The sequence below is a fragment of the Ovis aries genome, chromosome 2, assembly GCF_016772045.2.
Source record: "Ovis aries strain OAR_USU_Benz2616 breed Rambouillet chromosome 2, ARS-UI_Ramb_v3.0, whole genome shotgun sequence".
Lineage (NCBI taxonomy): Eukaryota > Metazoa > Chordata > Mammalia > Artiodactyla > Bovidae > Ovis > Ovis aries.
In genome coordinates this window covers 105531370-105664245 of record NC_056055.1, presented here as the reverse complement: position 1 = coordinate 105664245, position 132876 = coordinate 105531370, and the positions used below count along the sequence as shown (strand labels likewise).

Sequence of the window (132876 nt, the reverse complement as noted above, 5' to 3'; positions counted from 1 at the left end):
GGGCCACAAAATGCTGTCAATCTTTTCATTTTAAAAACAATGAACAGCTGAATTGTTACCCTAGACTAGGTCCTGGAAGACGTAGGTAACTCGCTTAACACGTCTCGTTATGATTACATAAATGAATAATCTTGACCTGTCATAGAGACCAGGTTTAGATCAGAAGATTAAGGGAAACCAAGCCATACCAAGGCAAAACCCATTTTCCTTTAGGGAACAGTTCCTCCCACTCTCTGTACCAGGTGCGTGGCCAGTCAGCTCTTCTATTTTCATCCCTGCATGTTTTGGGAGGAGCTGCACACGGACTTCACTTTCACTTTTCACTTTCCTGCATTGGAGAAGGAAATGGCAACCCACTCCAGTGTTCTTGCCTGGAGAATCCCAGGGACGCGGAGCCTGGTGGGCCGCCGTCTATGGGGTCGCACAGAGTCCGACACGACTGAAGCGACTTAGCAGCAGCAGCAGCAGCAGCACACGGAACATCCCTTAGGGAGCAATACTCTTCCCTGCCACCAGGTGGCAGACTCTACCTGCTTTCCTCCTTCCGCAGCTTTCCCAAGACTCCGAGCCCACTGGGCGCACGCCCTGACCGCTGCCCAGCATCTTCTCCAATGCCCTGCTTAATAACCAGCTGCTTCCTTTCCTTTGAGGTCTTCGTGATCAGCGCGACAATCAAAAGCAAAGTCGATGAATAAAAGCAGAGCTTCCCCTGGGCTGTGATTTCTCCACAATATTGTCCACTTTTAACGGACTCTGTTTACAGAATATGACAGTTTACAGAAATAAGGGCACAGACAGGTTAAAGCCGTGGTGCCAGTACACAGAGAGTGGGAGTCAGGCCCCTACATGAAAACTGAAGCCAAGGACCGCAACGACTAGAGTCCTAATCCCTAATCATGGGCTGGGGGAAGGGAGCAAGGTGGGACCAGGCTGTAACAAAGGGGTCACTCCGGCACTGCTGTGTCTGACCCAAGCGCGGGCCAGTGAGGCAGCCCGCTCACCTGAAAACACCACCCACGTCTGGGTCTGGAAAGGCCCTTAGATATCATCACCACAAGTGAGAAATCAGAGGGCCGGGGAGGGGAAGCAACTGCTCAAGACCACACTCATCAGTGAGACCAGAACCCAGAAAAGGCCTCAGGTCTCCTGAGAGGCAGCTCTGTGCTCCACACCACGTGTATTTAGGGAGGGAGCGACTCAAAATGATGGATCAAACCACCCTTTAAATGTTTACGATCTTTTTAACCTTGCCTGTTTGGGAACTTGGAGATGTGCCAACTTGTGTAGGACTCAAAAGACATGGGATAGAAATTAAATGCAATCCGATGATGGGATTCGGATCGCTGAAAAGGGACTCGAATCGCTGAAAAGCCGCTAAGAGCCTTTGTTCCGCACAGGTGAGAGGTGAGAGTGACCGCCCGGCAGTAAGGCAAGCCCCGCGCTTCCGGCGAGCAGCTATAGCCTGTTCTCACCACCAGAGGGCGCAGCCTGCCTGCTTTTCTCTCTCCGGCGGACAGCGAGGATGTCCGCGCTTCTCGCATCCTAGGGGGGGTCTTTGCAGCGCCCAAACCACCTGTCTCGCCATTTTTCCACTTGTAGGAGGCAACTTTCAACAACTTTTGGAAGAGTAGAACAAAAAACTGGATGCGTGTGAATTTGGATATAAACCTCACATCACACAATAGGAACCAGAGAAATTAAATAGTATATTGTTTGGTTCTGGGGATTTGGCTGGGAACAGAACGAGGAAGGAGTCTTTATTCCAGTTTTGTGAAGGAAATCAATTGCTGAATGTTTAAGACATGGAAATCATTAGCAAATGTAAACTGATGCTTCAATTGGAGATGAAGTTTGTTTTTTTAATTGTATATTAAAACATATATGTATATATAATATATACAAACATATATAACATATAGCATATAAACACATGTGTAACATATATATAACATATATTAAATATATAAAACATATATAAAACATGCAGCCCCTTGGACTGCAAGGAGATCCAACCAGTCCATCCTAAAGGAGATCCGTCCTGGGCGTTCATTGGAAGGTCTGATGTTGAAGCTGAAACTCCAATACTTTGGCCACCTGATGCGAAGAGCTGACTCATTTGAAAAGACCCTGATGCTGGGAAAGATTGAGGGCAGGAGGAGAAGGGGACGACAGAGGATGAGATGGTTGGATAGCATCACCAACTCAATGGACATGAGTTTGGGTGGGCTCCGGCAGCTGGTGTTGGACAGGGAGGCCTGGCGTGCTGCAGCTCATGGGGTCACAAAGAGTCAGACACAACTGAGCAACTGAACTGAAAACATATATAAAAGGAAATAAACTAATCTGGAGAAAAAAGGGAAGGCAGAGCAAGCGTAGTAGGGGGCCCGTGATGAGAACAGCACTGAAGGGTTACGGTCTTGGATGCGGCTGCCCAAAAAGGTGGTGTGAAGAAAAACTCTCAACTTTAGTTACTGACCTCTGTAAAGGGAAAATAACAATCACTCAGGAGGCCATAAATAAGCTCATGCGGTTGGCACCATGTCACGGTATGAGTCAACAGATGTGGAATCTATTCACCGATAAGTATCAATGGGATAGGTCAGGTCTGTACCCAGATCTGTTGGACAAAAGGTGAGAAGAGACCTGTTCCAAGGCACATTCGTGTTTTCTTATATAATATTTCCAATTTTAACAAGACCTTTGAAGTTCTCTGAATATTTATTTTTCATTCCATTTTTATATTTCAGTATACTTCTTCCTTTTCTTTTACTAACAAATATATTGTTCAACTAGTTTATAACAGTGAGAATGGATTTTGAATCTGTAGGAAATATTTCAAAAGAATGATGCTCTGATTTTTGAAGGTGTGATTCAAAATAACGAAGCTTTAACTTGAGAACAGTCACCATCAGCTGGCTGGGTGTTACATAAAGAGCGTATCAGCTGCAACGAGTCAAGAGCAGCTGAAAAAGGTAAAGGCAGCTTCAGAGTCTCACCTTTGAGTACCACCCAGCCACCTAAAGCCTTGCCCTCCCACCATTTACCAGCCACATCTTAGCAGGGCACCTGGCACTGGGGTGCCCGCAACCCTGCCCTCTCCATTGCCCCCAGCTCAGCTAGGCATCAGGGATGGGGTCTCTCTCCTGCTGGGCTCTATGTACTAACACAAAGCAGCCAGCTCTGGATCTGGGAGGCCCACAGGGGGCGCGTAACAGGATTCTGAAACCCCAGCCTGCCCAGTATCCTGACAAAGCTATACTGGCCCAAGTCCAGGCCTAAGGCCATCAACTTGATGTCTTAGCCCATGCAGGCTGCTCTAACAAGATACCGCAGACCAGGTGGCTTACAAATAGCAGAAGTTCACTGCTCATAGTTTTAGAGACTGAAAGTTCAAGATCAAGGTGCCTGCAGACTGGGAGCTCACTTTCTAACTTACATCTGGTGTCTTCTTTTTTTAACATTTATTTTTATTTATTCCATGTATGTATTTGGCTGCACCCGGTCTTATTAAACAGTTGAGGCATGTGGGATCTCCTTCCCTGACCAGGGATTGAACCCTGGGCGCCTGCATTGGGAGCACAGAGCCTTAGCCCCTGGACCACCAGGGAAGTCCCAGCTGTGTCCTAACACGGCAGAGGGGCTGAGGAGCTCTCTGGGGTCTCTTTTTTAAGGGCACTAACCCCCAGGGGGCTCCACCCTCATGACTACCTCCCAAAGGCTGCTTGTTCCACCACCATCTCCTCTGGGGGTTAGGGTGTCAGCAGGAGAATTTGGGCGACATAGAATTCAGACCACAGCACAGGGGATGAGGCTCTGGGTTCCAGCCTGTTTTTTGCTGTCTTTCAACTTCCCTCTATTTCTGACTCCTTAACTGAGTGCATTCAAGTCATATCCCACACCTGAGGAAGAGCACAACATTTTCCTCTGTCTTGCCAAGAACCCAGAGATGGGCCTTCGGTCCAGCCCAATTGACCCACCCAGCACTGGACTCCGTTTCCCTCATTTTCTGCTCATCAGGAACAGTGGCTTACACAGTGAGTCTTCCTCTGGGGCTCTTTGCTTCCACTTTCCGAGGCTCTGCCCACTCTTGTTCACCTCCCGTCCAGAGCTGATCTCCAGCCTCTCTGTCCCCAAGAGACACATCCTTCCCTGTTCCCGGGCCCTGGGCCTAGATGCTCCTTCCCCTGGTCTTGACGTTTTGATGCTTGGGTGGTCGGGTCCTATGCCCACGGGTGCCCTTGCCCTGCATGGGCCCACACGCACCTCTGTCACCCCTGTTTCTCTGCCCTGCAGCGTTCTCTGTCGTTTCCTTTGGGCAGAAGGAGGTAACTTTCAGCACAATCCCTCCAGCATGGCCCTCCCCCCCTTGGAAAGCTGGATTGGTCCACTCCCACCACCCACCCCCACCTTGGCAGTTTGGAATATTCTTTAGGTTCTTTCCTTTTGCTGTAGCATGGCACATGGTCAAAGGACTGCGTACATCCAATCATGACTGAATCATTCCCAGTATCAGCTAGACAAACTTTGCAGAGACCTACAAATGCCCCTATCCCTGGCATTTCCACCAAACTCTCATTTTCTCTTCCAGATTTGCTGACAATGCACAGGCCCTCCCCACCAGCCCCTGCCCTCCAAGGGCCCCCACTCCCGCCCACCACTGCCTCCCCCGAACCCCCCGCCCTAGGTGGGCACTCCCTAGATAAGACTCAAGCTTTCCAACCTACGGCGCCAGCGTGGGGAAGGCAGACAGAGCGGGGGCCCTGTGGCCCCTCCGCCTGCTGCCCCCAGCCCTTCCCTTCCCTGGCACCATAACAGATGACTTCATGGCAGGACCCAGCTCCTATCAGCTCTGGCCTCCCTGGGACTGGAGCGGGGAGGGGGCCAGGAGGCAGCGGACAGCCTGAGCCATGGTTACTTTGGCGCAGCCTGGGGCTCTGTGGACTGTCAGTCACAGTCTTCAAATCAGGGCCGCCCTGGCCGTGAGAGCACATGGCCATGTCTCCCAGCCCAGCCTCCACCTCCTCTGAGCTGCACTTGGGGACAAGCGCAGCTGCGACCAGAGCCACCACTTCACCAGGCACAGGAGAGCAAAGGGAATCTCCCTTTATCACTTGAAATAAAAGTCCATTCCTGGTCCTGGGTCCCCACCCCCCAGACCATTCATTTCCACATCAAAAACTCTTTAAAAAGCAAAACATGCTCTCAGAACACTCTGTCTCTTCTCCCTGACCTTCCCTTCTCATCGCAAACCTCTTCTTGATCAAGCTCTGAACCCCAGCTCCACACTAAAGCTTCACTCCTATTCGTGGCTCACTTTTTTTTTTTGCATTTGGTTTTCCCACTGTCTGATATTTAACCCTCGATTCTTTACAAAATTCCGCCTTGGACCCACGCGTGTGACTTTTTCTGGTCCAGACAGGCTCTGGTTGGACTGGCTCAAGCTGCAGCCCTCACGTCAGAGCTCAGGGCCCTGGGCCCGTGGCTGTGACTGTGGTCAGGATATCAACATTCAGTAAATAGGCAAGTGAAAATGTCTGAGGTTTGCGAGGTCTCAATCTGATTGGAGAACAAAAGGCTCAGCCTGCTTCTAAGGCAACAGCCAGTAGCTTCGTCAGCTAGTGCTGGAAAATATTAGGCTGAATTCTCCAGGCAAGAATACTGGGGTGGGTAGCCTTTCTCTTCTCCAGGGGATCTTCCCAACCCAGAAATCGAACCCGAGTCTCCTGCACTGCAGACAGTCTTTACCATCTGAGCCACCAGGGTACACTCACCGCCCCCCGTAAACCCACCTTCCAGACTGTGATGGACCTGTAAGTCCACCATCAATATTTCGTTTCCCGTTTTTAACCATCACACCTGGAGGCTCATGTTGGGGGCTGCGTAGGACGTAAATGTGACTTGCTGTCTTCCCCTCCCTAAGGATGCCCACAGGGGACTGGGTGGCAGGGGGGTGAGAGGAAACCAGAGAAATGCCCCCACCTCCTCCACTCATTGAGGGGGCACTGCTGTGTGGAGCTGGCTTGCTAAGCCCCTTCGGACACAACCCGTGGTTGGGCCCATCTTCTTCAAGTCCAGAGACGGGGTTCTTTGTTCCCCAGCTGTGTAGCCTGAGGGGGGTCATTTAACCTTCATAGCCTTCAGTTTCTCCTTTTCCGTAGCAGATTAAGGAGCTCTGCCTCTTCCTCCCAGGTGGGAGGACCAGAGGACATCCGCTGGGCAAGCCACCCTCACGCTCTGCAGAGCCTGACACGGTCTCCAGGCTTCCAGCCTCTCATCCCCAGCCCCGGACGGGGGAATATTGGGCGAGCGTATTCCTCAGGCCGCAGGTCCATCACAGCTGGCCCCCTGTGTGCCTGTCTCTATGCCTTTACTTAACAGAAGTAAGGACTCAAAATGAGTTATCACGAGCTGCTAGCTCAGCGGCATCAAGACGGTGAACATCAAACACAGCAGCGAGGAGCGTGGGACGGAGGAGCGTGGGACGGGGAAACGTGGTCGAGGATGATAATGTGGTTGTGGTACCAGCGGGATCATCTCCAGGCCATGAGGTCCTTGAGGGCTGAGGTGGGTCCTTACTGTGTCTCATATCGTTTAGGATGAGCAGAGTCCCTGGCACTCACCTGTGGCAGAAGCCACGGGGTAAAGGCCGAGAGGCGTGGGAAGGGGAGGAACGTTGATCGTTGATGGTGGAGGGAGTCTTTTTTTTTTTTATTTTCTAATTGGAGGAAAATCGCTGTACAATGTGGTGTTGGTTTCTGCCATACGAGAGTGTGAATCAGCTCTATGTGTGCATAAATCCCTTCCCTCTTGAGACTCCCTCCCCTCCCCCACCTCTCTAGGTCATCACAGTGCATGGAGCTGAGCTCCGTGTGTTGTACAGCAAATTCCCGCTAGCTTTCTATGTTACACATGGTAATGTACACATGGCAATGCTACTTTCTCAGTTCATCCCAGCCTCTCCTTCCCCCCGCTGTGTCCGCAACTGACAAACGAGTAATCGCCGAAGTATTTAATCAGCTCACACAGCTCAATACCAGAAAAACAAACAACCCAATTTTAAAAATGGACAGAAAACCTAAGCAGACATTTCTCCAAAGAAGACATACAGAGGCCAATAAACACGTGAAAAGACGCTCACATCGCTCATTATTCAGTTCAGCCGCTCAGTCGTGTCCGACTCTTTGCGACCCCATGGACTGCAGCACGCCAGGCTTCCCTGTCCATCACCAGCTCCCGGACCCTACTCACACTCATGTCCATCCATCTCATCCTCTGTCGTCCCCTTCTCCTCCTGACTTCAATCTTTCCCAGCATCAGAGTTTTTTCCAGTGAGTCAGTTCTTCTCATCAGGTGGCCAAAGTATTGGAGTTTCAGCTTCAGCATCAGTCCTTCCAATGAATATTCAGGACTGCTTTCCTTTAGGATGGACTGGTTGGATCTCCTTGCTGTCCAAGGGACTCTCAAGAGTCTTCTCCAAAAGCATCAATTCTTTGGCGCTCAGCTTTCCTCATAGTCCAACTCTCACATCCATACATGACTACTGGAAAAACCACAGCTTTGACTAGATGGACCTTTGTTGGTAAAGTAACGTCTCTGCTTTTTAATATGCTGTCTATGTTGGTCATCATTTTTTTTTTTTCAAGGAGCAAGCATCTTTTAATTTCATGGCTGCAGCCACCATCTGCAGTGATCCATTATTAGAGAAAAGCAAATGGGAACTACAGTGGGGCAACACCTCACACAGGTCAGAGGGAGCTGCGCTATCAAGACTGTCCTGCCCAGAGTACCTGGGGATGGTAGACAGAGCAAAGGGAAGCTTACACACCTGTTAGATGCACCCCCTCAAGCCTGGCCACTTTGCATCCTCACCTCCAGGCCACAGTGATGACCTGGGCCCCCCAGGGGTTACGCTCATTACTCTGAGCGGCTGCCCCCATGCCCAGGTGATGCAGGCACCCCACATCTGCGGCCATGCCCCAGTCATGGCCCTGGCCCCACCTTCTGGGTCCTCCTCGCTGTCTCTGGTCCATCGGCTCAGAGCTGCTGGCCTGACCCCGCCCCGGCACAGCCGTGACCATGGTGACTTCTGGGGAGGTGGGGGAGGCGGAGGGCGGCGGAGCTGTCAGTTGGGGTATTATTGTCCAGATCTGGGAGGCCACTTATCTGGGACGCCCACACAGGGGAAATGAGATAGTTTGGCGGCACTTTTCCCACCACTGTCTTATCTTAGCTGGAAAGAAGACAGTGTTTGTGTGTGAAGACGTGTGTGTGTGTGTGTGTGTGTGTGTGCAATTTTACAAACTCCGTGGATGCCTGTTTGCATGAGGTTCAGTCCCTGACTTCTGACCATATGGATTATGTCCGTGTGATTTTGTGACTTGAGTACAGGGCGTGAGCCTCTGAAGAGTGTCTGGGCGTGGTGTGTCAGAAGAGAAGTTGATGGCACAAAGGGAGACAAGGGGGAGCTTGGTGAGAAACAGCGCTGGAGAAAACATTAAAAAGATGGAAACGGGTTTCGCTGGTGGGACAGTAACTAAGAATCTGCCTTGCAGTTCAGGGGACCCAGGCTCGATTCCTGGTCCGGGAACTAAGATCCCACACGCCTCTGAGCAAGGAGGCCTCAACTGTAGAACCCACGTGCTCTGAAGCCTGCAGACCAAGAGTTGATGGGCCTCAGCGAAAAATCATGCATGACTCAAGGAAACTCGCACGCGCTGCAACTAAGACCCAAGGAGGCCAAACCATGGTTTTCAAAGGAGGATGGAAACAACCAGTTTTGGTGAAAGGAGGAAGAAATAGGCACTGTTATCATTTTTAAAACTGATATATAGTTGATACACAGTAAAATGTTGGTTTTGATATTCACATACATCCTGAAATGAGCACCATGAGTCTGGTAACCCTCTATCCTCATACGAAGTTATCACAGTATTATTGCCCATATTCCTTGTGCTGGATGGTAGCGTCCCCATGACTGATTCGCTGTATTGTGTGAGATCCGTGTCTCTTCTTGCCCTACACCTATGGCACACACCCACCACCCTCGCTGCTGGCAACCACGTGTCTACTTTCTGCGTCTTTCCATTCTGTTGCTTTTTGTTTTTTAGATTCTGTGTGTCAGTGAGATAATGTGGTATTTGCTTTTCTCTGCCTGATTTACTTAACTGAGCATCCGACCTTCTGGATTCACCCATGTTGTTACAAATGGCAAGATTTCATTTTTTATGACTGTGTGTGTGTGTACATTTATGCCTCCCCTGTCTGTGCATGTGTGTGTGTCTGTGTGTGTCAATTTATGCCTCCCCTGTGTCTGTGTGTGTACATTTATGCCTCCCCTGTCTGTGCATGTGTGTGCGTGTGTGTGTAAATTTATGCCTCCCCTGTGTCTGTGTGTGCATTGTTCTTTCTCTGTGCTATTCTCTATCATGGGAGGCAGTTTCCCTGTGTTTTGTAATTTATTACTATGAAGCTATTTTCAGTGAGAATTCACCCTAGCCCACCCCGTCTCCTCACTCTACTGGGGGAACCAATACTCTCTAGGAAGAGGATTGTTTTCTCCAGGCAGTATTTTATTTGATTCTGCCAAACCCTCCAGGGATGCCATAAACTTGGGACCAATTCTCCCATGGTGATAAAATATGCGTAAAGTTCACCATGTAACCATTTTTGAGTGTACAGTGCAATGGCAGCAAGCACATACTTTGGTATGCAACCACCACCACCATCATCCCCAGGACTTTTTCATCATCCCCGATTGAAGCTCCATCCCCATTAAACACTGACTCCCTACACCCCGCTTCCCCTCGCCCCAGGTAGACACCATTCTGTGAGTGTGACTCTTTCTCTGAACTTGACTCCTCTTGGCACCTCGTGTTAGTGGGATGACACAATAGCTGTCTCTCTGTGACTGGCTTATTTCACTCAGTGTAACGTCTTCAAGGTTTATATATCACGTGTCGGAATTTCATTCCTTGTAAAAGAATTCTTAGGGATTTAGGAATTTTTCGATATCACTCTAAAGTTAATAAAATGTTATCTGTTATTATATCTCCATTTTTAAATAAAGAGAATTTCATTTGTTTTTAAGGCTGGCTAATATTCCACTGTATGTATATGCCTCATTTTGTTTATCCATTCATCCATGGATGGGCATTTGAGTTGTTTGGGACTGACTGTTAAGCGTATTTCTCAGCTGAGGGTAGGGTTATCCTGGGAGACGTTTTCCCACCTAAGGCCCCAGACACACAAAGTCTCCCTCACGAGTGGGTAGGGGGTTTCTAGTTCCCACGTTCCCTGAACAGGGGTCTCAGTGCAGCTTCCCCTTTTCACAAGCCTGTCCCTGTGTGGAACAAGCCTCTAACCAACCGGATCCATTTCCTGGTCAGAATCCACCCAGTCAGACTCCAGGGCCCACGATATCAGCTCTCACACCAACACTCTGGCTTTCAATTCCCTCTTCACCCCCAGAAACTCAGGCTTTCCCTTTCTTGCTTTAGAGAAGTGGTTTTCAACCTTGGCTTACATGAGAATCAACTGGGGACATTTTTAAAATCCCAGCACACAACCCAAACCAATCACATTCAAATCTCTGGCAGTCAAAAGTGAGTTTATTTAATTAAAATTGTGCTATGTAAACAAACTACGAGAAGTACCTGACTATGTGAAAAATGATGGCGGTGAACCCAAATTATCAAACTCTGGTGACCTCCGCAGTAGTCCTGAGGACTTTGCTAGGCGGCTTTTGAGTTATAGTCCCAGCCGTGAGAAGCTGTGGTCTGTGATCATACCTAGACTGTAACTTTCATCTGGAGGGAATATTGACTACGGATTTAAACTAACCACCTTCAGCCTCCTACATGAGACTAACCCTTTGCGGTTCCACACCACTTCTTCCTATTGGGAGGGGACCATTTCTCAACAAAAGAAATGAGTCTGTGCAGTGTCAAGCTATTAATAGCAAACGCATGTCTCATCTTCATCTTGTCACTTCTCCTGAAGAGTGCTGTTCCTTTTTAGCCTCTGCATGACTCCTTGGTTGCTATTCAGTGATTTGCATCAACTCCAGTAAACCTATTAATCATAATAATAGCAACCAGCCAATATCAACACCTTGCCACTTAAGCTGCACTGCTGCCATCAGGGCCCAAAACCTGGACCTCAAATTTTTCATTCTTATTTTGTATTGTGTTTACATATATGTAACGTACATAATGAATATATAACTTATACCACATAATACAGTACAATAAAAATATATAATACATATACATATTATACTATATAATATATAGTATATATTGTACTATATTTTATAGTTTATTTTGTAGTATGTATTTTAAATATATACTATATTTATATACTAAACTATATAAATATAATAATCATTACTATTATTATAAACTCTTAAACAAAGAGATAAGTGCAGAAAAACGCTCCAATATGACCACCTCCAGGATTTAATAGATGTACCTTGTCATATTGGCTTCAGATTTCTCTAAAGAAAATAAAAAACATTCTACATCTCTACCCTCCCCATAGGTAACTTCTATCTTGAAGCTTTGTTTGTCATTTGCGAGCATATTTTATACTTTTCTGCTTGTGCTTATATTCGTAAACAGCATATGAATTGCATGCGTTTAAGTTTTTTACACAATAGAACGTGTTAGAATCAAAGGATGATTAGTTGTCCGGCGCGCCTGCAGTGCCTCAGTGGCCGCTAGATGTCGCTAGAACTCCACTCTTGTAGATCCGGTTTCTCCTTTCTCCTTGACCTGCTTGGGATTTCCGTCCGTGCAAGTTTTAACTGCAAGTTTGCAGTTGGAGGCTGTCTACAGGCAAGATACCGGAGTGGCAGCACCGTTAAGCAGTGATGCCTCCGATGATTTATTTGAGTTCTTTCCCCAGAAGAAAGACCTGTGAGCCCCAGGGTTCAGAGGATGCGTTCAGCTGCGCCAACCTGGGCAGGCAGGTTTCGATCCCGGTCCTGGGTGTCCGGTCCCCTCACTCCAACCCAAGCCTTCCCCCAAGAGAATCACGGGTCGCTGCATCTCATGGAGGCACTCTGGCCCTTTGATGGAAGCTCCCTGGAAGCTGCTCTGGGCAAAGGAAAGAAAGCTTCCCTAAATCCACAAGGACAAGAAGGGAACCCGCAGCCTGAGGTTTGCCATCCCTGGAGGAGACCGAGCCGCGGGGTCCTCCCGGCTCTAAATCCACCTCCCACACTCCCCAGGTGCTGTCTAGCAGCCCCCAGAGACTCGCAGGTCTGGGCTGCGACCATCTCCCATCCTGGTTACACAGGCGTCATTTTACCATTGAAGCGATTGTGGCTTAAGTCCCAGGATGGCTTAGTTGAGAGGGAGCCTCCTCAGGTGGCCAATTTAGGGTCAGAGCACAGAGGCTGATCAAACCAGTCCATCCTAAAGGAAATCAATCCTGAATATTCATTGGAAGGACTGATGCTGAGGCTGAAGCTCCAATACTTTGGCCATCTGATGTGAAGAGTCGATTCATTAGAAAAGACCCTGATGCTGGGAAAGATTGAGGGCAGGAGAAGGGGATGGCAGAGGATCAGATGGTTGAATGGCATCACCGACTCGACGGACATGAGTTTGAGCAGGCTCTGGGAGCTGGTGAAGGACAGGGAGGTGACATGCTGCCGTCCATGGGGTTGCAAAGAGTCGGACACAACTGAGTGACTGAGCAACGACAGAGACTAAGAAACTGGACCGTGGTCAGATCTTGGCTTTCCCTGAAACCACTGCACAGATTAACCCGTGTCCTCCCCACCCTCACCCCATCCACAGAAGACCTCTGAATGCACGAGTCTACTTCCCCACACACTAAAATCTGCCGACAGATACAGCGAGTGGTGATGAAGCAAGAGAAAGTCCAGGGAAGAGAGTGCTGCCAGTTTGACATCCCTCCAGGAGTTACTGCGGCCAGTGGTCTTCCCAGCAGACACCCGCTTCTCCTAACAATGATTTGGCCTAGAGACAGGGTCATGGACCAAGGGTAGGGCTCTAAGCCCCAAGAGGCCTGGGCCCCGGTGGCATTGCCCAGGTCTCGGGCTCCATCTGGCTGACCCCTCCCAGACCTGCCCCCTTTCTGGCCTCGGGGGCCCTGGGGAAAGCCTGTCCAGGCCGTGGGAGTTTGGCTACCATTATCTGGCCCTTATCTGGGTCCACTTAGTTCAATGACTAGGAGCCGACCTGAGGGTCACGCCTGTCTCCAGAGAGTCCGTGCTATCTCAGTGACCTGCAGAAACCCTGGCATGAGCTCATGTTTTCTGACGACAGAGAGGACCCTGCCGTATCATGGCCCTGCACCCCCGCCCCCAGCGTCTGGCCAGAGCCTGGTGGAGGCTCCATGGCTGCTCACTGAAATAGCAACGCTGATAACTGGGGCAGACAGGAACGCACTGATGAATTTCCATTGAGAAAAGTGCCCCCCACCTCCCCTCCCCTCTGTGCTCACGTGGTCCCACTTTGAGGAGCATTCAGGTTCACAGGCTGGGCCTTTCTCAGACACGGCCTCAAACCTGTCCCCGCCCCATGACTGATCCATGTTGATGTATGGCAGAAACCAACACAGTATTGTAATTATTCTTCAATTAAAAATGAATAAATTTTAAAAACTGTCCCCACCCCTGTGAAGTCTTGCTGTGACCACAAACCCCTGGAAAAATTTGTCCTAAAACATAGTTGCTCCTCACTGAGGAAAATACTGTAAGGGTAGAAACCTTGTTTTTTACTCATCTGCTTGTTCCAGAATTTGACGCCACCCAGCACACAGTGGGCTGCTCAGTAGACAGGGACTCGGTTTGATTGGACTGGGGAGGGCTGGAAGAACACAGCCCACCCTCCACCTCCCCAGCTTGCTGAGAACTTGGGCAGATTAATTTCCTCTCTCTGGTTCACAGAGAGTCACTTTACACAGTCTTAAACCTTTGGTAAAAAGAAACACTTGGTGCATTTACATCTAACGTGATCACCAACATATCCAAGTTTACATCTACCTCCTCTTCTGTGATTCCCTTTTGTCTTGGTTCCTCTCTGTCTGTTTTTCTCTCTCTTCTTGGCATCGCTTGATCTTGACTAATTGTATCATTCCTTTTTTTTTAATCCCTCTACCACCTTGGAAGTTATAAGCCCTGTTTTTATCATGATTACCTTGGCGATCACAGCATGCAGGATTAAATTCTTACCAGAGTCTGCAGTTGAACAATTTGTTCATCCCACTCTCAGAGAGTGTAACAGCCTATAGCACTTCAGTTCCGCTCATCCCTCCAGCTGCTTCGCTGCTGCTGTGCGTCTCAAAGACCAATAACTACGGCTGTTGTTTTATAGAGTATATTCACTCACTCTTACATACTCGCTCACTCACTTGGATCTCTGTTCTTTTTTTTTTTTTAATTGTTTATTTGGCTGCATTGGATCTTTAGTTGCAGCCTGAGAACTCAGTTGCGACATACGGGCTCTAGTTCCCTGGAGAGGGATCGAACCTGGATCCCCTGCATTGGGAGTGCAGAGTCAGCACCACTGAGCCACCAGGAAGTCCCTCTATTTATTCTTGTGTCTCAGTCATGCCCCAGCTAACACCTGGCACAGCCAAATTAATAAGTACATTAAAAGAAAGGAAATTGGGACGGGGCTTGCATTTGACTAGCACTTCCCATGTCGTCCCAGGAGGTCGTGCCTGCTGCCTGGGTCAGCAGGGAGGAGCTGGGGAACAGTGGGAAAGAACTCACCTGCCAATGCAGGAGACGGAAGGGACACAGGTTCGATTCCTGGGTGGGGAGATCCCCTGGAGGAGGGCATGGCAACCCACTCCAGTATTCTTGTCTGGAAAATCCCAGGACAGAGGAGCCTGGAGGGCTACAGTCCATGGGGTCGCAAGAGTCGGATATGATTGAGCAACTAACCAACAATAATAACTTATCTGTGTAAATACCCGCAACTGAGACCAGGTCAAGCGACCCCTGAGTCTTTCCTTCCTCAGCCCCAGCCTTCCCCGGCCCCGGCCACCCCTCTCTCAGCCCTGTGTCTGCAGCCACATCCGACCCCCGGGTGTCCCCAAGGATAGGCAGATGTGTGGGGAGACCTTTGGGAGATCAAGGGCATGGGTGGGAGAGGAAAACAGGAAGGTGGGCTGATAAGGAGAGAGTCTTGAGGGAACTGGGGGAAAACAACAACAAAAAAAAAAACCAGCAGGTTTGGAGAAATCCTGGCCTGAAGAGTAGCTGTTGCTGGTCGTCGGCAGGGACAGCAGAGCTGGCCCAGGAACTCTGGGGCGGGCAGGAAGGCAGACCTGGCTCTCGCTTACTCAGTGTGACTTCTAAGGGGCATCCCTGGTGGCCCAGACTCTGTGCTCCCACTGCAGAGGGTGTGGCTGCGACCCCTGGCCAGGGAACGAAGATCCCACATGCCATGCACCATGGCAAAAAAAAAAAAAAGACATTTATGCCTGTTACATTTTGCACAGACACAAACGTGGCAGGTCCCCGGGGACTGAAGTGACTTTTTCCGAACATGCCAGGCACACGCCTACCGCAGGGCCTCTGTGCTTGCTTTTTCCTCTGTCTGGAATGCTCTCCACCTTTCATCATCCCTTCCCTTATCTTCCTCGGGTCTTCAGTAAAATGTCACCTTCTCTGTGATGCCGTCCAATCTACAATTGCAGTGGTGCACTGCCCCCCGCCCCACACACACACACACACACACACGCCTAAAGATCCTATCATGTCACCCCCTGGGCCCCTGACATCTGTAGAGCCTGAAAGTGAAAGTATTAATTATTTAGTCATGTCTGACTCTTTGTGACCCTGTGGACTGTAGTCCACCAGGCTCCTCTGTCGAGGGGATTCTCCAGGCAAGAATATGGGAGTGATAATAAACAAATGGGACCTAATTAAAATTAAAAGCTTTTGCACAACAAAGGAAACTATAAGCAAGGTGAAAAGACAACCTTCAGAATGGGAGAAAATAATAGCAAACGAAGCAACTGACAAAGAATTAATCTCAAAAATATATAAGCAACTCCTGCAGCTCAATTCCAGAAAAATAAAAGACCCAATCAAAAAATGGGCCAAAGAACTAAATAGACATTTCTCCAAAGAAGACATACGGCTGGCTAACAAACACATGAAAAGCTGCTCAACATCACTCATTATTAGAGAAACGCAAATCAAAACCACAATGAGGTACCATTTCACACCAGTCAGAATGGCTGCGATCCAAAAGTCTACAAGCAATAATTGCTGGAGATGGTGTGGAGAAAAGGGAACCCTCTTACACTGTGGGTGGGAAAGCAAACTAGTACAGCCACTATGGAGAACAGTGCGGAGATTCCTTAAAAAACTGGAAATAGAACTGCCTTATGACCCAGCAATCCCACTGCTGGGCATACACACCAAGGAAACCAGAAGTGAAAGAGACACATGTACCTCAATGTTCATCGCAGCACTGTTTATAATAGCCAGGACATGGAAGCAACCTAGATGTCCATCAGCAGATGAATGGATAAGAAAGCTGTGGTACATACACACAATGGGATATTACTCAGCCATTAAAAAGAATACATTTGAATCAGTCCTAATGAGGTGAATGAAACTGGAGCCGATTATACAGAGTGAAGTAAGCCAGAAAGAAAAACACCAATACAGTATACTAATGCATATATATGGAATTTGGAAAATGGTAACAATAACCCTGTATGAGAGACAGCAAAGAGACACAGATGTATAGAACAGTCTTTTGGACTCTGTGGGAGAGGGCAAGGGTGGGATGATTTGGGAGAATGGCATTGAAACATGTATAATATCATATGTGAAACGAATCGTCAGTCCAGGTTCAATGCATGATACAGGATGCTCAGGGCTGATGCACTGGGATGACCCAGAGGGATGGGATGGGGAGGGAGGTGGGAGGGAGGTTCAGGATTGGGACCACATGTACACCCGTGGCGGATTCATGTCAATGTATGGCAAAACCAATAGAATATTGTAAAGTAGTTAGCCTCCAATAAATAAATAAACACATTAAAAAAAAAAAAGAATACTGGAGTGTGTAGCCATTTCCTTCTCCAGGGAGAAGAGATGGAACCCAGAGATGGAACTGGGATCTCCTGCCTTGCAGGCAGATTCTTTACCAACTAAGGCAGCAGGGAAGCTAGAAAAGAGTATAATGGTGGTCTCCAAAATATAGCCCCTTTTTTCTCCTCCCACACCCATTTCCCCCTCAAGATCTTCACACACTCACATGAGTATCCAGCAAGTGGCCTCTGGTCACACTGCAGGCTTAGAGGTACACACATCTGTGTTCCATTCTACCTGCTAAGGTCAGACTTCAGGGAAATCCCTACAGGTCCTGGACGTGGACACTGCGCCGTTTGGGCAGGAACTTTTGAGGTTCTTGGTAACCAGAGTGTGGTCTGAAAGTGGGGTTCAGTCTCCTAAGGGTGCATCCCCTTGCCTGGTCAACTCCTCTGGAGGCAGGGCTGGCCTCTAAAGTGTGGACCTGAGGGCAGGGGTCCCTCTTGCTCATTCTAGGGATGCGACTGTACCCTCCCTTCTTTTTTTTCCCCTGTGGTATGATATAGTGCATGCTCAGTCACTCCGGCACGTCCAGCTCTTTGAGATTCCATGGACTGTAGCCCATCAGGCTCCCCTGTCCATGGGATTTCCCAGGCAAGAATACTGGGTTGGGTTGCCACTTCCTCATCCAGGGCATCTTCCTGACCCAGGTATCAAACCCGCATCTCCTGGATTTGCAGGCAGATTCTTTACCACTTAGCCACCAGGGAAGCCCCTAAATATATTTTACTATTTGGCTTATTATTTGGTTCCCTCCAGGACAGTGTGATCCCCAAAGAAGGCAGGGATCTGTTTCGATCAGTTATATTCTCTGTACTTACAATGATATTCTCTGTACTTACATAGCAAGTGCTCAATAAATGTTTGCTGAATAAATAATGGATTTGGGGAATATGCGATACCAGAATAGAAGCCAGACTGGGGGGTTCTTGTCTTCATTAAGCTCCTCTGTTCTACAGAGGGCTTGCCAAACTCCTTTTTTCAAGTTTGCAGACTCTAGAGAGGAAAATATGAGTTTTGTTCTTCTGGAGGACAGCTTAAAAGATGCAGGGGCTTAATTTCATATATGCTATTGACTTCAATACACGCAAACTCAATGGCTGTGTTTTGTGACCGAGACTCTCTCCTTGACCAAACTTTATAGTCAGGATCCCCCGAGCCCTCCTCTCAACTGGGTCTCCAGCTTGGCCCCCATCCTGTCCTCAGGCTGCCTGACCCAGCTGAGCAAGAATCCCCCCGTTTTTGATAACTGAGCACCCTGATATCAATCACCACGGGTGTCTGATCAGGCTCCTCATGCCCCACCCTTGCTATCTAAGACCTTGTCTCTATTTTGCAAGAATCCCGTTACATCAGTTTAGCAAGAATCCCCCTAACCTTGATGTCTTCTCTTAGTCATTTTCCATTCATGACCCCCACCCTGCCCCTTGGGTAGAAACCCCCTTGTCCTTGTTGTAGCAGCAATTGAGCGTCCTCTCTCTCTCCTGCGGCTACAGTCATGGCCCCCTTTTGCAATAGTCTTTTTATAAAATATAATTTTATTTACTTTTGACTGCGCTGGGTCTTCATTGCTGCACAGCCTTTTGTCTAGTTGAAGCCAGCAGGGGCAACTCTCTAGTTATAATGTGCCGGGCACCGGCTTCCCTTTTTGTGGCGCACAGGCTTAGCTGCTCTGCAGCTTGTGGGGTCTTCCGAGACCAGGGATCAAACATACGTTTCCTGCATTGACAGGCGGATTCTCTACCACTGAGCCACCAGGGAAGCCCTGCAATAGTTTTGAATAAAGTCTTTCTTGCCGTACTTTTCATTTTCGTTTTTTAAAATTGAAGTATAGTTGATTTACAATGTTGGGTTAGTTTTTCTTACCCCATTTTCAAAAATTAAAGTCAAGACAGCAGAAGCAGCGGAGGTGGCTCTAGCTGGCTTGTGTGTCGCCCTCAGACCTCCATGTGGGGAGGCCCCCCGGCCGGCCTGGGGTGGTTTGCCACCTGATCCATCCGATCCGGACCCAAGCGGGGCGCTCCCCGCCTCTCCACACCCAGAACACCCCTCCCTTTCTCCAGGTAGTGGCGACTGTTCCCAGGTGGGCCACTGGGTGGCGCCGTCGGCATTAATGGAGGGCGCCAAGGACAAGCAGCGGCTGGAAAGGCGGCTTGGGGCTGGGCGAGAATCCTGGAGCGAGGCGTGTTTTCATTATTTTGATTAATGTAACGGTTTTCATGGTGCATATTCACGGGTTAGAATTTATCAGAGCGTATAATTTAAAAACATGAAGATTACTGTGTGCCAATTATAGCTCGATAAAAGAAGTTGTTCAACTTTTTTAAAAGAGCAAAGTATCGACACACATAACACGGGTAATTTTCAAAATCATTATGTTGAATGAAAGCAGCCAGACATAAAAGAGAATGCACTGTGTGGTGCTTAAAAATGGAAACTAATTCTCAGTAACACATCAGTGGTTAAGTGGGGACAAGTGTGAAAGCAAGGATGAGTTACAAGGGGGCATAAGGAAACTTTTGGGGGAATGGAGGTATTCACTGATGCTGAAGCTGAAGCTCCAATTCTCTGGCCACCTGATGGAAATAACTGACTCATTGGGAAAGACCCTGATGCTGGGAAAGATTGAGGGCAGAGGAGAAGGGGTCGACAGAGGATAAGATGGTTGGATGGCATCACTGACTCAATAGACATGAGTTTGAGCAAACTCCGGGAGATGGTGAAGCCTGAAGTTCTGCAGTCCATGGGGTCACAAAGAGACACGACTGAGAGGTGAGGAAGCTGCCAAAGAAAAGTGAAGCTAGCAGAACTTGGTTCATAAGGTTTAAGGAAAGAAGTCATCTGCCTAAGGTAGAAATGCAAAGTGAAGCAGTGGGTGCTGATGAAGCTGCAGTAAGTTACCCAGGAGACCCAGTTACGATCATTCATGAAGGTGGCTGCCTATCAACAATAAGGAAGAATCTTGCTTTTCTGTTACAAGTTAATCACTGAAAGAATGCTGCCCATAAGCTTAAATGATACATAAAGGACCATCTCTGAAACACTGCCTCCCAGATAGTATTAAGCTAAAATATCTTGTTTAGCTCACAGGAAGCACCTGATCAGGCATACCCATGGATGCCTGCAGGAAGGAAGAAATTAACCCATCCCTTATGAAAGCCGGCTGGAACCAGGGCTTTACTCCTTCCCCTTTGAGTACAGAGTAAGTCTGAACTCTACCTTTCGGAAGATGGCTCCTTAGGGCACAAATTGCCCACCATCTGAAACCAACCAGGAGCCTTGCTGCTCGTGGCCAGAGGCCCCCAGATTGGGGAATTGTCCAGCAAGGCCTGAGCAAATGCTGGGACCACTTGTCCTCAGAATCTTCCCTTCAGAATTCCCTGAAGCAGCACTGCCTGCAGCTTGGCAATCAGAACAAGGAACTGACATCTGGGAGCCAGCCGACAGGCTCAATAAAGTCACTCTAGTGAACAGCCAGAAACGTTATTTCCTCTCTGTTTGGGGCTTTTTCTCCAGAATAAGCCAATTTGCTTGGTATTTGAGTTGAGTATCCTGTTGGAGAGAATGAGTCACTGGCCTTTTACTTGATTTGTGAGCCAGTTCGTTTGTTTCTTTGGATGATGGCACTCACGTGCGTTGTTTGTGTCTTTAAAAATTGAGGAATATTTTAACTATCCCTAAAGAATGTCCTCTGGGGTGCATTTTGGCTAAGTGGTCTGATTATAGCTATGAACCCATGACGGAGACGAAGATATTTTATTCTAGCAATGTGTGGCCACAGTACCTGTTAGGATCTCCGCAAGGGGTTTCAGTTCAGTTCAGTTCAGTCGCTCAGTCGTGTCCGACTCTGCGACCCCATGAATCGCAGCACGCCAGGCCTCCCTGTCCATCACCAACTCCCGGAGTTGACTCAGACTCACGTTCATCGAGTCAGTGATGCCATCCAGCCATCTCATCCTCTGTTGTCCCCTTCTCCTCCTGCCCCCAATCCCTCCCAGCATCAGAGTCTTTTCCAATGAGTCAGCTCTTCGCATGAGGGGGCCAAAGTACTGGAGCTTCAGCTTTAGCATCATTCCTTCAAGAGAAATCCCAGGGCTGATCTCCTTCAGAATGGACTGGTTGGATCTCCTCGCAGTCCAAGGGACTCTCAAGAGTCTTCTCTAACATTACAGTTCAAAGGCATCAATTCTTCGGCGCTCAGCCTTCTTCACAGTCCAACCCTCACATCCATACATGACCACAGGAAAAACCATAGCCTTGACTAGACGGACCTTAATCGGCAAAGTAATGTCTCTACTTTTGAATATACTATCTAGGTTGGTCATAACTTTTCTTCCAAGGAGTAAGCGTCTTTTAATTTCATGGCTGCAATCGCCATCTGCAGTGATTTTGGAGCCCAAAAAAATAAAGTCTGACACTGTTTCCACTGTTTCCCAATCTGTTTCCCATGAAGTGATGGGACCAGATGCCATGATCTTCGTTTTCTCAATGTTGAGCTTTAAGCCAACATTTTCGCTCTCCTCTTTCGCTTTCATCAAGAGGCTTTTAGTTCCTCTTCACTTTCTGCCATAAGGGTGGTGTCATCTGCATATCTGAGGTTATTGACATTTCTCCCGGCAATTTTGATTCCAGCTTGTGTTTCTTCCAGTCCAGCGTTTCTCATGATGTACTCTGCATCTAAGTTAAATAAGCAGGGTGACAATATACAGCCTTGATGTACTCCTTTTCCTATTTGGAACCAATCTGTTGTTCCATGTCCAGTTCTAACTGTTGCTTCCTGACCTGCATACAGATTTCTCAAGAGGCAGGTCAGGTGGTCTGGAATTCCCATCTCTTTCACAATTTTCCACAGTTTATTGTGATCTACACAGTCAAAGGCTTTGGCGTAGTCAATAAAGCAGAAATAGATGTTTGTCTGGAACTCTCTTGCTTTTTTGATAATCCAGTGGATGTTGGCAGTTTGATCTCTGGTTCCTCTGCCTTTTCTAAAACCAGCTTGAACATCAGGTAGTTCATAGTTCACGTATTGCTGAAGCCTGGCTTGGAGAATTTTGAGCATTACTTTACTAGCGTGTGAGATGAGTACAATTGTGCAGTAGTTTGAGCATTCTTTGGCATTGCCTCTCTTTGGAATTGGAATGAAAACTGCCCTTTTCCAGTCCTGTGGCCACTGCTGAGTTTTCCAAATTTGCTGGCATATTGAGTGCAGCACTTTCACAGCATCATCTTTCAGGATTTGAAACAGCTCAACTGGAATGCCATCACCTCCACTAGCTTTGTTCATAGTGATGCTTTCTAAGGCCCACTTGATTTCACATTCCAAGATATCTGGCTCTAGATTAGTGATCACATCATCATGATTATCTGGGTCATGAAGATCTTTTTTGTACAGTTCTTCTGTGTATTCTTGCCACCTCTTCTTAATATCTTCTGCTTCTGTTAGGTCCAGACCATTTCTGTCCTTTATCGAGCCCATCTTTGCATGAAATGTTCCCTTGGTATCTCTAATTTTCTTGAAGAGATCTCTAGTCTTCCCCATTCCATTGTTTTCCTCTATTTCTTTGCATTGATCGCTGAAGAAGGCTTTCTTATCTCTTCTTGCTATTCTTTGGAACTCTGCATTCAGATGCTTATATCTTTCCTTTTCTCCTTTGCTTTTCGCCTCTCTTCTTGTCACAGCTATTTGTAAGGCCTCCCCAGACAGCCATGTTGCTTTTTTGCATTTCTTTTCCATGGGGATGGTCTTGGTCCCTGTCTCCTGTACAATGTCACAAACCTCATTCCATAGTTCATCAGGCACTCTATCAGCTCTAGGCCCTTAAATCTATTTCTCAGTTCCACTGTATAATCATAAGGGATTTGATTTAGGTCATACCAGAATGGTCTAGCAGTTTTCCCTACTTTCTTCAATTTGAGTCTGATTTGGCAATAAGGAGTTCATGATCTGAGCCACAGTCAGCTCCCGGTCTTGTTTTTGTTGACTGTATAGAGCTTCTCCATCTTTGGCTGCAAAGAATAGAATCCGTCTGGTTTAGGCAGGGTTGTCTGGGACACTGTGTACTGCCATCCCTTCTGTGTTAATTACACCTTTTGCATCTCCTGTGTCACTGTCCTGGCTGAGGATTCACCAGCATGGGGGCTGAGTGGATGGTTCTTGGGAGAGATAAAACCCCAAGACCAAACGGGTTTCTCATTTCATTGTTTTAATTAAAGATTTTTTTCCTGTGGACCACTTTTTAAAGCCTTTATTGAATTTGTTACAACACTGCCTCTGTTTTCTATTTTGGTTTTTTGGCTGCAAGGCATGTGGGATCTTACCTCCTCGAACAGGGATAGAACCCACACCCCCTGCAGTGGAGGGCTAAGTCGTAAGCACTGGAGCACCAGGGAAGTCCCTCATTTCATTCTGCTTCAGAACCGTTTCTCCATTTACAGACTGATGTCACATGGAGGAAAGGAACAAAACAAACACACACAAAAAAAAATTGTCTGTTCCTACCCTAAAGTGGAACATTTCCCGGGGAGAAGAGAACGCTTCCACTTGGTTCCTAAAATCACCAAAAGCCCATCACAGAATTCAGCCTGCTTGGTTGATGCCAAGGCAAAAAGGCATCCTTTGAATGGTTAGAGAGAATCAGCTGCTAGCGATCATTTTCCGGGGGTCTTTGAATGGCTCTGGAGCTATTCTGTGAAGGATGAAGAACGATGCAATCCTCTGTGTGAAAGCTTCTGTGCTATCACATCAGGGTGCAGGGAGGTCTGACAGTTGTCACCTTACGGTAATGAAACCTGAGGGAGAATCTGTTACATAGGAAGAGAGAGGAACACGGGTGAGAATATGCTGCTCCAGAGCTGTCCTAGCTGCTTCAGCCATCATGCCGAAACACCCACCCCTCCACCCTTCCAGTTACCATCCGGCCTCAGTTCCCAGACACTGGGGCTCAGGAAGCTTTGGACCGGCTCACCCTCCTTATGTGAATCAGTTAGAAAGTCCTGTGTTAGTTCCTGGGACAGAAGGACCTGGTCTCGTATCACCTTCTAAGACAGGCCAACCAGTCTGGGCCAGGAGCCACTACTGTGTGTGCATGGTGCTAAGTCTCTCTAGCCGTGTCCGACTCTGTGCCACCCCATGGACTGTAGCCCACCAGGCTCCTCTGTCCGTGGGACTCTCCAGGCAAGAACACTGGAGTGGGTTGCCACTCCTCCTTCTAGGCATCTTCCCGACCCAGGAATCGAACCTGTGTCTCTTATGTCTCCTGCACTGGCAGGCAGGTTCTTTACCACTGTGCCACCTGGGAAGCCCACACAGAAGTAAAATTTCTTTTTTCTTTTATCTAACTTTTTAATTTTAAATTGGAGTATAGTTGATTAACAATGTGATAGTTTCAGATGCGCAGCTGAGCGACACAGCCATACATATACATGTATCCATTCTCCCACAAATTCCCTCCTATCCAGGCTGCCTCTTAACATTGAGCAGAATTCCCTATGCTGTACAGTAGGACCTTGCTGCCTATCCATTTTAAATATAGTACATTTTTTTAATGTACACCATGATCCCAAACTCCCTAACTATCCCTTCCTCCATACGTCCCCCTCTCTGCCCGCTATCATAATTTCCTTCTTTAAGTCTGTGAGTCTGTTTCTGTTTTGTAAATAAGTTCGTTTGTATCATTTATTTTTAGATTCACATATAAGGGATTCCATACAATGTTAGCCTTCACCTGTTTGACTTGCTTCACTCAGGACGGCAATCTAGTTTATTTGAAGGGTCAAGCATGTACAAAGCACCAGTGCAGGGTGAGACCCAGAGAAGCGACTTTAAAAAATGCCAGCATCTTCTCTAACCACATTTTCCCTGTTGTCCCACTTAGCAATGGACCATCCTCTCCATAAAATGCACTTGATGTGTCTTCCCCCAGGGTTGCTTCAGAAGTCAGATGGGAGTGTATTCGGAGAGGCTTTGTCAACTAACGCATCATGTGGGTGCTGTCCTTAGCTGGTCAGGGCCTGTCTCAGGACGATGTGCACTGTGGCTTCCTGTAGGGAGGGTCAAATCGGGGCTTCCTAGGACTCATCGCACTCACGTGGACAGATGGCGAGCAGCTGAAAGCCTTGTCCCCACTGCTGACATCACCCCCACCTTACCTATTGCCAAAGCTAGGGATTTTAAAAAGCTCAAACTTCAAAGTAGAGAAAAGCATGTGATTCCACAGTCAGGAGATGCTGAGGTCATTTTGTGGGCCAAAGATGCCCAGAGGAAGCAAAAATGCCAAAAAAAAAAAAAAAAAAAAAAATCCTTCCTAACCAACAGGGAGGCCTGGGGTACTGTGATTCGTGGAGTCACAAAGAGTCGGATATGACTGAGCGACTGAACTGAGCTGAACTGAACCACTCTGAAGAAAACAGTGGAGTTTCGCTAGCCTGTGAGTTCTGTTCCCTGCCTGGAGTCATCCAGGGACTCTGCCCTCTACCTCCATCCTGCCCTCGGGTCCTGCTGAAATGGCCTGGAGGGCTCAGGGATGGTAAACAAACAACCCTCTTAAATCACATCCCAGCAGCAGACAGGGAAATGCACAAACCAGAGAGAGAAAGAGGAAAGAAAATGGCCATGATTTAGTCAAATCATACCACAAGTCTTAACTCTCTGAAAATGTTTTCTCAAAATCTGAATTTCCTGCCGCCCCCCGCCCATTCCTGTATTCCAAAATACCTGGACAAAGCCCTGAATGAATACATTTTAAAAGCAAGGCTATCATCAACGAAAGGCTTCCCTGGTAGCTCAGTCGATAAAGAACCTGCCTGCACTGTGGGAGACCTGGGTTCAGTCCCTGGGTTGGGAAGATCCCCTGGAGGAAGGCATGGTAACACACTCCAAGATTTTTGCCTGGAGAATCCCCATGGGCAGAGGAGCCTGGTGGACTACAGTCCATGGGATCACAAAGAGTCGGACACGGCTGAGCAGCTAAGCCCAACATCCATCAACGAGAGTGAATGAAGGACACCTAGAGAAATGAATATCGATGAAAGTTGGCTGGGTAATACTGAATCAAAGAAGAAAGTCACAGAACTAGTATGTACAACCTTTCTAATAAACCTTATAATAAGTAGAACCAAATAATCACCATTTACAGATTTGTAATTCACAGTACTATATTTTTAAAGGCCAAATACGATATATTTGGCCAAACTGATGTATGTTCAATTCTTTAAAGCATTCCTTTGATGTGGGCCGTTTTTATAGTCTTTATTGAATTTGTTACAATATTGCTTCTTGTTTGATGTTTGACATTTTGGATTTTTGGCCCCAGGCATGTGGGATCTTGGCTCCCTGACCAGGGATGGAACGTATATCCACTGCATTGGAAGGTGAAGTCTTAACCACTGGACCACCAGGAAGTCCCAATGGAAGTTCAATTCTGAGTGTTTGTTCCCTCTGGGAGGTAGGAGATAGACAGGGAAAAAGTGACGCACGTTCATGCTGACAGTGTTGTTACTGAGGTGGGTAATGGTGCCACAAATTCATTTCACTAGTATGTTTCGCAGTCTCTCTTAAAATCTGAATTCCTTTTACAAAATCTCCTATAGTATTTTCCATAGAAGTGCATATAAACATATCAAAGAATTCTGAAAAATTAACAGGGAGAAAATCCGCTGCAGTCCTACCATTTATCTGTATTTCAGCTTTCCCTCTGCAGTGGGTCTCTCTTTTCACTAAGTCATAGTCACACTCTACATACTTCTGCTTTTTGTTCTTAATTTGGAAAACTGTGGATAGCATTATCTAAAATCTTCAAAGTCATGGTTCCTCATGGCTGCATTGTGACATATTTACACTTCATGGAAATCCAAGAGTCTCGATGACCTCTGTATAACATTTGTTTGTTGTTCAGTCCTGTCCAGCTCTTTGTGTCCCCACAGACTGCAGCATACCAGGCTCCCCTGTCCTTCATTATCTCAATCTCCTGGAGTTTGCTCAGATTCTTGTGGGTTGAGTCAGTGATGCTCTCTAACCATCTCATCCTCTGCTGTGCCCGTCTCCTCTTGCCTTCAATCTTTCCCAGCCTCAGGATCTTTTCCAGTGAGTCACCTCTTCACATCAAATGGTTAAAGTGTTGGAGCTTCAGCATCAAGCTTTCCAATGAATATCTGAGGTTCTAGATGGACATGAATTTGGGGAGACAGTATTTGACACTGGCTGCCGTCTGCAAAATTCTGAAGTCAACCACTGCTTTAAAAAAATTTTTTTTAATTTATTTATTTTTGGCTGTGCTGGGTCTTCATCGCCAGTCGGGCTTTCCCTCGTTGCCATGAGCAGGCTTCTCGTTGCTGTGACTTCTCTTGTTGCAGAGCACAGGCTCCAGGGCGCTCAGGCTTCAGCAGTTGCAGTTTGTGGGCTCAACAGTTTGGATTCCCCAGCTCTAGAGCACAGACTCAGCCATTGGGATGCACAGGTTTAGCTGCTCCTTGGCACACGGGACCTTCCTGGACCAGGGATCCAACCCGTGTCTCCTGCATTGGCAAGTGGATTCTTTACCACTGAGCCACCTGGGAAGCGCCTCAAATGCTGGTTTTTAAATGAAGCCTCAATGGGCGGCCATCAGCCAACCAACCCAGGTGTGCTGGCTGTGAGCTCTTAATCATGTTGTAGAAAGTTGGCACCAAAAAAGACCTTGGAGACCTGTCCAAACTTCTCAGCTCATTAGTGGGGAGTTTGAGATTCATCCCAGGAGCCTCAAGTTTCCAGGTACAGTCGAGGAGTCTGCCTCAGGCCAGTGCTGACTGGGCCTAGGATTAACTCCAGTCTCCACCTCAAAGAGCTCTTTTCTGGACTGAATTAATTATATACTGCTGAGTAACATTAGCACACAGCACCTAGAAACACGTCTATCATCACACAGCTTCTGTGAGCCAGGAATCTGGACATAACTTTGCTATCCTCTGCTCAGGGTCTCTCACAAAGCTGTACTCAGCCAAGATAATGGTCTTATCGGAAGGCTCGGTTCAGGGAGGGTCCACTTCCAAAGTCAATCATGTGATTGTCAGCAGGATTCACTTCCTGTGGGGCTGCTAGACTGAGGGCCTGAGTTCCTAGCTAGTTTTTGGCTGGAAGCCACCCTCGTTTCTGGCCATGTGGGCCTCCGCATACACTGGGTGACTTGGACAACAGAAATTAATTTTAGACAATAGAAATTAATTTTCTCACAATTTTGGAGCCTAGAAGTCTGAGATCAAGGTGTCAGAAACCTTGGTCTTTTTGTGACCTCTCTCCTTGGCTTACAGATGGTTACTAAATTAGGTTCCTGAACCCAATTCTAATGCGGGGCTGGGTATTCCCCTAGACCAACAGATAACCCTCAGACACCAGCAAGGACTCTTACAATTCAACTCTGTTCTGACACTGTCTACCCAGAGAGTACACCAAAGCCCACAGGGTAAGGGTTTGGTCCTACAAAATTGTTCCTCCTTGCCACTCCAGATGCTGTCAATTTGCTACGGCGGCTCTCAGAATTCTGAGAAACATTTTACTTACTAGATGACTGGTTTACTACAAAAGGATGTGACTCAAGGAACAGTCAGGTGGAAGAGACACACAGCGCAAACAATGCCTCTCCAGGCATACTGCCCTCCCTGAATCTCCATGTGATCGCAAACCCGGAAGCTTGCCAAACTCCACCTGTTTGGATTTGGGGGATGTTTCATTATATAGGCATGACTGACCAAATCATTGGTTGATAGAAGTTGATCCCACCTCCAGCCCAGAGGTCCGGGGTGGGACTGAAAACTTCCAACCCTCCAGACACTTGGTTGTTCTCCAAGGAAACCAGCCCCCATCCTTAGGTGGGATCCAAAAGTCATCACATTAACATTTATCACTCTCACAGGAAATTCCAAGGCTTCGGGGAGCTTTTAGCCAGGAACTGTGGACAGAGACCAAATATACAGGAGGGGCTTCCCAGGTGGCGCAGTGGTGAAGAATCCGCCGGCCAGTGCAGGAGATGCTAGAGACACAGGTTTGATTCCTGGGTTAGGAAGATCCCCTGGAGTAGGAAATGGTACCCCATTCCAGTATTCTTGCCTGGAAAATTCCATGGACAGAGGAGCCTGGTGGGCTATAGTCCATGGGGTACAGAGTGAGACATGATATATATGAGAGACATACTTTGGTCCTCTGAATGACCAAGCATACTTTTTTATAAATCACGTTATCGCAGTCACCTGCTCACCACGTCCTCATGTGGTCTCTCGTCCTCTGTCCCTTCCACATGGTCTCTACAGTTCTTTTATAAGGACCCTGATCTGACTGGATGAAGGCCCACCGTAAAGCCCTCCACAATTCAAGCAGCCACAAGGATCCTTTCAAAGCCTACGAAGGATCACGTCATCCTGCAGATGGCTTCCATCTCACTTAAAATAAAAATCCATGTCCTGGGACTTCCCAAGTGGTCCAGTGGCTAAGACTCTGCACTCCCAATGCAGGGGGCCCGGGTTTGATCCCTGGTCAGGGAACTAGATCCCACATGCAGCAGCTAAGACCCACATGCAGCAGCTAAGACCCAGCAGAGGCAAATTAATTTAAAAAAAAAAAAAAAGCTCAGTCACCTCTTTGAAGACCTTATCTCCAAATACAGTCACACTCTGAGATACTGGGGCTTCAGCATATGAATCTAGAAAGGAACACATGCGTTCAAGCAAAGTTGCTTCAGTTGTGTCTGACTCTTTAGGACCCCATGCATAGTAGCCCACCAGTCTCCTCTGTCCCTGGGATTCTCCAGGCACGAATACTGGAGTGGGTTACCATTTCCTTCTCCAGGGGAATCTTCCCAACCCAGGGATCGAACCCAGGTCTCCCGCATTGGAGGCAGCCGCTTTAACCTCTGAGCCACCAGGGAAGATATATGTAGTAGATATTATGTAGTAGATAACTTCTACTCCAGAACTGAGCAGAAGTTATCCCTTTCTTTAAGGCTTATATGCTCTATTTCTCCCTATTCCTCACCACTCTCTTAGTTTCTCTCCAACACAGAGGCCAAGTATTAATCACCACTGCTCATAATCCCTGAGCTGTTTTTTTTTTTTTTTTCTTAAAATAGAGAAATGGTTCTCTAACGGTTCTTCCCCCAAATGGGAAAAGAACCTCAGGGCCACCAACTCAAGGAAGTCTCTCATGGACTCCAACATGGCAAAGACAGGATATGAAATGCAGAAGGGGCCCCATGAGGCTCCTGTGGACCTGTGTGCCATTCACCTCCTCATTTCTGTGAAGGGTGCCCCCTGGGGTTGTGCTGTGAGCAAGCTACACAACTGTTCAGTGCATTCCGGAGGCACAAGAAAGACACAGATGAGGCGGGCAGATGATGGCCCCAGATGGGACTGGGGAAGCACACTAAGGCTGACAAAGGAGCCCATTCAGCTGTATGAGAAGAAAGAAGAGGAACAAGGAGGGCTTGGGATCCCTTGTGATGGCAAAGCAGGAAACAAAAACTTTTACCTCCTTTCAGCTTTAGTCTACACCAAAGCACGTGACCCTCAGAGGGGAGGCAGCAAAGCAAACACCAGGAAGCCTCTGACATCCAGGATGAGCGACGTGCACCTTGCGCTCACCAGAGCAGTGGCTGGACTGGGGCCTGGGGGGACCCTGGTCTCGGGAGGAGAGGCCTGCTGTCCATGCCTGCTGTCGCAGTGAGAGACAAGCTTCCAGACACTGAGAGACAGGGACCAAGTGGTTTTGTGTTCCCTTCATTTCCTGACCTCCAGGCCCTCCCCGGGCCACAGGGTGAGGTTTGAGGGGTGCCAGGGCACTGTGGTCAAGCTCTGGGGCAGCCGCCAGGACAGGCAGGGGCCCACTGAGGTGCTCTGCATTTGTAGTCATGGAGGGCAGGCGTCCTGGGTGGGAACTGTCCAGCTGAAGCAATCAACTGCCAGCATCCTTTGCAGACTCAAGAGAGGCTTCCCCAAGAGGTCCTGCCGCTGGAGGCGCGGCTTTCCCCTTCTCTGCCTGGCACATTTTCTGGGAAAGAGGAACACAGACCCTGGGGTGGGGGGTCAGGACTTGACAAGGGTCACAGTTTAGTGCCATCTGCCCCCCAGAGAAGAGAAGCTGAGTGCACGGTGAGTATTGAGGCCTCCTGGGGTCGTGGGGAGCGGCCAGGGCCCCCCAGGGCAAGTCTATGGACTAATTCAGAGGAATGCCTGGGATGACCACCACGGGCAGGGCCAGAAACAGGGTCTGAAAAGGGACAGAGGTGAGCAGGGTGCCATCCCTCCCTTGGGGGGCTCCCAGGGCACTTATCATGAGTGACCACAAGGCATCAGCTCCAGCACTGGGGGCGGACAGGGCAAGGTCTCTTCCAGGACAGGTCAATACATGCTTCAGGGAAGAGATGCATTTATTCTTAGCCTGGAGCTTAAGTGGAGATGAAGAGCTGGAGGGCTTGGGAAGCGGAGGGCACTGCAAAGACAAACTCTATATTCCAAAGGCCCAGCTGGCTGGCTGGGCTAGGGCCTTCGGGAAGCATCGAAACAGCAGCCTCGCTGGGTCTCCTGGTTACCCAGTCCTTCCCCTGCTCAGACCCCTCCCCCAGGGCAAAGGGAAGCCTCGTTCTGCCCTTGCCCAGAGGGATCCAGGGCCTCTGCTCCCCCGCCCACCCCAGGCTCTTCCTCCTATTGCCAACATCTCCAAAATCTCACTCAGAGGTCTCTTTGGGTAAAGCCTTCCCAGATTCTCCTCATCACAGTACTAGTTCTGTCTCTCTCCACTTCTGTTCCACAAGGCTTGTGGGGGTGGGTGGCGGTGGTGGTGTGCGTTTGTGGTGTGTGTGGCATGTGTATGTGGTATGTGTGGTGTGTGTCTGGTGCGTGTCTGGTGTGTGATGTGTGTACATGTGTGGTGTGTGTGTGTGGTATGTGGTTGTGTGTGCTGTGTGTCTGGTGTGTGTATGTGTGTAGTGCATGTGTGTGTGTGTGTGTGTATGTGTGTTGTGTGTGTGTGTGTGTGTGTGTGTGTGTATGTGTGTGTGTGTGTGGTGGTGTGTGTGTGGTGTGTGTGAGTGTGTGTGTGTGTGTGTGTGTGTTGTGTGTGGAGTGTGTGTGTTGTGTGTGGTGTGTGTGTGGTTGTGTGTGTGTGTGTGTGGAGTGTGTGTGGAGTGTGTGGAGTGTGTGTGTTGTGTGTGGAGTGTGTGTGTTGTGTGTGGTGTGTGTGGTGTGTGTGTGGTTGTGTGTGGTGTGTGTGGTTGTGTGTGGAGTGTGTGCATTGAGTGTGACATGTGTATTTGTAGTGTATGTGTACACATATGTACTTGTGTGTGTTGCAGTGCAGCTCATCTGGCCCCTCAGTAAAATCCCAGCCCTCGCTGGCTGGGCTCTGGGGCTCCTCTGCTTTCTGCTGACTTCATTCTCCCAGCACCTGGCTCTAGGAGGATCTCTGCCCTGAGTGGCTTTGGTCACTACTCCTGACAGATTTTGCTGAACTGCAGCCAAATGAGCTGAGTTCATGTCCCAGCTTAAGTGTTGACCGGCTGTGGGTCCCTGGACAGATCACCTCACTGCCCTACTTCAGGGTCCCCATCTGTTAAAAGATCTTACAGGGCTGATGTAAAGACTGAATGATATTGTGCAATGAAAGTGCATGGGACAAATGTTATAGTGGTTTTTGGTCTTTTTGGCAAAGCCGAAAGGCATGAGGGATCTTATTTCCCATCTAGGGATTAAATCTGGGCCCTCAGCAGTGAAAGAGTGGAGTCCTAAGCACTGGGCCACTAGCGAATTCCTTTTTATTAATATTTGTATTTACTTGTTATATATGTATAACAGACATTTTAAAATCTGTCTTTGAGAATTCCAAACTCCATTTCACTGGGAATGCAATGATAAGAATCTGTTTCAGTGAAGTGACTGCAGTTGAGCAAAGGGCACTGGCCTGGGGCTCCCAGCAACCCGGGGCTCTTTCTGGAAAGATGAAGGCATTCCTGTCATCCTCGTTGCAGCTCAAACCACAGATCAGGCTTTTAGAACCCCATAAAATATTTAAGGCACACTTTGGTACACCAGACTTTCCATAGCTGGCCAACGTTACTATAAATAAATGAATATTATCATTCATAACAACAAAAGGGGTGAGAGGCATGATTCCATTCTGTTGCCCTACCCCTGATCCCAACCTTAATGCAGCATAGGGAGAAGTCAAGTGGCTTCATGTAGAGTCTGAACATTAGTAACCTGAGAAAAAAAGAGTCTTGCCTTTAGAAAAACCAGCCATGACCCACTGCCTCCAGAGGAAAGGGCACTGGGGTCTCTTTGGCGAGGAGTGTTCCCCACCGCCACCCCAGGCACTGCGCTGCTCTCCACTGGGTCCTCTCCAGAGGCCATGCTTTCAGGAAGAGAGTAGCTAACAGGAAGAAGCCCAACCAGGCAGGGGGGAGGTCAGGTCTGGGAACGGAATCCCAAGAGCATGAGCTGGTGGAATGCAGGCCTCCGACCCAAATCAAGGGATGTGGCAGCCTCACGTGTACAGAAGGTGACATTTGAACCTGTAGGGTGGGACAGGTAGGGCAGAGAGCTCACTCTTCATTCAGACGTCAGGGTGCCTGGTGCAGTAGCCAGTGACCAGGAAGCCTCACTCTCCCAGACCGCGGCTAGTGACCACGAGCCAGGGTTCCCATTACAAAGTGCTACTCACCTTCGGCAGTGGATGTTCAGAACAGTGGAGAAGGTTGACATCCTGGAGAGCAAAGAGCCTGTCAAGACCTTCTCTGTGTCAACTTAAAAGTATGCACAACTTGAGAGCTGTAAGTTAAGCTTTATGTGGAGCGTGATGGGGACTGCAGCCCAGGAAGACCTCAGCACAGTCAGCTCTGAGAGACTGCTCCTAGAATGGAGGAGGGGCAGCCGGCTGCACACAGTGTACACAACGGAGGGAGCAGGCAGTCTGAACTTCAAAGATCAGGTATCTAGTTAAGGAATTCAACATTGTATGGGAAGATGCAAGCCTCTGGGCTCACTGAATTCTTTCCTTTCATATGCACCTCAGCTGTCTGGGGCCCATCCAGTTTCCTTGTTCACCTTAAGGAGCGGCCGAAGGCTGCTTCCTGCATTTCCCCAGTTCCTCTATGGTCACCTTGGGGGGTGGCTGCAGCTGCTAGATGGCAATTTGGGGAGGCCTCATTCATGTTGGAGGCCAGAAACCACTGATGGCTGTGACATTTCTTGTTTATTGCTATGGCAGGAGACATTTTCATTTCACATCGGTATCCTCAACACCCAGAACAGCGCCTCGCCTTACAAGGCCCTCCATCATGTCTAGGTGCCTTTCAATTATAAGATTACTTAGACTCTTTCAAGCACTATAGAAATAAATAATAATGCGAGACTTCCCTGGAGGTCCACTGGTTAAGACTGAGCTTCCAAAGCAGGAGATGAGGGTTTGATCCCTGGTCAGGGAGCTAGGATGCCGCATGCCAACATGAGCATGAGTGCCTGTCTGACTCTTTGTGATCCTATGGACCATAGCCCACCACGCTCTTCTGTCCATGGGATTCTCTAGGCAAGAATGCTGGAGTGGGTTGCTGTGCCCTCCTCCAGGAGATCTTCCTAACCCAGGGATTGAACCAGCGTCTCTTATGTCTCCTGCATTGGCAGGTGGGTTCTTTTACCACTAGCGCCATCTGGGAAGCCCCCACATGCCAATAGGTGTGGTCAAAAAAGTTTTTTTAAATAATAATAATATTTCTACTGAGAGAAAATTTCTCGCCAAAAAGGCTCCCCTAATATTTATATATATATATCCACTAACACCCTTTCTTCATTTATGCAGCAAAAAATCCCATCACAAAAGGCACAATAGGTGGACTGTAATCATAGCATGTTTTTGACTTGGGAGCAATGCATCTTCCACAGATTCAGAACCAGCAGACAACTTCTCAGTAAGACTAGCCCAAGGGAAGTCCCTTAGGATAGACTGTTGGCAAAGCAATGCTGAGCAGGCTTTTCACTGTTTCCAGTCAATCCTAAAGGAAATCAACCCTGAACATTCACTGGAAGGACTGCTGCTGAAGCTGAAGCTCCAATACTTTGGCTGCCTGATGCAAAGAGCTGACTCCTAGGAAAAACCCTAATGGTGGGAAAGACTGAAGGCAAAAGGAGAGGAAGTGGCAGAGGATGAAATGGTTGGATGGCATCACCTACTCAGTTCAGTTTAGTTCAGTTCAGTAGCTCAGCCATATCCGACTCTTTGCAACCCCATGGACAGCAGCACCCCAGGCTTCCCTGTCAATCACCAACACCCGGAGCTTACTCAAACTCATGTCCATAAAGTTGGTGATGCGATCCAACCATCTCATCCTCTGTTGTCCCCTTTTCCTCCCTCCTTCAATCTTTCCCAGCATCAGGGTCTTTTCCAATGAATCAGGTCTTCACATCAGGTGGCCAAAGTATTGGAGTTTCAGCTTCAGCATCAGTGCTTCCAATGAATATTCAGGACTGATTTCCTTTAGGATGCACTGGTTGGATCTCTTTGCAGTCCAAAGGACTCTCAAGAGTCTTCTCCAACACCACAGTTCAAAAGCATCAATTCTTTGGTGCTCAGCCTTCTTCACAGTCCAACTCTCACATCCATACATGCCTACTGGAAAACCATAGCTTTGACTAGATGGACCTTTGTTGGCAACGTAATGTCTCTGCTTTTTAATATGCTGTCTACGTTGGTCATAGCTTTTCTTCCGAGGAGCAAGCATTTTTAATTTCATGGCTGCAGTCACCATCTGCAGTGCTGGGAGCCCAAGAAAATAAAGTCTCTCACTGTTTCCATTCAGGTATGACCTAAGTCAAATCCCTCACAATTATGCAGTGGAAGTGACAAGTAGATTCAAGGGATTAGATCTGACAGACAGAGTGCCTGAAAACCTAAGGATGGAGGTTCGTGACATTGTTCAGGAGGCAGTGATCAAGACCATCCCCAAGAAAAAGAAATGCAAAAAGGCAGAATGGTTGTCTGAGGAGGCCGTACAAAATAGCTGAGAAAAGAAGAGAAGCTAAAGGCAAAGGAGAAAAGGAAAGATATACCCATTTGAATGCAGAGTTCCAAAGAATACCAAGGAGAGATAAGACAGCCTTCCTCAGCGATCAATGCAAAGAAATAGAGGAAAACAATAGAATGGGAAAGACTAGAGATCTCTTCAAGAAAATTGGAGACACCAAGGGAACATTTCATGCAAAGATGGGCTCAATAAAGGACAGAAATGGTATGGACCTAACTGAAGCAGAAGATGTTAAGAAGAGGTGGCAAGAATACACAGAAGAACTGTACAAAAAAGATCCTCATGACTCAGATAACCACGATGGTGTGATCACTCACCTAGAGTCAGAGATCCTGGAATGCAAAGTCAAGTGGGCCTGAGGAAGTATCTCTATGAACAAAGCTAGTGGAGGTGATGGAATCCCAGTTGAGCTGTTTCAAATCCTGAAAGATGATGCTGTGAAAGTGCTGCACTCAATATGCCAGCAAATTTGGAAAAGTCCACAGTGGCCACAGGACTGGAAAAGGTGAGTTTTCATTCCAATTCCAAAGAAAGGCAATGCCAAAGAATGCTCAAACTACCGCACAACTGTACTCATCTCACACACTAGCAAAACTAATGCTCAAATTCTCCAAGCCAGGCTTTAGCAGTATATGAACCGTGAACTTCCTGATGTTCAAGCCAGTTTTAGAAAAGGCAGAGGAACCAGAGATCAAATTGCCAACATCCGCTGGATCATGGAAAAAGCAAGAGAGTTCCAGAAAAACATCTCTTTCTGCTTTATTGACTATGCCAAAGCCTTTGACTGTGGATCACAACAAACTGTGGAAAATTCTGAGAGAGATGGGAATACAGACCACCTGACCTGCCTCTTAAGAAACCTATATGCAGGTCAGGAAGCAACAGTTAGAACTGGACATAAAACAACAGACTGGTTCCCAATCAGGAGAGGAGTACATCAAGGCTGTATATTGTCACCCTGCTTATTTAACTTATATGCCGAGTACATCATGTGAAATGCTGGGCTGGAAGAAGCACAAGCTGGAATCAAGATTGCCGAAAGAAATATCAATAACCTCAGATATGCAGATGACACCACCCTTATGACAGAAAGATATCTTTGTGACCTCGTGAGCTATAGCCTGCCAGGCTTCTCTATCCATGGAATTTTCCAGGCAGGAATACTGGAGCTGTATACTGCCATTTCTTTCTCCAAAGGATGTTCCCAACCCAGAGGTCAAATCTTGTGTTTCCTGCACTGGCAGCTGAGCTACCAGGGAAGCCCTATGGACTGAATTCCAGCCCCCGCCGCAACATTCATATGTCAAAACCCTAAGCCCCATGACCTCTGACTGTGTTTGGAGACAGTCTTTAAAGCTAACTTCTTTAACTTAAAAGAAGTTAAAATGAAGTCAGGTCTACAGGTGAGCCCTAATCCAATCTGACCTGTGTAAAGAAGGTGGAATTTGAACACAGAGAGACCCCAGTGGTCCTCAAGCACAGAGGAGAAACCAAGTCGAGGCAGGGAGAGACGGCAGCCACCTCCAAGCCAAGGAGAGTAGTATCAGGAGAGATGAACCCTGCTGATGTCTTGACTTCAGACCTCCGGCAAATACCATCCCCATTTCTCAGGCGACACAGAGGACAAAACCAAGGCTTATCAAAGCCCAATGACTTCACACACCAACTAAAGGCCAGGGGCAAATTCCAGCTCCCAAAGCCTAAGCCTGTCTTTCCTCTCCTTGCCTTGCCTCACACCAGGGAAGGTCAAGGGACACACAGAGGCACGCCTGTGCACCTCACAGTGCTGCTCCTGGGACCCCTGGGAAGACCCCTCCCCCCGGAGACCACTGAAGTGCCTTCCATGCAGGGACCACTGCAGGAGCCAGGGACTCCAGGGAGGCCAAGCCCATTACCCACCTATTTCCAATGGGCACCCAGAGACTTCCCTCACAGTCCAGCGGCTAAGGCTCTGTGGTTCCAATGCAGGGGGCCTGGGTTTGAGACCTGATCAGGGAACTGGATCCCCTATGCCAAACTAAGAGTTCACATGCCACAGCTAAAGATCCTGCATGCCCCAACTAAGACCGGTGCAGCCAAGTAAATTGTTTAAATAATTGATCAACTAAAAAGAGGGGGACCAGCTGGGAAGAGACCAAAGGCAGCTTACAGATAGCTCATTCCTGCCCAGCCATCTCCCTGGCTCCTAACAAATTGTTTGTTTCTCTTGGCCCCACACTCCAACCTGAAGCCAGGGGCGTGGGGAAGCAGCCATCAGCACATTATCACCGTGGCATTTGCTAACTCTGGCCCTGGAAACACCAGCGTGACGATGACCCCCCGCAGGTGATGCCCGCATCCTTTGTTGGCACCTGCACCAAGTGGCGATGTCAGTCATGTGGGTCCTGGAGGGACGGGCGTCACAGGCACTGGGGTCAGGTCTGTGGTGCTTCGGAAACTCAGGCTCCAATCAGCTCTAGTCCAGATGAGCTCAGGTCCATGTTATTTCTCCTCACCCTCCTCTACTCCCCACTAATGGGTTCAGCCACGTCATCTCTGAAGATCATTAAAAGACCAGCATTTTAGATTCCATTTGCTAGATTTCATCTCTAGCCTGGAGTGAGTGTACAGCTCACATAATCACTGGGGTTCTCTGGAGAATAAACCAAGAGATATACATACGAACAGAGAGAGAGGGAGAGAGGAGGGGAGATTTATTCTAGGAACTGGCTCCCATGCTTACAGAGGTCAGGAAGTCTCACAGTCTGATGTCTGCAAGCTGGAGAATGAGGAAAGCCCACGGTGTAATTCAGCTCAGGTCCAAAGCCCTAAAACCAGGAGCGTGCAAACCACACGGCACTGCCAAAAAAATAATAAAAAATAAATTTAAAAAGAACTAAAGAAAGCTTCAGGACAACCTTGGTCGGAGTGTCTAGAACATGTTTCCTCAGCTGGGAGGGCTTCTGCTGCACCAGAACCTCCGCTATGCCAAGGGCCAAGGAGCCGTCTCCACCTCCCAGCAGCTACAGGGCTCCCCTGGGGTGCACCCCCCCTCTCCCCAGGCGCACCCAGAACTGGGAGGCCAGGATGATCCCACAGCAGTCCTGCTGTGACTCCCTTATACCAGCTGAGCAAGGTTGGAATTTCCAAATGAAACCTCTCTGGAGAAATGAGATTAAAAAGAGAATACAGCTGAACCCAGAATTCCAACCAATACAGGAAGGATCTTGAGTTAGCTCAGACCAGGGATGTGAGACCTTGTGGGGTGAATGAATGTCAGCAAGGACCTTGACATCAGAGCAGCGGGGGAGGCTGCTGTCCTGCCACTGAAAGGAAGGAGAGACAGAATCGAAGGAGAAGGGAGGGGTCGGGGTCGACATGAAATCCAGCATGGTGGGGTCAGCAAAGAACATCTTCTGGAAGAAGAAACCCTATGTGCTGGGTGACTTTCTGCAAAGCAGAGCCATCCTCCACCTTGTGGCTTCTCCTGCCATCCTCACCGTCTATTCCTAAATCTGCAGGTGGGTTTACTAAACTCACCAGGTTCACTGGGAGCTTCAAAAATCAACAAGGGTGGCAGGACTTCCCTGGTGGTCCGGTGGTTAAGACTCTTCTTCTACTGCAGGGGGTGCAGGTTCAGTCCCTGGTCGGGGAGCTGAGATCCCACATGCCATATGGCATGGCCAAATAAATAAATGAAAATAATAGCAGTCAAGAAATCAAACAATGGTGGAGCTTTATGTCTTCAGAAAGCAAGCACAACCTTTTCCCCCAGCATCCTCCTTTACCTGGGGATTTGTAACATCTAGGGACACCTTTAACATCCAAAGATCGTCACAGTGGAAGGTTTCCATCCATTTTACCTGCATCTAAAGGGAAAGGACGCCCCGATTGAAAACCTAAAGTGAAAAAAAAAAAGTGACTAAGTATAAAAGGGACAAGTCAACAGAGCACAGGTATTTTTGCCTTGATTAACTCACGCTTGTCTCAGACACAAGGACCCTGGTTCTTCTACCCCGGCTTTTTTTTAATTTTGGCTGCGCTGGGGTTTTGCTGCAGAGCTCAGGCTTCTCTAGTTGCGCTATGCAGGCTCAGTTGCCCCATGGCATATGAGATCTTAGTTCCCCAACCAGGAAGCAAACCTTTGTCCCCTGCATTGGAAGGTGAATTCTTAACCACTGGACCTCCAGGAAAGCCCCTGTCCCTGGTGTTGAGCTGATGTGCTGGTTCACAGCGACAGCAGGCTCCAGGCTTAAGCTCAACCCATCCTCCTGCCCTCGACTTCCTGACTGACATCTGGCCCAGTGCTATCAGCAAACTGATGGCAGCCAGAACCCTGCCTCCCACAGGTTCTGCTCCCTCTGTTGGCAGGAGGCACCACGGTTTTATGGGTTTAGGAGCCCATTACCCCAGTCAGTCTTCCATGAGCTTCCTGCTCCTGGACTGAAAGCCACTCCTAGCTGTGCTTGTGCGTGCTTAGCTGCTCGGTCATGTCCAAGTCTCTTGCAACCCCGTGAAGTGTAGCGCTCGAGGCTTTTCTGTTCATGGGATTTCCCAGGCAAGAATACTGGAGTGGGTTGTTTCAGATCGGGTCCACATGGGGTCTCACTGATAAGATGGCTCGTTATGTCGACCTCGCAAACAAAGAATAAATCACAGTGATCGTTGAGACTGACCAAATTGCCCAAATGGCATCCTGTTATCTCACTGGTTCCTATCTTCTCAAAGCTGCGAGAACACCAGATTCTAGACCTCCAGCTACGTGACCATCCCTTCAGAGGATTTTTCATTGGTGGGGTATAAGAAGGACTCCGTCAGAAAGTGAGGACGCTGGTTCTCCTTAAGAGCCAGTCACCCTCTCTTTCCCTCTAATAAATTTCCCTTTTCTTGTCTGACTGCGCGGCTCGCGCTCTTTTTCTCTGCATTCGCCTTACATTCTGGTGCCGAAACTGGTGCGGGAAGATCCACCGCAACTGGGTGGGCTCCCCTCCCGAGCCCACCTCTGGCGGTCCCCTGCCGTGGACCTTGCCGAGAAACTGAGACGAGCTCTGGGGCGGGACTCTCCACTTGCCTTGCTGGACTGACATCCACGCCCCAGCCCATTTTTCATCCATCAGTTACAAGGGTGAGTGAAACCCCATTCTCTTGGATCCTCTCTCTCGCTTTCCAAGCCCTAGCACTAGGTGGGAAGATCCCCACGGCCCTCGGCCCTCGGCCTTGCACCCCGCCAGACTTTGAAATAGGGGACATCCATTTCAAAGCAGACTATTATAACTCTGAGAAAGTCCTGAGCACGGGGACGGGGACGCCTTTTCTCTCGGACCTTTCTCCTCGCTTTCTCTCGCCCATATCTAACTTCCCTATTCGGCCGCAAAGGGAAATTCTCAATCCCAGCCTTCAAAATCTACTCCTTTAGGATGCCTTCTCCGAAACCTGAAAGCTTCAGGCTTCCAACGGGAGATAAGACCAAAAAGACTTATTTACTATTCTAACACTTTCTGGCCGCCATACAGACTTGATAACAGGTTCCAATGGCCAGAAAACAGAACTCTTGATTATAATACTCTACAGGACCTCGATAACTTCTGCCACCACAGTGGCAAGTGGTTAGAAATCCTTTAATGTTCGGGCTTTCTTTGCTGTTCACTCACTGTGAATTCTGTTCTACTTCTCAAATACTATTAGTCCACTCTGGACCACATCCTCCTAATACAATGTCTCCTGATCCCTGTTGAGACTTCTCGTCTTCCTTCGACCCTTCCAAACACACCCCCCCCACACACCCCCATCGCTCCCAATCCCCTTGCTGCTGCTCCAGATCCAGTTCCAAACCTCCTCCTTACAGAGCACACCCCACCCCCTCCTTCTGAAGTGCAGGCCTCCACCCCTTCCCCGCAGCTGTGCCTGATATAAGCTCTGAGACCTCAGCCCCACTGTCTACCCTCAGGGTCCCAAGGCTTTACCCTGACCTCCCTAGATCCCCTCGCCATGGGTCCTGAACAAATTTAAAACAGGAAACTTCACAGCAGGACCCTTCTCCTTCCCCTACCCCCCTTTACAGGAAGCAGCCGGGGGGGCACTGTTCAGGTCCATGTCCCATTCCCCCTCACAGATCTGTGTCAGACTGAAAGGCGTCTTGGCTCCTTCTCCCCAGACCCTGATAATTATCGAAAAGAATTCGAGTCTCTGACCCAGGCTTACGACCTAACCTGGCGTGACATTTACATCATCCTTTCCTCCACTCTGCTCCCAGAAGAGAAGGAATGAGTATGTCAAGCCTCTCAGGCACGTGCTGATGAGATACACAGGACTGACGACACTAAGCCTGCAGGGGCCACAGCTGTCCCCCGAGATGACCCCAACTGGGGTTATCAGGCAGGGAGACCCGGACGAGCAGCCCGTAACCGTATGGTTGCTTGCCTCATTGTGGGCCTTCAAAAGGCAGGGCATAAAGCCATCAACGTTGATAAACTCCGGGAAATAACTCAAAGACTAGACGAAAACCTGGCACAATTTCTAGCCAGGGTAGCGGAAGCGCTACAAAAATACACAAAATGAGACCCCACTTCAGCAGAGGGCACCATTGTTCTTAACACCCATTTTATCTCCCAGTCGTCCCCAGATATCGGCAAGAAACTAAGAAAGGCAGAAGAAAACCCTCAAACCCCTCAACAAGACCTTTAAAATTTAGCCTTTAAGATTTTCAATCACCGGGAAGAGCAGGCAAAGCTAGAGAAGGCCCACGGAGTCCTCCGAGCCAGCTGTGCCCAGCCTCCTCGGACTCGCCGCTGAAGAAGGTGGGGCGCTGAAGGTGCCCAGAGCCCTAGGCCCCGACTCTCATCCCCTCTGCAGAGCCCGGGTAACTCTTCCAGTCGCAGGTAAACCGACCTCCTTTCTCGTTCACACAGGGGCCACCTGCTCTGCTATGCCTGCCTACTCCAGAAAAACCAAGGTCTCCCAGGCCTCTGTTATGGGGGTTGATGGTTTAATATCTATGCCACAAATAACCGAACCTCTGCTGCTGCTGCTGCTAAGTTGCTTCAGTCGTGTCCGACTCTGTGCGACCCCATAGACGGCAGCCCACCAGGCTCCCCCGTTCCTGGGATTCTCCAGGCAAGAACACTGGAGTGGGTTGCCATTTCCTTCTCCAAACCTCTACCTTGCACAATTCAAGATACTCCATTTTCCCATTCTTTTCTCATACTCCCAAAATGCCCCACTCTTATTCTTGGGAGAGACCTTCTCTCAAAATTCAAAGCCTCTATTACTATCCCAAGCCCACCCTCTGATCCAGCCTGGTTACTGCACCTTCACACCCACCCCCTCTGACATTAACAACATTAACTTCTTTCTGTTTTTCCAGACAAAACTCGATAAACAATTCTTACCCCCAACTAGGAACTATACCACCACACCTCTGTAATCACACTTCATCTCTCTCCTTCCCTTCAGGTCGATCTCTATCATGTCTCAGGAACTGCAGGGCATTCTTTTATTTTCTCAGGGAGACTCCCTTCTGCATATCCTGTAAATACTCCTCTTGTAGGGGCTACACTGGCGACTTCACAGTCAGTTTCAGAGACTACTAACAAGTTCCCAGAAAGACTCCTATTTGCTTTCGATTTCAGCTGTTGACTTCTCACTCCTGGAATATTTTTCTTGTGTGGAACCACTACTTACTTTTGTGAAGTGAAGTGAAGTCGCTCAGTCTTGTCCGACTCTTTGTGACGCCATGGACTACATGTAGCCCACCAGGCTCCTCTGTCCATGGGATTTTCCAGGCAATAGTACTGGCATGGATTGCCATTTCCTTCTCCAGGAGATCTTCCCGACCCAGGGATTGAACCCGCGTCTCCCACATTGTAGACAGACACTTAACCATCTGAGCTACCAGGGAAGTCCGATGTCTTCCCACTAACTGGACAGGAACATACACCCTGGTATATCTGGCTCCTAACAATCAGACTAACTCATAACTGACTACCCAGTAACCATCCACTAACTCATAACTGACCCAGACGGACAATTCAGTTCATTCTTCTCTTAATCATTTTAGGAAGAGCTGCTGGGATTGGGGCAGGGACCACAGGATTCACAACCTCTTTAAATTACTACAAGAGCCTTTCTAAAGACCTCACTGACAGCCTAGAAGAAAGAGCTAACAGCCTTATCACTATTCTAAACCAGCTAAACCCTGGCAGCCGTGGTCCTCCAAAACAGACGAGGATTAGACCTCGACACAGCAGAAAAAGGAGGCCTATGCCTGGTTTTGGAGGAAGTCTGCTGTTTCTACACGAATAAATCAGGCGTTCTAGAGGAAGCAGCAAGAAATCTGACAAATGAGGCCTCGAGAACACCCCAACACCTCAGTAATTCATGGGAAAACTGGTTAAGCAATTGGAACTGGATGCTCCAGGTCCTATCTTTTCTAGGCCCTCTCCTCTACTCACCCTTATTCTAACTTTCAGCCCATGTTTAATGCATCTTTTTTCAAAATTTCTTCAGGATCGCTTACAAGCCTTCACCAACTGAACTATCCACAAGCTACTTCTAAGTCACTCAGATTATCAAAAACTTCGACCCCACACAAATCCTCTTGACCCACATTCCAGCCTTTTCTTATCTCACCCGCCATGATACCCCTGTTCCGCAGGAAGTAGTTACAGAAGATTGACCTTCGGCCCTTATCCTAAATCAAAAAGGCTGGAATGATAGGGTCCACATGGGGTCTCACTGATGAGATGGCTCGTTATGTCGACCTTGCAAATAAAGAATAAATCACAGTGATCCTTGAGACTGACCAAACTGCCCAAATGGCATCCTGTTATCTCACTGGTGCCTATCTTCTCAAAGCTGCAAGACCACCAGATTCCAGACCTCCAGCTACGTGACCATCCCTTCAGAGGATTTTTCATTGGTGGGGTATAAGAAGGACTCCGTCAGAAAGGGAGGATGCTGGTTCTCCTTAAGAGCCAGTCACCCTCTCTTTTCCCTCTAATAAATTTCCCTTTTCTTGTCTGACTGTGCGGCTCGCTCTCTTTTTCTCTGCACTCGGCTGACAGTTTCCTCCTCCAAGGGATCTTCCTGACCCAGGGATGGAATCCCATCTCCTGTGTCTCTTGATTGCAAGTAGATTCTTTACCCTCTGAGCATATCAAGGGAGACTTGCTCCTGGCTGAGTGGAAGGCAGAAAACTGAGCTGGGATTTGGGCTGTATATCCTGCCCCCAACAAATGTTCAAGCCCTCCTCAGCTCTTGTTGCAAATTCAAAATTTGCAAAATCCTCCCTGATGACTGACCCACTATTTTCCTTCACACACACACACAAATTAGATGATTAACAATCAAAAGATACTTTATTCATCCAGTCACACACACATGTGCCAATTAGAGGAGGTTTTCTCACCTACGCAGAACCCAAGATAAACAGATGAGGTTGGAGGGCTCACACAGGTCAACATCTGGAGGAAACAAAGGACTCTTTCTCACCACGGATTTCTAATATCTGAAGACCTTCTCAAGCAAAAGAATACTTCATGAGAAATTAAAGATCTTCTTGGGGACTTCACTGGTGGTCTAGTGGCTAGGACGCCAATGCAGAGAGTTCGAGTTTGACTCTTGGTCAGGGAAGTAGATCCCACATGTCATGACTGAAGATCCTGCATGCCAAAACTAAGACCTGGTGCAGCCAAATAAAAAAATTTTGTTTTTTAAAAAAAGATCTTCTCGGAAGATTAGTTGATTTTTGAAAAGTACTTATCGGGCATCTATAGCAAGCAAGCCTTCTGTAATCCATAGAAAGCTTAGACCATCCTCCATGGTGATCTCACTGGCCTCTAACACCAGCCAGGGCAATGACTCTGCATTTATATGGGAACAGTTTACTCTTTACTTACTCTTAGCAAAAACAATCTCAGAAACGATTTCTGCTGGCGTACGGAAATAAAACTTCTCTCCCATTTGACCCCCACGTGATGGAGAACCCTGAACTTGGGTACTTCCCTGCGGTCACTCTTCCCGATGACTTCACTGACTACGTTCCATATTGCCTGCTGACGGCATGGGGTTGCTTTTTCACAGACAGTGAAGTCAACTGATTTATCTCTAGGGGAAACTTAGAGGACAGAAGCAGTCTGACGCAGTCCAGGAGACCCCCAAGTATGGGAGCCCAAGCAGACCGGTCAGTTCTAACTTAGACCTCTCTGTGAGCTTCTCGGCAGCTGTGGCCTGAGTCCAGGGGGCATAGTGTACTAATGGTGGTGCGGGTGACCTCAGAAAAAAGAGACAGGAAACGCGTGGGCTGAGTCAGGAGGCTCAACTGCTCAAGTGCACGTGACTTTGGCAAATCGCCCAGCCTCTCCTTGGCTTTCTCATCTGGAAAAAGCCTACCTCACAGGGCTGCTAAGAGGCCTCAGGTAGAAAAGTTTTGAGGGTGAGGGTGCGCTGTAAACCCCAAGGAGCTATATGAGCACAAACACGCTCACGTGTGTTGTCAGCACTTTTGGATTTGATCATTTTTCTGGTGCTGGCTGCTCAGTGTCTTCCGTGTATTAACTCCTGCCATGGACTGAATCGTGTCACCCCAGATTTCACAAGTTGAAGCTCTGACCCCCAGTGGGATGGTATTTGGAGATGGGATCCCTGGGGAGTAGTCAGGTTTAGATGAGGTCATGATGATGCCTTTATCATAAAAGAAACCAGGGGGCTTCCCTGCTGATGCAGCAGATAAGAATCCACCTGCCAGTGCAGGGTTCAATCCCTGGCCCAGGAAGATCCCACGTGCCATGGAGCAACTAAGCCCGTACGCCACAACTCCTGGGCCCGAGCTCTAGAGCCTGTGAGTTGCAACTGAAGATTGTGTCCCTAGAGCCGTGATCCGCAGCAAGAGAAGCCACAGCAATGAGAAGCCCGAGGTCCGCAATGAAGAGTAGCCCCTCTCGCCACAACTGGAGAAAGCCCCCACAAAGCAATGAAGACAAGCGCAGCCAAATGTAAAATAAATTAATTTTAAAAAAAGTTTTAAAAGAAGAGAAGCCAGACAGCTTGCTTCCCCTCTCTCTCTACCTACCTGTGTGGAGGAGAGACCACAGAGGATACAGAAAGAAGGGCCATTTGCAACCCTGATAGCTCAGTTGGTAAAGAATCTGCCTGCAATGCAGGAGACCCCAGTTTGCTTCCTGGGTCGGGAAGATCCCCTGGAAAAGGGATAAGCTACCCACTCCAGTGTTCTTGGGCTTCCCTTGTGGTTCAGCTGGTAAAGAATCCGCCTGCAATGCAGGACACCTGGGTTCAATCCCTGGGTTGGGAAGATCCCCTGGAGAAGGGAAAAGTAACCTATCCCAGTATTCTGGCCTGGAGAATTCCATGGACAGTCCATGGGGTTACAAAGAGTTGCATATGACTGAGCAACTTTCACTTCACTATTTGCAACCCAAGGAGAGCGCTTCACCAGATGCCAGCCCTGCAGGCACCTTGAGTTTAACTTCCAGCCTCCGGGACAGGGAGAAATAAAGTCCTTTTATTTAAGCATCCCTATCTATGGTATTGGGCTTCACTGGTGGTTCAGTGGTAAACAATGCATCTGCCAAAGCAGGAGATGCCAGAGATGAGGGTTCAATCCCTGGGTTGGGAAGATACCCTGGAGGATGAAATGGCAACCACTCCAATAGTCTCGCCTGGAAAATCCTATGGACAGAGGAACCCAGCAGGCTACAGTCCATGGGGTTGCAAGGAGTCAGACAACACTCAGCAACTAAACACACATATATAAATAAAATGTATTAATAGCTACGATGATGAAATGTACAAATGTGAAGCATATATCCTCCAAGTGTCTTGAAGGCAGGTTGTGAACAGATAGGCTAGGGGCTCCTGGAGAAGGAGAAACAGGAATGGCCTTCCTGACATAAGAGAACCCATTTTGGCCTAAGTCATTTTGTGATCTAAGCCTGGCCACAATGCTTGCTTTTGAACAGGTCTCAGTAATTAATTATTTCTAAGGGAAAAAAAGGAATCCAGGAACAGAGAAATGGCAGTCAACAATAGTGCAATGATAAAGCAGAGTCCCAGTTCTTCCTCAAAGGGTACCTAATAATACAATGTATTAATTATAATCAATAATCATACATAATGATATAATATATTGATACTAAGCAATACACAATAATAAATCTTTGAGTTCTACAGGAACTAAGGCCTCCACGAGGTAGGAGTGGAATGGTAATGGTGACCCTCCTCCTGACTTCAGTCTGCTAAGACTTGGACTCTGTCAACCTTTGCTCTGATTCTACACTAATTCACCTCTGCTCAAGCCCCTTCATTAATATGCATGTACCGATTTTGCTGCTCTGGGAGACACCACTTTGGGAAAGATCCCTTGTGTTCACCTTTGACTCAGTAATAACACACCCTTCTCCTGATCTCTGGCTTGGTTGTGTCTATGGGCTCCACATCCACCAGGAGGGGAACCTAGTTTTCGTGTAACAAGATCTCTGTGCAGGAGACTATCAGCAGCTCTTCCCGTCAGTCAGGGCCCTCTGGGAAGCTCAAAAGATTCTGGTTCATGGTAGAACCCACCGCTTCTGCACTGTAGGTTTGGATGAATTGGAGACAGGGCCTAAGTGGGGAAAAGAATCCTCCTTCAAACCCTTCCTTCCACTTGCTAGAGGTTTCAGGAGATTAAGCTTTCAGGCTCACAAAAGCCCTAAAGGAAGAATGTATCTGTGCTGTCAGCCTCCCAGGAAAGGGACCTCTAGGGCTAAGGGTGCTGGTTGCCACACAAATTCCAATTACAGTTCTGCTTGGCTTAAATAATATCCCTCAAATGGGCTTTTTGACCCACTGGGAGCTAAATCTGCCCATTGGGAGCACCCAGATTTATTTGAGGGATTTGCATCGGGGCTGGGATATAAATCCTAAGGGAATGAATGGAGCCCTACTCACCTAGTCCTCACAACTGTATGCAGTAAATACAACCTTCGTACTAGCCAAAGGGGAACCTGAAGAACAGAGGGTTTGAGTCACTTAAACAAGTAAAACAATAAGGAAGAAGCTTTGTATTCTATTATATTACAAGTTAATCACTACAGGGATGTTGCCTATAAGCTTAAATTATAATAGTACTTCTCTGGAACCCGTTCTCCCAGGTAATGAGCATTAAGCTAAAAATGATGTTGTTTAGCTCCCAAGACACACCTTGACCAGATCCACCGGTGAACCGCTGCAGGAAGAAATTAACACATTTAACACATCCCCTCAGGAGGCCCTCCAGAACCAGGGCTGTACCATCTCCCCTTTTAGTATAAAAGAAACCTGATTTGGGACTCTAATCCATCATCTTCTGGGCCTGCAGGCTTTCTGAATAAAATTCCTATTTCTTGCCCCCACAACTCAGCTCTCGACTTATTGAACTACTGGCTTGTTGTGCAAGAAGTACGAGCTTGGACTCAGTTCCACGTGGCAGGCTCCAAACTCTGTCTCCTCCCAGCCAAAAGCACTGATGCAGGGGCTACATGATCACAGGCTCAGAGCTGTGATCCATACTGAGAGTGCTCCCACCTAGATGAGAAACCCTCATGCCAAGACACTTTCTCAACAAGGCAACCTGAGCATCAACCATACCCACTCTGTGTCAAGTTGCCACCTCCGAGACAAATGCCGAAGCTCTTGGATCTGAGAAAAGAGAGAACTTTCCAAGCAGTCTTAGGAGGGACGAGAGCCTGAAGTAGAAGAGCTGTTCTGCAAAGTGACACAAGACAAACTTCAAAGCTGCAGCGGACTGAGGGATTCTCCGTGGCTTGGGCTGCTTCTCCAAGTGGTCTGTGTGCATTTTAACTGTAATCTCCTGAGGACAACTGCCTTAAGCAGGAAAATGCCACTCTTCCTTCCTAAAACCCCACCACAGATATGAGTTATGGTGCCTCCTATTGCCTGAGGAGCTGACTGTGGCTCACATCAGGAGCTCCTTATTGCCAAATTCAGACTTAAATTGAAGAAAGTAGGGAGAACCACTAGACCATTCAGGTACGACCTAAATCAAATCCCTTATGATTATACAGTGGAAGTGAGAAATAGATTCAAGGGACTAGATCTGATAGAGTGCCTGATGAACTATGGAATGAGGTTCGTGACATTGTACAGGAGACAGGGATCAAGACCATCCCCATGGAAAGAAATGCAAACAAGCAAAATGGCTGTCTGGGGAGGCCTTACAAATAGCCGTGAAAAGAAGAGAAACGAAAAGCAAAGGAGAAAAGAAAAAATATAAGCATCTGACTGTAGAGTTCCAAAGAATAGCAAGGAGAGATAAGAAAGCCTTCCTCAGCGATCAATGCAAAGAAATAGAGAAAAACAATAGAATGGGAAAGACTAGAGATCTCTTCAAGAAAATTAGAGATACCAAGGGAACATTTCATGCAAAGATGGGCTCGATAAAGGACAGAAATGGTATGGACCTAACAGAAGCAGAAGATATTAAGAAGAGGTGGCAAGAATACACAGAAGAACTGTACAAAAAAGATCTTCAAGACCAAGATAATCACGATGGTGTGATCACTCACCTAGAACCAGACATCCTGGAATGTTAAGTCAAGTGGGCCTTAGAAAGCATCACTATGAACAAAGCTAGTGGAGGTGATGGCATTCCAGTTGAGCCATTTCAAATCCTGAAAGATGATGCTGTGAAAGTGCTGCACTCAATATGCCAGCAAATTTGGAAAACTCAGCAGTGGTCACAGGACTGGAAAAGGGCAGTTTTCATCCCAATTCCAAAGAAAGGCAATGCCAAAGAATGCTCAAACTACCGCACAATTGCACTCATCTCTCATGCTAGTAAAGTAATGCTCAAAATTCTCCAAGCCAGGCTTCAGCAATACGTGAACCATGAACTCCCTGATGTTCAAGCTGGTTTTAGAAAAGGCAGAGGAACCAGAGATCAAACTACCAACATCTGCTGGATCATGGAAAAAGCAAGAGAGTTCCAGAAAAACATCTAATTCTGCTTTATTGACTATGCTAAACCCTTTGACTGTATGGATCACAATAAACTGTGGAAAATTCTGAAAGAGATGGGAATACCATACCGCCTAACCTGCCTCCTGAAAAACCTATATGCAGGTCAGGAACCAATAGTTGAACTGGACATGGAACAACAGACTGGTTCCAAATAGGAAAAGGAGTACATCAAGGCTGTATATTGTCACCCTGCTTATTTAACTTAGATGCAGAGTACATCATGAGAAATGCTGGGTTGGAAGAAGCACAAGCCGGAATCAAGATTGCCGAGAGAACTATCAATAACCTCAGATATGCAGATGACACCACCCTTATGGCAGAAAGTGAAGAGGAACTAAAAAGCCTCTTGATGAAAGTCAAAGAGGAGAGTGAAAAAGTTGGCTTAAAGCTCAACATTCAGAAAACAAAGATCATGGCATCTGGTCCCATCACTTCATGGGAAATAGATGGGGAAACAGTGGAAACAGTGTCAGGCATTCTTTTTGGAGGCTCCAAAATCACTGCAGATGGTGATTGCAGCCATGAAATTAAAGGACGCTTACTCCTTGGAAGCAAAGTTATGACCAACCTAGACAGCATATTGAAAAGCAGAGACAGTACTTTGCCAACAAAGGTCCGTCTCATCAAGGCTATGGTTTTTCCAATGGTCATGTATGGATGTGAGAATTGGACTGTGAAGAAAGCTGAGTGCTGAAGAATTGATGCTCTTGGACTGTGGTGTTGAAGACTCTTGAGAGTCCCTTGGACTGCAAGGAGATCCAACCAGTCCATTCTGAAGGAGATCAGCCCTGGGTGTTCTTGGAAAGAATGATGCTAAAGCTGAAACTCCAGTACTTTGGCCACCTCATGAAAAGAGTTGACTCATTTGAAAAGACTCTGATGCTGGGAGGGATTAGGGGCAGGAGAAGGGACAACAGAGGTTGAAATGGCTGGATGGCATCACCAACTCGATGGACGTGAGTCTGAGTGAACTCTGGGAGTTGGTGATGGACAGGGAGGCCTGGCGTGCTGCAATTCATGGGGTTGCAAAGAGTTGGACACGACTGAGCGACTGAACTGACTGACTGTTTGCCTGAGGAAGGAGGAGGGACCAGGGCTTCAGGGTCACACTGTACTGTTGTCCTGTTAAAACTGCTGCTTAGCTCTTACTTAATAAGCCAGGGTAACAGGATGTATCAGGACTTCTCTGAGTTCCTTCTTCATGGAGGAAACTCTTCTGTATCACAAGGCTGTTGAGAATTTTCTTTAAAAGGTGTGTACTACGTAATGAGTGATCCAGGGATTTCTCTGGTGGTCCAGTGGTTAAGTCTTCATCTTCCAATGCAGGAGTGTGGATCCGATCCCTGGTTGGGGAGTTAAGATCCAACATGCCTCAAAGACAAAAAGCCTATATGTATATATATATATATTTTAAAAACAATATTGTAACAAATTCAATGAAGACTTGATTTTTTTTAAATAGATGATTGACCATTCATTTTTCGTTCTCCTTCCAACCTGAAAAAAAGTGAAAGCTAGTTGCACAGTCATGTCCGACTCTGGGATCCCATGGGCAATAGCTCGCCAGGCTCCTCTGTCCCTGGAATGCTCCAGGCTAGAATTCTTCAGGCAAGAGTGGGTTGCCATTCCCTTCTCCAGTCAGCTACTAAAGAACCCAGCAAATATCAACAGAACATCCATTAAAAATCTCTCCACCACCAGCCTAACCCTCTGGATTTAGAAGCTGGCAGAAAGACATCAGAGGAAAACAAAATTTCAAATAAGGGGGGGGAAGATCAGGCATTCCTTCAGAAATGGGACTTTTTTAAAGGATAGCCAAAAAAAGCATGGGCAAAATGGATTGGTCTTTTCCAGTACTTCCCTAATCAATCCACTTTAAATTTTTTTTTGTAATAGATTTATTGAGATATAACTGACATACCATAATATTTATCCATTTTAAGTGAACAATGTTTTTTGCAGATGGTGATTGCAGCCATGAAATTAAAAGACTCTTACTGCTTGGAAGAAAAGTTATGACCAACCTAGACAGTATATTCAAAAGCAGAGACATTACTTTGCCGACTAAGGTCTGTCTAGTCAAGGCTATGGTTTTTCCTGTGGTCATGTATAGATGTGAGAGTTGGACTGTGAAGAAGGCTGAGCGCCGAAGAACTGATGCTTTTGAACTGTGGTACTGGAGAAGACTCTTGAGAGTCCCTTGGACTGCAAGGAGATCCAACCAGTCCATTCTGAAGGAGATCAACCCTGGGATTTCTTTGGAAAGAATGATGCTAAAGCTGAAGCTCCAGTACTTTGGCCACCCCATGCGAAGAGTTGACTCATTGTAAAAGACTCTGATGCTGGGAGGGATTGGGGGCAGGAGAAGAAGGGGACGACAGAGGATGAGATAGCTGGATGGCATCACTGACTCGATGGATGTGAGTCTGAGTGAACTCCGGGAGTTGGTGATGGACAGGGAGGCCTGGTGTGTTGCAGTTTATGGGGTCACAAAGAGTCAGACACGACTGAGCGACTGAACTGAAGTGAACTGAACTGATGCCTACAAGATACATAGAAATGTACCTTGGGGCTTCCCAAGATACAAATGTATCTCAGGGCTTCCCTGGTGACTCAGCTGGTAAAGAATCTGCCCACAATGGGTGAGACCTGGGTTCAATCCCGGGGTTGGGAAGATCCCCTGGAGAAGAGAAAGGCTACCCACTCCAGTATTCTGGCCTGGAGAATTCCATGGACTGTATAGTCCATGGGGTCACAAACAGTCAGACACGACTGAGCGACTTTTACTTTCACAAGATACATGCCTGAAGAATCCCCACGGACAGAGTAGCCTGGCGGGCTATAGGGGTCTCAAAGAATCAGACACCACTGAGCAACTGAGCCCAGCACAGCACGCTATATATCCATTACCACAGTCAATTTTACAGCACTTTTGTAACTCAAGAAACCTCATACTTTTTTTTTTTAAGATTTTGTGTGTGTGCGTGTGGACCATTGTTAAAGTCTTTATTGAATTTGTTACAATATTGCTTCTGTTTCATGTTTCAGAATTTTGGCCTCCAAGCTTCTGCGCTCTTAGCTCCCGCACCCCCTACATTGGAAGGTGAAGTCTTAACCCTTTGACCTACAGGGAAGTCTTTCCCGAATCTTTCAGCTACCACCTCCCAAATCTCCCATCTCCCTGTCTGTGCCCCCAGGCTGAGGCGAACACTAATCAACTTTCTGTCTCTACAGACTTGCCTATTTCATGTAAGTGGGATCAGGCACCATGTAGTACTCCTCACTGGCTTCTTTCACTTATCATAAATGTTTTCAAGACTTTTCCATGCTGTAACATGTACTGGTATTCCATTCCTTTTTATAAATGAGTATCATGTACCAGTATTTTGTTCCTTTTTATAAATGAGTAACAGTTCATTGTATGGGCACATGGCCTATTGTGTACCAATCTGCCATACTGGGCTTATGGACACTGGGTCATTCTACCTTTCAGTTACCGGGAATAATGCTGCAATGAGCATCTGAATCTGAGTTTTTGTGAGGACGTGTTTCCATCTCTTCTGCTATGACCCCAGCCTCTTTTCCAGCAACTCAGAAGTCAAATAGCTTCTGCACATACAGGCCAAGGCCCTCTGTAAGTTCTGAGGGCTCTACCCTGGCCCCAGACCTAGCAAGTTAAGCCAAAATTGTACTAATCCCTCTATTATTCATTCATTTATGAATTCACTCACTGAACATGTGTACATCCTCTATTACATGTCAAGCCTGCTGCTATGTGCTTAGGATGGTGAGGGAACAACATGCTAACTCCTTGTCCTCATGGAGTTTAACAGCCAGTGAGAGCAAAGAGAAAAGGAAAATAAATTCTGTGGTGTATTTCTCCATGAAGCACTCTTGGATCTCCCAGGAAGGGTTCAATTCTACTCTTGCAGTACTTGTTTATTTTTCTTTTGTTCTATTTCAAAAGGAATTTCTACCTCTTAATGAGAGAGAGATGTATCACCATCATGTGTGTGTCCTCCTTATTCATGCCTCCTCTTATGAGCACTTCCATGGAATTCGAGAAGGACTGATGTCATATGAATGTGACTTGGCAAAACACTGACTTGCAGTCTGGAGCCCAAGGCTGGAGATTCTTCATCTCCACTGTTGTTGGTAAGTTCCTTAGATACTCCACGCACTGGCGGGTGTACCAACCATGGGTTCAGTTCAGTCGCTCAGTTGTGTCCTACTCTTTGTGACCCCATGAACCACAGCATGCCAGGCCTCCCTGTCCATCACCAACTCCCATAGCCTACCCAAACTCATGTCCATTGAGTCAGTGATGCCATCCAACCATCTCATCCTCTGTCATCCCCTTCTCTTCCTGCCCTCAATCTTTCCCAGTATCAGGGTCTTTTCAAATGAGTCAGTTCTTTGCATCAGGTGGCCAAAGTATTGGAGTTTCAGCTTTAACTTCAGTTCTTCCAGTGAATACCCAGGACTGATCTCCTTGCAGTCCAAGGGACTCCCAAGAGTGTTCTCCAACACCACATTTCAAAAGCATCAATTCTTCCATGCTCAGCTTTCTTTACAGTCCGACTCTCACATCCATACATGAGTCTTTTATTCTTTCCGCTCTTACCCTTACCTGGAACCAAACAGGTGCGAGCACATGTGTCCACAAAGCTGTCTGAAGGACCCTGGAAGGCACAGGGACTGTGTCACAGCTTATGGCCAGGCACCTGCAAGACGCAACAGCTAGTCAAGGCCTCTTGGATTTGGTCAGACCTATAGCTCTCTCTTGCAGAAGGCAATGGCACCCCACTCCAGTGCTCTTGCCTGGAAAATCCCATGGACGGAGGAGCCTGGTAGGCTATAGTCCATGGGATCGCTACGAGTTGGACACAATTGAGCGACTTCACTTTCACTTTTCACTTTCATGCGTTGGAGGAGGAAATGGCAACCCACTCCAATGTTCTTGCCTGGAGAATCCCGGGCCGGCGGAGCCTGGTGGGCTGCCGTCTCTGGGGTTGCACAGAGTCAGACACGACTGAAGCGACTTAGCAGCAGCAGCAGCAGCAGTAGCATAGGTCTCTCTTAGACTTCCCTGGTGGCTCAGATGGTAAAGCATCTGCCTACATTGCGGGATACCCAGGTTTGATCCCCTGGGTTGGGAAGATCCTCTGGAGAAGGAAATGACACCCCACTCCAGTGCTCTTGCCTGGAAAATCCCATGGATGGAGGAGCGTTGTAGGCTACAGTCCATGGGGTCGCAAAGAGTCGGACACGACTGAGCGACTTCACTTTCCTTTCATAGCTCTCTTACTGAAGGATCACCAGGATAAAATGTCAGACTTTTCCTCAGTCCCTTGAACAAAACTGGGGTGCTACCAAACTTGCAAGGTTGTCATCCGCATTAGATCATCAGTGGATTCACGGAGCAGGGTGGGACTTGACCCCTCCACCCAAACATCTCCATCAGGCTCTCCAGGCATCCCCACCCTGAAGTAAACTCCAGATATAACATTGTGCTTGCTATGTACATCCTCTTTGGGACAGGCCACCTGGCACCCCTTCTTCGAAATGGATTTTTGCCTGTCATGCCTTTACAGAAATTCTGATGCACCTCTTGAAATTAGTATTCCGTGGTAATAACTCAGGCTTCCCTGGAAGCTCAGCTGGTAAAGAATCCGTCTGCAGTGCAGGAGACCCTGGCTGGATTCCCGAGTAAGATCCCCTGGAGAAGGGATATGCTACCCACTCCAGTATTCTTGGGCTTCCCTGGTGGCTCAGGCGGTAAATAAGAATCCACCTGTTAACGTGAGACACCTGGGTTCGATCCCTGGGTTGGAAAGATCCCCTGGAGGAGGGCATGGCAACCCACACCAGTATTCTTGTTGGGCTTCCCTGGTTGCTCAGATGGTAAAGAACCCGCCTGCAATGCGGGGGACATGGGTTTGATCTCAGGGTTGGGAAGATTCCCTGGAGAAGGGAACCAGCTACCCACTCCAGTACTCTTGCCTGGAGAATTCCATGAACAGAGGACTACTTTAAAAAAAAAAAAATTCTCACATATCTGATAGGGACATTCTATTAAAGCTAACAGCCTTTTAAGGCTCTTCTGGGAAGCCTGCTGGTTCGCTGCCCCCATCTCTGGCAGTGGTTTCTAGATCAATGAAATAAGGAAAAACTATCCTCTTCCCACAAGTAGGGATCGAGGCTTTGATACGCTGCGTCCTGTCCAGGGCGGCCCCGGGGAATTTCGCCAGGCGGGGTGAGGCCCCGAGGGCCGCCTGCAGTCCCCTTCTTCTCTGCAAGGGTCCCAGTGCGCCGGGGGTAGACAGGAGGAACTCAGAAACCCTGCTCCCGGGCGCCCCGACGAGCCGGTGCCTGGAGATACGCCGGGTATAAGCAGAGCCCCAGCGAAGCTGGGCGCGGGAGGACACGTGACGCTCCAGTAGGGGCGGGGAGTGTGTGGTCACGTGACGAGTCAGCCGGGCACGGGGCGGGGCCCGGCGCTGTACTTAGCTCGGGGGCGGCTGCGGGCAGCTACGGCGGCTGCTCAGGCACCAGCGTCAGCGGCTCCCCGGACACTCAGGGTGCAGGCCCAGGCCCTCGGCGGCGGCGGCGGCGGCGGAGCGCGGTGAGTGCGGGCGGGCGAGGGGATGCCGAAGCCGGCGTCCCGGGCCGTTGGAAGCGGGGACCCTCGGGGAGTCGCAGCCAGGCGAACCGAGCGGCATCGCGCCCTCCCGGACGTGGTTGTGATGAAAAAAGCAAGCTCTGCGCGCGGGCTGCCGGGCTGCACTGCCGGTCCGGGAAGCTCGTGCCCCGTCTCGGGTGCTGTTCGGACCCCGGGCCGGGTCACCCGACCCCACGGTCCGCCGTCTCCAGAGCTGGAGGCGGGGAGTTTGCCGGCGGACCCGAGGGAGGAGTCTGAGAGGAAGAGCTTGGCCTGGATCCCCGCTGACTTTGGAAAACCTCAGCCTGACTCCCCAGCCCCGTGTGAGCTTCTGTTCCTCGGTTTTCTTAGAAGATCGCTGAATTGATAGGAAATACTATCAACATCTGTCTTAGTTGTTTTCTTTCTGTAAATGATTTTCCTGGGCAACTTTCTGCACACAGTCACACAGTTCCAGGCACCCCAAAAGACAGGAGCTGGGAAACAGGGACCTGGAACTGGGTGGAACGGGGTGGGACCTACAGGAAGAGTTAAATCCACAGATGGAGGGAGGAGAAGCTAAGCAGAGGGAGGACAGGGGGCTTTAGGGCCCGGGGTGCCAGCCTCTTCCCTGGGAGTGTGAGGGGAGTGGAATGGCGGCCCCAGCCCTGCACTGCTAAGGAAGGGAGTCAGGCTTGGGCCCAGGGTGCTGTGGGAGCGGGGATGCAGGGCAGAGTCCCTGGGGCATCGCCTGCCCCTCCGCTGATGACTCTGGAGGTCTGGGAGAGGGAGCATTGTGAGGTGACTGAATCTGGGAGTCAGCCAGGCCGTTCTGGTAGATGTGAATTGGATTTGCTTGCTTTATGGGCCTTGGTCTACCCCTTCCCCAGGCACTGAGGAAGCCAATAGGCAGACACAGAGAGAAGGATAGGCCCCATATCCCTCTGAGACCCATACCCAGTTGGAGGGGCATGGGGTTCAAAGGGAGACCTAGCCCCTTTGGTTACCTTGGAAAAACAACCCTTCAGGCGCCTTCACTAGGGGCATAGCTGCCAAGGTACATCCATCCAGTTGAATCTTTAGATGCAGGGTGATAAGACAAAGAGCCTTAGCGGTGTGTCTGGATTGGTTAAAGGCTACTTTCCTTTTCTTCTCTCATAACGTTGTTAACTTCATGGAAGATTGTTTCCTGTTGGCGCTGGTAATGGTAACCCTTAAGCTTTGTGGAGAAACAGGTTGGGCTGCCCCACTCTGTGGCTTTCCCAAAGAAGGTGCCCTGGATTCACTCAAATCTCTTAGGGGCATCTGTCCTAGAGCTGGGGTGCTGCCAAGTGGAAAGGTGCAGATCCCTTATCTGGGGGTTTCACAGGCCCAGGGGGAGGCAACTTGGACCAGACGAGAGCCCTGATTCCAATTACCTCTGCTGCCGCTGGGTCAGGACAGCCCTTTTTCGGAAGGTGGAAGCCCTTTGTCTTCAGGAGGCACCTGCCTGTGTGTTGCTGACTCAGCAGCTTGAGCCGAGGCCCTCCTTATGGACTGGCTGTTTCCCCAACTGCTGGCCTTGGGAGTTGGGAGTAGGAAGTTGCATGCCTTTTAGGGCTTAAGATTTCTTTTGTTTCCACTGGCAGCTGCATTGGGGAGTGAAGGAAGAGTGCTTTCAGGTGAACCTGGGAAAGTTGGTTGGGTGGTTTTCTTAAATGTGGTGATGAGTTGTGATTGTGTTGAATATCCCCGTCCTTGGGAGAGAAGGACTGAAATGTTTCGGGATGAGAACCCACAATGTCTGTTTGTTTTTGACAGTTTGGCAGAAGGCAAGTATTGGAAATATGAGAGGTTGAACTGTATGAAATGGTGATTTTTTGTAGGTCAAGGAGCATTGAGATCGGGCACCTTGATAGAGTTCAGGCTCGGGTGTAGGGTGGTCGGGGTTGACAGCAGGTTGATGGATCTAGCTAAGCAACATGCAGGTGTTTGTTGGACTCACTGGGTATTAGGAGGCAGTTGTCACTCTGCCCCTGGTCCTGGGTCTTCATTTTTCTTGGTTTACACTCAGTGCCCTGGGTCTTCATCTTTCTTGGTTAACACTTAGGGCCCACTCCAGAGCTGCTTAAGCCAGGTGCTTGAGAAATGACTCCTGAGTCCCTCCATGGCTGATATGTTTACCTTCTACCCTAGTTTGGGTAGGAGGGGGATCTAGGGATCAAACATCATATAAATATTTGGCTTCAGTCTCTTTTTAAAGCCCAAGCCTCATCCCCACCTGCTTTCTGCCCTACCCACAGCTTCCTTGTCTCAGCCTTGTGTGTTTGGGTGGGGAGGAGGGTGGGTGGTGGAGTCAGGGCCTTCCCTCCTGGTCACAGGCCCCCTCTGCAGGCAGCAACTTTCAGCTTCTTTTCTGCAAGTCTGTGTCTAGTTCCTAAGGGACATTGTAACTCCTATCTGCTTTCTCCTCTCTGTCTCTCTTTTTTTTTTTTGATGTGGACCATTTTTAAAGTCTTTATTGAGTGTGTTACAACATTGCTTCTGTTTTATGCTTTGGCTTTTGGGCCACTTAGGTATGTGGGATCTTAGCTCCCCAACCAGCCAAGAATCTCAGATCCCTACCGCCTTGCATTGGAAGGCAAAGTCTTAATCACTGGACTGCCAGGAATGTCCCTGCTCTTCTCTTTCTAATTTTCCTGCGTGACTTTTTTTTAATCCCCTTATTGTTCTTTTAATCCTTGTATCTGTGTCAATTTATCAATAATGTTATTGAAATGCATATGACTTTAATTATACCACATGTATCCTTTTCCAGTGGTGTCTGTGACATTGATTTACATTGATCCATACAGACCCAGTTCATTCATTTTAAACGCACAGTGTATTTCTGTCCTGAGGGACAGTTAGGTGGGTTTTGCTTTTTCACTGTCCTCACAAGGCTACAGAATCCAGTCTCTCAGACAGTTGCACGGGTTTCTCTGGGGGAGAAGCAGAAGTCGGGAAGGTGCTCGGTCCTAAGGTGTGTGCACCATCTGTTTTCTGGATGTCAGTGCTGCCCACTGAAGTTTCACCAACGTAGTCTCAGGGCCTTGAGGGTTCTTGTTCCTCATATTTACCAACACTAGGTATTGCCAGAGTTTGATTTCTGCCCATCTGATGTGTTTGAAAAGCTGTCCTTGTTTTAATTGGCACGGTTGGGAATTCCAGTTTAATTCTTTGCCCTAGGAAATTGTTGATGAGGTTTTTCTATTTTGTTGTTGATCAGTGGTAATTTGTGGGCTTTAGTATGTTTGTCAACAGCTGGAACTTAAGAAGGTTTCTTTTGATCCTAAGCTAGGCATCTGGACTTGTCTTCAGTTAGGTAATAATCTCTGTGTTTTTTAACTTTGAGGACACGTGTGGGTTCGGGGTGCTAGCAGTCTGAATCTTCCACTTTACAGATGGGAAAACTGAGGCACCCGCAGGTTTGTGACATGATGGGGGGGGGGGGCGCACGCCACCCAGATGATTGTGGAGAAATCTCTCCAGTTCCATTTCTTGGCAGTTCTGTCCACATCCAGGTACACCATCCAGAGCTTGCTCTCAGTCTTTTCTCAAGCTCCAGGTCCCCTCACCTGGGAAACAAAAACCTTAATCGGGACCAGGGGTCCTTTTCCAGCGTTACTGTGTTATGAATGTGCTAGGAGGGATGTGCCTGCAGTCTGACTGTGGTTACATGTCTCTTACCTGGCCAGTAACTCACTCAGTGTGGCCATCAGGATAACCTAGAATTACCAGCAAGGGTACAGGAAGGAGGATGGGACAAATATCTAGATAGTGAAAGGACTCCGTATAGAGCACAGTGAGACCAGCTATTCTGCCAAGAGACCCAGCGAGGCTGGGCTTCTCCATGACCTGCTGACCTGGAGTTGGGCAAGATATGTTCATTGGAACAAACAAGTCCCGTGGCTTAGGGTTGAGGCTTTGTCACACATCCACGGGGAGCCTCCAGCCCCCGCCCCTTCTGCCTCTACTTAACTCTGCAGATATTTAGGGGGTGCTATGTTCTGGTGGTTAAGAGCAAAATAAACCATCATTTGGGCTCACCTGGTGGTGCAGTTGTAAAGAATCCACTCGTCAATGCAGGAGACACTGGTTTGTTCCCTGGGTCAGGAAGATCTCCTGGAGGAGGAAATGGCAACCCACTCCAGTATTCTTGCCTGGAGAATCCCATGGACAGAGGAGCCTGGTGGGCTACAGTCCAGGGGGGTCAAAAGAGTCGAGCACAGTTGAGCAACTGAGCATGCAGGCACACACGCAAACCATCATTTGAGGAAGATCTTGATTCCTCCCCTACAACCGCTGCCCACTGGGGTAAGTTTGAGGACAGAAGGAATTACCCTGGGGAGGGAGGAGTTAACCGGCCTGTGCACAGGGAGATGTGTTCTGTGAGAAACTGTCTCACGTGGTCCCTGAGACACTGTTTTCCTGCGTGGCTGTAGGGCTGTCTGCTCCGAGCCAGGCGGCACCCTGATGAGGGGCATGTATCTTCTCAGGGGCCCAGGCAGGGAAACCAGGACCACATAAGAGAGGTGAGGCCTTTCTGCTGCCTGCTTTTGTATCTGCTTATGTTTCTGTGCCCCCAGTGCCCAGCCAGCAGGGAGATGTCATCTAGCCTCAAGTTAAATTAAGGAGCTGCTGTGTTCCTGCTGGCTGGAGAGGCTTGGAACACTAATCTCATCTGAATCTTCAAGGATTTCTGAAAGCTTTTATAAAGTGGCCTCAAGGTCCTTCAGAATCCAGGCAGCATGCCCGTTTTATTGACTGAGACCGAGTGGGGACGAAGTGACCCCTTCAGCATCTCAGTAAGTCAGCATCTGAGTCTGGGAGCAAGCTGGCAAGCAAAAGCTTCTACAACTTTCCAGAACCTTGCCCAAATGGTCTTGCTTTTTAAAAAAACAACATTTTTTGACTACCAAGGACCTTCGTGGGGGTCCATTTTTTTAGGCCTGTTAGTGGCTCAGTCGTGTCCAAACTCTTTGCAACCCCATGGACTATAGCCCACCAGGCTCCACTGTCCATAGGATTTCCCAGGCAAAAATAGTGGAGTAGGTTGCCATTTCCTTCTCCAGGGGGTCTTCCTAAGCCAGGAATCGAACCTGCATTGGTGGGTGGATTCTTTAAGACTGAGCCACCTAGAAAGCCTGTTTTGGCCCTAGGCTAGTATTTTTCTACTCTTTGTAGGGTGCGAGCTGTTGTGACTGATCTTAACACGTTGCTGACTGGGGAATTTTTGCAGAAACTGACACCCGTGACCATAATGCGTCTTTGGCCAATAGTGTGTTAACTGATGTTCCATTTGCGGGCACTGCAGCCACGCGGTTTCCAGGCACCAGGGGAGAGCAGCTTGAGGAAGCCACACTGCAGAACTTGGTGGGAATTAGTCACTCATTCCGGGCAGACGATTGGCAGATGGGGAGCAGGGTGAGTCCCCATGAGTGTCCTAAAGAGCTTAGGTGGGTGAGGGTGGTGGGATCTGTCTCACGGCTCCTGGATCTCGTGGAGCCTGCAGTGAGGCGGTAGATGCCTTTTCTGGGTCTCGCAGCACTTGCTTGGGGGGCATTCAGCTGCAGGGAGCCTGGCTCTAGGGGCCAGATAACCAGCTCATGTCCGGCTATCTATCTCTTCAGCACTGAGGATGAAGACCGGCAACCCTTTCTGCTTGCCTTTTTTTTTTTTTTAATGTATTTATTTCTAATTGAAGGATGATTGCTTTACAGTGTTGCGTTGGTTTTTACCAAACATCAGCATAAATCAGCCATAGGTTTACCCATGTCCCCTCCCACCTGAACCTCCCTCCCACCTCCCTCCCCATCTCACCCTTCTAGGTTGTTACTGAGCTCCAGTTTGAATTCAAAGCAGCTGAACACATTTCTGTTAGGAACCAAGACATCCAACAGAAAGACCACATGGAGGCTATGATTCAGATTGAGAGAGGAGGGGGCCCAGGTGTCCTTCAGTTCAGTGAGAGCCCATTTGAAGTCAAGGTGCTTGCTGCTCCAGCATGGAGGTGTCGGTGAGCAGCTGGCATCCAGGGGACGCGAAGGGGTGCCTGGTTTTGTGTGGGTGCCCTGAAATGGCCCCAGCTTCAAGGGTACAAGTGCTCATGGCGACAGCGAGAGGCAAGAGTGGTCTTTGTGGAAGAGAAAGAAACACGAGCTCTAACATGGTCCCACTGAATGTTCACAATCCTCCAAACCTCCTACCTTACCCCTACCTAGAGCCATTCTGCTGCATAAGAAACAGCCTCAATTTGTAGCTATTGGCAGAGTGTAGGCACTCAGTTCTTTTAAGCCAACTGTGAGAGCCAAGTGTCAACAGTATTTGAGTGGCAGCAGTGGATAGGGTGCTTCCCTGGTGGCTCAGTGGTAAAGAATCCGCCTGCTAATGCAGGAGACAGGGGTTCGATCCCCGGGTTGGCAAGATCCCCTAGAGAGGGAAATGGCAACCCGCTCCAGTATTCTTGCCTGGGAAATCCCATGGACAGAGAATTCTGGAGGGCTACAGTCCTTGGGTTTGCAAAGAGTCAGACACGACTTAGAGACAAAACAACAGCAAGGGATAAGGAAGAGCAGAGGACCAGATGAAAGGCTGGTTGGACATGCATCCATCTTTTTCTGGATTAGCCGGTGGATTGCAGGTGGCCAGTTTGGAAATTTCAGGTATATATGTCTTGCCTCCTTAGGATTTAGAATCCAGTCTGCAGAGAGCTCTTAACCATATAAGAAAGCTGTTTAAAAAATCGAGCTTGGGCTCTTGTCCTAAAGGCCTGTGTTCTATCAACATTTTTGTGCGCCTCCAACTCCACCAGCTCCCCATTCTCATGCAGGAACCCAGGGCAGAGGGTGCTTCTGTAAGCCCTGGGATGGCTATTTGCTCAGCTGTTTGCACAGCTGTAATCATGAATAAATGACTTCATGCATTTCAACACCAACAAAAATAAAACTAAATTTAAAAATAAACAAAAAATCAGGCTTGGCTACATGTCCCTGGGATGTCAGGACTCCTGTGTTCAGTCCCTTCCTTCCTTACTGATCCCCAGTCCACGGAGCCCATAGCTGGCAGCAGGGAGGTATGGCGAGCAGCTGTGCTCTTGGGGGAGGCTGGACACAAAAGTGCTCTGGGGGTCTGGAGCGGAAAGACAGGAGGCAGCCCTTATTTTTAAATGCTAGAGATTAGCTTGGAAAAGGGCCAGAGGGCGTAGTGGAGCCTGTGATCTGTCTTCCCAGGAAGTCAGCTGACCGAGGGCTGGAACTCACATCTGCCCACAGCTGCTTCTGCTCGGTCCACACCCTGACGTGGTCTTGTGACTTGCAGGTGTCGTAATCCTGTATGGGAGCCCTCTTGACTCAAAGTAAGAACTTTCTATTCTTTCTCCCCAGTTTTTAAGGGGGAAAAAATACCCCCACAGAATGAGAAAAGGGAAATGTTTGCCCGAAAGAGGGGAAGTGAAAACTGGCTGTGTTCCGTGCTGAGGCCATGGCACCAGCTAACAGCACAGCTTGGGCCTCCAGCGGTTTGTGCGTAGTTTGTCCCTTGTTCACGGTGTCTGCGGAGGCCAGCACCCGCTGGAATGCAGTTGCCACTGCCCTGGACATCGGTCTGTCCCTTTGGGAGGAGAAACTTGACTCCATATTCTCTGGGATCTCAGTAGCTTCCGGACAGCCAGAAAGGGAGGCCCACTGGGAGGTCAGCTGCAGTTAACACCTGTTTTAATGTCGGGCTCTTTGTGACGTGGATGTAGGTAGGTGGGTTTGTGTGAACTGGGCTTGTCTGGCACGGGCTGTGAATGGAGAAAGGAGAGAAGAGAAGAGGGAGGAGGCTTTGTTTGCCTTCTGACTGTGGCAGGCACCCTCCTCTCACTCTGGACTTCCACTGCGGGACACGAGTGGTCATTAGCCCCATGTTACAGGTGGTGAGACTGAGGCTAAGTGAAGGCAGATGCACACTTAGGAAGTAAGTAGAATCCAGGTCTCCGGACTACACGCTTGGAGCTCATCCTTGAGCTGCAACCCAGATGCTCTTATGTGATGCTGCCGCTCCAGTGGGCGAGTTGGGCCGGTGGTTCGTGCTTTGCTGCAATCCCCAGGTTCACGGGTCTTGTTCTCACTGAGGCCGGGGTTGAGCTGGGAGAACAGTTGATAGGAGCCAGGGAGTAGGACCCATAGAGCAGGAAAGCAGGGTGGGATCCTGGGCCCAGGCTGGGAGCTGCCCACGTTCCCTGCCACCAGGAAACCAGAGAAATCTTACATGTGGTCCGGCTTGCATGAAAGCACCCCATTTTGCACACTGAGCAGCTGGCTAAGCCCCCAGAGGTCCTGGGGACACTCCACTTTGACACACAGGGAGCATTCACGAGGATGGCCTCTGGTTTCCTGGGGACTCAGCTGTGTTCCTGTGACCTGGACAGGCTGTGGTGAGGGCCGAGGATGGCGACCCTTCCAGCTATGATTCTCATGGGCCTGTCGGCCAGGCCTCCAGCTGCAGGGGTGGGTCTGCATGCGGGGAGCACACACATCTTCTCAGGGCAGCATTGAGATGACAAGTGTAAGTCAGGGTATCGATAGGAACCTTCTTCTTCTCTGCTTAGAAGCCTTTTAAAAAGAAGCCCTGGAGAGCTCCTTTGTCCCTCCTGGCCCATGCATGTACAGTGAAATATTTCCTAACAGTTTGGAGACTCCCTGACTCGGGGTCATGTGAGCAGCAGCCTTCCTGTGAGTCACTGAACATGGGAAGGGTAAGCGTTTTGAGCAGAAAGTCACTGGAGGGAAGGGTAAGCGTTTTGAGCAGAAAGTCACTGGAGGGAAGGCCTCTGACTGGAAATGCATCTCGGGCCTCATCAGAACATGTTCTTTCAGTTGGGTTGCTTTCGGGCTTTGGTAGCACCAGTATTATTCCTCCTACAGGAACAAAACTTAGCATATAGCATGTTCACTCCAGAAAAAATAATTTTTTAAAAAAAGAGGGAAGGCTCTATAGTGAACGTGGGCTTCCTAGTGGCTCAGTGGTAAAGAATCTGCCTGCCAGTGTTGGAGGCTTGGGGGCTATGGGTTTGATCCTTGGGTCGGGAAGATCCCCTGGAGGAGGAAATGGCAACAGACTCCAGTATTCTTGCCTGAAGAGTCCCATGGACAGAGGAGCCTGGCGGGCTGCAGTCTGTGGGGTCTCGGAGTTGGACACGACTGAGCGTGCACACGTATAGCGCGTGTGAGCAGTTATGTGTGAGTATGGTTTTCTTGACATTTTGCGTGTAGTGACAGGAATAAACATGTACGTGGGTTGAGGGCTCACACTTGCCATGACTCACCTGCTCCTTTGCTTTCTTTCACTTACTGTATGTGTATACACACACACACACACACACACACACACACACACACGTTATTATCAGTACAGTGTGGTTCACTTCCGCAGGTTCATTTCTTAATGGCTGCTTTTGTAGTTCATAACCATTTACCACAACTTAACAGCTACTGTTACAGACGCTTTCTTTTTGGTCTTCTGCGAACACCAAGAATGTTTAGTGAATACCCATGTACCGGTGTCTTCATGTTTTGAGGCTTGTGGGATACATTTCTAAAGCTCAGATTGCTGAGTCAAAGGGTGTGTGGACTGAAGAGCTGATAGAGGCTGGGCGGTACCTACTGATGGGTAAATAGCAGCAGCAGCATCTGATTCCCCACCTCTAACCCCAGTGGAAAATGATCACACTGCAGTTTCTGCCAGTGTGGTGGAAGATAAATATCTCTTCAGTGAGCATCTTTAAATATCTGTTGGCCTTCTGTAGCTCTTTTTCTGTACATGAACTGTGTATATCCTTTGGCTAGTTTTCTGTTATGCTGCTTCTGTTCTGGTTTTGGGTCCTTTGCTTATTAGGGAAACAAAGCCTTAAGTATATGTAAGGGCTGTTTTTTGTCTGTCACTTTGCTTTTTGTTTTTTATTTTGTCATTTTTTTTTTCTAGAAGGGAGGCTTTACTTTCATGTAATCGAACATTTTCCCCTTAAGGGCTCTGTTTTATGTCAATCTTAGGCATTCCTTACTCCAATATTATGCTTGTTTTGATAACCTTAAAGATTCTTATTTTTGGCTCTGCTGGGTCTCTGCTTTCTTTTGTTTTGGCAAGCAGGGGCTACTGTCTAGCTGTGGCACACGGGCTCAGCATTTGCAGTCCCCGGGCTCTAGGGAGAAGGCTCAGTAGTTGGGGAACACGGGCTTGGTTGCTCTGAGGCATATGGGATCTTCCCAGGTCAGGGATTGAACCTGCGTCTCCCACGTTGGCAGGCAGATTCCTTATCCCTGAGCCACCAGGGTAGTCCCAATATTACTTTTTTAAAGTGTGCTTATTTTCTCACACAACTTCTGTGTTTTTATGTAAGACCTTTGTCCCATGTAGCGTTTTTGTGTGTGTGAGAACTTGAGGGTAAAGATTCAGTCTCACTGTTTTTCCTTTTTGTAAATGCACAACCAGGTGTGCAGACACCATCCGCTGAGATGTGTGTTTCCTCCCGCGCCTCTGCCACACACAGGCTATGCCTCCAAGTGGCCTGTTGTATTGATGGACCCCTTCCTGAGCTGGCGTCCCCCAGGGTTTATCATACCTTTGCCACGCTGGGGTTCAGGCCTCCGTCACTGCTGTTTTCTAGAACTGCCTGGCCAGCCTCACACATGGATTCTTCCCAGTGGCTTGTTGCTTAAGCAACAGATAAATTTAGATTTGTTTTTGCTTAAATATAATTCACTGTGTGGGAGGCAGCGTGTTCAGCGCTCTCACCCACGTCACACACACACACACGCACACTCACTGAGAGGGCATCTCCCCAGGCCCGGCGGTGCTGTGGCACCTGGGTCATATTTCTTGCTCTCATCAGAGCCTCTTGCCTAAGAGTGTGACTCAGAGGCCTAGCTAGAACTTGCCTGTCTCTTGACCTGCAGGCCAGTCCAGGATCTGAGGCCGTAGTGGTAATGGGACGGCTTGCCTTCTCGGGAGCCCCGTCTCTGAAGCACAGTCCTCGTCCGACTGGAAAAACCACAGGTAGTCCCAGGAGACCTGTGCCACCGGCTAAACCAGCTCTAGGCCACGGCTCTCGAGAAAGGCATGCGGAGCTGGAGGTGGACTTGTGTTTGCTTGTGTGTTCAAAATGTGGCTTGTGAGATTTATCTTTGGTTTCCTTTTTTCTCTCTCACTGGGCTTCCAGTTGAGATGTGATCACAGGGGAAGGGGTTTACTCTTTGGGAGCTCAAACTTGAGAACAGTCCCAAACGTTGCTCCAGTAGTGCGTGGCGAGGCAGGTTGGCCGCAGCAGCAGGGGCCGTAGACTTGACTTTGCCTGAAGATTCGGCTTTATCTGTTTGTTTGGGATGGGCTTGTTGGCATTGCTTGTCACCTGGGCCCTGGGGTGGGTTCTGACAGACAGCAGGCTGCCTTTGCCCCAACCTCATAGCTCACGAGATAGTTGGTTCACAAACCATGCAGTGACCAGCACCATTTCAGACAGTGAGCCCTTACCTGGCCCTTTTGGTGACTTAAGTGGCACGGTGTCCTGCCCACATCGGTGGGGCCTATGCATATGGCACAGCCCTTCCTTGGCTTGCTGTCTTGTATTCCTGGACCACACAGTCTCTCTTAGCCATTCAGGTAGCTGCAGCAGAATGCCACAGACAGTGGCTTCCAGACAAACTTACTGCTCTCAGATCTGGAGACTGGGAGTCCAAGATCAGGGGCCAGTGTGGTCCACTGAGGTCACCCTGCCTGGTCAGACTGCCCTGTGTCCTCACATGGAGGAAGAGGCAAGGGAGCTCTGTAGCATCTTTTTTATAATCAGGGCACTAATGCCACTCATAGGGGCTCCACCCTCATGACCTTACCATTCCCCCAAAGGCCCCACCTCCTGACACCATCACCTTCTGGGGTAGGATTGCAACTTGAATTTGTGGGCAGGGGACACATTCAGTCCATCGTGCAGTCCTGTGTGCTGTGAGCACGGGCTGGGACTCTGAGACAAGGCATGAGAGCCCACAGGTGCCAAGGTCCCTGCAGGCACTCTGCCGACACCCTGGTTCTGGAAGGGGAAACCAAGGAGCATGAGGGGGCAGACGGCGGAAAGAGGATGGGACGAGGCCCCCAGAACAGTGCATCCTGAGGTGATGCCTTGTGTGTGTTGAGCACTTGAACTGAAGGAAGAAACATACGATGTCTTGTGTCCTTTCCTCTCCAGGTGAATCTCCAATCCAGTTTTCAAAATGTGGCAGCTCTTGGCCACCCTCAGTTGCCTGCTGGTGCTGACCAGTGCCCGGAGCAGCCTGCATTTCCCACCTCTGTCTGATGAGATGGTCAACTATGTTAACAAGCAAAACACCACTTGGAAGGTGGGCTGGGGGCCCCCCACTGTGTGTTCTGACTCCTGAGGGAGGGGCTGCAGCTGTGGCCCAGGGGCTGGTGTGTCCTGGACAGCTGATCTGATTAATGGTCCTGGATTGCGTAGGCCCGTGCCCACTGCCCTGTCCCCTTCCTTGTGTGTGTGTGTGTTGTCTGTGTGTGTGAGAGTATGAGTACGAGTGTGTGCAGCTGCATGAGGGGGTAAACCAGCTCCCGTGGAGCTCACAGCTGGGGTGATGTGATTAGGGTGCTAGCGTGGCCAGGTTCTGGTCGGGGCCCTTTCCTAGGTGGCAAGTGGTGACTTCTTGTGTCCTTACTTGGCCTGAGGAGCAAGCTTGATCTCTGGGGTCTCCTTATAAAAGGGCACTACACCCTCATGACCCGATCATCTCTAAAGGCCCCCACTGGGTAACAGCATCACAGTGGGGTTAGGTTTCAACATGAATTGGTTGGGGGAGAGACATCATTCTGAAGCAGTGCCCCAGCACCCTTGCTCTATGGGGTTGAGGGAACCCCTGGCCTTGTCAGGCCCTGTGTGGGTGGTGTGCACATGCCACACCCCCAGCCCCCCCAAGTTGGTGGGTGACTGCTCTGGGTGGGGCTCTTTTCCAGGCTGGACACAACTTCTACAACGTGGACCTGAGCTACGTGAAGAAGCTGTGTGGTGCCATCCTGGGCGGGCCCAAGCTGCCCCAGAGGTGCGTACCCGCTCCTGGGTAGGGCACCTGACTGCACCAGGACTGCTGCCATGTGGGCAGAGATTATGCTTGGCATAGGGGCAAGGGGGAGACAGGAAGGCTTCCCTGGCATCCAGAGGCCTCACTCGCCCCGCACCCCCCCCCCCCCCGAGCTTCAGGGACCCTGCCTGAGGCACAGGGCCCCGCTCCCAGCACCAGAGTTTCCTCCTGTGCTTCTCAGGGGTCCCAGCTGCAGAGGGCGAGGCCTCAGGTCTGAATGGTCTTGAATAAGGAAAACCTGAAAAAAACCATGTGATCTGCCATTAATGTTTTATTTTTCTGGAAAAGTCTGCATTTTTCACGCAGATACTTCCTTGAAGAAAGCATTAGAAAAATCTGTGAGGCTGGGATAGTTAAGTGATGGGACCATTGTTGTGAAGATGTTTGAAAAGTGACGGACATCTGGCAGATGTTGATTCAGGATGGCGTGGGGAAAGCAAGAGATGTAATTATCTGGACCCTGAGGTTAAAACCCTTTAAAAATCTGCATAAAATAAATTTAGGCAGAAGTATACAGAACGGTAGGTTATTTGGAGTAGAACCCAGTTTTGTTTTTATCAAGCTCCAAGTGGGAAGTTCCTTGGCGGTGCAGAGGTTAGGACTCCATGCTATTACTCCTCAGGGCATGATTTCAGTCCCTGGTCGGGGAACCAGCATCCTGCATGCTGCATGGCGCAGCAAAAAAAAAAAAATTTAATAAAATTCTAAGGGGATGTCCTTGCCCATGGTCCTTGCACATGGCCCCCTCCACACATCTTCATGCTTCTCCCTGCCAAGTGACAGCCCAGGCCACAGGGTTGGGGGTGCGGACTGTAAGGTGACAACTTGAGATGGAGACCTTTCGTTTTTCAGGGACGCATTTGCTGCAGATATGGTTCTGCCTGACAGCTTCGATGCCCGGGAACAGTGGCCAAACTGCCCAACCATCAAAGAGATCCGAGACCAGGGATCCTGTGGCTCCTGCTGGGTGAGGCCCTGCCGGCCAGAAGGGAGGGTTGGGGCGAGGGGCTGAGGAAGGGTGGGATCAACCAGGGGATCTAAGGTTAGACAGGTTGAGTCTAGGCAAGTCACATAAACTTCTCGAGGCTCAGTCTCCCCTAGTGTAAAAGAAAGATCCCTGGCGGTCGTGATCGTTGCAGGACCAGATGGAAGAATTGACAGGCAGAGTGTCCTGTACAAGGCATGCCCCACATATGGGTTGTGAAGCAGTTTTGATTTCTGCTGAACACCCTGTCCTGGGCCATCAGCAGACACCATTAGCTTTGACCCCTGCTCTGCCTGGCTACAGTCCAAAGGTCACGCAGAGTTGGACACGACTACAGCGACTTAGCACGCACACACTGCTTCATGAAGTAGCCGTGCATCTGTGTCAATGAGCTGCCCTAACTGTGCTTGTGCGGGTAAAATACGTGAGATAAATGTCACCATCTCAGTCGTTCAGTGTGCCAGCCAGCGGCATCGGGTTCATTCCCGTTGCTGTGCAGCCATCACCACCTGAGTCCACAGAACCCGTCACCTTGGAGAGCTGAGACTCCATCCCCACAAGACAGAAACTCCTGCTCGCCTCCACCAGTCCCCAGCCACCACTCTTCTGCTTTCTGTTTCTCATGACTTTTATTTTTTTTCTTTTAATTTTTGTTGGAGTGATGGCTCAGACAGTAAAGAATCTGCCTGCAGTGTGGGAGACCCGTCAATCCCTGGGTCAAGAAGCTCCACTGGAGAAGGAAATGGCTACCCACTCCAGTATTCTTGCCTGGAGACTCTCAGGGACAGGAGACTCCCAGGACAGAGGAGTCTGGCGGGCTACAGTCTATGGGGTTGCAAGGAGTTGGGCACGACTGAACACACGTACACAAAATTGCTTTACGAGGTTGTGGTGGTTCTCACTGTAGAGCAAAGTGAATCAGCTACATATACCCCCCGATTTTTGGATTTCCTTCTGATTTAGGTCACCACAGAGCACTTAGTAAAGTTCCCTGTGCTATGATTTTTCTGGGTTTTTTTTTTTAATCAGTGAATCAGTTTATTATAGGGTGACTCACAGGGTAGGATCAGGATGGGGGATATGAGTGGGAGCAAGAGTCTAGAAGCATTTGCAGCTGCACTCCACACCACTGAGGAGCCTCTGGACTTTTATAGCTAACCTAGGGTATGGGGGTGGGTAGTTAGAAGCTTGAAAATGGGAAGTACATTCTTAAGTCAAGATTCATGAATGGTAACTAGGCATTATGTCAGCGAAAGTTTTCATCGTTGGGGACTAACAGAACATAGAGGCTACATGGTCCTAATGATTAGGAAACAAATCTGTTAAATACTAAAGCCTTTGATGACATAGAAGTGATTCACTGCATCGTGCAGTCAGGGTACATCAGCAAAGGGACCAGAGAAACTGTAGGGTCCCAAGATGGCATCAGTTATGCTAACAGTCGTACACTCCACCCCTGACTTCTTTATTTTGGGGAGGGGAGCTCTTATGATATTAACTAGTCTGGGTACCTCATATAAGTGGCATCATAACAGTATTTGTCCTTTGTGCAAGCTATACTTTTATGTTAAAAATCCAAAAACTGCATGTTTCAGAATGCCCAGATAGAGGTCTGGGGTGAACTGGTCTCTTGCTTTAAAGCCCAGCTTGAGCCCCAGGACAAGCCTTGAGGGAAACAAGCCACCAGAAAGGCCCGAGGTGTCAGCTGTGGTCTCCTGGGTGCGGGCTAGAGGGACTGCAGCGTGGAGTGGGGCTCACCTCGGGGGGCCTTGTCCCTGCAGGCGTTCGGGGCTGTGGAAGCCATTTCTGACCGGATCTGCATCCACAGCAAGGGGCGTGTCAACGTGGAGGTGTCTGCTGAGGACATGCTGACCTGCTGTGGCAGCGAGTGTGGGGACGGGTGAGCCGGAGCCCCTGGGAGCTTCCCCAGGAGACCTGTGGGTAGACGTGGACTGGAGGGCTCCCTGTAGGGGACAGGCATGATACTCCCTCGGGCTGGACGATGTCTCTGCCGAGACACAATGGGGCCCCAGGGCATCTGGAAGCCAGCCCTGGGAGATACTGCTTTTAGGAGGCTCCTGAAACCAGGCTGGGTCCCCACAGGGCTGGACTGGGGCTGGGTCGGGGGAAAACAGATGTTCCTGGTTTAGTTTCTGGGTTTTATTGTGCTGCTTCTCCTTTCCTTTTCCTCGGGGAACAGCTTGGGGCCTGTCTTCTTCTCTGTGACTGAGGTTTGATGGATTCCTAGATAAGCCACATTAGGGACACAGCTCCCTGTTTTCTGCCAGTTCTGGCCTTGGTTTTGCAACAGTGGTTCTCAGATGTGGCTGCAGATTAGAAAAACCTGGGGCCTGAAAAGAAAGTAAAAAGGGAGTGTGTAGGTCTCAGCCCACAGCAATGAAATTCCTGGAATTGGTATTTGTAACATAGCCCCAGGGATTATCATGTGCTGCCCTTTGAGAACCCCTGTGCAGAGAGAAGACACAGCCTCCTGGTGAGCACATGATTCAGAAAGTATTTCTGATTATGAAAGTACTTTGTGGGCAGTCCTGGGTGATTCCCAGCAGGAAGTGACTATCAGGAGGAGAATTGGGGAATTTTGGGGATCTGGGAGAACCGACAGGCCAGCTGCTGAGGCGGTGATGGGTGCAGTGGGTGGTGGTCTGGGAGCAGCCAGGACAATTCTCACACTGTTTAATGAGTGGCTCTTTTCTCAGCTGTAACGGTGGCTTCCCCTCTGGAGCCTGGAACTTCTGGACAAAGAAAGGCTTAGTGTCCGGGGGCCTCTATGACTCGCATGTAGGTGAGTGTCTGCCTTTAAATCCCATCCAGCCAGATGGATTTTATAAGCAGGAGTAATAGTGGTCTCATTTTCTCCTGTTAAGTGAAGATCAGGGTTGAGGGTACATTGAACGCTGGGCTGAAAACTCAGGTGGAAGACGGGGCAGCTCTGTGTACACAGAGTCAGCAACTGGAAGAGGGCAGTGCTGGCGCCACAGACTCTGGGTGACCTCTGTTCTCATGAGCTATCGCCCTGATTCTTCTCTCTGGCCTCTGAGGGGCTTCCTGCTGACACCCACCTTTCTCCTTGGCCCCCCAGGTTGCAGACCGTACTCCATCCCTCCCTGTGAGCACCATGTGAACGGCTCCCGGCCCCCGTGCACCGGTGAGGGGGACACCCCCAAGTGCAGCAAGATCTGTGAGCCTGGCTACAGCCCGTCCTACAAAGACGACAAGCATTTTGGTAAGTGGGATGGGCGACCCCCGCCCCTGGGCCCAGGAAAGCTGAAGGAGGAGGCCAGGCATTGGAGTCATAGGTCAGGAGAAGCGATGCGGTTAGTGCCTCTTTGGTGGGAGGGAGCAGCACAGTGTTCTCTGCGTGTCTCCACCCTGAACGGAGTCTTAGACCCTCAGTCTCAGAAGGAAGAGACCAAACCCCTCAGTCACAGGGGAGTGATCTGGCCTAGGAGCCTCCTGCTCCTGCCCTGCTTCCAGGGCCTCATGCACACACGCACACACACCAAGGTCCTGCCTGCTGGAACCCCATGAATCGTGGAGTGGCTCACCCCCTGCCGGAGGCGCCTGCCCCACTTGGTTGGTTTCTTCGCAGGATGCAGTTCCTACAGCGTCTCCAGCAACGAGAAGGAGATCATGGCAGAGATCTACAAGAATGGCCCAGTCGAGGGGGCCTTCTCTGTGTACTCCGACTTCCTGCTATACAAGTCTGGTGTGTATCCCCCCCAGCCCCACTGACGGCACCCGGGGAGGCAGGTATGGGTTCCTGGCTGGCAGGACGTCTTGGGGGTGCGCTGGGCCTCCAGCAGTGCCGCATGCCGCTGGCCACTCTCTCAGCCCCTCGCACCCGCCCTCTCCATGGCCAACACCTCTCCTCCCAAGCGTCTCCTACTTTCTGCTCCTTCTGGAGCCGCTGGCCCCATCTCTCCAGCTCCATCACTTCCCCAGCACATGCGCAGGTTTCCCGTGTCTGCACTGAGTGACCTCCTCCGTCATCTTTGTCTTGACAAAGTCTTAGCCTTGTGCCCAGCCCCCAGTGGGTGAGGAAACGGGGAGCATCTTCCTGTGGGGACTCAAAGGGGGAAGGGGGCAGGATGGTCCCCACCCAAGAGCTGTCTTAGAAATCCCCCGTTCCAGACAAACAGTCTGTGCTGAGGACTTCTGTCTCATTTTGTATTCTGCTTGTTCAAAAACTCAAAGCTCTCCAGTCATTTGAAAAAAAAAAAAAAAAAGACCGAGTTGCCTGGTGAGAAAAAAATTTTAAACCTGGCAATTCTTAACTTCCACCAGTGTTATAAAAGAGAACACATTTCCAATTGGACAGTCATTCATCAGTAACCTGGTGGTCCTCTGAGCACCTTAGCGGGTATCTCTTCCCATCAGTCAGACTTGCAGCTGCCAGCCCAGCCCTCTTCCTTAGCACCCAGTCTGCATGGTGTGCCCCAGATTAGCAATTTAAAACTCTTAAGCCACAGAATGCCTTTGACAAGTCATTGCATGGAGTCCTAGTATGTACAAAAAATAATCGTTGATATTTTAATGTGTCAGAGTTTCTAACTTAAAAGGCAGCCAACAAGCACATTGTATTGCCCTCCATCTTAATATTTATCCCCCATGTTCAAGTGTGCTGGGCTTTCAAAAATATATTTAAATAATTCCCAGATGTTATGGGAATCCCTGGAGTCTTCCCGTGAAACACCAGGGCCTGTCCTGGTTCCATCTGTCCTTTGTGGGGTTGGCCAGCTGAGCGGGTGGGCTGCTGTGGGAGACCAGCGGTGCCCAGGCTGAGCCTGAAGGGCCTTGTCCTCCCCTTCAGGGGTGTACCAGCACGTCTCCGGAGAGATGATGGGAGGCCACGCCATCCGCATCCTAGGCTGGGGAGTGGAGAACGACACCCCCTACTGGCTGGTCGGCAACTCCTGGAACACTGATTGGGGTGACAAAGGTGAGCACAGTGCCCGCTAGGAGGGCACCCAAGCCAGGGCACAGTGGGCATCGTGTCCGCCAGCTGTGCTGGGGCTTCCCCTTGCCACAAGGGCAGCCTCTGATCCCAAGAGGTGTGTGGATGGGGGCATAGCCTCAAGCCAGATGTGCTCATCCTGGTTCCTCAGGGCAACAGGTGCAGGGGGCAGGGGGCCATACCATCCAGAAGTCTGATGTAGGACTGAGTGGGAGGTTAAGTGGAAGCCCGCTGATCACCGTGTGTGCCAGTTGGTGACAGCTTTGGGGCTGGTTTGTGACTTCCATTCCCCTGTCTTTCAGGGGTGGGTCTGTGGCTTCCCAGGTGGCTCAGTGGTAAAGAATTCGCCTGCTGATTCAGGAGACACAGGAGATGCGGTTTTGATCCCTGGGTCAGGAAGATCCCTTGGAGAAGGGAATGGCAACCCACTCCAGTATTCTTGCCTGGGAAATCTCATGCACAGATGAGCCTGGTGGGCTATAGTCCATGGGATCACAGAGTCAAACATGACTGAGCATGCACGCTAGGTGTGTCGGCAAAGGTCACAATCCAAGCAGACTAAATGCGTCTTACTCCTGCTTTCCAGGCTTTTTCAAAATCCTCAGAGGACAGGACCACTGTGGAATCGAGTCGGAAATTGTGGCTGGAATGCCGTGCGCTCATCAGCACTAGAAGATCTGATCTGCGTGAGGGGTCTGTCTGCTGACCCAGGGCCAGTCTTCCCCTAAATACAGCCACTTGGACTGGGGCTGAGGTGGAGGGGTGGGGGGCGGGTGTTAGGATGTCTTTTATTTTTTGAATTATGATAAGATATAAGGGATCTTAGGCAGGGTCTGAAGAAGACTGGGTTGGGCCAAGCTGTGTGTCTGCCATCGGGTCTGTCTTCCAGGGACACAGCCAGGCCTGCCCAGGGACAGACTGCTGCCCCAGCGCGCACACACAGACATACAAGCCGCTGCCGCAGCAGGGCGGACCTTCCCCTGTAGACCAACTGTGTAGTGCCCGCTGCCCCTGCTTCTGCCCTGACCACTTCTGTATTGCCCCCCACCCCTACCTCTGCATCACCAGGGAGCAAGACCTTGAAGGGTTTGTAATTTCCAAGAGTGGAAAGCAGAGTTCCTAGTTAGGTCCCTGCACAAGCAGGCAGCTTTCTGGATCTGGAGTAGGACAGATCTGAGACGAGACCGTGGGGCAGCCCTTTGGAGAAAGCCCTATTGTTCTCCCAGGTCCCCCGCATCTGTCGAGCTTCGCAGCACGGCTCACCCTCTCTGGTCCTGTCCTTGCTGTGATCCTTTTAAGTTTTCTTTTTGTGCACCTCGGCTAATCATGTGAATGAGATGGAAGAGCTGTACTACTTGTATGGATTGTCTCCTTCAAACTAGGCGGTTGTGACTTGACTGACCTTGCTGCCCTCTAATCCACAGCGAAACTAGTTTGGCAGGAAGCCAACTTGTACCTTTCACAATCACTGCTTCCCCCTGTTAAACACAAGGAATGCTGCCTGCCAGTAAAAAGCCTCTCCTTCCGCGTGAAGCCTGCATTCTGGTGGCAGCTCCAGGGTTGTGTGTCACTGTCTGTGGACTTCTAGCTGCTGTCTCTCCTCATCCCCTAGAAAGAATCGTGTTCCCATGAATCTGGGTGCCCTTGAACCTCTAACCAGGAATGTCTTGCCTCAGTTGAGTGGAACCAAATAAACACCTAATTTTAACTACATTGCTGCTGCTGTACTTTCAAACCATGGTGCCTCATCTCTTATTTTCCTGTTATTCTCATCGGCCCTCTTCTGTTGATTGAGCAGCTCTGTCCCTGTTTTATTGAGGGAAGAACGCTCACCTCTCTCACCAACCATATGCCAGCAGTGACCTGGAGTCCTGCAGGCGTGCGTGGTGGTGGTGTGACCAGCCCTTCTACAAGGCCAGCGTCCTGGGGCCCTCCAGCGTTGGAACTGGGTGGAGGCCGAGTCCACGTGTGGTTTTATGAGCTCCTGGTCTCTTGGATTTACATTGCTGGTTAAGAATTATTTATTTCTGGAGTCCCCTGGTGGCGCAGTGACTGAGACCGTGTTCCCAGTGCAGGGGCCCGATTCAGTCCCTGCAGGTAACTAGATCCCACATGCTGCAACTAAGATCCAGTGCAGCCAAATAAGTTTTTTTAATTACGTATTCCTTTGTATTCTTTTGCATTGTCCTAGATAACACGCAGGAACAGTTTCAGTTCAGTTGTGTCCCGACTCTGCGGCCCCATGAACCGCAGCACGCCAGGCCTCCCTGTCCATCACCAACTCCCGGAGTTCACCCAAACTCATGTCCATTGAGTCGGTGATGCCATCCGACCATCTCATCCTGTCGTCCTCTTCTCCTGCCCCCGATCTTTCCCAACATCACAGGAACATACATACACAAAGGAAGGACTCCAGTTCTTGAGGGATCAGGAGGCCATTAGAGTTGGCAACATCCACCCCTCTCCCGCCATCACCGCCCTGTTGATACCACAGCTCACTTCCCTTCCACGACTGGGGGCTGGACCAGTGCTCTTCTGAGAAGCGGGGAGGTTGGACCTCGGATGTGCTTCAGAAGTTAGGATCAGAACTACCTCATGCAAGCTCTTAAACTTCTCGTTAACATTGTAGGAAAAACTGGTGGAACCCAGTACTTATGGAATGTTTAATGAAGTTTAAAGCTGTAAATATATCATTGCATTATTTGTACAATTTCAGCTAGGAAACATGCATAACCTCGGTTCTAACATTTTCTACCCACTCCTAAACTTGAGTTGAATAATCCCATTTCCTACTTTCTCCAATCCATGCTATGTACCCACCGGCACCTCCATCCTTACCCGGAAGCTAGCAGAGATGCTCTAAGTGGACCAAAATGGACCTTAGGGCATCTTCATGCTCGGCCTAAGGAATCGTTGATAGGAAACAAAAAGCAGCATTTAGGGTTGGGATTGATGTCACTACTTCAGTAAAAAAAACTGCCACACTGATACCACCTTGTCACCTCGGCTCACTTTTTCTTGGGTGCCTCCAAGCAAAGGGACGGTTGGAAGTGATAGTGCCTTTTCATTCTTCAAGTGGAGGAGGGCATATTTTTGTTAGAAGTGGGAGCAAAGGTCGATCAGTCTATCCCACTCGGAGCATGCATCAGAACACTACACTGAAGAGCCCTGCTACTCAGGACTGGCCCATGGGCCGGCAGCACTGCCATCTCCAAGGTTCTAAGACATGGAGAATTTGGGGCAGACCTGAGTCCGCAGTTGAGACTGACAGGGGACCTGTTAAAAATGCAGGTTTTGAGGCACCTCCCCAGGTCTCCTGAGAAAGCTTCAGTTCAGTCACTCGGTTGTGTCCAACTCTTTGTGACCCCATGGACTGCAGCACGCCAGGCTTCCCTGTCCATCACCAACTCCTGGATCTTGCTCAAACTCTTGTCCACTGAGTTGGTGATGACATCCAACCATCTCATCCTCTGTCGTCCCCTTCTCCTGCCTTCAGTCTTTCCCAGCATCAGGATCTTTTCCAGTGAGTCAGGTGGCCACAGTATTGGGAGTTTCAGCTTCAGCATCAGTCCTTCCAATGAATATTCAGGATTGATTTCCTTTAGGATTGATTAGTTTGATCTCCTTGCAGTCCAAGTCTTCTCCAACACCACAGTTTAAAAGCATCAATTCTTTGGCACTCAGCCTTTTTTATGGTCCAACTCTCACATCCATACATGACTAGGAAAAATCTATGAGAAAGCATGGTCCTAGTAATCTGGAACCTTCAGGCCAGTTCACCTTCAGCCTTAGAGCTGTTCCCCAAAGTAAGAACCTAGAATGCCTGTTAATTATCAGACATCCAGCCACTCCTCCTCCTCCTCCTTCCGCTACACCCCCAGCCCCAGAGAAGGGGCCCAGTAAATAGAAGATGGGGGCTTCGGAGCAGTTTCCCAGGGAAGGGTGGGTGTGTTTATGGGTGCAGGTCTTAGTTACAACTCCAGAAAGCTGCCCAAATGGGGTTGGGCTCTGTGAGCTTCTTGAATTAGAGCCCTAGATTCAGATTTGTCAGAAACTCCTGTGAGGACAACTTAAAACTTCTCACTGGAAGTAGGAACCAAGTAGACTATACCAAGGATGCTATACATATAATTACAGTGCAGAGTAGAGGGCAGGGCTGACAGATTTAGAGACTAAAAGTACAGGATGCCCAACTTGAATTCAGAAGTCCTTTTTAAAAAATCTGTTTTTTGGCCTATGCTGGGTCTCCGGAGATGCTATGCCTGTGCCTTCTCTAGTCGCAGTGAGGGAGGGAGGGTTCCTCTTTGTTGAGGTGCAAGGGCTCTAGGCATACGGGCTTAGTTGCTCCGAGTATGTGGGATCTTCCCAGACCAGGGATTGAACCTGTGTCCCCTACACTGGCAGGCAGATTCTTAACCACTGGACCATTAGGGAAGTCCCAGAACACCTTTTTAAAGTATAAATATGTCCTGTGTGATATTTGGGATATAATTATACTAGAAGAAAGTTTATCTGAAATTCAAATTTAACTGTACATCTTGTATTTATCTGGCAATTATATCAATAGTAGAGAAACATTTAGAAGGCAAATGTTCTTCCAAAGAGCTTAGGAGTGTGTACCAGGGCCAAGAGCCCCAACAGCTTTACAGCTGGGAGGGACCCACACCACCCAGAGGTTCAGAAAGCCCCATAGATCACGGCTGAGCGAGGAGAGAACCTTCCAGTGCATCCTCAGACCAAGGTTTGCCACCAGCTTGTCCTGTGTCCGATGTGAACTTTAGCAGAACTAATAGGTTTCAACATATAAATCTTAACAACCTACCTTGGAATATCAAGACTAAGTTTTGATGCTTAAATTACAAATACTTGGAAAATCTGTTGAGTCTGGCTTAGAGCTGTGCTCCCAAGTGGCAAGTAACTTTGGGTCAGTGTGGTGACTGGTTTTAGTCTCAAATAAACTGAGGACCTGAAACCTCCATGAACCCCAAGTCTATTGTCAAACTAACCATCAGTCTGTTATCAGATGGCCAGCAGCGGCCACACGACCAGAATCTGTGTCGGTATGAGTACAGCAGTGTGAACCCAGTTATTGCTGGAACAAACCTCTTTCGGTGACTCACTACGTAAAGAGCCGAAGCAAAACAGACTGTGCACTATATACACCAAGAGCCTGGCTTCTGGAAAGTTCTATCATGCCCTCCAACAGGGATTCTCGGGCTCTGTGCTGAGCCTCAGGGAGTCACTGGGTGGGCACGGCCCAAACTTCAGCAATGCCTGGGGGAAAAGGGAGACAGACCATTGTGCTGGGGGAATGGGGCTAAGTGCCACTCGGCGTTCAAGCCAGTCACCAGAAAAACATCTGCCTTTCTTGAGAAACAAAATAACCTCTGAATTCAATCAAATGTCTGAACACAGCTAATATAACTGGCCAGAAGCACAGCAGGCCAGTAGAAGGGACGCCTTGCTCCCTTCCTGGCAGGAACAGTGTGGAGCTGGGCAGCTGGGTGGTTCCAGCTTTCTGGGGACAGCAGCCTGCCACCGTGCCTCAACCACCAACTCCTTACCTGGAGTTCCATACCTGCCATGCCTGTCCAGGCTTCAAGTGAACTACCCTTGACAAACGCTGAATAATTCAATTCTTTATTATAAAAATCTCAAAAACATTAGCTTCAACTAGAAACTTACCTGCTACGAAGGGACCAACGGCAATCCTGAAACCTAAACTCCCTTTAAACGAGGAAATGATGCCAACTTCACCAGAAGTTGCCTCCCAGGCTTCACGTGCAGCAGACAGTCTGCATTCTTAGGAATATTTCCTAGAACTCTACAGATATTCACACCTGCTACATTCAAGTCCACTGGAAGAAACAAAACGATGAAAAAGAAAAAAGAAGCGAATGGAAAAAAAATTAACTTCACTTTCTACTGCGATAGGTATTCAAAAGTTGTTTTGCATTAAATACATTTAATTGTAACTCTAGGCTGTATTCACACTGTGATCTCCTCTGCAGGCCCGGATGCAGCCCCTTCCCTGATGGCAGCCGTGAACCCTGCACAGGTGAGTACAGGTGGCTAAGTGTCCTTTCCCTTTAATCCTATCTTTTTCTCCACCACAGGTCACAGTTTCTAAAGGTCCAGGCCCACAGAACTCTTTGAGGGATTAAAACAGGAGGGGAAAACAGAGAAGGAGCCCACATCCATCCTTGAAGAGAAGGTCAGTCTGTTTCCCAGATGGGGGCTGGGGAGGTGGGGCGCTCAGTCTCCAGACCGAGCCAGTCAGTGCTCCCCCGTCTGAACGTAGTCCTCTGTGACCTGGGACAGGGTGCTCAGGTACTGCCAGCTCAGGGCCGCCAGGAGCATGACAAATGACAGGTAGATGGGCGAGTAGTGGCTCCGTGAGACCAGCTGACAGTTGGGGAGATTCTGTGTCCTGATGGTGGAGATGATCTGCCGTGTTTTAGTGGAACAGGGGTCAGAGGTGGGAATTCTGTGATAAATCTGTTGAAGAAAGAGGAAAACACAGTAAATCCTAAAAACCTTATAAATATCTGTGCTCACTTCTTGCGACAATCTGCAACAGCCAGGCATTTTATGCCCATTTGACCAGTGAGAAAACTGAGGCTCACAGAATACAAAAGTAACAACCCTAAACCACTCCACTAATAAGGCAGGATATCAGCCTAGTCTGGGTGATCCCCTAGCCCATCCCGGAGCAGCAGGGCCATCCCAGTGGGCTCTATCCCAGCACTTCAAAGAGCCAGTGGCATCCACATTCTTTGTTGAGGCTGAAGCAGAGTGACGTGGTGGAGGGAAATGATATTGCGATGCCGCTCCTGTTCCCCTCCTTGTTCATACCATTCCCTCTGCCCGGGAATGCTGTTCCCATGTCCTGTCCTCAGCCTGAGTACCCCCTCCTGCCCAAGCCTCGGCTTAAGTTTTTCTGGAACACCCGCCCCGAACGCCCAGGTCTGGCCAAGGGCCTCCTCGGGTCCCTTCTCGCCCATCACACTTGCTGCGGTGGAGTAGCCAGGGAGGGCAGGAGGGAAAGAGCACAAGCATGGGGGTAGGGACACAAAGAACTCAGACGTCCAATCCCCTGCCTGCTCTTCAGACTGTGCTCACGGGCGCCACCTGGGCATCCTGCAATAGAAGCATTCTGACTCAAGAACCAAAATGCTAACCCACTTGCGGGGGCACAGGACTACGCTCTGAGTCAAGAGGATCCACGGGGTTTGAGGAACACAGACCACAGCCAAACAGGAAGCTCCACCTGCTAGAAAAAGTTGGTCCTTGCCAAGGAATCATCTTTAGCAGAGAAGGAAGCAAAAGTTTCTGGCTGTTTGCCTGAGCATTTGTTTTTGTCCCAAAATAGCTGGTGGAGCTTCTCACCAGCTGCCAGGTACCCAGACTGCCTTCCAGTGGAGGCGGCTCCAGAGGACGAGGCCCTGAGGAGCAGCTGCCCTGCTCAGGGGGTATGGGCTTCGCGTCACCTCGTCCTTCCCACTTCAGGCTTGTGAGAGCCCTTAATTCCCTGCACGTGCACCGCTGCTGCAACCAGGGACCCCAGGGGTAAGTGTCTTCCTGACTTACGTGCTCAGCGAGGAGAGACCGGATGCGAGCTAACATCTGGCCACCAGCAAAATGCCCAACAACTTGCGGACTTCATACTAAAAGTCCTCCCTTGAAACTTTATTGACAAAATGTCCTTAAGGCTGGCATTAAAGCCATTTCACATTCCATTCCTTGAGACTTAGAAATTTTCAGTTTAAGTCAAATAAAGTTATGGCTATTAATATTTCCTCTAAAATACCTTAAGTTTCACTAGAGTAATTTTAAATAAAATAATCTATGTCCTGGATCAAAGGTCCAGGACAAACTTTTAATCTTTTTTATATTTATTTATTTGACTGCAACAGGTCTTAGTTGTGGCAAGTCAATAGGTCAGCATGTGGGATCTAGTTCCCTGACCAGGGATCAAATCTGGGCCCCCTGCAAGGGGAGCACAGAGTCTCAGCCACTGGACCACCAGGGACATCCCTGGAAACTTTTCCTAAAGGGCCTAAAAAAGTATTTTCAGCACTGTGGGCCCTGTCAGTTATAGCTGCTCAGCCCGCTGCTCAAGAACCCTGGGAGCCGTGGACGACAACAGAAACAAATGGATGGGGCTGTGTCCTAATGTAAAGTCATTTATGAAATCAGGGGGTCAGCCAGCTGTGTGCGGCCTGCTCTGCTCTGCCCTGCCCTAAGTCAAACTGTGAATCCCAACTAGGCTTTAATTCAGGTAGTGATGGAAAATACCTAATAAATTATGAATTCTAAATCAGCAATGGAACTGCCTACATTTTAAAAACATGGTTTTCTAAAATCAATGATCAGAATAAAATTAAAACTATTCTCTGAACTATAAACTACACAGCATGTTGCTAATTTATATAAAATGGGAACAGTACCTAAAATGTCACTATTTAGAAAGGGTAATTCAAGCCCTTAGAACTGTGGTGAACAGTGGCTCTGAAGTCAGCCAGACCTGGGTCCAAATTATGGCCCTAGCCATGGTGTTAGGGCCTCAGATTTCCTTGATATTAATAGTACCCACCTATTTGGCTGCTATGCCAGGTACAGAGTAAGTCCCAAGTAAGTGCTGGCTAAACAGTGAACCCCAATGTCCCCAAACTCATCAGTAGCTATTTTTTGGTCAATAGCTAGACATGTTCATCTAGTCTGTAAAAGAATTGGGAGTTTTTTAAAAAACCTGATCTCTATACCTTCAGTAAGTGCCTCACACAGAAATGCAGGGATCTAAAACTTGGCAGATGGAAGACAGGAAAGAAATACAAGAAAAATGTGCAATATGCAATGGAAATCGGAGGAAATCATTGTATTATAGAATTTTTAGATAAAACTGCTCGTATAAATCTTATCCCTGTCAAAACATAGCACAGGGACTGGAGGGATCAGAAAACCAGGGGCAGTGGTGGCCTGTGGGGAGGGAGGTCTTATGTTTCCATCTACTTCTGCAGTGCAGCCTTCAGTAAGAACAAACCGCAGCCTCTCGGGTTTCTACGCAGCGGAAGGCAGCAACCACCCACACCCCCCGTGAAAATAAAAAATGTCTCCAGACGCTACTAAATGTCCTCGGAAGAGGAGGAAGCTAAATCACCTCACTTGAGAAGTAATGCTCAGGGCCTGCCAAGTAGAGAACCCCAACCTCTAAGAAAAAGTTCTAGAACAGGCATGCTCTGTTTTATGGGATGCATTTTGGCATATGAAATGAGACTGACATTACAAAATTTAGAAACAGTTGCAGCCTCTTGGTTTTCCTTTGTCAAAATTCCCCACGATGGATTCTCCACTGAGGCCCTTGCCATAATATGAAGTATTGGACGGGGTGTCAGGAAGTGTGGCCTGCGATCCTGGATCCCCTCAGATGCTATGTCATCAGCCCCAGGCCTGGCTTCACATGCCTCAGCTGTAAAAGGAGAAGCCTGGTTGGCCTCTAACTTCATCTTCCAGCTCAAAAAATATGATTCTCCTAGGAGCGCCATCGTAAGACCTGGCTTCCTTTATCCCCTCTGACCAGGGCACTAGGAAGCTCCCAACAGGAGGCTCCCTGTGCTTATTCTTCTGGAATAAAGGACATCAACCCGTGTCTTTATGCCGTAACACTGCGAGTTGTTGAGATCATCTAATATCCCAATATGAAGGAATGTTTAAATGCTGCTGCTGCTAAGTCACTTCAGTCGTGTCCGACTCTATGCGACCCCATAGATGGCAGCCCACTAGGCTCCTCTGTCTCTGGGATTCTCCAGGCAAGAATACTGGAGTGGGTTGCCATTTCCTTCTCCAATGCATGAAAGTGAAAAGCGAACGTGAAGCCACTCAGTCACGCCTGACTCTTAGTGACCCCATGGACTGCAGCCCACCAGGCTCCTCCGTCCATGGGATTTTGCAGGCAAGAGTACTGGAGTGGGGTGCCATTGCCTTCTCCGATGTTTAAATAGTAACATTATTAAATAAAGCCCACCTCTTCCATGTACTGGTGTATTATGGCTTTTACAGCTGGCATGTTGGTGGCATCCATCATCAGGGTGACCGCTTGCCCTTTCCGAATCTTCACCACCCCCTTGAACACCTGCTGATTATTGTAACAGGCAGCCAAAGTAGCAATGGCCATGACCTAAGGATAACGAGAGACAGAAAGCACGTTCATCTCACCTCACGAAAACACGCGAGAAACCGCACTGTAACCAGCCATCGTGAGACGGGAAGGGAGCACGGGCAGAAAGCACCGAAGGGCTAAGATGCAGCTAGCCAAGAGAAAACACCCACACAGAAAGCACGCCAGGACGACCCCAGCTCCCACACTTCCCTTTCTCAGCAACATACAGAATCAAGCGCCCTTTGCAGTTCTCAATAATTCTATAATTTAGTCACAAAAGTTTCTTTTTATTTGAAAAAAATAAAACCACACACACACACACACAATCCAATGTAACATTTTCCATGCTAAGGCAATGAGTTATTAGATCTGAAAAACACATATTCCAAAATAGTATCTGAAAAATTTTCACTATTTTGTTTTTTCTCCCTATTTTTCCTACAATGAACATAATCATTATACATTTTTTAAAAAGTACAGGGGGTTGTGGGGGACAAAAGTAGGGTGCGAGGGGGTATGGTCTCCCATGCTTAAAAGGAAAATTATTTCTAGGATATATGGAAACCTAGATTCCAGCATATGGTTTCCCAGGTGGCACAGTGGTAAAGAAAGAACCTGCAATGCAGGAAACCTGGTTTCAATCCCTGGGTTGGGAAGATCCCCTGGAGAAGGAAATGACAACTCATTCTGTTATTCTTGCCTGGAAAATCCAATGGACCGAGAAGCGCGGTGGGCTACAGTCCACAGGGTCGCAAAGAGCTGGACACAACTAAGCACATGCCCATATGCAAGTCCAGCACAGAGATTTTAGTTCCATCAACTGGGCAAGGCTGGTCATTAGAATCAGACCAAACCAAGTTTCCAAGTCAGCTAAATCCTGTAACTTTCTTCACTTTGAGTTAAAAACGGAAATAACTGGTAACGGGATTTAAAAATTAAGTTCCTAGGTTTCACAGGCTCAGGTTTCATGTTCTGTTACCCCAAGATCTAGGAAAAGGACAGCAAAAGTTAAGTGCTTAATGTTGACTTTTTAATAACAGCTTCACCTGTGTTTCACCCAGCACTCAGAAAATCTGGAGTTGAAGCCCTCGATTTAAATAGTGAGGCTAAGAATCAAAGTAACTAGTTTAGAGTAGCTGATGGGAAAATAGGTTCTAGAATTTTTTGGAAAAGCATAGACTTAATTAATGTCAAGGCTGAGCTGAGTGTGGTGGTTGTGGGGCAAAGAGAGAAAATACACTAGAGTCATCTTTTAAGGAACTCTCCATTCCTAAATACACAGACCAAATAGTAAATGCCTTCCATCATCCCCACCCCCAGCATCCCGCCCTCTCCTCATCGGGCGCCTCGCTCCGTACCTGTGGAATAGCACAGAAGTTAAATATACTCTGGTTTCTAAGTCGTGACAGGTAGGTGATGACGTCGGGGATGTGATGCAGTGCATTGGTGATGAGTTCGTTCAGACACTGCACAGCGAAGTCGATGTTCTCTGGCTTAGCAAAGTCACCCAGCTTCTTCACATACTTGCTCCAAGTCTGGACAGATAAGCAGATTAAAGACAAGTCAGCATGGGCACAAGGGAGCGATGTGTGAGCCACATGAAAGGACCTTTGCAAATAAGAACAATGATATACAAAGTCCATCTTGCCGCTGCCTCACCTTTCAAGACTGAATCTGTTTTAATCACCATGCAAAGGCTATTATAACTACACTCTAACCACAACCCAGAATAAGTTCAGTGTATGGGAAAGTGTCCCTTTGGGACAATTAGTTCAGCACAGATGGAGCAATACTTTGATGACCTCAGGCCAAAAAGGCCTCCTGATTTTCGCAAGGCAATGGTCTACCTCTGAAAAAATAACCAGCTATAACAAAATCAGCTACAACGGCATTGTAAGATAAACGTTAAACATTCGCAAGGTGGCCAGGCCTCAAAATAATTAATGATTAACGTTATGTTCCCAATTCTGATAAGAATATGGCTGAACAAATTATCTCGGGGAAACGAGCGGAGTGTCTACCATAAGAACGTTACCCTCCTTGATCTTAGTAACTTGGAAGTGAAATAACAGCCTCAACTTGAACAACGGGATTGGTTTGATGATCTTTAATGATATTATTTAATGAGTTATTTCTGGAGAAATAACTTCAAAAAGAATGAAGGGATGGAGCCAAAGCAAAAACAATACCCAGCTGTGGATGTGATTGGTGACAGAAGCAAGGTCCGATGCTGTAAAGAGCAATACTGCATAGGAACCTGGAATGTCAGGTCCATGAATCAAGACAAACTGGAAGTGGTCAAACAGGAGATGGCAAGAGTGAACGTCGACATTCTAGGAATCAGCGAACTAAAATTGACTAGAATGGCTGAATTTAATGCAGATGACCATTATATCTACTACTGTGGGCTGGAATCCCTTAGAAGAAATGGAGTAGCCATCATGGTCAACAAAAGAATCCGAAATGCAGTACTTGGATGCAATCTCGAAAACAACAGAATGATCTCCGTTCGTTTCCAAGGCAAACCATTCAATATCACAGTAATCCAAGTCTATGCCCCAACCAGTAATGCTGAAGAAGCTGAAGTTGAACGGTTCTATGAAGACCTACAAGACCTTTTAAACACACACCCAAAAATGATGTCCTTTTCATTATAGGGGACTGGAAAGCAAAAATAGGAAGTCAAGAAACACCTGGAGTAACAGGCAAATTTGGCCTTGGAATGCGGAATGAAGCAGGGCAAAGACTATTAAGAGTTTTGCCAAGAAAATGCACTGGTCATAGCAAACACCCTCTTCCAACAACACAAGAGAAGACTCTACACATGGATATCACCAGATGGTCAACACCGAAATCAGACTGATTATATTCTTTGCAGCCAAAGATGGAGAAGCTCTATACAGTCAACAAAAACAAGACCAGGAACTGACTACGGCTCAGATCATGAACTCCTTATTGCCAAATTCAGACTTAAATTGAAGAAAGTAGGGAAAACCACTTGACCATTCAGGTACGACCTAAATCAAATCCCTTATGATTATACAGTGGAAGTGAGAAATAGATTTAAGGGACTAGATCTGATAGATAGAGTGCCTGATGAACTATGGACGGAGGTTTGTGAGACTGTACAGGAGACAGGGATCAAGACCATCCCCATGGAAAAGAAATGCAAATAAAGCAACATGGCTGTCTGGGGAGGCCTTACAAATAGCTGCGAAAAGAAGAGAGGCGAAAAGCAAAGGAGAAAAGGAAAGATATAAGCATCTGAATGCAGAGTTCCAAAGAACAGCAAGAAGAGATAAGAAAGCCTTCCTCAGCAATCAATGCAAAGAAATAGAGGAAAAGAACAGAATGGGAAAGACTAGAGATCTCTTCAAGAAAATTAGAGATATCAAGGGAACATTTCATGCAAAGATGGGCTCGATAAAGGACAGAAATGGTATGGACCTAACAGAAGCAGAAGATATTAAGAAGAGGTAGCAAGAATACACAGAAGAACTGTACAAAAAAGATCTTCAAGACCAAGATAATCATGATGGTGTGATCACTCACCTAGAGCCAGACATCCTGGAATGTGAAGTCAAGTGGGCCTTGGAAAGCATCACTATGAACAAAGCTAGTGGAGGTGATGGCATTCCCGTTGAGCTATTTCAAATCCTGAAAGATGATGCTGTGAAAGTGCTGCACTCAATATGCCAGCAAATTTGGAAAACTCAGCAGTGGCCACAGGACTGGAAAAGGGCAGTTTTCATTCCAATTCCAAAGAGAGGCAATGCCAAAGAATGCTCAAACTACCGCACAATTGCACTCATCTCACACGCTAGTAAAATAATGCTCAAAATTCTCCAAGCCAGGCTTCAGTAATACATGAACCATGAACTTCCTGATGTTCAAGCTGGTTTTAGAAAAGGCAGAGGAACCAAAGATCAAATTGCCAACATCCGCTGGATCATGGAAATAGCAAGAGTTCCAGACAAACATCTATTTCTGCTTTATTGACTATGTCAAAGCCTTTGACTGTGTGGATCAAAATAAACTGGAAAATTCTGAAAGAGATGGGAATACCAGACCACCTGACCTGCCTCTTGAGAAACCTGTATGCAGGTCAGGAAGCAACAGTTAGAACCGGACATGGAACAACAGACTGGTTCCAAATAGGAAAAGGAGTACGTCAAGGCTGTATATTGTCACCCTGCTTATTTAACTTAGATGCAGAGTACATCATGAGAAACGCTGGACTGGAAGAAACACAAGCTGGAATCAAGACTGCCAGGAGAAATATCAATAACCTCAGATATGCAGATGACACCACCCTTATGGCAGAGAACTAAAAAGCCTCTTGATGAAAGTGAAAGAGGAGAGTGAAAAAGTTGGCTTAAAGCTCAACATTCAGAAAACGAAGATCATGGCATCTGGTCCCATCACTTCATGGGAAACAGATGGGGAAACAGTGGAAACAGTGTCAGACCTTATTTTGGGGGGCTCCAAAATCACTGCAGATGGTGATTGCAGCCATGAAATTAAAAGACGCTTACTCCTTGGAAGCAAAGTTATGACCAACCCAGACAGCATATTGAAAAGCAGAGATATTACGTTGCCAACAAAGGTCTGTCTAGTCAAGGCTATGGTTTTTCCTGTGGTCATGTATGGATGTGAGAGTTGGACTGTGAAGAAAGCTGAGTGCCAAAGAATTGATGCTTTTGAACTGTGGTGTTGGAGAAGACTCTTGAGAGTCCCTTGGACTGCAAGGAGATCCAACCAGTCCATTCTGAAGGAGATCAGCCCTGGGATTTCTTTGGAAGGAATGATGCTGAAGTTGAAACTCCAGTACTTTGGCCACCTCCTGCGAAGAGGTGACTCATTGGAAAAGACTCTGATGCTGGGAGGGATTAGGGGCAGGAGGAGAAGGGGACCACAGAGGACGAGATGGCTGGACGGCATCACTGACTCGATGGACGTGAGTCTGAGTGAACTCCGGGAGTTGGTGATGGACAGGGAGGCCTGGCGTGATGCGATTCATGGGGTCGCAAAGAGTCAGACACGACTGAGCGACTGAACTGAACTGAACTGAATGATGTTATTTAGGGGGTTCTCTGAAGCTAGCAAATAACTTACTTTTATTCTTAGGTATTCTTAAACTTCCTAAAGAATAACACTTATTATAACTTTATACACTCCCCAAAAGAAATGACTGGGCCTAAAAGGACTAACAGATTTAATGGAAAATCAAATTTGTTTTCTATTCTTAACTTGCACCTAGACTCACTCTGATTGATGGTACTCAACTATCCTGCAGAACCTAGAGAAAAATGTTAATGAGTGCCTATGTAACCATCCGCCAGCTTCAGCAGTACTGACGCTTGGCTTCCACCACTCCAGCCCCTAAATTATTTTAAAATCCCAATAATCATTGTATTTATCATTTTATCCTGATATGTTATCATTTAATATTTTATTATAAATTTCTAAAAGACCAGGACCCTTTCTTGCACATATATCTTATCACAACTAAAAGTTAACTAAAGATAAATGTTTAATACAGATTTTCCAGTTAGCAGCCATGTTGTCCCAGTGTCTGATTTTTCCCCACTTAGTTTCCTCCAATGAGGATCGTAAACAAGCAAGGTCCATGTGCTGTATCTGGTTGATGTCACTTAGGTCCCTCTTAGGTCCAGGTGCTCAGTTTTTATTTCACTCCTCAGTGTGGCCCAGTCCAGGAAGAGAAGCCTGGCTGGTCAGTGTCCACGTCCAGCTCAAGGGGCCAGTGCTCTCCAGCTGCTCTAGGCTTCGCCACGGCCCTCGCAGACTCACACCGTCTGACAAGGAGCACCCGTTTGGGCTGAGCTACTCTGCAGCTGCTCTGGCTTTGTCCTGCACACATTCTGCTGCTTTCGTTTGCGGAGCTGGTGTTTCGTCTGCACCCTTTTGTGGTTTGGAGTTCCTGGGGATGTTCTGTCACTTGTGCTTTTGGACATGTTATCCATGAGCTAGGTTTTGGGCATAGCTTGAGTTTTTTCATCTTTTTTTACCCCCCTTTAGTGAAAATCTGGAAAAATCCAAAAACTATGATACAGGAGCCAAGCCTCTGAGTGGGACACCCACTCATAGTTATACCCACCACTGGAGAAAGCCTGTCCAAGAGAAAGGGGACACAGCCTGAACTCCTAGATGGATGCAGCCAGTCTCCCTGAAGCAACTTAATTCCTAACCTAGTCTACACATTCTCCTGTGTTGTCTAAGGGACCTTGATTTGTGTTTCTGTCACTTGCAACCAAGAGGATGTAATGGTTTGTTGTCAGAGAGCGTTCAAAATTCTTTCTCCCCAAACCCCCTGAAGCTGTTACCTCCTGAGGCCAAAACTCTCTTCCTTCTCGCTGGTCTTCCAGATAATCCCGGATGATGTTTGTTTTCTGCAGGAAAAGGCCCATAGAGTTGGCTCGCTCTGTGTCTTCACCAATTAAGGGGTCTTCTAACTCTGAGGCCGAGAAGAGACGGGAGAGGCCAATTCCCACTAGCCCAGCAACATAGTGACAGTACTGTAAGAAAATTTTTAGAGTACTTTAACAATGAAACTTCTACTAAAATGGAAACACTAGAAATCATTAGCTGCGAAAAACCAGGTTCCAAAGAGAGTGTAAAAGATCTCATTTCGCTTTAAAAACACACACACATTATATACCATGTACATGTAAGGAGTAAAAAACATTCCAAGAAGGATGAACACAAAAGATTTAACAAAAATGATCTCTGGCTCAGAGATCTGTGGTCTCTAGCTCATGTGATATTTCTCTTTTTTTTTTTTTTACTATATTTTCTATATCTTTATATATATATACAATGCACACACACTGCTTTTGGAATAAAAGGTTATTGGAAAAATAACCGAGTACAGTAAACTTTCTGATATCTGAAACTGGGGACCCTGAGGGAATAAGGAATATTCTAACAAAAACTAGAATACTAAGTAGAGTTTAATCTTGAAGACATTTAAGATCTTGCAGCGTCTCAAAATCTTCATTATGTAAAAGAATGTCATGGTAGTACTTTGTTTTTTGGTTTGTTTTTTTTTAACATAATGAGGATGTGTTTTAAGCTCTGTGTATTAAGTCCTCAGAAACAACCCAGTGGTAACATCATAAGACTGTTAAGTGTTTATGAGGAGACATTACCACTGGGTTATAAAAACACCACTTCTTCATCCTAAACATCACGGTGGGCACTGCCAGCTCATTGGTGCCACCCGCACCGACAATGCTCCACAGGGACACTAACCTTGTCCCACTCCCGTTCAGACGTCACGCGCTTATCCAGAAACTCTGCCATCCCAAAGCCCATCTTCTGGCAAACGTCGACAATCACTGTTTGATATTTCTCAGCCAGATTTCGAAACTCCAGGGAGATCTGAAATGGAAGTCGTAAAAAAACAGAAAATATGAAACATGTATTAAAACTGGGAAACAAGATGGTACCTACGGATCGTAAAGCAAAGCTGTAACAGAACTTGGTAGTGCAGACCCTCAAATGATCCAGCAGTAAGCCTAAATCTAAGTTATGCTGTTTCTACACACTGAATAATAAGCTCAGCAAACTTCACAAATGCTAGAATAGAAGGGTATCAAAATGCTAGTCTCTAAACTCAAGATTCAAAGTCTTATTATATGCACACCTTCCCAATTAATGAGAAATGAGATGCTTCAACATAAAACTGGACCTAAGTGTAAGCATTTTAGGAGGAACACCTCATTTCCAGACAAGCCTCAGTATAATGATGGTTCATTTGTGGAGACTTGGGCGCTCCCTATGCAACAAGCACGGCTGAGGGCACTGGGACGCACAGCCGGCAGGTGACCTGCCCTAAGAGCTTATATTCCACTGAGGAGACCAGACAACCATCTTCCACCATCAGGTTCTGAATTCATGCCAGGAAGCTATAGTGTCTTCCCCATTATAAAGGCTACACTTTCTAACTTCTTAAACAACTCAGTTTAGTTCACCCTGAGGCAGCCTATCCAATGTTTGCTTGTCTTTTTTTCCATAGCCCAAGCTTTAGTGTCAAAAAAGTATTATTGATGCTTTTAAAATTCATCGCTCCTGCATAAGTATCTTGCTGAAGTTCAAAGAAGTGTTTTGTAGGTTGCCGAAATAAAATATTAAATACCATGAAACTTTTCAAATAATATACTATCCACAAAACACAGAAAGTAGTGAACAGATTTTGCTAAGGATCTGAAGGGTGAGATCTCGGTCTCATGTAGACTTGGTCTACATTTACAGAAAGGTTAGAAAAACTTCCTCAGGAAACACCTGAATGTAAGGACCTGAGGGAAACTCAGCTGGTTGTGGGGCACTGAAAGAGCTCAGAAGCCTAAGATACTAAGGATTATTCTGATAAACATTGACTGTTAAATCCCTAAAATCAGTAAAATCAATCCCATCTCTCCAGAACTGCTCTTTCCAGAACAGCTGTTCCAAGACAAAGGCCAAAGGCAATTCGCACGTGGACTGAAGCAAATCAGTGACTCTACCAAAGGTCATCTGAATCCCTGAATCTCGCGAGGACCTGGTCTTCCAACAGCTAACAGGGCTGGGTCAGTTCTATTTATAAAAGGGGCAAGGCCAGCCAGCTGGGGGAGGGGCAGCTGAGGCTTGAAAACAAACCCTCCAAGATACACACTTCACTGCCGAATGTGAACCAATTTCAGCTCTTTGGTACTTACTACGTCGTTGTACAGAGCATGAAAACAATGTCTAGGAAAGAGTGACAATGAAGAGCTCTCCATTTCCCCAGAAATCTGAGGGAGGGACCTCTGCCCAGCAAGGTCAGCCAGGAGGTGCTTTCTCTTGTGCCTCCAAGTAACTCTGTTTCCCACCTATAGCACACTTTTTGGTCCCCGGGCCACTCTCTAGTGATCCTAAGTATGAGAAGAGAGTCCGCTAGTATCATGGAGAAAGGCCAGATTCCCAAGAGGGGTGACAGGAGCATGTAAACAGAAACCTCCCTAATAATAAACCTTGGGATGTTATGATCAAAACACTTATATGTAAAGTTTTACTTTCTTTAAAACTTTCTTTTACTTTTGATTGGAGGGTAATTACTTCACAATATTGCAATGGTTTCTGCCATACATCAACATGAATCAGCCATAGGTAAACGTGTGACCCCTCCCTCCCCATCCCACCCCTCTAGGCTCTCACAGAGCACTGGCTTCGGGCTCCCTGCCTCACACAGCAAATTCCCACTGGCCATCTGTTCTACATGTGGTAATGTATATGTTTCAATGCTACTATCTCAAATCACAACATTTTCCTTTTAACCATGTTTTAAAGGGACTGTAAAGCGTACCAGGAATTGAGTACCAGGGTTCTGGAGGCAGGCCTTCTGGATTTGAATCCTGGTCCTGCCACTTAAACTTCACAGGTAATTTCAGGCAAGGGGCTTAAAACTAAAACTGTGCCTCAGTTTCTTCATCTATACAAAACATGGGGAACAGTGTATCATAGACATTACATGTTAAACTCCATTAATATAAAATAAGATGATGAATCAATAATGAAATGCATTTCATAACTCATAGCTCAATAAATGAGTGCTATTACTGCTAGTATCATTTACAAGTAACCCTTTGTTATTCCTCAAGCTATGACTGGAGGTAGATCTCTAAGACTACAAGTCTCCACTAGCACCAGGTGAAAAAGATGCACTCTAATTTCACCCATCACATACAGTGATTGTTCTAGAAAGCCTCTGGTGCTCATGCTCAGTCACTCGGTCGTGTCTGAGTCTTTGCGACCCCATGGACTGTAGCCTACCAGACTCTTCTGTCCGGAAGATTTCCCCAACAAGAATACCGAAGTGGGTTGCCGTTTCTTTCTCCAGGGGATCTTCTGGACCCAGGGATCAAACCCTGTGTTTCTTGCACTGGTAGGTGGATTCTCTACCACTGAGCCACCTGGGAAGCCCCTAGGGAATACTGAGATGTTGCCAAATCGAACCTTTATTTATAAGGTATGAAGAATCGCCTATTTATGTGATATGATAAAGATATGACTTTTCTAAGATAAAATCCTAGAAAAGTAGGATCTAGGCACATGCATAAAAGAAATCTGAAAATTTCTAAAGCTCAAGATTTTAGTTAGAACCCACTTTACTCCAACAGAATGGACTACATACCTAATATTTACAGAACACTCAGTATGTACCAGACACTAAGTACTTTATATGTATAAACTCATTCAGGCCTCACAGCTCTCACTTTACAAAGGCGGAAACTCAGGCACGAGGAAGTTAATGAGCGCATCCAAGCTCACACAGCTGCGGATGACAGAGGTCATCCTGCTTCAGTCCTCACTCAGTCCAGGTGCAAAGAGCCCACTCCCCACTCCACAACTGCCACCCACTGTGAGCTGCACGGTTTGCCACCAGACTCGGAATGCTCCAGAGGCCAGCGGTGTGGCACACCTAGGCTGCTTTCTTGGGTGCACAAACTGGACACAGCATCTTTCAGGACACTGGCATTTGAGAGCTCTTTCCATAGGAAGAAAGGCTGGACTTACCAACAAGATCCTGGTAATCAATCATAGCAGCAAATAACATCTGTCTAAGAGCTCCACCTATGGTAACTCTTTCCATCTTCGAAACCACACTAGGAGGCAGGGACTTTTAATCTGTTTTATAGACCAAAGAATGGAATCACAGGCAGACTATGTGATCACAGGCACCACCAGTTAGTGAGCAAGAGTGTGGGGCCGCCAACCCTGAAGTCTGGCTTGATGAACCATCGCCACATCATGCTATGCTGTCCTGAGACTGCTGGTTTTGCAGTTCCCTGCAGGCTCACTCGGAGAAGGCAATGGCACCCCACTCCAGCACTCTTGCCTGGAAAATCCCATGGATGGAGGAGCCTGGTGGGCTGCAGTCCATGGGGTCGCTAAGAGTCGGGCACGACTGAGCGACTTCACTTTCACTTTTCACTTTCATGCATTGGAGGACATGGCAACCCACTCCAATGTTCTTGCCTGGAGAATCCCAGGGACAGGGGAGCCTGGTGGGCTGCCGTCTATGGGGTCGCACAGAGTCGGACACGACTGAAGCGACTCAGCAGCAGCAGCAGCAGCAGGCTCACAGCTCAGTAGTAAAGAATCCACCTGCCAATGCAGGTGACACGAGTTTGATCCCTGGTTTGGGAAGATTCCCTGGAAGAGGAAATGGCAACCCACTCCAGTATTCTTGCCTGGAGAATCCCGTGGACAGAGGAGCCTGGGGGGCTACAGTCCAGGGGGTCGCAAAAGCAACTCAGCCACTAAACAATGGCAACCAGGCACACAAGCTGACTGACAGCCACCCCACCAATCATGCACCCCCTCCTCCTACCGTTGGGAAGTCCTCCAGGACTTGCCGGTCCTTCTCCTTGCTCTCCGTGAACCGCCAGTCAGGCTCATAGAGGTATGAGTGGAAGTTGTGTAGCAGCGGCACTTTTCTCTCTATGCTGATGGTCATGTCATCTTCCAGCGTGTCCAAAGCTCGGAGAACCAGATAAAATATGCATACTGCGTGGCTGTAAGAAAGGAAGAACTACCAATACGCTGGAGCAAACACTCAAAGATACTGTTCCAAAATCACATTCCATTTCTGCCAGGCCATTTTGAAAGCCCTCCTACACTCTTAACTCTACAGACCAATGAAAGGCTATCCAAAGCTTTTCCTACTTAAGGCAACTTCTTAGTTTTCCTTTGGGAACAATGGACTTCTGTAATTTATAAAATAAAAAATAAAAAATGTACCAGCTGGATGTCACTACCACTCCCAGAATGAGCTACATTTAACTAATGAAAAACTGTAGAAAGACCAAATGTGTAGACAGAACTATTATTTTGCAGATAAAGTCAAAAGACATAATAACGTCCCAGTCTAAACACTATCATGTATGGCTGGCTGGCTCAGTAATGTCTGACTCTCTGCAGCCTCATGGACTCCAGGCTCCTCTGCCCATGGAATTTTCCAGGCAAGAATACTGGAGTGGGTTGCCATTTCCTTTTCCAGGGGATCTTCTCCACCCAGGGACTGAACCTGAGTCTCTTGGCAGGTGGATTCTGTACCGCTAGCGCCACCTGGGAAGCCCAAATAGTATCATCAGTTCAGTTCAGTCGCTCAGTCGTCTCCGACTGACTCCTTGCGACCCCATGAATCGCAGCATACTTAAAGGCAACTGGTCTAAGTCATGTATATAATCTGCACAGAGGCAACTTCAGAAGAATTAACCCAATATACTAGAAATGCAAGGTAGCCTAAATGAAGCCAAGGAAAATACATGAGCCACTCAGAGACAGGTCCACCGGCCAGGACTAAAAAAAGTTAATAAACATCCTCTCCCCGCACCCGCCCCCCCTAAAGAACTGGGCAGGGACACGATGAGATGGCCAGGTGCCTGGAAGAGCCCAAAGTAAACACAGGCGCGTTTCAACCGCCAACATTTCCTTCACCCACTGGGGCACGTTCTGGCAAAGCCACAAGCACAGAGACTGCAACGCGAGGAGCTGTGTCAAAAAGTAGCTTCGAATGACTCTGCAGGCCTCTAGCAAAGTTTTCCTCCCCCAAGTCAAAAACTGCAGCCTCTGCCACTCACCGCATTTCTCCATCCAGCGCCTGGATAACAGCTGCGAAACTGCGACTGGTCTGATTCAGGTACTTGTAGCAAGTTTTCAAGCTGCTGCTGAGCGAGTCCTGCGGCGAGAGGAGACACACGGCGGTGGGAGACGCGGAGGTGCTGGAGTGGGGCTGGGGCGAGCGGCCGGCTACCGCGGAGCTCCGCAGCCGGCCGCACACGCCCTCTCCCCGCGGCCGGTCCTTGGACGGCCAGGCGGCGGGAGGCAAGGGGCAGCCGCGCGAGGGGGTGCCCGCGCCCCTGGGTGCCGCGCCGGGACTCAGCACCAAAGTCCTCTTGAAGAGAGACATGGCCTTGGTGCTGCAGGCGACTGCGGCCATGGGAATCGCAGGGCCAGCGCGGTTTTTCCTCCATAGACCCGAGCCGAGAGGAGAGGCGCCCTCCGCGGGGCGGGACGGGCTCTCCCTCACCCGCAACAGGCTTGGGGCTCCTGCGCACCGAGCAGGCGCCCGCCGCCCGCCCCCTGCGGGCCCCGCCCACCCCGCGGCCAGCCCCTCTCACCCCACAACCCGGCCCGCCGCCCGCCCAGATGTAAGCCCCGCCCAGATGCTAGCCCCGCCCCGCCCCGCCCCGCCGCCTCTGGCTCAAAACTTTGCCACCTTGCGCCTTCCTCTATGAGTTCCCCTTCTCCCCAGAACCCATAGGCTGCTTAAGGGAACCCAGTCCTTTTTTGAGAAGTTTGCTTTCTCCTGCAACGGATCTCCCCTCGGCCAAACTAGCCAGGCTCCTCTGAATCCTCAAGCTTTGTACTTCAGTGCTTATCTTTGCATCGCTCAGCTCTAGCCAAGAACGCGGTTAAATTGTTTTAGCCAGAATCCCCCATAACCCATATATGATCACCCTCACTATCCGGCCGGGTTCCTCTTCCCCCGCTTATCCTAGAGCCCCGGCCCTGCCTCCAGGTAGAATGCTCTTTACCCCATAGGTTTCCTCTTGGTAATTTTCCACCCACCCGCCCTACACTCTGTTCGGAACGGAGCCCAGTTCTATGCTGAATCTCTTCCTCTATTGCAAACACTTTTCTGAATAAGATCTTTTCTGACCTCTTTAACTGCTGTCCTGTTCTGGTTTTATTTTAGCACCTGTTAAACCTCTATTTAGGGGCTTCCAGGTGGCTTCGTGGTAAAAACTCTTGCCTGCTAATGCAGGAGACAAAAGAAACGGGTTTAATTCCTGGGTCGGGAAGATCCCCTGGAGGAAATGACAACCCACTCCAGTATTATACTGTTATATTCCAGTATATTATATATTATTTATATTTAATTATATGTTATTTATATATTATATTATATATTATTTACATATAATTAATATATATTATATTCCAGTATACTGGAAAACTCCATGGACAGAGGAGGCTGGCAGGGTACACTAGTTCAAGGGGTCGCAAAGAGTTGGGACATGACTGAGCACTCACACACACAAACCTCTATTATCCTCTGGAAAGCAAATTATTCCTTTTATAAAGATTTCTAATCATCTTTCCCTTTCAAATCAATGAACCATAACGATCCTTATGAACTTTATATTTACTCTTCCCTAAGGAAAACAAAAACTGTTTCTTAAAAAAAAATCCATATTTTAATACACAACCATATCAGAAAGAATTGCTGTTTTGTATTTATTTTTATGGAGACTTTATATTTTAGAGCAGTTTTACGTTCAAAGAGAATTGAGTTCCCATATACCACTCCCTCACCAGTCTCCCCGCACTCCCTTTTTAAGAGAGAAACAGGAAATAATTTGCAATATCTAACAAGAAGGGGATGGTTTAAAAGTATATTTATATATATATATATAAAAGTAAATCCTATAGTCACTTTGGAATGTTAACAGTGAAACTGGGGACCTTGCTGGGGTCCAGGTGAACTATGTTATTTTCATTTGTGTATATTTCCTAAATTTACATAAATACATATTTTGTCAAGAGAATAAAGCTTTTTTTTAACCATAAGAATTTCATTTTATTGTGAAATTCAATTTAAAATTATTAGTAAAAATTAATATTTACTAAGCACCATATATTAGTAATATCATTTTGGACATACAGTCTGGCATATAAAAATACTCAGTGAAGGACTGATGAATAAATTAATTAGTTCAGAGAGTATTTTAAGAGCAATTCATCAACTCCTCTCTCAAAATGTGGAGAGGAAAGACTTCACAATAAATAAAAGGAACAACTCTTTTCTGAGCTCTGAGCCAGCTCTGCACATACAATTTGATTCCTTTCCCTGCTCTGCCAAATGTTTTCATCCTCAGCTACACCTAAGGGTTTGGGGGCTGACGTCAGAGCTAGATTGCACTCCTTCTGAAGAGTAACAATCTTTAAGAACATGCCCCTCCTTTCCAAAAATGCCCTCTCCAATCTTAAAAGGGACCCAGGTCACTAAATCACTTCTCATCTCCTTCTGCCCTCAGTCTTTTTCTTGGCACCTATTTGTTTCAATACATCTGTAACAATTTCCTCAAATTACGAAGAAGATACAGGGAAGATAATAACTAAAAACCACACTATGGAAAACACCACTGTTAGAAACATTTCCACTGCTTGCTTCCCAGGAGCTAAGGGAGATTGGGGGAGGGAGCTCGAAGCTAAAGCTACTGCAGCCTGTCCCTTGAGCCTCCTGTTGTTTCCCTTTGCTGAGATGAGCGTGCTCCCAAGAACTCTCCAGCGAGAGAGAAGAGGGATGAAGGGCATTGAGGGGAAGAGCGTGCAGTGGCGAGAAGTATAGGACTGTCCTCCCAGGACTGGGGCTCCAGCTGAAAAGCAGTCCCACAGTGGACAGCGACCAACCTTCCCCACAGCCTTTCGTTCAGACTTCACGCAGCACGGGTTTCCTCAGCAGGGAGGGAAAACCCCACAAACTTGAGAACTGAAGTTACAAAACCACCAGTGTAAAAACTACCCCTTACTGGGCAGCAACTATACGCCAAGCACAATATACAAACAATAGCCTTGATCCTCACACAATCCTTTAAAGATATCATACAGACCTGCAATCCACCCAAGGACTTCAAGGCCATATGTGTAGCAGAACTCAGAATCTGCAGTGTTTTAGAAGACAGGCAATAAAAAGCATACATATCCTGTCTTTGTGGAGTGGCTCCCTGTAACTGGGATTATCAACATTTTTTCAACAGTGAATAATTACCCTAAGTGGGATGACTTTAAATCAAAGCACACTGTACCGCCAAATGACTTTGAGCCAGACTTATTAAAAACCTGTTTTTAGACCATTTTGGAGTTGGGAAACTGTGACTGAGAGATTGTGAGCCACTATCTCTATTTTATGGATGAAGAAACTGTTGCTGAAAGTTAAGTGACCACAAGTAATAGAGTCAGGATTTGATTTAATAGAGAAGATGTTAGTCTAAATAATAGGATTTAGACTTGATGGAAGCCAGAACTTCATGATTAGAAAACACTTTTTCCATTTTGTGCTAAGTGATGTCACACAGCTTGCAGCTGGCAGTATGCCGCCAGATTTATTGATATGCTTCTAAAAATTCAGGATAAATCAAGTTTAGGGAACCCTGCACTCCTACAGCCAAATCTTTCTATGACTAAAATAATCTCAGCCCTCCATGTCTGCTAAGTATAAATCTTTTTCTCTGGAGTCTTTGTTACCTAAGAGAGAAACTAAGATAATGTTTAGTGAAGAAGTCTTACGTGTCCCTTTTCTGAAATTATTTGCAAATATTTTGTTATTAATTTTATGGACTTCCCTGATAGCTTAGCTGGTAAAGAATCTACCTGCAATGCAGGAGACCCTGGTTCGATTCCTGAGTCCGGAAGATCCCCTGAAGAAGGGACAGGCTACCCACTCCAATATTAATGGGCCTCTCTGGTAACTCAGATGGTAAAGAATGTGCCTGTAATTCAGGAGACCTGGGTTAGAACCCTGGGTTGGGAAGCTCCCCTGGAAGCGGGGCATGGCAACCCACTCCAGTATACTTGCCTGGAGAATCCCCACGGACAGAGGAGCCTGGTGGGCTAGAGTCCATGGGGTTGCACAACTGAGCGACTAAGCACACACACACGTTATTATATACTTGTGTTTTGAAGGGGGGAGAAAAATTCCGTTCCTATTATCAGATGCGGCCAGGGATCTGTGACCCCAAATAGAAAAATAGCCACTGCTTTACAATCCAAGATACACAGTTTCTGGAACACCTCCCAGGACAGGTAATTCACTACCTCTGGAGACTGCCCACCTCAGTTTGGTTTTTCGTTGTCCCATAGGTGTTCCTATGTTTTCTCTAATTAGAGGTATACTCGGCCATTTTAAAAAATGCTTCATACAGATTAAAACTGGCTCAGAAAACCTAAAACTAACAAAATAATCCCTGGAGAAGCAAATGGCAACCCACTCCAGTATTCTTGCCTGGAAAATCCCATGAATTTCATTTACAGTTCATGGGGCCACAAAGAATTGGACACTGAGTCACTGAGCACAATAAAATATTGTACTCTGTGCTCACCAAACCTTAGAGCTAGAAGAGGGAATAGTCAGGTCTCACTTTTCAAAAAATTTAAAAGATGCAAAGGTAAGTGTCTGGACCCAAATCACAACCTTATAAATGATGCCCCCTGACTTCAAACATTCAGCTCCCTTGGTCTCCTCTCATTTTTTCTTTGTAGTACTTCTCTCCACATGAAATACTGTGTATCTGCTTTTTTTTCTTTTTCATTCTGTCTCTTCTATAAGAATGTAAGGTTTGTAAAAGCAAGGTCTTCCCCTACTTTGTTCACTGTTTAATCTCAAGTTCCAAGAACAATATCAAGCATGCAACCAGTGGTCCCATGTCTGCTAGATGAATATAGGAAGGAAGGAAAGAAGGGAGTAAGGGAGGGAGGGACTATACAGCAGAATTGGAAAGAACTGGAAAGGGAAGAAACCAGCAACTGTTGCATGCCTGCGATGTGTCCGGAGCACACACGACAGTGTTGGGATGTGATCCGCTGTCTGGGGCCAGTCCAAGCCCTTTATCCCGGGGTGACCTTCAGAGTGAGAGCAGGAAGGTCTTCAAACAGGCCCAGGTCAGCATCCCGGAACCACCATTTGAGAGCTTCAAAATTCAACCACTTTATGTCACAGTTTTATAACCTGTAAAACGGTAGTACCAATAGCTCTTATGTCTTTAGGGTTGTTGTCAAGATCAACTAAGTGTGGTAAATTACAAAATGGCCATAAAGTTTGTGGCTCTTTCCATCAGAAGATGGAGTCTTTCCCCACCTCTTTGCATGTGGGCTCCCCTTTTTTTGGCCAATAAGACAGTAGGAACTGTGAGTTAAGCATAAAGCTCAAGAGTGTGTGCACCCTAGGGTTTGCACAATTCTAGTCAAGAGCAGAGAGTTCTCAGGCTAACAGGCTGGATGTAACACACAGAGCCCCCAGCTTATAGCCTGTAAATCACACATGGTCCAGCCACATGCCAACTGAGCAAACTCAGCAGAAATCAACCACAAGCTGGCCCAGACCAGAACCTCCCAGCTCTCCTAGAGAACTAGGAACTAAATAACAGGTGTTATTTTAAGTCACTGAGTTTGGTTTTTTTAATTATGGTGAAATATATTGTTGTTTAGTCACTAAGTCGTGTCCAACTCTTTTGCAGCTCCAAGGACTGTCATCCACCAGGCTCCTCTGTCCATGGGATCTGTCCGGCAAGAACACTGGAGTGGGTTACCATTTCCTTCTCCAGGGGATGGTGTAGACCCAGGGATCTAACCTGTGTCTCCCACACCAGCAGGTGGATTCTTTACCACTAAGCAATTAGGCAAGCCATGGTGAAATATACGTAACAGGAAATTGCCCATCTTGACCACTTGTAAGCAGGCACTTCAACACTGTTAAGTGTAGTCATACTATTGTGCAACCAAACTCCAGAATTAAGCCACCCTGTTTTGGGGTGGCTACCCAGTGAAAGCTAACTGATAATAGACTTCAAGTCTAGCATATAGAAGAACTCAAATGCTGTTTATTATTAATTTGATTAGTTTAACTCACAGTATAATCCCCTAATCCCATTCACCTGCCAAATTACTGTTCCCCAAATACTGCTTTCATCACGTCATGGGTGCATTTGACCATTGCCTGCTTCCATGAATACAGCTCAGCTCCAGGATTCCCACATGCACCCACTGCACTTTGTACTTCTTTTTTTTTTTTTTAATTAATTTATATTGGAGTACAGTTGCTTTACAATGTACTTAAAAAAAATTTTTTTTTCTAAATCCCTTTTAAAGCATTTATTTATTTACTTAGCTGTGCCTGGTCTTAGCTGCAGTACATGGGATCTTTGACCTTAATTACAGCATGTGGGATCTAGTTCCTTGTCCAGGGTTGGAACCTGGGACCCCGGCATTGGCAGCAAGGAGTCTTAGCCACTGGACCACCAGGGAAGTCCCTTTACAGTGTACTTCTCACTTGGAAGCCTCAGCCCCACACACTGTGCACAGTCCTACCAAATAACTTGGCTCATACTGTCTTTACACACGGACGAGCCTCACCACTAATCTAAACCTAAGACTTCTTCAAGGCCCTACACATTACAAAGCACTTATTCTGTGTTTTCTGAAAACTTTTTGCTGTAAAAGGGTTCTACTTCACTAAAATTTTCCTGAAATATCAATGAACTTGAGATGACTTGACATTTCCTAGGTTAACTTTTTTTCTTTTTGGCCAAACTACACGGTTGCCTGGGGTCCCAGTTCCCCGACCAGGGATCAAACTCTCGCCCCCTGCACTGGAAGTGCACAGTCTTAGCCACTGGACCACCAGGAAAGTTCCCTAGGTTAACCTCTGTACACCTGTTCTCCATCAGGGATGAACTGAGGGTACACAGTTTCCTGTCTGTGTCCATCACACAAAGTGTGTTCAGCTTTCAGCTGAATCTGTACCACCCTCTGCTTAATGTGACCCTGTTGCTCATCACCTTAATGACTGTCAGCATGATGGAATCAAAAACGGTTTGTTATAGTATTTTCAGTATTTTTGTCTTCGCTTAAAATATTTTAGGGACTTCCCTGGCAGTCCAGTGGTTAAGACGTCAGGCTCCTAATGCAGGGGGCATGGGCCTGCTCTCTGGTTGGGGAACGAAGATCCCACAGGCTGCAGAGCACAGCCTAAAAAAATAAATAAAACATTTTATAAATGAGTACATTTTTTTAAATTAAAGCAATTATGAGTCAAGTTAATTAGAAATACAGTATCCATAAGAAAGGAATTTAAAGTTCTGAAATAACCAGATCACACCTAGGGAATATTGTTCAGTTTTGAATACTAGACTTTAAAGGGAGAGAGAAAAGGTTGGTTAATGACCTGGAAAGCATTGGGAGCAAGGAGTCTTAGCCACTGGACCACCAGCGAAGTCCCTTTACAATGTACTTCTAACTTGGAATCCTCAGCCCCAAACACAGAATAAGTGTTATATAATAACACATAATGAATAACTCAGGCAGAACACAGAATATTTGGCTTGTATATCAGTATTCTTGGAGAGAATGAGACTTGTCCTAAAATTTCAAGTGGCATATTACAAAACAAAGATTCGACTCTCTTGACTCCAGAGGGTAAACAAAGAGTAAAACTTCAACTCACTGTTAAGAAACACTTCCGTAAAAACCAGAACTGTCTGGAGGGGGCCAGTCTCCAGAGGTAGTGAATTACCTGCTCCAGGAAGTGTCCAGGAAACTGTACATCTTGCATTGTAAACCAGTGGCTATTTTTCCGTTTTGGGTCACAGATCCCTGGCACCATCTGATAATAGGGAACAGAATTTTTCTACCCCCTCAAAACACACAAATATACAATAAAATAAATATTTCCAAATAATTTCAGTAAAGGACCACCTAAGAGCTCTTAGCCAGAATCTCCTAATTAAACGAGTATCTATCAATCAAGGTATAGGAGCAATTCAAGGCTGTATTTCCTTTAAGTGAAAGTGAAGTCGCTCAGTCATGCCCGACTCTTTGCTACCCCATGGACAGTAGCCTGCACCAAGCTCCTCCGACCATGAGATTATCAAGGCAAGAGTACTGGAGTGGGTTGCCATTTCCTTCTCCAGTATTTCCTTTAGGCATCCCTTCAAAAATTAATCCCCTATCCCATGCAGAGGTGACTTTTCCCTTCTGTAAATTTCCTTACCTCATGTACTATATATATTCTGCCAGTTACTTAAGTTTCTTTTGTTTACAAAGCTAGAGGTTTCTTGAGGGCATTGCATCAAGGTACATCAAACAAGGCTCCTGTTTTCAAATAGCTTAAAATCTGGAATCAAACAGATTCTTAACCCTGAAAGGGACTTTGGGAACATAAAATCCATCCACAAATAACCAGGATACAAGACTACGGGGCTGATACAAGATTAAACAGTGCTAGAGAAAATGGTTGAGGGAAGGTCAGAGGTAACATGAAAAGACATCTCATTATGGTGCCTGCCTAAGTTTTCTATGAACAATTTTATAACATTTTATCGACCGGACAAGACAATGAGCTCTTTGGGTGTCTAATTTGTTTACAGGTTATCCTGCCCTTCTGCACCAGGCATAAAGCCTAAAACGGAACAGATGTTTAATGTCTCCTGAGTGGTCAACAGAGGTAGCAGTCACAGAAGCTAGACTGTGAAGAAGGATTCTGAGTTACATCACAAAGGGAAAATTTTTCTGATGGAAAATTACAGTGTTTTACTAAAGGACAACAACTAAGAGTATATTTAAACAAAGGACAGTATTTGTGATGTTTCCATTGGGGAAAAGAATTTATAACTTTTGATATAACCCCATTACTTCAGTTGAATGTGTCTATTCATTTAAAAATCACTTAATGACTTTCTTGTTGGAACAAATACCATATTTATTCATTGCAAATTCACTGAGCAAAGGGTACAGGAGCGAGGCAGATGAAATACAAACAAACCCAAGTCTGGCCTTCAAAGAGCCAACAGTATAGCTAATCGAGGGACAAACAGACAAATAATTAGAACTTGCGAGAGTAGATAAGTGTTCTAAAAAACTCAGGGAGCACAGAGGACGAAGGGACTGCTCAGACTGCAGGAAAGAGTGGGGGAGAAGAGTATGGAGGTGTTGTAACTGAAAACTGTAAGAATGAGTAAGGTTTCATTCCAGAAAAGGTATTCCTGACGATATTTGCATAGTTCATTATGTTCAACAAAATTCTTTCACACGTCCTCTCCCATTTAATCTACCCATGTAGTCTCGGTTGTTTAACCCACGTATTACAAGACACACAAAAAACCAATCTCAGGGACAGAACAAAATGTGAAGCCAAACTACTTGAAAACCAATGTCTTGAACGAACAGAAACATTTTAAGCAGCAAGACAACTTGGGGGTTAGGGGAATGCCTAGGAGACCAAGGGCAGCCGGGCCGAATATTGGGGTAACGGAAGGTGAACCAAACTTGGCAGGTGGGGCCGCCTGACGTGATAGGGGTCTGTTCCCCGGAGGGAAGGAGGGAGCTCGAGGGGTCTGGCACTCGCTGGCCGCAACCTCTGCGCTCGATTCTGGGCCCTGCCGGTCAGACCCAGAAGTCAGCGGCCGCGCGCAGCCTCCCCACTCCGCGGGGATGCAGGGATGCTCAGCCCACCTGGTCCATTTTGGGTATCACCTTCCGCCGGCCCCCCATCTGGAAGCGCAGAAGGTTGTAGAACTCCTCAGGGTGTCCCAAGCACTTCACGAACTCCATGCTGGCGGCAGCGGACAGTCGGATCCCTGAGCTCACCTCGTCGATACCTCAGCCTGGCCCCTTCCCGCACTCAAGGATTAGGCTGAGGAGGTGCGGCGAGGAGGGGCGGGGCGGAGGCGGACCCAACGCGGCGGCGCCACGCCCATTTCCCCACCAACTTCAACGGGCCTCCAGCTCTCGCGCGGCTCCCGGTGAGCGCGCGGGGTGGACTGACGGCTGTCGATTGGCTAGGGCCGCTCGCACCAGGAAGACGCTGGCCAATCGGCGGCGGCATGAGTCTGGCGTGAGGACCACATCCTAGAGGCTAAATGGAGGGTGAAAAGGGGGCGGGCGAGCGGGATTGGTGCTCGTAATGAAGGAGGGGCCTTCGTTTTCCTCTGCTAGCCTTGCGCGGATCTGGGGCAGTGAACTCTCGCTTTGCGAAACACCGAGGCAGAGTTCATGGCGTTGGAGACCGGCCCCGGGCTGGCTTCCTCTGAAAGCCCAGCCGCGGAGAGTCCAATATGACTTTGTTAACAAGCCCTCCAAGTGTTCGTCCTGCCGACCAGTTTAGCTCTTCCCGGACGCACTCGGCGCAGCCGCACCTCGCTGGGTGGGATCAGCCTGAGGCTGCCGAACACACTTAAATTTAGTACCAGAAAAGGATTTGAAGAATTTCTACGCCCTATCCAAAGATGATATGGAAAGGGCTCTCATAAGCCCTGAAAAGTACTTGCTGTCCCAGCCCCCAACGCCCATATCTATTTTAACAGCAATCAGTGATCCTTTTAAAATTTTAAGGCAGATCAGATCACTGCCTAAAAACCTGCAGTGTCTCTCCATTACATTCATAAAAGCCAAAGTTCCTATGAGAGTCTAAAAGCTATATATATGAGTAGCGCCCCATTCTCATTACCTCTCTCACCTTTATTTTCTATCCCTCCCTCCTTTGCCCCAGGGCCTGTTGTCTACAGTTCATTTTTCCTGCACTATCTCCTCCCACCCCAGATATGCAGTTGGCTAACTCCTTCAAGTCTTTGCTGATTTCTCATTTAGGCCCACACTGGTCACCCTGTTTTACAGGGCAGCTTGCCCTGATTCCTCCTCCACCACTGCTGATGCCCCATTCTGCTCTAGTTTTTCTAGTAGTATCGTTTATACGGTCCTTGGACTCTTTCAGTTCAGTTCAGTCGCTCAGGCATGTCCGACCCTCTGTGACCCCATGAATCGCAGCACGCCAGGCCTCCCTGTCCATCACCAACTCCCGGAGTTCACTCAGACTCATGTCCATCGAGTCAGTGATGCCATCCAGCCATCTCATCCTCTGTCATCCCCTTCTCCTGCCCCCAATCCCTCCCAGCATCAGAGTCTTTTCCAATGAGTCAACTCTCCACATGAGGTGGCCAAAGTACTGGAGTTTCAGCTTCAGTATCATTCCCTCCAAAGAAATCCCAGGGCTGATCTCCTTGCAGTCCAAGGGACTCTCAAGAGTCTTCTCCAGCACCACAGTTCAAAAGCATCAATTCTTTGGCCCTCAGCTTTCCTCACAGTCCAACTCTCACATCCATATATGACCACTGGAAAAACCATAGCCTTGACTAGATGGACCTTAGTCGGCAAAGTAATGTCTCTGCTTTTCAATATGCTATCTAGGTTGGTCATAACTTTGCTTCCAAGGAGTGTCTTTTAATTTCATGGCTGCAGTCACCATCTGCAGTGATTTTGGAGCCCCCCAAAATAAAGTCTGACACTGTTTCCACTGTTTCCCCATCTATTTCCCATGAAGTGATGGGACCAGATGCCATGATCTTCGTTTTCTCAATGTTGAGCTTTAAGCCAACGTTTTCGCTCTCCTCTTGCACTTTCATCAAGAGGCTTTTTAGTTCCTCTTCACTTTCTGCCATAAGGGTGGTGTCATCTGCATATCTCAGGTTATTGATATTTCTCCCGGCAATCTTGATTCCAGTGTGCTTCTTCCAGCCCAGCGTTTCTCACAATGTACTCTGCATATAAGTTAAATAAGCAGGGTGACAGTATACAGCCTTGACGTACTCCTTTTCCTATTTGGAACCAGCCTGTTGTTCCATGTCCAGGTTGAACTGTCGTCTCCTGACATGCATATAGGTTTCTCAAGAGGCAGGTCAGGTGGTCTGGTATTCCCATCTCTTGAAGTATAGAAATTGATAAGAGGCCAGACCAGGAATTCAGGCAAGGCTTTACTGCGACACAAGGGAGAGAAAACAAGTAGTAGGTTCCCTTGCTCACTCTCTGATGGGGGCCGAGCTTGTCCCTTAAATGGGATGAGGGTAGGGGCAGATCAGTGGGTGGTGGGTGGAAGGGGAGGGGGTGGCTTAGGTGGTTGGCTCACCCCTCTGGTGGTGCTGTTGCAAGGATCATGTAGTACCTGCTTTTGTTTCTGGCACCTCCTGCCAGTTTTGGTCTTATTGTATCTTGTTGTTCATGTGGAACCCTGTACCAAGGTCACAGGATAAAAATCTCTGGAAATGACCAAACCCCATAGCAACTGTTGCCATCAGCCTCCAGATCTAAACCAGCCAGTTCTCTGACCCCGTATTATGTAAAATGTGCACCCTATTAACCAGCCTATAGCATCGTAACCAATCACCTAATGCCACCATTCCAGTAGGAATTTTCTCTGTCTTGAGGCTATAAAAGTTGGCTGCTAAGCTGTAAAAGGGTTCGGTTCTCCCTTGAGCCAGCCCGCTGTTCTCACAGCGTCTCCCACTCTAATAAACTTTATTCTCCTCTCATTCTGCCTCCTCATATCTGGAAATTCTTTTCCAACCCATGCACGGACCATAATTTGCCCAAACTGCCCAAACATGAAGTTATGTTTAGTCCCTTCTAGTCTCTGTGCATTCTGCTGCCCGGGGAGACATCTGTCCAGGTTTAGGCACTACAGTTAAGGGTCCAGGTCCCAGCCTATCTCAGTACTGATTGCATTCTGATATATATTGTTTACTTATGATGTTTAGTGTCGGCTTCTCCTTGTAAACTGTTAAGTTCAATGATGACAGACCTTTGTTTCGTTCACTAACATAGCCTCAAGTCTTACAATGCAACTCTTTGATGTCCCCTGAACGCTGCAAACTTAACATTGCCCCTAACTGGAATCTCTTGCCCATTGAAACTCCTTCTTCTCCACTAACAGCCTCCCGGTTGCCTAATTACAAAATCCACGTCATCCCTAAGTCCTCCTTGCTCTCCCTACATCCAGTCATTCATCAAGTCTCTGGAGTCCAAGAAACACATATCTTTCATCTTAATCTCTGCTCCATCAAAGTTCAAGCCCCATCTTCTCTCTCCAACTATTTTGAGGACAGTTTCCCATCTCTCTCTCTCCATCCAATCCCATGTGACAGTTTAAGTAGTGTATCTAAAACATATATTTGATTATATTACTCTCTTGCCTACCATCTTTCCATTTCATTTTATAAGGTACTGTGATTTTAATCAGCTTAAGGTGAGGCCCTGTGGGCTTTTAGACTTTGGTTACATGAATTAGTCTTGCAACACAGAAAAAGACTGAAGGGAGTTTCACGGAGAACTCATGTACCCACGATTTAGTTTCGTCTTACCTGGGGTTTCAGTCAGATCAGTTCAGTCGCTCAGTCGTGTCTGACTCTTTGCGACCCCATGAACCGCAGCACGCCAGGCCTCCCTGTCCAACACGAACTCCCAGAGCCTACCCAAACTCATGTCCATTGAGTTGGTGATGCCAAACCTGATGTTTGGTCCTGCTTAAAACTCTTGTCCTAAAGGAAATCAACACTGAATATTCATTGGCAGGGCTGATGTTGAAGCTGAAGTTCCAATACTTTGGCCACCTGATGTAAAGAACCAACTCAATAGAAAAGACCCAGATGCTGGGAAAGATTGAAGGCAGGAGGAGCAGGGGATGACAGAGGATGAGATGGTTGGATGGCATCACCAACTCAATGGACATGAGTTTAAGCAAACTCTGGGAGATGGTGAAGGACAGGGAAGCCTGGAGTGCTGCAGCCCATAGGGTCACAAAGAGTCGGACACAAGAGCCACTGAACAAGAGTAACAAAAACTCTTGTCAACTTGTAACTTCGTATCTCTACTTGCATACTGCTTTTGGCCAGAAAACACAAAGTTAAGAGTTTTAGCACTCCCCCGTTTCCCTGTTAAAAGAATCCTGTAAGAAACATTCCCTTCTTTCAATTTTAAATTCCACAGAGGAAATGCTTTCAAGATAAAATCAAGGATTCTGGCATAGAATAAAAATTCCCTCATCATTTGGCACCTAAATTCCCTTTGGATTTCAGCCTCCTATTCAGTCACTTGACTACTTTGAAACCTTTTTTGAAGCTCCCTGGCCTGTCTGTTCTTCAGATTTAATAAGCATCCATTAAACACCGACAACGTGGCCCATACTGGGAATAATGAAGACAAGGTGGATGAGGTTCTACCCCAAAGACAGAGAGGCGGAAGAAGTCCAGTCCATAGTAAGAGACAGATGTGTCTGACGTGATGTTGCTGTTCTCTAGACACACCTGGAGCCTCATCCAGTTCCCCCAGTCTGATCCAGGTGCCCAACCAGAAACAGTATAGATAAATGGATAGTGGCCAGACCAAATAAAAGAATTCTTACCCATAACCTCTGCACTAGTCGGCCTGAAATGGTCAGGACTTGATCAACTACTTCTCTATTTTTTGTCCCTGCTTCCAACTCAGGACCAACCACAGAAAGCCAAATATACTCCCAAACCAGTCACACACGACACCCCCACTTCTAATTAGCTTGCTTCCAGCATCCCCTTGCCAACCTCCTACCATCAGAGCAAAATGATGATTTTTTTTTTTTTTTTTTTTTTTGGACTATAAAGTCTTCCCACTCCCTGCCTGCCTCTGAGTTTCAGCCACATGCCAGTGATGGGGGCTAAGGCCCTTGCTATAGCAAGCTCTGAATAAAAAGCCTCATTTGCTTTTTTTTATTCCGGTGGACTTTTCTATTTCCACAAACCTCATTACTTCAATCTTGTTTACTGGTTACTCTCATCCTGAACTTTATGCTAATTATCCTTTGTCTGACTCTTCACCTCACCTTGAACCCCTCAAGGTCAGGGACTGTGTCTAAACAGGGCACCTGGCACAGTACTTGCCACGTAACACGTCTCCAGTACTTTTTATTGAATACCAAGGCTTGAAATGAGAGACTGTATTGGAACTTACAGACCACGGATAGGCAGTCACTTGGCCCCCACCCTGACACATAAAGCACTTTTTCGTAACCTACTGAAATGTTTCCAACACTCTGTCGTAACAAGTTGGCCTCCTCCTACTACTGTGTAAGTTTCCTTGTCTTGTTTATCATTGTATTTCCAGACCTAGCATTTAGGAGGCATTTACGAAATAATAACTGGGGACTCTATCCCTTCTCAGTGTCTATCCTGAGAGATTTGTACTTTCCTTTTCTTTAATAAATCCTGTTCACTTGGTACCATGGGTGTCTGCGTGTTCATGAAGTTCCTTCTTCAGCTCTGTGAACAAGAACTCGGATTCTCATTTCATCTTTTGGGGGCTCATCCAGGATCCTTCAACACCTATGTAAGATCCGAAAAGTCAAGTCTAGGCAATGGCTGATTCCACTCCTCCTTTTGGGACCATCTTATGGAACTGGGTATCAACTTTCACCTGGTAGAAACCCCTGGTCCTGAATGGAAGTCTTATTTTGCTCATATTGTTTTTTGGCCCCTGTATTCTAAATTGTCTCTCTCGCTTTGTAATGTCTCACATTGAAGCTATCAAGCTTCAAATGGTTACAGAAATAGAGCCTAAGATGACATACCGAGGTTCACTAGATCATCCCAGTGGTGAAGATCTAACTGCCATCCCTTCATGATGCCCCTGCATAGCTTGGAGAAGCCAGACTGGTCACTGCCCCTTTCTCCATAATGGCATTGAGAGTCTCCATCTCTAGAGGTGGGGATTGAGGTAGAAACTGTTAGGCAGTCAGGGTAGGGCTCTGAGACCTCGGTCTTGTTTTCAATAAACATCTCACTCCGTTAGCCTAAATTCTGTCCTGAATTCTTGGAATGCGTCCTTTTGTTGTCCAGTCGCTCAGGCATGTCTGACTCTTTCTGACCCCATGGACTGCAGCACTCCAGGCTTCCCTGTCCTTCACCATCTCCCATAGTTTGCTCAAACTCATGTCCATTGAGTTGGTGATGCCTTCCAACCATCTCATCCTCTGTCATTCCCTTCTCCTCCTGCGTTCAGGGTCTTTTTCAGTGAGTCGGTTCTTTGCATCACGTGGCCAAAGTACTGGACCTTCCAGCTTCGGCATCAGTCCTTCCAATAAATATTCAGGGTTGATTTCCTTTAGGATTGACTGGTTTGATCTCTTTGCTTTCCAAGAGACTCTCAAGAGTCTTCTCCAGCACCACAGTTCAAAGGCATCAATTCTTCAGAACTAAGCCTTTTTTATTGTCTAACTCTCACATCTGTACATGACTACTGGAAAGGCCATAGCCTTGACTATATGGACCCTTGTAGGCAAAGTGATTTCTCTGCTTTTCAGTATGCTGTCTAGGGTTGTCACTGCTTTTCAATGTGTCTTTGGCCTGATAAATGATCAGCAATCAGATCCAGGGAAGCAACCAAAAATGTAATTACTAGTAAAGATATAAAACTGCTATAATCCCCACCTTTTGGGGGACTCTTTACCCCCCTCAGTGTCCATGCTGAGAGCTTTGTACTTTCCTTCTCTTTAATAAATTCCTATTCACTTGTCAAAAAATTTAAAAAGAAAAAGAAAGAAACAATTATTGAATGGCTAAGGCCACTGAGAAGAGACTTTTGAGAGTCCCCTGGACTGCAAGGAGATCCAACCAGTCAATCCTAAAGCAAATAAGTCCTTAATATTCATTGGAAGGACTGATGCTGAAGCTGAAACTCCAATACTTTGGCCACCTGATGTGAAGAACTGACTCACTGGAAAAGCCCCTGATGCTGGGAAAGACTGAAGGCAGGAGAAGGGAACAACAGAGGATGAGATGGTTGGATGGCATCATGGACTTGATGAAAATGAGTTTGAGCAAACTCCGGGAGTTGGTGATGGACAGGGAAGCCTGGTGTGCTACAGTCCATGGGGTCACAAAGAGTCAGACACGACTGAGCGACTGAACTGAAGGCCACTGAAGCCTCACATTAAATGCCAAGCTTTTTACAATGCCAATCATCATGAAACTCCAGCTCTTAAGTAAATCTTTTCCCTAACACCTGCAGACTCCAAATATCTCACCTTTACTTCTAAGTGAAACCTGGACTCCCCCCGCTCACCTGCAGCCTGTCAAGCAAAGCCTTGCCTCACATCCAACAGGCACACAGGCAACAGGGGTCATTCCCACTGTCCACCCCACCCTGGCCTAGCAGGTTCTGCAGCACCATCTTCCCTCATCCTCAGTCCGCCTCTCCTGGCCCTTCCTTTCCTCCTCGCAGAACTAACCTGAGACTCTCTGCCAAGAAGCTCCTGCCAGGATGAATGAGCAGAGAGGGCACAGCAACCAAGTTTTCTGTTTCTTTCATGTCTCTGCTTCCCTGTCACCTCCACATGGAACCCAGTCCAGGCAGTTCTGCTGAAGAACTGACAATGTGGTCATCAGCCTTCACAACTCAGCTACTAGATGCCACTATTTTCCTCATTACAGACTGAAGTCAGAGAGATGCTAAGTCAGTTCCTGAGAGGACAGAGTAGACGGAGAATTACTCTTCCAGGTTTCGCTCTATAAACTTCTATGTGGCTTGAATTTTAACAACTTTAATGATAAAATAAGGAATCTCCTTTGCCCTCTTGGCTTTCTACCATTCACACCCTGACAACCTTCTACTGCGGGTTCATCCAGCATAGCTCTTCTTTTTGACCCTAAGCTACAGACACTGCTGGACAAGGTCGGGAAATGGAGCAACTACTCTGGTCTCCAGCATGGTTCCACAACCTTCCCCTGAGCTCTAACTTCCCCTCACAGCTGTTACAAAAGCTCCCTAACTCCTACTCTGTGCCTCAAAAGACCTCACCTCCCACTCATTTTCTCCGTGTCTATTTTTCTTTTCCAACTCGAGCCCAGGCTTCTCTGCATGCTGGCACTGGTGTTTCCCTTCATCCTGGTTTCCCCCTCACCCAATCATACACACATCCTCACATCACTTCCGTCTGTGACCCTCTTTCTCATTTCCTTCAGGGACCACCTTCTTGAAGAGTGGGGCTCCCTCACAGCTCACTGGGCTCCCACCCAGTCCTCAGCCCCTAAGGACTGGCTGCCATTCTGCACAACTGGCTCTCGAAGGTCATGACCTCAAATTTGCCCTACTGTCCAATGCAGAGGCCTCTTCTCTGCTGCGTGCACCACTGGCTGCCCCCAAAGTTCTCTCCTCCTGTTCCATCTGATCCCCAGTTGGCTTCTGTCATCTCTTGCTTCTTCTACAAAAGATCTTAAGGCTCTCCTGTGATCTCCATCCTTCTCAGGCCACACGAGTACCCTTGTTAACCTTCTTGAACTGACCCTCAGCTCTAAGGAAAGCTCCCAAATCCATGTCTGCAAGCCTGCACTGGCAGCGAGCTTCCTGACTGTTGTCCTCCTGCTTAGGTACAGGTACCCCAAGCTCAGCGCACAAGGTCTGTCTCCTCATGGAACCTGCTCAGTTCCCCTGACTTTCTACCTCAAGGGCAAGGTGGGTGTGGCTTCCTCGAGCTCTCAGCTGCCAGGCCTCAGCCATCCTCAGCCCCTCCCCAGCTGTTTCCACAGCCAGTCAGCTGACATCCATCACCACGGTGACCCTCCCATCTCCCCTCCTTTCCACTTCCAAGGCTGTTTCTAGTTCTGTGGCTTCTTTTCTCAACAACTGCCAACAGCATTTTCCCTTTTCTATTAATCTCAGTGAGTGTCCACTCACATGCAGGCTGTGATGTCTGCCCAGCCCAGCCCTTCTTGTACTCCAGCCCCTCACAGACACTGACTTATAGGAAATGGCCTGTGTGGATACCACCTTGGCCCCCAGCCAGTGCCTGCCATCAAATGGCTTTCCCCACCCCACCGTGGGCGACTCAGTGACTTCAGACAGACAAGAGTAAAGACTGCATGGCTGCCTTCCTCCCAGCCCCGCTCCTTGTGAGTAGACCCACCTGGCCAACTCAACATGTCTCACACAGAACCTTCACAAAGAGCTCAGTTACGTACGGTGAGAGAATCTTTCCAGCCAAATAAAGATGACAGTACAAAGTGATGAACAGCTTTATTTCCGTGTCCTGGTTTCTTCGAGGTTTCGCTAACAACTGTGATCCCTGTACTGGTGAGCATGTCAACAGTCACAAATACATCACCTTGGGGAGGAAACAAGCAGGTTGTTGTGTTTTTTTTTTCCTATAACCCACTGCACACACCAGGAAGGCGGCCAGCTCCCTGATCCTGTCTCTCCTTCTCCTGGTGTCTCTGTCCCACGGGAAGGGTCCAATCAGGAGGCTAAATTGGAGCACTACTCTCCTGTTGCTTCCTCCTCAGCCCTGGATCCCTCTTGAGGACAAAAGAAGAATGATAACTCCCTTTTCCTGGTTCTCAAATGGAGGATCTTAACTGCAGCCAGTGTTTCAAAACCAAACCAAATAAAACATCTGCAAAGCAGTGCTGGGCCTGTCTGTCTCCCACTGGCTCTCATTTTCTCTGCCACACTGTCATTTCGGGAGTGCCACTGTAACTTGTCTCACCTTTCAAAATGGGGATCAGATAGGAAGAATTAACCAAAACTAGCAGAGAACAAAATCGAACTTCGTGAAAACTGCCTTAGACTGAACTCCAGTGAGATGGACATCAATAGTACTCGCATCCCAACCACCCAATTCCTGTGCCCAGTCCCAATCTCTGCCCACACCTCTGTCTGCAATGCTCAGGCATCACAGTCCCTTCAGGGCAAAGCTCCATGTAGAAGGAGGCTGGACGCTTTATGAGGGCTGCACCTGCTTGGGCTCATCTGCTGACAACCTGGGCTGGCACTGGGGGCACCACCACGTGAGCCTCTGGAAGCCCCCTGGGGGCCCCAGGGACTCTTTCACCACCTGGTGCCCAGCAGGGCACTGCTCCTTCTGGTAGATCTGCGTGTGCTGCTGTGTGCCCTGGAATTTGCCCTGCAGCCAGTCTGCACTGAAGGCCACCACATGGTCCACGAGGGCCTCGAGGCGTGGAAGACCCAGGAGGGAGCCTGGAGAAAGCGGGTGGATCCTGGCTCTGAACAGGGCCTCGTTCTTAATGATGTTCCCTGCAAGAAGGTGGGGAGGGGACGAGGGAAGGCAAAAGGACACGTCCATAAGAAAAGCTGACCACAAAATTAATTAAACGGAGCAAAGCTAGCATAGGGAGCGCCTCAGGAGGAACCATGCATCCTCGGGGCTCTCAAGGGAGTCCCTGCACTGAGCTGGTCACCCCATCTGCGAAGGATCTGCTAACATCCATCTGGTGGATCACAGTCCATGGAGTTGCAGAGAGCTGGACACAATTGAGGACTTAGCATGCACATACCCCAGAGGTGGTTGTAAAGATGAAGTGACATAAAACTCACACGTGGCCCAGGTTATAGCAAACAGATTAACAAAAGGGGCTTGGATCTGAGTGCCTGGCTGTGAATCCTGGCCCAACCAGACCCAGCTACCTGACCCTACCGAGTTCCCTGCCCTCCTTCAGCTTCTGTCTCCTTCTCTCTAAAATGGGGGTGGGTTACCTGGTTTTCGTGGGCATAAAATGGACACATACAAACAAATGTTGAGCACTATGCTGGTATGTGGAGAGTAATAATAAATACTAGCTGCTATTATTATTTAAAATGTCAAGCTTAATGCCTGAAATATAGAAAGTGTTCAGAAGGTGTTATTTTTTGCAATTTTTAAAAATATTTACTTATTTTTAATTGATGATTGCTTTACAATATTGGTTTGATTAGAAGGTGTTATTTCATTATTTTTCTACTCCTGTCTCATCTGCTGTGAAGTCAACTTTGACCTTTCCTTTCAGAATCAGTAAGTTTCTTCAAAATGTCCCAACAGTGTATTTTCTTTAACCTCCACTAGGCATTTATCACAGTCTATCTTAAGTTCCAGGAAGTTGAGTCCAAGTCTGCTGGGTTATTAACACCCTCCTCCAGGAGAGACAGTGGCTTAGTGGCAGGCAGACGTTTAGCATGTGTGGAGCGATGGATGGGTGAAAGGGTCTTTTGCTTTAATTTTTTCAACTGAATGAAGGAAATACTGGTAAGTGGCCATCCTGCAGAAGAGCAGTAAGGATGGACCCGTGTGCCTGGCAAGGTGGAGTCAGTCACCTGAAAAACGTCAGCTGTTATGATTACTGTCCGTACTAGCAGCTAGTTGTAGAATATTTCTCTTGCTAAATTACCCTAAACACTGCTCTTAGAAGTCTGTGACAATTAAAAACTAAATTTTTTTTTTTTTAAAAAAAGGATGGAGATATGACCCTTGCTCTCTAGAAGGTCACACTCCAGGAGGCTGCCAGGCCAACTATGACTAACAATATAATCAGGGTAGGAGACAGGTCAGAAAAGCCTGATCTACTCCTTCATTTTAAAAAACAGGGAAGGGACTTTCTGTGGTTGCCCAGTGGTTAAGATGCTGCACTTCCAATGCGGGGGGCATGGGTTTGATCCCTGGTCAGGCAACGACGACACCACATGCCACAAGGCAAAAAAAAGAGAGGGAAGCAGAGCCAAGGAGCCCTGACAGGTGCGGAGGGTCCCAGTGTCCCACCTCCCGGACAAGGGACTTTCTCACTAGGTCCGTCAAGCGGCCCACCCTCTGCCATCAGCCGTACCTAAGCCTGAGAAGTATCGCTGGTCCAACAGCGTATAGCAGACGGGCAGCTCCCGGCCCAGAGCCTCCAGGGCCTGTCCTCGGTGAAACTTTTCCGACAAGATGTCAGAGGTGGGACGGACCACAGGGGAAGAGAAGCGCCATGCCATCTGACAGTTATAGAAGGCCAGGAAGCCGCTCCCGCTGAAATGCAGGACCAGCCTGGGAAGAGAGGAGAGGCCACAGTGCACAGGGTGATGCCAGAAGCATCTGGTCCTACGTGCACACACGGCTCCCACTCCACGCAGGACAAACCTGGGGAAGCTCAGGTCCCGCAGGACGAAAGGGATGGCTCTGCCAGAACCGTCAAACTCTCACAGCCAAATGGAGTAATTAAAAGAAAACATATATACTCTTTTTCCTGATCAAAACAATACTTAGACGACAACTTGGGACGTACAGAAGAGTCTCAAGTTCAGGAGGCGTGGCTACGGCACAAAGCAGGGCTTGTTAGGAAGGAGGGCAGAGAGCCGATGCTAAGGAGGCACCTCTCCCATCCTGGGCAAGATCACACTCACTCCCCTGGGCTTCCTGAATTGCAGGCAGAGGAGAAACCTCCATGAACCCCGATAAGCAACAGTGGGTCACTCTGTGAGGGGAGAGACTCAGCCTGCAGCTGGACTCCAAGACTCATGCATCTTATGTGAAAGTTAAGGGACAATTTGAGAGGAACAGGACTCAGAAAAACACCTATGCATGGTATCTGAGGTAATTACTCAAGGAAAAATACATCCCAAATGGAAACGAAATCAGCAGGATTCAAGGTGGAGGAAGATGGGAAGGATGGACGAAGAGACCAGCACAGGACCCTGCAACAGCTCCTGTGTGATCTGAGGCCTACAGGCATGCAGAGCACCTGAGAATGTGAACCAAACGTGAGGCAAGGAGGCGCCCAACAAAGGACACCCTTCGTACGTTTTTAATATCACTTAATTTAATTATACATAACTAACAATTGAGTTAATTAGCAATCTGGAACTAAAATTCTAAACTAGCTCAGCAGACACAGAAGATGGGGTAGAAATGACAGAAAAGTATAGAAGTAGAAATACTAATATTTTAAAAGTCTCAACTAGGAGGGAGGGGTGGCAGGAGAGTGAAACACCAGTGTTAATAATAAGGGAGAAGATTATTAATTTAACGCTATCAAAAAAATTGATAGCTATTAACCCGGGGGGGGGGGAACAGATATTATTTAAAGATAAGATTACCACCAATAGGATGAAGATGAATAGCAGTACTTCCAAATTAACAGGGGTTTAAAAAAAAAGGGGGAAGAAAAGAAACGTGATAAATCCAACAGAAGAAAACAAGGGACAGTAAGACTGCAAATGAAAGAAAATCCAAACAGCCTAGTTACCCAATTTCAAAACAAGCAGTTTCAGTTTGAGTTTAAAGAGATACAAAAGCCTACTATTCACTGTTGATAACAAACATACCTAAAATAAGTGAAAAAAAAATGAACTTATAAACAAGTGGAAAAAAAAGTACAGGGAGTGAGCCAACCAAACATGGAACAGCACTGTTAATATCAAGAGAAACAGAATTAGGGCTAAAGGCAGACAGAGGGAACAGGATTATTTAATAATGGAGCTCCAAAGAAACTGTGAGAGTCAGGGACCCTGATGCCCGCGACCCAGGGCCGCAAAACAAAGCCACTAAAGTGCTTAGAAAGAAAGACAAAGAGAAACTATGAAAACACAACTACTGTGGGGGATTTCAATGCTCCTCTTCCCAAGTTTGGCATATTAAATAAGCAAAAAATAAGCAAGAACGGAGAAAATCTGAGCGATCAAAACAACTACCTGTTCTTAACATTTACAGAGTGTTTTACTTTTTTTGTTTGGTTGGTTTTTATCAGAATGTTTTACTTTTAGTGAACATTTTATCTTCACTTATGTATATAAAATGTAAGCAAAGATCAATTATGTGTTTGGCTGCAAACTTTGATGCCAAAAGTAGAAAACGTACAGGCTGTTGTCCTGATCATAATCCAATAAAAAAATTAAAAACAATGACCCCAAACACTCAAAGAAAGTAGATATAACTCAGGCCATGTTCATTGGGAAAATCATCCCTGCTCTCCAAGCTGCCAGGTGGTTCCCGCCCCTCTCCTGGTGTAGACCACTGTCTCCCTGCCGTCACAGTGGCCAGGGAAGTGGGTTCTCTCCCCCAGAAATGGGCTGCCAGAGGGCACGTGGAGACCACCGAGCGTGTCTGCAGAGCCTGGCCCAGGCAAAGCCCAGAGACCCTGCACAGCCACAGTCAGTCACAGCCCATGGCCTACTCGACCATGCCTCACCTGGGAATAGGGTCCCTCCAGTCACCCCTCTTGTTTGCCTTCTTCGCTCTGGAGAACTCGTTCACCCAAATGCTGCCAAACAAACCAAAGCTGACCTGCAGCCACCTCTCAGCACCTCCTGCAGGGGTGTCTCCCCCCATACACTGCAGACCATCGTCTCCACTGGGGACAGCACTGTCTCCTCCCGGGGACCGGGAGGACGGGTCAGAGGCTTCCTGGTGGTTCCTGGCTTTGTCCTTTTGCTCTCCTTTTCGCAGAGGCTCTGACAGTGGGGAATTGTGCAGGGACACAGTTTCTTCATCTGGATCAAATCTAAGGAATAATTTCTTTCCATGGACCTAGAAAAAGATGAACATGATCTAAGGCTTGGTATAGAATTATTTGTGTCTTCCCCAAATTCGTATGTTGAATTCTACCCTCAATATGATAGTGTCTGGAGGTGGGGCCTCCAGGAGATGATTAGGTCATGGGGATGGAGCCCTCCTACACGGGATAAGTGCCCTTATAAAAGAGACTGCAGAGGGCTCCCCCACCCCTTCCTCCACATGAGGACACAGCAAGACAGCTGTCTACAAACCAGGAAGTTGGTCCTCACTAGACAGTGAATCTGCTGACACCTTGACCTTGGACTTCCCAAGCTCCAGACTGTGAGAAATAAATGTCTGTTGCTTATAAGCCACCTGGTATGAGGTGTTCTGTTACTGCAGTCCACAAAGACTGAGCCTTTTAGACCCAGAGAGGGGAAGACTGGAAGAGGTGCATCCAGCCATTTATCCTAATATAAATGTCTCCCCTCCTGCCTCTTCTATGAAGCTTTCGCAGCTTGAGTATTCGGGACTTGCCTTTTGCTTTTTGCTCCAGTCATATGAGCACTTAGTATACAGTTTTCAAAATGATTAGAAGCAAGCGGAACAATCGTATCAGCAATGAAAGAGATGCACGCTGGATGCAGAGCCACTCTAGAATGCCCAAGAGGAAATACTTCCAATTTTTTCATGGATGAGCCAGTCTTCTGAGTCTGTCATGAAAAATTATTTTCTACAAGCCAGCTCTGTGACAGCAGGTGCTAAGATGCAGGCCTCTGGGATCCAGAGACAAAGGGACATTAATCGTGTCCTGCAAACTTTGCAGGACAGTGTGGACAAAGAGTACAGGTGCTCTCGTGCAGACCTGGAGGTTAGAGGGCTTGGGCTCCAGTCTCTGTCCCTTGCCAGCCTATGTCAGCTTGGGCTAACCACTCTCCCTTCCCTGAGCCCCTCCTTCAAATGCAGAAAACACATGTGAAGGTCTAGCAGACCTCTCACAGACAACTTTCAGTTCTAACTGAGGTTTTATAGCCTGGGATGTATGTGTGAGACAGAGAGAGAGAAAGGAAAGAGAGATAGAGGGCAAGGTGGAAGATAGAGAACTAGTATTTACTGAGCCCCTATTATGTGCCAGGCATAAAATCTACTTAATTCAATTTTAACTGGTAGGTGGTTTACCCCATTTTACAACTCAAGCAGACACTGGAGCTGAGATATTGAGTACCTTGCTTAGGAGCACACAGCTAAGAAGCAGCAGAGCTCATTAGTTTCTCTACCATTAATGACTATAAGTCTCCTAAGTACCAGACACTCAGTTAAGTGCTAGGAATACAATGATGCTGAGGCCACAGCCCCTGTCCTGTTTATTTGTCTCCTCCAATCAAAAGGCAGGACAAATTCAGGAATGAGGGGCCAACAGGAGGACATATAAGGTCCCCTGGAAGCACATCAGGGTCTCTCCCCCAACCCAGACCAGGTAGAACAGGAGATTAGAGGGCTTGGGCTCCAAAGGATGTGATGGCAAGGCGGAATCCAAAGGAGACTAGGAATTACCATGGTAACATGAAGGTACAGGAATGGGGGTGGAGTAGGGAGAAAAAGGAAGATCAGCATGTCAAACCAAGAGCAAGAAGGGCTGTGAAAGGAGCTCTAAATAGTTCAACATGACTGGGGAGAAATCTAAGGCAGGGTGAGCTGCAGGCCAGAGGGGAAGGCATGAATCAGACTGGCAAGCAGCCACATGAGCACTTTAGGGAATACTGACTGATATTGAGGGCAAAGATGAGCCAGGCTGAAACCTAGAACAAAAGGCTACGCTCAATTCTCCACCGATTAAAAAGTAAATTAAAAAAACATTTTTTTAAGGCTATGCTCTTTCCTCACCCCCTTGCTGGCCCCAGAGAATCACATACTGTTCCCAACCAAAGGTGCACAGTGGACTCAGCTAGAGTCACCAGAGTCACTTCAGACCCTGAATGTGAATATCCAGCTCATGCACAGTTCCATGGGCCACTGTGCCGCTGACCTGAGGCTGAGAAACGCCAGAGGAGGAGTTGCATGGAGTCCCAGCGTGGCTACCCTCAGGAAAAAGGAAATGACAGCATGGAAAGTCTTAAGAGAAACTGAGGGGAGGGACAAGCTGTGTTGATGGAGCTGGCTCACTGCGGTGAGGTGTGGAATGAACCAGCTGGAAGACGGTGAACTCACCTGGGTATCCTGCAGCCAGAGGGACTGGAAACTTGTGGGGTTTAGCTTCTTGCTGCTGCCTCCTGTCTTGACCACCTGCTGCCCCACAAAGGGGGAGACCAGATGGTGAAACTTCCTCACCAACGGCCCCTCTGGCATCCCTGCAGGCAGAAACAGGGAAAGAAGCTGCTGGCTTAGCTGTTTTCTCCATCATTTCTGGTGGGTTCCAAGCTTTCAAGTCGCCACTGTTTTTGCCATCAACTTTAAGAGCATATACAGCCACAAAGGGAATGTGGTTGGGGAGGGAGGTGGTCAGATCGAAGAGAAACCCCAGGAATTCCCTGGTGGTGCAGTGGATAAGAATCCCCCTGCCAATGCAGGGGACATGGGTTCGATCCCTGGTCTGGGAGGCTCCCATAGGCCACGGAGCATATGTGAATCCCGTGAATCACAACTACTGAGCCCCAGAGCTGCAACTACTAATGTACGAGTGCCTAGAGCCTGTACTCTGTAACAAGAGAAGCTCCGGCTCACTGCAAATAAAGAAAGCCCATGAGGAGCAAGGACCCAGCACAGCCAAAAAAATAATAAAAATAAATAATATGTCCCCAAAAAATTTTTAAAAAGAAAGTCCAGCTGCAGCAGGGTGTCAGCCAGTTTCCCAAGGATGGTTGCCTCATCCAGACCCTCACCTTTCTCCAGGCAGCACCAACAACATGCCAGGTACCACACGACAAGCGCCCTCCACTGTGACCCTGCAGACTGAACGGGAGCCAGCCCTTGTTAACTTTTTTCCTGGACTGCGGCCCTAACTCATCTCCATGTTTCCTCTGTCCTCCTCTGTCTGCCCTCCCAAATCATCCCAGCCCACTGCTGGTACTTTGTCTCCCCTATTTCAGTGGAGAGATGGCTGGGACAGAGAAAGCTGTAAGCGACACAGACATAGACGCCGATTCAGCCTGCCCGGACCGTCCTGCGGGCAGGAGCACTGTGTATGCGACCACCACGCAGAAAAGTGACAAGGAAAGTGACAAGTCTCAGGGTCATGTCAGGTCAGATCAGGGAGAGGCCACATCCAGCTTAACTGGAGAAAATTACCCCTGGTAACTGAGAAACAGCTGGGGTTTCATGTTAACCCTGATGAAGGTCACCTGGGACCCCCATCTCTTCCTGCCCCAAATCATCGCACTCCACTGGGGTCATGTGTGAGGGGCATCCACATGTTTGAGTCTAAGTGCTCAGCACCTCAGCTTCTAAGACACTGAAGGCATCCCCCCAACTCTTATACTACTTATTCACCGGCTTCCTCAACTGCACAAGCCTGCAAATGATGATGAAAACCCAAGGAACTAAGCAGCTTCCTGGCATGGTGGTAGCTACTGCATTTCAGTAACTCTGAAAAGAATTTTAAAATCTCAGAATGGGCGTGCCTCTTACAATCCATGTTTTCTCGCTGTTTAATTAGCACCACATTCCAAAACATTAACGGGTATTTTTATTTTGATGGTGCTTTAGACTCACTAAAATGTAGTGTAGGTGAAAGTCGCGTCCTGACTCTTTGTGACCCCATGGACTGTAACCTACTGGGCTTCTCCGTCCATGGGATTCTCCAGGCAAGAATACTGGAGTGGGTTGCCATTTCCTTCTCCAAGGGATCTTCCCGACACAGAGCTCGAACCCGGGTCTCCCGCATTGGAGGCAGACGCTTTAACCTCTGAGCCACCAGGGAAGCCCTAAAATGTAGTGTGGTTGCCCCTAATCAGACCTTCAAGACACTCGACAGAGTATCCTGACAAACCTGCGCGACTGCAGGGAGACGGGCCGCAGTTAAGTCGACCTGAACTTCTGCCAGCTCTGAGCCCTAGTCCTCTCCAACAGAGGAAGCTTCTGGAAAAGCTCCTATCTGAAATGCATCTGATCCTTAAGATCTTGCATGTGTTTTTTAGGTTTACTTATGGAGATGGAGCTTCCCTGGTGGCTCAGACGGTAAAGCGTCTGCCTGCAGTGCAGGAGACCCCGGTTCGATCCCTGGGTTGGGAAGATCCCCTGGAGAAGGAAATGGCAACCCACTCCAGTACTCTTGCCTGGAAAATTCCACGTACTGAGGAGCCTGGTAGGCTGCAGTCCATGGGATCGCAGAGTCGGACGCGACTGAGCGACTTCACTTCACTTTATGGAGATGGAAAGCTGGGCCCAGTTACAGCCTTAAGAGACAAGAAGCCGAAGGGACACCGGTTCCAAGGGGACACCCCGCCCACCCTCAGCCCCTCCCCCGAACGGTGAACCGCGCGGCTTGTGGACCACAAAGAAAGGAGGAGAGGAAGAGGCGTCGCCGGAGTCCCCTTTCCTCTGCAGATCGACCTCCCCCATCCCCACCCCTCCCCCACTCCCCAGAAGTCTAAAATGGCCGCTTTCCCAACGCCTCCTCCGGCTGCTGTGCGGGAGAGGCGGGTGCAAAGACGGAGCAGGCGGTCACTGCAGGAGCGCGAGGGTGGGGGCGGGGGGGGGAAGGCGGTAGGTTAAAAAGTGGTAAACAGCCGAAAAGAAAGAAAAATTCGACCCGGGGTACGGGTTTCCATGAGGTATGCTTCTAAAATGTTCAGTAACTGAGTTTTCATGCGGTTAACAGGTGATGAGGGTAAAGCTGGGAAAGCCCTGCATTTCCAACTGGGGGTGGGGAGGCCGCTACCCGCGCAGGTCCTGCGACGCCGCTGGCGGGGCTCGCGGCTGGACTCACCGGCTCTGGGCCCCGAGACCCCGGGACCTCAAAGGCCCGCACGCAGCCTCGGGGAGAGGCGGACGCGAGGCGGGGGACCAGGACGCGTAGGGCGAGGCTCCTCCCTCGGGGGCGGGGTCGCTCGGGGCTCCGCCCCCTGCTGAGCGTAGGAGGCGGGGCTCACGCCCGGGGCGGTTGGGGTTCCGGGCTCCTCAGTCCAAACAGGTGCAGTGAAACAGCTGGGGGTCCTGAACGACATCGAGGAGGTTCCAGGTGTCTCCGGGGGCACCTGGGAAACTTGGAGGGCGGAGAGTGAGGCTCCAGGCAGGGGTCTCTTCCAGTTGTCCCTTTCTTTGGACTTGTGACCGTCGATAGTGAGCCGTATTCCCCAGTGGTTCTAGGACCTCCTCTTATCATGTCTCAGTTGCAGAATTTGGAACCAAGGATTCTCCCCAGCTTTTGAAGAGAAGTTGAAAGACTTCATCTTGGAGTGGTACCTAGACCCAGGTTGTGCAGGGTTTCCAGCTCTTAGGTTTCCACTCTTTGGGAGTGGCGGGGGTGGGCTGTAATAAATGTCCAGATTCTGGAGTCAGATTTGAATCCTGGTTCTGCCTGTATTAGTTCTATACTAAGCAAGCTACTTAAAATCCTTCGGCTGAGGAATTCCAAGGCTGGCCTTCCAGCCTTATGCGGTACGGGTTCGATCCCTGCTCAGGGAGTTAAGATCCTACATGCCTCGCAGCCAAAAAGCCATAACATAAAATAGAAACAATATATTGTAACAAATTCAATAAAGTGTTTTAAAATGATCCATGTTAAAAAAAATATATCTAAGAAAGTCCATGTCTACCTTCTTCATGTGTAAAACGTACTTATAAGGATTTCGGAAAACTTGAATAAGTATATACAGCTGCTAGAGTGTCTGACGTGCAGGACTGCTCAATAAGTGGCAGGTACTTTTTAAAGTCGAATTTCTGGGCTGGTCTCAGATGGAATGTTCGAAAATCAGGCTGTTGCATTCTGGAGGCCACAAGAGAGAGAACGCTGGCGCCCCTACATGGTGAGTGTGTTAACTGCAAGGGGGGTAACCTTTATGCCTACTGAGAGTGGGTGCTCAGGAAGCACCCCTCTTCATGCCGGCTCTGTGACCTTGGGTGAGTTTTTTTGGATGATGGTGGGACAAAAAGGTTTGCACCAAATGATCTCTCAGATCCCCTCATGATCTGTAAGTGCATCAGACAGGGTCTCCCAATCCAGGTATCCTTGTTTCTAGCTGGGTTGTTTTCCTTCCATTTGACTCTCCCTAACCAAACTTCACCTTCACTTTTCACTTTCACGCATTGGAGAAGGAAATCGCAACCCACTCCAGTATTCTTGCCTGGAGAATCCCAGGGACCGGGGAGCCTGGTGGGCTGCTGTCTATGGGGTCGCACAGAGTCGGACATGACTGAAGTGACTTAGCAGCAGCAGCAACCAAATTACTTTGGCCACCTCATGCGAAGAGTTGACTCACTGGGAAAGACCCTGATGCTGGGAGGGACTGGGGGCAGGAGGAGAAGGGGACGACAGAGGATGCGATGGCTTGATGGCATCACCGACTCGATGCACATGAGTTTGAGTCAATTCCGGGAGTTGGTGATGGACAGGGGAGGCCTGGCGTGCTGCGATTCATGGGGTTGCAAAGAGTCGGACCTGACTGAGTGACTGAACTGAACTGAACCAGCTACTGGAAGGAAACCTTAGCTATACTATCCCGATTCTTTGGCAGCTTGTGTCTTGTACTCCCACAGACCCCAGACTCTAATCCTCCTGTAAGGAAGGGGCTACCAGGAATTCCTCACACTTCCCCTTGTGTGATCTGGTAGTACTTGTCAGCAGAGGTGAGCAGTTATGCTTTTTTTCTTTAAAAATTGAAGTGTAATTTATATGTGGTTATGGTTTTGATCTAAAGTGAGGAGAAACACAATAACTATGCAAGCAAAATAATTTCAAAACATGGGCACTATTTCAGGGGTAGGGTGGAATGGGGAAACTAGCTGTGGTCAGCCTGGAAGCCACATTAAGCAATTCTGCAAGGATGTCATTGAGGGGGGCTGGACCAGAAGACTTCCTGAAAGTGTTTCCAGGTCACATCCCTACAGCGAAGTCTGGGGATTCTTTGAATAACGAAGCGACAACTTCACATTCTAAAGCACATTAGCTAGCATCACTCATTGCTTTGTTTGGCAGAGAACAACAATCCTATTTAGGATTCTGTTATTTCAGTCTTACCGTTTTTGTCCAGCATCCCAGCCCCAAAGTCTTAAGAACCGTAGAAGTAATGAAATTTTCATTTCATGAGTTGTAAAGGAAAAGGACAGAGGAACGAAAAATCTAAATGTTTCACGTCTCTAATTACAATCCATTTCATTGGACTAAATCTTTTTTAGCAAGGACTAAACGTATCTTAAAAGAGACGCAGCACAAGAGACTACAATATCTTTGTGGTAAGAGGGGTCTATTTGTATTGTTCACTGGTATCATTTACTAGTATTGAACTTCATCTGGATGAACTTCTTGCTGTCGGAGATTCAGTGATTTGGAAACGGAAACCACCCAGTGATTTGAAGTTCAGGTGCATCTGGTTTAAAATCTATGCGGTCATGTTTATTGCTCAGGTGAAGCAGGGGAACCACAGCTGTAAGACAGAAGGCAGTCACCACACAGCTTGGGGATGCAGTGTGAGTGTGTGTCGTGGGGGGCGATGGGGGTTCTCATTTATCAGCCTTCACTGGAGATGCTCCCTCTTTGGATCCTTCTGAAGACCTAAGTCAGGGCCTAAGAGCACCAGCAGGCACCTTACAGGATTTTTCTGTGTCCTCTGTTCCTGTGAACCCAGAGCACAGCTGTATGTGGTTGCCCCTCTCTCTGTACAGCTGAGACCACAATTTCCCAGGCTTCAGCCAGTGTTCTAGCCATGCACAGACCCAAAGAAAACTGGACCTTGAGAACCTCGGTCTGCTTTAGTGCCATCTTGGCTTGGATTATTTAGCTCTCCTTGTCACCGATGCCTTTTTGCAAATTGGACTGCCGCAGCTACTGGAGGGGAGATAAGAATCGCACAGGAGCCAGGGTGGCACAGAGCAGCTGTGCTCCCAGGAGGCTACAGAACAGAGGCTCAGTTACTGGACAGAAAGGAACAGTGTCCAGGGCCCGGAGTCCCCAGAAGCACAGATTCCACTTCCTGGGCTACACTTGGAAGCTCTGAGCCTCGTCCTTTGTTCTGGGAAGATACTATTTGTGTTGTTAAGGATGGAGGCCTGTTTGTGTTCCAGCTTCAAGCAAGGCAAGGATGTAATCTGAAGAGTAGTCTCCAATGTCAGAAAATGATTTTAAAAACTGAAAACCAGTCACCTCCACTCCACCAGCAGCTTGCCAAATGACCAAATTTCTTGTGCACTATGTGTCCACATCAGTAAGTTCTGGGGGCTTGGAAGAGGGGGCATCAAATAACCCCCAGCCCAGGTCTAATTGGTGCACGTTCAGTGAATATAAATTCATGTTCACTACTCTCATCCCAAACCAAACATCTGGGGTGAAGCACAAAATCATGGCTAAATCTGCTGCTGCTGCTGCTGCTGCTGCTGCTGCTACTGCTGCTGCTAAGTCACTTCAGTTGTGTCCAACTCTGTGCAGCCCCATAGATGGCAGCCCACCAGGCTCCCCCATCCCTGGGATTCTCTAGGCAAGAATACTGTAGTGGGTTGCCATTTCCTTCTCCAATCCATGAAAGTGAAAAGTCAAAGTGAAGTCACACAGTCATGTCTGACTATTTACCCCCTAAAGGTATAGAAAAGTCAAATATTAAGGACTGATGCTCCTGAGTGTTAAAATGATTTGATCTGCACTTCAAAATTTTTGTCATAGTGAGGGGTGAGCCTGAAAGGGACCGTGAGGGATGTCTCAGCCTGAACAAACACCCCCCAGGGGCTGCACTCACCATATTAGGGCAGACACTTATTCTAAGGACACCCTCGTTGTGAGTCCATTTCCCACCCCCACCTCCCCATCCTTCTTCTAGCCACTTTCCAACCATCTGGGAACTGCCTCCTTTCAAATATCCTGATTGGTAGCA

At 48.0% G+C, this 132876-nt stretch overlaps 3 protein-coding genes and 2 long non-coding RNA genes across 22 annotated transcripts; 2 read left to right on the top strand and 3 right to left on the bottom strand.

Moving 5' to 3' along the window:
- Positions 1 to 26156: 26156 nt before the first annotated feature.
- Positions 26157 to 46101, bottom strand: LOC121818673 (uncharacterized). The gene is made up of 4 exons (XR_006058696.2): positions 45509 to 46101; positions 39643 to 40001; positions 38846 to 38961; positions 26157 to 38755 (listed from the first exon to the last, which is right to left on the bottom strand). It is a non-coding gene; the product is annotated as an uncharacterized LOC121818673 (long non-coding RNA).
- An 11546-nt stretch (positions 46102 to 57647) lies between these two features.
- CTSB (cathepsin B) lies at positions 57648 to 78563 on the top strand. Of its 16 annotated transcripts, none has more exons than XM_060408806.1 (15): positions 57648 to 57739; positions 63090 to 63199; positions 65093 to 65129; positions 65688 to 65731; positions 66897 to 66996; positions 68710 to 68809; positions 69993 to 70143; positions 70766 to 70851; positions 71743 to 71857; positions 73657 to 73775; positions 74593 to 74678; positions 74976 to 75119; positions 75486 to 75602; positions 76707 to 76835; positions 77437 to 78563. In XM_060408806.1, exons 7-15 carry the CDS (start codon positions 70018 to 70020, stop codon positions 77520 to 77522), a joined length of 1008 nt encoding a protein of 335 aa, XP_060264789.1. In that variant the 5' UTR covers positions 57648 to 57739; positions 63090 to 63199; positions 65093 to 65129; positions 65688 to 65731; positions 66897 to 66996; positions 68710 to 68809; positions 69993 to 70017; the 3' UTR covers positions 77523 to 78563.
- Positions 77625 to 109452, bottom strand: FDFT1 (farnesyl-diphosphate farnesyltransferase 1). Of its 3 annotated transcripts, XM_004004451.6 has the most exons (8): positions 109282 to 109452; positions 99633 to 99730; positions 98381 to 98564; positions 94282 to 94410; positions 93354 to 93545; positions 88368 to 88544; positions 86875 to 87027; positions 77625 to 83348 (listed from the first exon to the last, which is right to left on the bottom strand). In XM_004004451.6, exons 1-8 carry the CDS (start codon positions 109378 to 109380, stop codon positions 83127 to 83129), a joined length of 1254 nt encoding a protein of 417 aa, XP_004004500.1. In that variant the 5' UTR covers positions 109381 to 109452; the 3' UTR covers positions 77625 to 83126. The 3 variants fall into 3 exon arrangements, with proteins under 3 accessions (XP_004004500.1, XP_042099487.1, XP_027820419.1); XM_042243553.2 differs by lacking the exon at positions 86875 to 87027; XM_027964618.3 differs by lacking the exon at positions 109282 to 109452 and having other exon boundaries at positions 99633 to 100079.
- LOC121818672 (uncharacterized) lies at positions 84268 to 93888 on the top strand. The gene is made up of 2 exons (XR_006058695.2): positions 84268 to 84419; positions 85871 to 93888. It is a non-coding gene; the product is annotated as an uncharacterized LOC121818672 (long non-coding RNA).
- Positions 109453 to 118623: 9171 nt separating the features above from the next.
- On the bottom strand, positions 118624 to 128854 carry NEIL2 (nei like DNA glycosylase 2). The gene is made up of 5 exons (XM_004004449.4): positions 128784 to 128854; positions 126068 to 126207; positions 123555 to 123892; positions 121215 to 121414; positions 118624 to 119655 (listed from the first exon to the last, which is right to left on the bottom strand). The coding sequence occupies exons 2-5, from the start codon at positions 126203 to 126205 to the stop codon at positions 119342 to 119344; spliced, it is 990 nt and encodes a 329-aa protein (XP_004004498.1). The 5' UTR covers positions 126206 to 126207; positions 128784 to 128854; the 3' UTR covers positions 118624 to 119341.
- Positions 128855 to 132876: the final 4022 nt, after the last annotated feature.

Coding starts and splice junctions, on each gene's coding strand:
- CTSB (XM_004004452.4), top strand. CDS start 70,018: ATGTGGCAGCTCTTGGCCACCCTCAGTTGCCTGCTGGTGCTGACCAGT. Junction 71,858..73,656: donor GATCCTGTGGCTCCTGCTGG/GTGAGGCCCTGC, acceptor TTGTCCCTGCAG/GCGTTCGGGGCTGTGGAAGC. Junction 75,120..75,485: donor CAAAGACGACAAGCATTTTG/GTAAGTGGGATG, acceptor GTTTCTTCGCAG/GATGCAGTTCCTACAGCGTC.
- FDFT1 (XM_027964618.3), bottom strand. CDS start 99,991: ATGGCCGCAGTCGCCTGCAGCACCAAGGCCATGTCTCTCTTCAAGAGG. Junction 94,411..98,380: donor TCCTGGAGGACTTCCCAACG/GTAGGAGGAGGG, acceptor CTTCCATTTCAG/ATCTCCCTGGAGTTTCGAAA. Junction 83,349..86,874: donor TACACCAGTACATGGAAGAG/GTGGGCTTTATT, acceptor TTTCTTCAACAG/ATTTATCACAGAATTCCCAC.
- NEIL2 (XM_004004449.4), bottom strand. CDS start 126,205: ATGCCAGAGGGGCCGTTGGTGAGGAAGTTTCACCATCTGGTCTCCCCC. Junction 123,893..126,067: donor TCTGGCTGCAGGATACCCAG/GTGAGTTCACCG, acceptor ATCTTTTTCTAG/GTCCATGGAAAGAAATTATT. Junction 121,415..123,554: donor TGGAGGGACCCTATTCCCAG/GTGAGGCATGGT, acceptor CTCTCTTCCCAG/GCTGGTCCTGCATTTCAGCG.